The sequence below is a fragment of the Leptosomus discolor genome, chromosome 2 (assembly GCF_034619465.1).
Source record: "Leptosomus discolor isolate bLepDis1 chromosome 2, bLepDis1.hap2, whole genome shotgun sequence".
Classification (NCBI taxonomy): Eukaryota; Metazoa; Chordata; class Aves; order Leptosomiformes; family Leptosomidae; genus Leptosomus; species Leptosomus discolor.
In genome coordinates, this window is record NC_141392.1 from 78,525,531 (window position 1) to 78,669,709 (window position 144,179).

The following is a 144,179-nucleotide window of genomic DNA, read 5'->3' on the forward strand; positions in this document are numbered from 1 at the left end:
AATGTGTGGGTATAGTCACTTTCCATGATCTCATGACTTTATCACTGATTTTGTTAACTTCACCCTGTTAAGCTGAACAAAGATTCTCCTTCCATCTATTTTTCTGCTACATGGGAATTTTCATACTAAAAAGCTACTTCAATAATTCTCCTGCTACCTGCGGTTTTATTAAAGCATTTTTACCTAGATAGATCATTGAAACTATGTTATGTTTTCCTAAATGATATGATTCAAAACTGTAACGTAGAAATATATGAACATCTAGAAGATGTATGTTATTTAGCTTATTCAAGGATCCAATATACCATCTCATATAAGAGCCTTACCATTGTAACAAAATTGATCAAGCAACATGCCACTAACTTTAAAATCTGTGTTTGGAGTTTTTTTGGTTAATATATTTTTAAAAGATAAGTTGTATTACACCAGCCAAGCCTCTATGCCAAGCCTGACTTAAATGCTGAGATTTTTTTACTGCATTCTCTTCTCCTCACAAACCGTAGGATAGATACACATAGTGCAGAGTTATGCAGATACCTGTAAGTATTTTGTTTGCTGCTACTGCATGCTAGAATGAGAAGTCTCACAGAAATACTATTTATGGTAAGGAAGAATGGATTTGGCTGTGCTGTTTTCCTTTAGTATCATCCATACCCAGAGGAAACTGTTACTCAGAGATGAGACACATACTCCAAGCCTCAGGGCGACATTGTGTTCCTTAAAAACCCTAAATTAAGACCCTATTCCCTAAATAAAGACCCAACAAATCCTGCCTAAGAAACTAGGGAAGTGACTGAACTTTTATTGAACCTCAAAGTTTTGGCTTATCTCTTGGGCAATGGCTGGGCTGGTTCTTATTTATATCCCTATTTAGAACAAGCAGATTAATTCTTGGGTTTGCTTTCAAATTTAGTCACACATGGAATGTCTTAATTGTTTGTTAAAGGTACAGCAGGTTGTGGTCAGGGTCAAATGCCCTTGTGCTCAAGAGATTTTAACTTTGCATAGTACTAACTCTTGAGACTATGATAAGCAAGCAAAGCAAACCTAGAGGAAGATCTTCATGCTGTATGTGAAGGAAGTGCTGAGTGTGCAGGAATGCAAGGGCAGGGGAAAGGGAGGAGAGAACCTGAGTTCATGGGACTGGGTGTTTTTTACCATACTGGACAGTATAGTATGTACTGGTAAATAGGCTTTCAGTGCATGTATGTCAGGGAGTATGGGATTCTGCAAGATTGCTAGTAAAACAATGTGAGATGTCTCCACTGCAGAGTTAACTTGGATGTTGGCAGAATGGTCTAGATATATGGGCTGGAAACTTGGTTCTCTATTCCTTCCTGCAATTAACTCATCACCTGCTTTGTAGTTGCAGGCTGGTCCACAGACCTGCTGATGTTCCGCCAGTGGTCCCATACCGGAATTCCCTGTTTTCCTAGACCAGGTGGGGTCCTCCCTGCGTCGCTGGAGAAGGACCTTCAAGTAGTTCACTCTAACACAGCGTAATGTATCATGAGATTTCTGTTCATATGTGGTGAAGATGTCCTTCAGATATACATGAGGAAAGGCGAGGGCCTGATGGAGTGACAGAACCATGAGGTACCACAGGAAACTTGCCTGTAGGCATGAACACACCGGTTGGACTAGTGCAGTTATGACAGCCATGGGCTGGTTGGGTGGTTTCTAAGGCAGACTTCCAGCGAGCTGGGGGATGAAAGCTCTCCTCATGATTTCCTCACTGTCCTTCTAAACCTGATCTTGCGCATTCAGGGACAGATTATGAGGTGGATCAGAGTAGTTGGATGGCAGTGGGGAAGACATGGATAAATCTCTTTCTGTGCGACCTGTGAAGTGTCAGGCTCAGGTGTAGCAGTCCCTGTGATCACCGAGTGCCTCTCTCCACTGGTGAGCACATGCTCCTGAAAAGAAGGAGCTAGCAGGAATAAATAAGGGGGGCTCAACCTCCGCCGGCTGTGGTGAGCCAGAGGAAGTGGATGGCTCAGCAGGCAAACCGCCTGTTCCAACCCGGTGGTTGGCACAGCTTCTTTCTCCCTATCAGGCATCTTCCAGGAAAGAAAAAAGGATTATTTAAACTTAGTCAAACATGGTTTCAGCTCTGAGCTCTTCTGCAAAGAGAAAAGGGAGGGCTCTCCTGTGTTTGGGACCAAGGGACTAGTTCTGTTTGGTTTCCCTTGGAGAAGACCAATTGCCAACTTTTCCACTCACTGGAACGAGGGGGGCTGGCTTAATTTATTTTCAGCACCTTCCAGGAAATGAGGCTGTTAGGTTTATTATCCTGGAGGTAGAAGGCCAGTTCAGTTTCTTTAGTAGGTGTAGGGGCACAGTTACTAAATTTACTGTGCTTTTTCCAAAGGGTTGAGCCTTGGAGCAAGTCTGTTATTCTCACTAATTACCCAATGCACCGATGTGTCTTTGGCTGAAGCCTGCCAGTTCGAATCGTGACCTGCCAGCATGAGCAAAGACCTTATGTAGGCAGCAATCTACAGTTAGCTCTGCTGAAAGAGAAATCCTAAGAGCTGTGTACAAGTGTGTCTATTTCCATGTGCCTGTGGTTGCGCCTATATGATACCGAGCGCAGCAGTGGTGTCGGTTAAGGGTGGTTACAAGTGATTAAGAAGGCTGGTTTACAGCAACATGCCAGTCTCCTACAAGACAAAATGAAAATCCAAGTAGAATTACACAAGAGAAAGGTACATTTCTTTCTCTGATCTCTTTAGTGCTTACAAGATTTAGATAACATGCTTATCGTGAAGCAAATCAAGATATTTTGCAAGTTTTACTTGGTGTGGTAACAACTATTAGCCTTTATACCTTTGTAAATACCCTGAAGTTCGCAAGAGTAAGGGCATAAATAAAGTGAACGAACACAGCCTAACTCCAAATACCTCTTGGCTTTTCACATACATCTCTAATTAAATGATGAGGATGAAATTTTGTGAGGTTGTAATAAAATACAATTATTTAAATAAATACCTGAACAAAATAGTCATACGGCCAGAATAAATTACCATCGTATTTTTAATTACCGAAGTAAGTTTTGGTAGGAGGGAATGAATAATATTAAAAGATTTAATTAGTGAATTCAGAGAGGGGTTATTTACAGCACTAACATCAACAGCATAACATCTAACATAATTAGGGATCAAAAAAAGCCTACAACAACACTAACATCTAACATAATTAGAGATCAAATAAAGTCTACCAGGCAAGCAAGATCTTTCTTGTAGAAGAAGATGTGGTCTCCCAGTCTTTAATTCTTGCTTTTCTCTCCTTTAAGTTTCTTTCCCAAGTACTTTTATTTCCTCTAGAATGTCTAACCATAGATAATTAAATAATTTTTGGAAGGGATCAAATAACCTGCAGCAGTAGCCTGTTGGTTCTACAGAAGCTAGACTTCAGAAATGACTGCTGAATATTGACTTCACAATACCACTACATATGAGAGCAACAGGGCAATGGGAAGCAAGACACGTCACTGTGATGTAGCACAAATGCTGATTGAAATTTTTTTCCCCAAAATGCATAAAGGGTCCTTCTGACCTGGGTAATTTCAGCAGTGCTTTGGAATAGCAGGTCTATGAAGTTATAGGGCAGAGGCCTTGTTCCACCTTGTCCTTGTCCTGTGTCTTTTGGTGACTCTCAAGCATGTGCACGGTTTAGAATAGGACTCTCACCAAGAGGTAAAAATTAATTAGATTAATTAGATTCAATGAATTAGAGGAAAGTTTGTGAGGATTTTTTGGTGAAATTTTCTTCCACCCAAATGTGTTATACTTATTTCTGTGATTTCTCTGACTTCCTCCATGTTTCCTGGCCATGCTCAGGAACATGTTCCAGTCAGTGAAAAGGATGCCTCCTCCGCTTAGACTGAAGGCAAAGGGAGAATATCTAATAAAAATGTTCAGAAGAGGAATTTATTTTCATGAAATTTTTCTCAATTTCTCCTTCCCCTCATTTTCTGTCAGAATTTGAATCCCTATGGATAGAAATTATTTTTTTTAAAAAAAAGCAGCTTGCAAAAATTTAAAAAAAATTTCCAGGTGAAGAAAAATGTTATGTTTGTTCTAATAAGTATTGTATCTTTGAAATTTCTGTTCTTTTGAAATTCCTGCACACTCCTCCATGAGATGGAAATAACAGAATGCATAAAAGGCATTAATTTTCACTAATATTGTTGTGACTTGAGAAACTTAACATTCATCTCCAAAAGTGACTTTTTACTCAGTAAACCACATAGGGCTCTGTACCAGCTCCATGCGACATTAGAATCTGTGTCTTTAAAAGTTTTGGTAGTAGGATTTAAAATTAGTTATTAAAAGCTTTTATTATCAACAAATCACATGCTGGAACAGGAGAATAACATGTCCTCGTTTTTCTCCAGCTTTTTGTGGGCTCCAAAGGGATCTGCCCCTAGTCGCCTTCCCTCCTCCCTCTAGAGAGGGCACCTTCTCTCTAGGGAAGCTTGTCTGTAAACACAAGCCCAACTGCTTGCACTGATGACTCAAATCCACCCGTGTGCTCCCTTCTGTTCAAGCCCAGAGCTCAGCCTGCTTCTCTCTGAATGTCTCGCCATCGGCTCAAGCTCAGTATGGCTCACCAGAGCTCTTAATCTTCTAAGCTCTCTTTGCTGCTGCTTTTTCCAGTCACTGCGGCTAACATCACTGGCCCGTCTGCTGCTTGGGCCTTGAACTTGTCAGCACCTTCAGACTGGGGCTTTTTCTGCCTCAGTTTCTCATACCAAGGCTCTGTGTAAATCTTGATACATAAAACTTCAAAACTGCGACCTTCCTCATACTTCCATACAGCTAAAATTAACAGTCCGGCTTCCATTTGTTTGCCACAAGATGCTTCTCCCTGGTTTTGACAGAGCGCGTTTCCTGCTCTTTCCTCTGTGCCCACAGCTGTAAGCGGGTTTCCTCTCTCCTCCCATCTTCCCACCAGCTCCCCCATCATCAAACACAACATAATTCTCCTCCGTGCAGATTGCGGCCCCACTGCCATCTCTGACAACCCATGGCACCAGCTGTCATCGCACATTTGTAAACCTTTCACACCAGTAACGTCCTCTTCCTACATTGCCCTGCCAGCCTGGGAGGAGGTTTCTGTAAAAATATACAGCACTCTGACATTATGCACCTGCAAAATCTCCCTGGGAGCTTTCCTTTCTCACGCTGTCTGCAAAAAACGGGTTGCTGGCGTGCTTGCACGTGTTACATGCACAATGATCAGTAACTTATTATTTTCCTCCATGTCCCTGAATGTAGCTAGCTGTTTATTTTGATCCTAAACGTTAAATCATGGATGCATCAAGCACCTCTGCCACTCGGGCATGTGTGGAAAAGGGCACAGTGAAGCCCTGGTCAACATCTGAATTGCACAGCCACTGCAGTACCAGAAATACAGAGATTTCACATTCAGCTACTCAAATGTTGGGAACGCATTGTTCAGTCACAGGACTAGGTATAACTCATACTCCTTTAGAGGAGAGGCTAAAGTTATCCCTGAACGTTAAAAAAAAAATAAATTGGATTATTTACATATACTTAGTTAGTGCCTACCAAAATTCAGCACTTCTGGAATTTAAATTTTTTCTTTCCTCTTATTTTTGTCTCCATTGTGGAACTGTAGCAGCAATATTTTAAATTAATTATTATGCAGGGTGGCTAGAGTACTGCTGTGTGTGATAACCTTGCACATTGCCCAACGTAGTTTGAATTTCAGATTCGGTGGTCACTGAATTGCATACAGTTTTCTTTTTTATTTTTCTCACCTATCGAGAGCTCCATCTCAAAAGCATGTGTAAGTCTTGCTTTGAATCACATTTCTGGTGCTCGGACGCTTAAGTTTACTTTTTCTGCAGGGATCTACAGTTTCTATAGTGTTATAACTGAAACCAAGTGTTTTCTGCGGCACAATAGAAAGCTCTATTTCTAAGCCATCTGAACACATGTATCCAAAATATATTAAACATGGGTAATGATGACTGCAGAAGATATTTCTAGATGTGGAGTCTTTTAAAAGGAGCTAAAAGTGTTTCCCTTTCCAAGAAAAATATATCAGTTTCCCTACATTTAGTATATTTCAAATTCTGTCAACAAGTTATAAGCTGTTAACAGGAAGCTGCTTTCTGTTTTGCTTGCTGCCAAGATTAGGGGTGACATTCCTACCCTCTTGAAATCAGTGACAAAACCTCCTTTGACCTCAATAGGGAGAAGATTTCATCCAAAGCAAGAAAATTATTATCCTTACAGTTTCAGAACCAAAAAGAATAAAAAGCCTCCTTCCAATTCATACTTATCTCCATATTCAGATACTGCCATGTAAGAATTATTTATACTGTCATACAAAAACAACTGTTAGTTGGTTTTGATGCCTGAAGACAGGAATTAGCTTATAAAGTATTTTTGCAGCATACAACAAAAAAGAATATTTCAGAAAGGCAAAAGCAAACACATAAAAATAAGCACTTTTCTTTCCATTTTATTGGTATGGATTTGCTACCTTCCCACACAAAAGAACGAATATATTTTCATTAGACATAAAATTATGCTTATAGAGATAGTTCTTTTTGCAGCATGAATTTGGTGGGAGGAGACAGAAGAAGGGTTGATTCAAAGATCCGTGAAATAGGTGGGGAAAAAAGAAAATAGAAAAACTTCTATTGACTGTGTTGGGCTTTATGTCACACCCTTCTTCTCTGTTAAATACTGTGTAGCAAGGAAAGTTCAAACCCTTCCAGGTTTTCTGCAAGAGCCTTCTTAAGAAGAACAGCAAAATACATAAGCCATGGGGTCTCAGCTGAATTGCGTAAGATTAGCGTACATTTCTAGAAAAGCTGAAATAAGTATAACCTAGGTGTCAGGAATACACATCTGATGCATAAGTAGACAGAACCTAACCCTGAAAACACTGGAGGTCCCCCTGATAACTTATTAAAAGACCCAAACACACCAAATGCAGTGAAAGCTGAGTATCGACTATCTACCCAAGGACACAAGGGCCTGGATGTTCCTATGTGATCTCTGGTATTTGGCAATCCTTTTAACAGCTAGTTGTTATCAGTTAAAAATTGAATAATAAACACAAAGCATCAGTTAAAAAATTTTGGTCATCAGCCTCTTTAGGATTAGAATTTTGTTAATTCTTCACTTCACAAAGAAGGTCACTGCAGAAGGAAAAGGTGAGCCTAAAACACCTTAACTTTCATCTGTCTGAAAAAATTCCTTCAAAGAAAAGTTATTTTTATGTGGGTGTAGTTATACTACGATCTGCATGTTGATACTCATATGTCAGTTTAGATATGTTTATCATACCATAATCACGGTTTAGACTGCCTACCTGATGAAACACTTTGTAATTGCTATTCCATACTAATTCCCCATGTGGACATCCCTACATCGCTTAATTGACTTCACAGCAGCAGGAGTGTAAGCACACCAGTGCACAACCCCGGGGCAAGCTGGGGTATGATTCTGCAGCATGCCACTGACTTCAATGCACCCATCCTGTCCCATGGTGCACAGAGCAGTTCACCACAATGGAATATTGCTTTGCTTGATTGTACTTTCAAACATCGACCAGACCCACATCATGTAGAAGTTTCTGCAACTGAGATAATAAAACCATATTTTATTACGTAAGCTACTTCATAATTCAGCTCAAAAAACAAGGAACCCTTCAATTATCCATAAACAATACACAATTTTCATAATTAGTATGTAGAGTAGATGAACATAATTTAGGAATCAAAGATTCACTGAACACCAACAGGACTTAGGCTCTTGAGTCAGTGCTTTCATAATAGAAATCCAGCAGGGCAGACACTTTCAGAGCCACATTCCTCTGAAAGTCGAGTTATTTGTACACCTCAGCACGAGAGCAGAAGCCTGAGGTTCTGCTGACACCTGTTGATAGATATCTGAACTGCTGTCTTACGATTAGGTAAATTTTGTATATATATATATATACATATATATATATATATATATATAAAAGAAAACAAAAGTATATGTACAGACCTGCCTTCTTTCTACAGCAGAAAAGTTTCTGATCATTGCTAAGTCATCAGGGCGGAGTGAGGTTGGTGAAAGGACGAAAAGGAAAGGTAAAAACAATTTTGCTTCTAGATTTTTTTGTCAGATCTTCCCTGACAAGGATGATGAGGTCACTTCCTACTGAGTCAATACACTACTTGCAGTGAGTCATTGTGGAGATGCTGACTAAGCTGAAAGAGATTTGCTAATGATTGGATGATCAGCAGAAGTATAATTAATATCAGCAGACACCAGTATCTGATTTTGAAATGATCAGAATCATACTAACAAGGGAGTGTGATGACAAGGACGACCGAGAGATTTTCCACATTTTTTTTTTAAATAGAGGAAGAGAATTTTTTGCTTACTCAGCAAATATAATCTCTGAAATCTGGTGGGGTTGCTTAGGCCCAAGAAAAGGTAAAATTTTAGTAGAATTTCACTTGTTGCTACAATACTAATCAATTAAGATACTCTTCAAATTTTCATTTACCTTACAGTCCTAACACTAATCACTTTTAACTTTGTGTTAAGCAAACATTCTGAAAAAGGGAAAAGATTGCTGCCCCTTCTATAATAAGTAATTCTGTTAACAGACTGCACACTGCCCTTCCTTTCATTTGTACAGTGGACGTATGGTCCCTGGTAAGAAAAACACATCTGGGGCAGTGTTTTAGACCCTATGTAACCTGCATTAACTGCTTTTCAGAGAAGAAAAGATCAGTGTAGATTTGATCCTTTTGCTGTTGTTCACCTGTGATCCTTCCCTCCCCCCACAAAGAAACAAAGGAGAAATTTACAGTAAGGAGAAAACTCACTTTCTGTCCCCTATGCTCACCTTTGAAAGAAAATTACTGCTTGTAAAATACAGGCCCAAAGATCTTATCTGGGACAACCGTGTACTCGGGTTTCTTTGTCTATTCCCGCCTTCTCCGTATCCAGGATGAATTGGAAGGTATTGTAATAGATAATTACTGTGATTACTGGATGCTTGCCAGCCCATTCAGGAATTACCGTGCCCTGGATTCAAAGGGTTGCTGAAGCCTGAAAAAATCTGGGCGCTGCCCGGTGCCAGCTGCACAGTGGGGTGCTGTCAGGCTGCCCTCTCCCGGCAGATCCCATCTCTGCCTGTGCGTAAAGCACTTCTGTCCGAAACTTCCAGGTCACCTCAGGCTCGGCTGCTTTTACAGCGTGAAGCTGATCTATGGAGACTTTGTGGAAATGCCTAGGACATTTGGATGTACGGCTGCTCAGTCAGAGCTACTTGCAAGCCTGAGCGAGACCCTAAACATCCAGAAATTCTCTACAAATTTAAAATACATTCATCCTCACAACATCTTCAGGCTGAAAAAGATGCTTCCTTCAGGCGAACTGCAGCTCGGAATCATATGCAAGGTCTTTGCCGCGTATGAAGGGAATTTGCAGTCAAGACTGCTCGAAACTCTCAGACATACTGTGCACATACAGCTCAAAGGCAAGCCGAATGCTTTACAAAGGTATTGAGCTAATAATTCTCCCTATCATGCAAATTTGTGTGCACATATAATTCTGTCTGGGAAGCTCTACACAGAAAAGTGGCAAGCTTTGCCTGCTAGTATTTATCTGAGCAAGTTGCTTAGACAATTAACAGGCTTTTATCAGCATTGGGCATGTCAAGGCATTGCCATTAACCACCTTGCTGGCTGCATGTTCTTGAGTGCCAGAACCAAAGGTGTAGTCGGCAGCCGTGCTCCTGCCTTGCAAAGGGAGAAGGTAAACAAGGTAGGAAGGAAGAATGACCAAAAGAGAAGGGGCAAGAGACAACAAGCCTCATAGGTGTTGTTTAGGATGTAAATGAAGCTGATGTACACAGTTATGTCACTTAGTAACAGTGACCACTATGGGGCTGGCTTATTTCTTCACACGCACACAACCCTCAGCCTCCCCACAGGGTGCTCAGTTAGAGATGGTCACTCTTTTCATTGGGAGTAAGCAATCAAGGCGCAGTTCTGAGCTGGTAACTACGAACGTTTGATGCCATTTCTGAGACATTTTAGATCACTGTCAGTCCAGGCGGTCACTTTATTCGCAACTGTGAATGCTCTGTGGGCTGATAGAACCTTTAAAGGCCGCGGCTGCAAAGCTTGTCTCCAGCTGGTGCCACGCACCACGCGTACGCAGGAGTTCAGCCTGGATAAGCTGCGGTGAAGTCCTCCCCAGGCTCACAGGATGGCTTGGTGAGGGCTCCCTGCAGCAACTCTGACGCAAAAAACGTTTGTAAGACAAGTAGGTCAGACATGTTGCTAGCCCAACAGCCTGTCCTTTGCATGTTTCCAGCATATGGGGGGCACACTGGGTCACTGCCTGGAAGGAAAAATGTTTGCAAATATTCTGACACAGGAAACTCTATTATAAAATAAATGCCTGGCAGGTGAGCCTGAGGTCACCCACCTGAAACACCTTTAGTGTGTGCGCCTTCAATCCAGACAGGCTGCACAGGCCAGAGCCCGCGCTGGCACAGGACGGGAGCCCCTGACACCAGGGGTGAGCGGGGCAAGCACCAGCCACCTGGGCCGGTGCGCTGGAGCGGCCATGCTCGCTGGGACTCCGTGACCGACTTGGCCTTCGCTTTTAGGGTGGCAGCTCGCGGAGAGCAGCATTGGGTGGAACCGCATCACAGGCTTGGGTGAACCCAGCCTCGGGCTGCCCAAGCCCCCACCCCTGAAACAGTCACTGTTTGTCGGGCACCGCAGAGGGCAGCTCTCCGGGTGGGTGCCGAGCCTCTCCCCACACACCCCCTGTGTTGAGGCTGGGGAGCTGAAAGGGAAAAAAACCCCACAAAATAAAAAAATCACGATTTTTTTTTTTTTCCAAGTTTACTATAAGGAGGATGAGACCCGATGGCCGAGCGCGGAGGCGGAAATAACTTCTTTGCTGGCGCAGAGTGCGCCAGGGGCGGCGAGCAGGGCGTAGGGCGGCGCGGAGGCCGCGGCCTGCCCGCCTTACCCGCCCCGCCCCGGCGCGGCGCGGCCAGCCGGTGCCGGTGCGGCGGCTCCCTGCAGGGGACGCTGTGCGATCCGGCCCGCCGCTGTCGGGCCTCTCTTGGCTGGGGCGGGGGGCGGCTCGCCGGCGGGGGGCGGGCTGTATGGCGGCGCCGCTCCGCCTGGGACGCGCTGCACGCCTGCTGCTGGCCGCCGCTACGGCCCCGGCCCTAGTCCCAGTCCCGTGGCAACCTCTGCGCCTCGCTTCATCCTCCTTCTCCTCCTCTTCTTCTTCCCGCCTCTCTCCGCCGCCCGCCATGCAGGCCTTCCAGTACCCCGACGTGTACCGAGACGAGACCGCCGTGAGTACGGCGCTTGCCGGGGCGGCCGCCGGGCCCGGCAGCGGGGGCAGCCTCTCTCGCCAGTCCCCCTCGGTGCCGCGGTGGGGCCGCCTCGAGGCGGGTTGAGTGTTTTCTGGGCTTCCAGGGCTTTGTTCGGCTTCGGCCGGTAACAGTCCAGCGTGCTCCGTTTCAAGGGTCTCGGGTTTTTAATGCCGGTGGGCCGTGGCGGCTGCCGGGGGCTCGTTAGAAGCAGGATTTGCGGCCGTCGCGCCGGTGCCCGCGGGCACGTCCCGCGTGTGCGGGGCCAGCGCTGCCGCCGGGGGGGGCGGGCCGGGTTGCGGAGCCGGGAACCGGCCGGGGCCGCGGGGTGGGAGCGGGGCCCACGGCCGTGCCGAGTCGGGGCGCAGGTCCCGGAGCTTTAGCACCGCTGCGTGTTGCAGGGAGATCCAGGCCTCCGCCTGGGCTGGGGGAGCGTGCGGAGGAACAAGGGGTCTATTTTTATATGATGGCACATCTGTGAAATAACCCATCTCCTTGTGTTCCGGCCGTAACTTGATACGCAAGGATTATGGTCTAAGTTTGGCTAAAAGCTGTTCAGTTTTCTTCTTCTTCTGCAAAGGACTTGTGATTTAGGCGCCAGCCCAGGAATTATTTAAAGAACTAACATCACTTTTAAACCGTTTTTTTTTGCTGACGTGGGGCAACACTGGAAAATACGAAAGTATTTATTTTCATAGTTGAGTGAAAGACTGAACTATGCAACTTCTAACAGCAGGTATCTGGTCTTATTTTGTATACTGGAGGAAGGAAGTAAATAAATTCAACCAAGTCGGTTAGTCTTTTGTGGGTTTGGGGTTTCTTTTAATTTATGTATGTACTTTACTCAGGGGTTTGTGAGCAGCACTAGCAGGGAGGGCTAAAGCAGAGACAGTTTCGTAACCAGAAACTGTATTTTGGGTGGATCCAGCAATCAGGTTTTATGATTTGACATGAACACCTGGATTGGTTTTGGGTTGTTTGGTTTTTTTAGGGGTTTTGGTTTGTTGTTGTAGGGCTCTTTTTTTTAATTACTTTTCTAATCTATCTTGTGAAGGGAATTTTATGTTCTTGTTCTGCATTTCTCTGATGCTCTGTGTTTTTTTTTCTGATGACATCTCTGCTGCCTTGGTGCCATCACCAAAGAATGGTAATATTAGCAACTCAACTGGGAGCAAGGTGTTGCTTTTATCTTCCTTTGTTTTTTAGGACTCTGTGCTTTTGTGAAGTTCCAGATATCCTTCATCTTGTTGACTGTTAATTCCTTGATGAAGAGTTTGCTTGTGTGCATGTCTTTTTTTAAAGTATTGTCTTTTATAAATTCAGGTGTTGGATTACCATGGGTGTAAAATAAGCGACCCATACTGCTGGCTTGAAGATCCTGATAGTGAACAGACGAAGGTAACCTTTCTTTGTACAGGAATGGCTGATTTGACCTGGTTCTCTTTCCTTGACTAGGTTCATGGCTACTCTGATTTTGAAGGACTTGCAAATGCTTTTTGAAAATTACATAGTGAATGTGGGTGTACTTCATGTGCTATCTTATGGCACCAACAGCGATGCCATTTTTTGTACCTTTGTGTTAATGGGGCATGGCTGAAACACTTGGAGTAACCTAGATCACAGGATTTGGACAACTAAGGCCTTGTTTATCTTGCACCCATTTCTCTTAGACAATTGGAATGCTAAAGGCAGTGGTGTCACGCTGACAAGAAACACTCGGATTTTAGAGCACTTTATCGACTCTCTTAAGTACATCTAAAAGTGCCATAATAAAATAGGAAAGGGTAGAAAGAAAACTCCTTTGGCTTGCTTGCTTTCTACAGTGAAAAAGTGTTGAATACATCTCCTTTTTTGGGCCCCTTTAAAAAAAAAAAAAAGGCAAACCCATTTTCCTCCTGAAGTTCAGCTTTGTTAGTGGCTTTTATTACAGATTGCAGATGTTGCAGTGTTTTCAGTTTGCAATCTGATATAGCTAGACTGTGCCACTGGAACTGGTCTTTCGCTGAGTCCTGAAAAATAGCGAGTATGACTGTGAGCCAGTTCCTCTGATATTCATGGCACAGGGAGTTGCAGGAGTGATGGCCAGAAGGTGGTAGGTGGCAGTGTGGAGGGGGTTTTCTCTGTAATGGCTTATAACTTTGTAATAACTGTAGTTCCAGATGTAAAACACTGGCGTCTATCTAGCATGCCTAATTGTGTCAGAAAGATGATGAAGGCCAGGATCTCCATTTAAAAATATCCTGCTGGGTGGCTTTCCATTAGTGAGCTTCCTTCTAGGTTCTCTCATGTATGAGCTTACGTAATATATCTTGATGAGAATAATAAATCTTGTTGGTCGAATAGGACTTTCTGTAACTGTCAAGAGCAAGATAGAATGTGTACAATTAGGATCGCATTCCCTACTTACAAATCTATTGGCATATATAAAGACTATTAAAAAGGTTCATTTGGGATCAAGTTTTAGTGAAAAATTCTGCCATGAACATTAACAGTGGAAATTAGATATTTATAGATAAGTTGGGAATATTTTGATTTTTTGATTCTGGCATCCTTAAGAAATGATACACATAGGATGGTTTTGTGCTGCATTCAGAGGAATATATCTGTGGGGAGGTATGGTTGTGTCTTTTATAGATGCTTTACAAACGCCTATTAAAATGGTTTTCAGGATCCTATGGAAGAGTTGGGATTGAGAAAATGCCAAGACCTGACTTTTTGTGTCCCTGTATTCAATACTTTCACCACGTAGTTGGAACAGGTTGGGTGAGAACAGTTGGAGGAGGATGAATCTAATTTTCCAGAGGTTGTAGTTTATATAGGAGGTGAAATAAGGAATAGGGGATGATAGCATAAAAATGCAGCAGCCCAGACACAAGAGGTCATATTGGTGGAATGAAAATACTGTTAAATATTACTTACCTACACCCTAAAAAACACACGCCTTGGCAGAGTTTTGCAGCACAGTAGTAGCACGATGGAAGAGTAGGGAGAGTTCCTGTGTGTATATGCAGGTGAGTATGTCATCTTTTTCCAAAGTTCCAGGAGTTAGTGAACAAAGGGAATTAAAGTATTTTGCTGATCTACCTCTTTCATAGAAGAGGTCGGAAAAAAATGATCTTGAAGGGCTAAACTCCTTTCATCTGCTTTATCACTCACGTCTTTGTGCTCTGCAGCAGAGGTTGCTGACGGCTGCTCTTTCTTGCTAGCTTTTCTTCATAGTTTTATCTCCAAGTTCTCGAGATAGTTTGTAGGACTCCTGCAGAATAGCCATTCTGCACCTACCAGATCAAAGAATAACCAGACACTGGTATAGAGGCAGTTGAATGACTGTGCAGGCTTCAGAGAGAATTTGGACCATGCTTTGTAGACTTTTTAAGCCTTCAAGCCACAGACCTTGAGACCTACGTCCTTCCCATTCTTCCTTCAAGTTGCTTGCTGTCTTTATGCACTCCTTAATATCCCAAACCTCCATTTGTTTGGGGGAAAAGTAAAGATATCCTGTGTACACTTTCAACAATAGGCTTCCTTTAATCTTCTACATATTAAGTAAAGAACTAAAAGAAGACTTCATGGGCATCCATGCTCATCTGTAGTGAAAAAGCCACTACTCAGTTCCTGGTTACAACATGCTTGCTTGATTGGAGTATGTGTACCATGAAAATTCTGGTTTATGCCAAGAGTGAAGACTGAATGTCATTTATGTTAGGAATCTTATTTCACACACAAACAGTCAGAATTATTTATTGTGTACTGTCAAATAAGTACACAAGTATGTTGGAATTCTGCTTTTCTAGACCTAACAGAAATAGTCGTGTCAAGCGTGGTGTGGACACAGAAAATAGATGGGTAAGCCTTGCTTTGTTTCTGTGTTGATGTGAGTCAGTGAAACATCGAGTTTACTATTTCTCGAAGCACGGAGGAAGAAGCACAGGCAAGTGAGGTTGGTTTTAACTGCAGAATTCTCCTTGGTGGAACTCTTTTTCAAAAACCTGTAATTCCTGCCTCCTTTTTCAGATGACAGTGGCAGTCTGTTTTACAAATAGTCTTGGAATCTTTGGTGCATACTAAGTGGAAACAGAAAAAAATATGTTAAGTTCGTGTAAAAGCAAAATTACTAGTGATTCAGTTGAGTGCAATAGTTAGTACGTAAGCATGCTCTTGCACAACAAATGCTTGTAAAGAAAAGTTTGTGTCTCCTCTTTGAATACCAGTCACGAAAGCAGATGGACTAAGATGAGACTGTCCAGTTAAAAGTGAGTAACACACAGTTCCAGTACACCCTTGCAACAATGTTACAGTTTTGGTCATGTTATTGATAGATGAAACAAAGGTGTGTGCCAGTTCCTTTCAGCTAAATGCAACTGGGAAGTGCCTTTGCCTATCCAGTACAATGCATGGTTTTATACATGTTTTTGTAAGACATCTTTTCTCTGAAAATGTCACAGCACTTTGGGTAGTTAGTTTATTTGTGTAGCGTCGCTGTCTAGATTTTTGTGTACGTGGTCTGTGAAATTCGTGTGTTTCCATTTAGAGAAAACAAATTCAGATACACATAATTATTGGGTAGATTTGATTGAGGTCTTTAACCCTCTGATTGGGGGAGGGGGACGGACATGGTTATAGCAGTATGATGCGGAGGCTGCATGCCGTTTTGACTTACCACTGGGATGTGTTGTGCTGCTGTGCTGGGTGTTAAAGCTGTCTATGCCAGTATGATCCTCTAATGGAGAACAGAAGCAAAAATTGGCCTTCCCATGGCAATGCAGTCACCTCTTTCCTTTTTCTCAGGGGATCATTTCCTGACTTGATCCTTGCTGATACATAAAGTCTGGTTTTGAGTAAAGGTCTAGAAGTCATCATTGTTAGCCTTCTGTATCTATTCCTTTTCAACAGTGTAGTGCTTGCTTTCTTGTATCATCCTTGAGTGGTGACTTGAGTGTAACCAGCCCACATGTTCTTAAATTAATATGTTTCAGCACTTAGCCAAGTGCTCTTAGGGCGTTACTAATTCTGCACTCTCATGTTTCAAGCTTATCGGTTTCCATATGCTTTGTTAGGCATGAACAAATACCTCTCAAGTGGAGACTGACCATAATTAACGTGCTTTCTCCTTTACCTTTTGGCCTGACAAGTGTCTGAAAACACAGCTTGGCATGTCATACAGATCTTGGTTAGGCACTGCTGTGGCAGTGAAGCAAATGGGAGAGTAAGTGTCTCTCTACTTGCCCCATGCGCTCACTTCTCACCATGTGAAATGTCTGTAAAATGCTACTGAGAGTTTTATGTTCTATTCTTTCCTCTTTCTTTCCTCTTTTTCACCTGAAGAATTAATAAATGAGTAAACATTGATAGCAATTGGTAAATGTGTGCCAGGTACTCTGTACAGCAGATCGCTTTTCTGAAGAACTGCGAAACACAAGTTTGTTGAATATGGATTGCAGCCCCTCACGTTACCATGAGTTGATTTGCTTGCTGCGTGACAGATTCAGGACAGGTAGAAACAATAGCCTCTTTCAAAGCAAGTGGGAAAGAGACCTGTGTAAACAAGAGAGGAGTGGACGGTGTTTCAGGCTGGGGTCCAAGAGTGATGCTGCAGCCATCATTGCGATGTCTGGCTTTGAATTACAGCCACACACACCGCGTCCTGTCTTCCCACTTCATATTAGAGTCAGAAAAGCCTGCATGTCTGCTTTTAGCAGCTGTGGTTCACCTTAAGTTGCTTAGCTGTTAATTTTATGTTAATATACTGTGCTGCAATAGGGGTGGTGAAGCACCAATAGAGCACCACTTTTTCCATGCATGCTGTGGGAGTGGCAGCCTCTAACAAACAGCTGGAGTGGTAATGGTTTTGGCCACTGTCCTGAAGTGTTTGTGACTGGGAGGTGGAGTGTTCTAAAGAAACCAAAGTCCTCAAAGTTCTCTTCTTAGATACTGGGTATTATAACTAAGAGCTGATCTGTGGACAATACTTTGGCCTTTCCAAGAAATAGTGACTGGGACTAATCTTGCATGTTAATAGGATGAACACATGGTGCACGTGATGTTTGGTATCATCTTCCTGCATTTCACAGCTCCTGAAGTGACAGTACTCTCTGTGGGCAAAAAGGACACTGTTCTTTATCCATTTCCTAATTTATTTTATCATAGAGTACTGGAGTATAGTATATTTGTGGTGAAGCAAGAGAAGGTGGTATTTCCTAGGTATATACTGTAAGTTAGCTTTTCTAGGCTATCTAGGCAAATATAAAGAGGGTTTTAAAAAGCATGAAGTTTGGGGAATTTTTTTTCTTTAAAGGGGAATGGCAGGAATCTGGTTTGCCTTTGGCCGAACCACTGGTTACCCCAGTGTGTGCCTTGGAGCGACTTATGCAAGATAGATAGAAGATCCATCTTATTACAGTACTGTGGCGTAATGCAAATAAGTATGTAAGACTCTTCAGGTGTGACGCTACATAACTTGTATGGGGGAAGGATGTCTGTGATACATTGCTTCAGAAAATAGTGTTTCCTGTAGGAAAAACTGCTTGAGTTCATGTCTTTTTTTGGGGGGATTGTTTTCTTTCAGGCATTTGTGGAGGCTCAGAACAAGCTTACAGTACCCTTTCTCGAGCAGTGTCCTGTCAGAGGACTGTTCAAAGAACGAATGACTGAACTCTACGATTATCCTAAGTACAGTTGCCACTTCAAGAAAGGAAAAAGGTATGTGAAGAATGTCTTTGTAGGTGGTGATGAATGTGAAGCAAGTCAAAAGCAACTACTAGTTAGGAAAACAAATTGTAAATTCTATTTGCATTTATTCCTTTATAGTTGGGAAGTAGGAAAAGTAAGCCGGTGTTAATATATATGGTGGCGTGGTGCAGAGCACAAGATGCTTGGCTATCTCCAGTTCGCAGCTGTTATTAGCTTCCTGTCTTCTGTCGTTTTTTCTTTTTATAGGAAGAATTGTGAGTTTAACAAAACTCGGACAACTTTGTGGAATAACTGTTGTTAAATAAAACTTTGAGGATTTCCTTTAGGGTTGGTCACTGTCAGTAGTTAAAGGTACCTCGTCCTGAAAACAGCACAAGTCTGTCATGTGCATATTGTTCTAAATATTTACTAAACTGCTGGCCTTATGTTGGTCATACCGTGAGCAGCTGGTAGGATTTTTGTTTAGCCAGTGAAAAGCAGTGGAAATTCCCTTGTGAAAAGCGTCTCCTGTATCTGCAGGGGATAGGGGAAAAATCATTTGGAGGACTTAAGGCAAAAGAATCTGTCTTCTAAGGAAAAAAAGAAATGCTGCTATATTCCAATATCTAGCCTACTTGTACCCCTGTTTTAATTCTGTAGCTAGGTAAAAAGATCGTGCTTCTGTTGCTTACCCAAGGTCTGGAGGCTGCAGCTGCTACTGAATTTCATGTAACCTCTTTGAGAAACACTAGCAATCTCCTAGAGAACGGGAGTAAAGGGATAAAACTGCTGGTTAACTTAGTAACATCTAAAGATTGTTTCAGTGGTTGAAAAAGAGGTAGTGCAAACAACCAGCCATTCTTAGTCATGGAAAACACAAATAGTCTCTTTCAGTATTTTCAATTTGTTTGGTCCTTGTTGAGTGAGCACCCAGATGTGCCATCCACCGGAAAAAGCAGAAGATGTCTCATTGGCTTAAGATTTCTGCGCAGGTATTGAGAGAGATCTGCTACTCTTTACTTTTGTCCTATGCTGTGAGGAGGATGTGAATACTTGTTACTAAGGGAGGGGAAGTCTGTGTGTTTTTGTAAAAGTATATTGTGGGGAGTGAACCCAAGCTGATGTTGATTTAAGTTGTCACTGATGTAGCACAGCAGATCTATGTATAGAGGTGTGAGGTTTAAGCCCGGAAGCCGTGGAGCTGTTTAGGACAGTGCTACATCTGGGGAAATAATCCTTGTTGAATGAGTCAGGCAAAGCTTATTAGTTTGTACGTTGCTGTTCATGCAGATGTAGTGGCTGTGCTGAATCTGATTCTGGAGCAGGCCTGGTCAGTGTCTGCTCCTGATTCTCTGACCCATTCTCCCTGTGCAGTGCAAACGTGCCTGGGTGCGGTTATCTTCAATGCTGATAAGCTTTGGTGTTGCGGAAGTGCTCACGGCAGTGATGAGTATCATGTCCACTAGACGTAAAAAGTCTTAATTTGATGCATCTGACTGTCCTCCAGGAAGAACATTTATGCCAGGAGCTTAGCGTGCTTTAAGTTATGACACTTTACTTTGATTTTGATAGACGTCTTTTTAGTTTTTCTGAGTGTTACTCTGTTTCTTGGCACATGCTGAACTTAAATCACAGTGGTTTAGAACTCATACCAAAACCCCATATATTATGGTGTTTGAGGAGATCAAGAGGGGTCTGCCAAGTTAAGTAACACTTAGTAAGGGGCAAGGGGAGGAACTATTCAATTTGAAGATCTATCTAACTTCCCATGACACTTAGAAATTCTTAAATTTACTTACTCCAGTTTTCTGCCAAAGGGTAACTGCTAAAGGACAGTATCGGAAGAGCTGTTCCGTAGAATCTGCAGAAAGGAAGGGTGCCCAAGGAGGTGCTGTGTCTGTCACATTGTTTGACCTTTGCTTCCCAGCTTATTGCCCAGCGTTGCAGAGGTGAAATTGGCTAGAAAATGCATGGTCAAATGGAAAATTATATATATTTTTCTTCTATTCCTTTGAGTCTTTTGATTTTGTCACTTGCTGAACATTATTGTTAGTATTTGAACATATTACTAGTTAAGGTTGTTAGCCAGGCCTTTGTGAGTATAGTTTCCCACTCTGGGTTTACCAGGTTCCCATGCTTGTATGCAAGTACTGGACAGTCTTAGAGAATATGTTCAGGTTTGAAATTACCCCATAAAGTCCCCTGTTCCCCAGGTGAAGCTGCTGTTTGATTTGTGTTAAGTCACGGGTTTGTTTAGTAAAACTCAGAAGTCCTATGAGGGAAGAAAAGTGTAGTGCCTAAGAATTGCATAGAATACAGTTACTGATTTCTTTGAGCTCTGTAGTGTCTTACAATGTGAAGAGTATCCCTCAGTAAAGAGAATTCTGTAATTCTCTGTTCCTACAACTTTCTCAACACACACACGGTTTCAGGGACATTGGGAAATACAGATGAAACACGTTCAGTTCTGTCTGCCACTCGATACGGGTTGAAAGCAGCTGTATGAACGAGAAAGCTTAGAGCATAGGAGATGGGAACCTGTGCCAATACTTGTGACAGAAACGCTAAGGCTGCCAGAGCTGTTTGACAAAGGCAATTATGTAGAGTTTATAGTATACTTAGCTTTGTTTGAAATGCACTGTGGCAAATGCATCTTTTGTTTTTAAAAGGTGTTTTGGATGCATCCTACAGTCTCTTCTGTATATCACATTGCGATGAGATTCCTCTCATGTTTAGAGGCCTAGAAATGCATGTCTGATCTTCCTCTGTACTAAGGGGGAGAGAAAAGCACCTACAGAGGATGGTTAAATCCCTGATAGCCACAGAGGAAGCCATGATTCCTACTCTGCTGTGAAGCTTGTGATTCCCTTATGTATTTATCTGGTTTTTATTCACTTCATGACAATCTAGTGCAAGTTTTTCTTGCTTGCCTAACTGAAAGTCTGAGTTCTTCCTACTTATTTTTTCCTTTTGTATTCTTTTAGGTATTTTCACTTCTACAATACAGGACTGCAGAACCAGCGAGTTTTATATGTACAAGACTCCTTGGATGCCGATGCCAAAGTTTTTCTTGATCCAAATAAGCTTTCTGATGATGGCACTGTGGCTTTACGAGGTTAGTGAGGCAACAGGTCCTGCTGAGTAAGTGTGCCTCTTCAACAGAAGCTGGAAATGGTTTCCAGCTCTTCGCCTATAAAAGTATGGCTAGAGTGGCTTGTTTTAATCAAAGTAGTCACAATAGCCATGTGTGGATTTGTGTAGTGTTTCAGAAGAATAGCTCTAAATCTACATTGTATTCACAATTAGCTTGGTTCAGTTTCTTTTTTCACAACTGTAACAGGTTTCCACTGAAATATGAACAGATCTTGAGGCCATCCATAGCAAGGAAAAAAGTTTATGTATTTACATTGACTAATTCTCTTAAAATTATATTTTGCATCTTTAACACAAGCCAGCAAGAACTCCTTTAAGTCTATTCAAGACTAGTTAATAAAAACAGGGGACAGGTTTAGTGAACGCTTCTTTAAGCGTAGCCTAGTTGAAAACAGTCAATAAGGCTTTTTTTAGTGAGAAGTCATGTCTTCAACTGTGTATATAAGGAATTGAGTATATAAGGTATTGAGTTTCTGTATTTCTAAAAAGCTTATGATAACGTCTCTTTCCAAATGCACTTAGAGAAACAACAGCCGGGGAAACTCCTGGTGTTGATAAATAGTTGATTTAAAGGTAGGGACAGGAATAACTGATGGGCTGCAAAGTGGAAATCAGCAGTAGAGTTCTGGCAGGGACTATGCTAGGACTTTGCACTGTTCAGTATGTTCATATCTATATTAGAAAAAGGAATGAGCAGTGAGGTAGCAGAGTTTGGTGATGAAGCAAAGTTACTCCAGGTAAAGGCTGAAGAATGACTGAAGAGCTGCAGGACGACCTTAGCGATAGTGAGTGGGCAATGAATTAACAGGTAAAAGTCTCTGTGCAGGTAGGTTAAGTGATGCACAGGGGACAAAGAATACTAACCTCATTTGTAGAGGAATGGGTGGAATGGACTCTAAGCTGACCATGACCGCTTGGGAACAATTCTTAGACTGTAATAGATAGTTCCATGAAAATGTCAGCCAGCTTCTCAGTGGCAGCCAAACAAGCACATCAAATATCAGAAATGATTAAGAAGGGAGTAGAGAACAAAACGGGAAACACCATTACGTAAGCAACCCAGGGTTTATACAGTAGCACTGAATATTAAATATAGTTCCAGTCCCCTCAGCTCAAAAGTGGCTCTGAAATACAGTTCAGAGGAGGGCAGTAGGGAACAATCAAGGATATGGAGCAAAGGTCAGAAACAATTGAGTATGCTCGGATCAATCCACTTGGAAAAGGGACAATTTAGCAGGGATGTGATAGAGGTCTACGGAATCGTTTGTGGCATGCAGTAACATAGAGTGATTTATTTTTTTTTTTTTTTACAAGAATGAGGGGATATCAAATGAAGGCAGTGGGAGTAGAGTCCAAAGCAAACAAAAGAAGGTAATGGTTCATGCTGCAAGAAGTAGACTTATAGAACCCCTTATCAATGGATTTTGGTGGTGCAAAAAAACTTACTGTGAGTTTAAAGGCAAGCTGCACAAGGTCAAGGAGGAGGGAAGAATTGAGGATTATTAACAAACTACTTTATGGAAAAGAAGTTGCCTAAGATAAAAATGGTCAGAGGTTCTAAGAATATTTGAGTGAAATACTACATGTGCTTGCGTTGTTCTTACTCTTGTAGGCATCTCCTTGTGGTTACTCCTGAGGACAGCTAGGTGGAGTTGTCTTCTGAGTGAGAATGGCCACTCGTATGTTCTTATGAGGGAGAGTATGTTAGAGTGGCACAGTGGTGCCTCTCAAACCTACGATTTCTATGAAATGAAACTTTTTTGTGTGGGTTTTTTCAGTAATTACGTTCAGGTCTGTACAGGCCCATGATAGTTCAGTCTCTTCACTTGAGATGATTTGCAAAAAGTGAATTTGATCCTTATCAACTATGAGGGAAGCCCTTCTGAATTTTTTTTCAGAATTGTGTTTTCCTCACAGTTCGGATAGAGTGACATATATATCAGAGGTCTTAGCTGAGAATCCTGGTGATTAATCCATTTGCATGCTAGTGGCAAATTTTTCCAGTTACTTCAGTTTTCTTGGCTTTGCAGGGTCTAATTTTCAGTGACTCCAATATTGAAGTGGTATTTGCTTTATTTCAGGATGCATTGCTTGCATCTCAATTTCTGTTGACTTCTTTGGTACTGTTTCTCTCTTAAAAACTAACTTTAAGTTCTCTACCTGTGTGCATTTTCACTCTCCATCTCTTCCTGCCAGACTCAGGGAAGTAGAAGAATTATGACTCAAATCATAATACAGATGTTGGGCATAAGCGATGTCTCTGAACATACTTAATGAGTATGCATGCCGAAACTCAGATCTGTGAACTACTTAAGAAGTCCATGGAGACTGGAAAAGGCTGTGAATCCCAGATGATAGCAGATGTAGTTGCTTGCACTGTCTTTTAGAAAATAAATTCTCTTCTCTCAGTATTCAGTGAACACAGTTCTAACTACTTTCCCAATTTCACCTCTCTTTTCCTGGGATTTGGCTAGCGTGTAGTAAATAATAAAAAGCTGTGTGGCAAAATAACAAACACGTTTTGAAAATACTGATTCCTTGTGCTGGTTCTTCATCTTGTTTGGTTCCAATTTTCTAGGTTATGCGTTCAGTGAAGACGGTGAATACTTTGCCTATGGCCTGAGTTCTAGTGGCTCTGATTGGGTTACTATCAAGTTTATGAAAGTAGAAGGTCCTGAGGATCTTCCAGATACACTGGAGAGAGTTAAATTCAGTTGCATGGCATGGACACATGATGGAAAAGGCATGTTTTATAACTGCTATCCAAAACAAGATGGGAAAAGCGATGGTAAGTATGGCTGTACTAACTGCATGCTGTGTGGAAGCAAAATGACCTTTTCAGCAAATTGGTGCAACAAATAATTAGCTCAACTAGTTTATACTGAAATAACTAACTATAATATTTTATGGCATTAGATATCAGATTATGTTTTTTATGACCAGAGCCTGTACTCAGTGAGTATCTTCTTGTCTGCCTGCCCCTGTCTTTCTCTTAAAAGTTTTCTGCTCCTTTTCGTTTTCTGCTCCTTTTTGTTTTCTCAGCAATGATTTACTTATCTTTCATACAGGGTGTTACTGGCTGGAATTTGATGTCTGGTGGCAACTTACTTAATCTTTTCACTTTATGCATTTATGTGGGCATAGGTGAACTGGCTTGGGAGGTTGACCTGATGAATAGCAATCTGGGGCATAAGGTTTTTGTTATTCAACCAGATTAATTCATCTGTGGTTCACGGCACAGCAACACAAAATGTTTATGGTAGCAAAACTCAAGGAGCAGCACATAAAGTGGAGTAAATTGCTGAGGACCATCAGTAGGGAAGGCATTTAGCAGCTCTTATTATAAGGCAGTGCTGAAACTGTAAAGTTTCTTCTGGAGTTGTGCTCCTTGTTAAACCTTGAAGAGAGCCTGAATTTTGCCTCTGTGTTTGCTTTTGCAGCCTATCATTTTGCCAGACTTGCAAGTTAGGTACCCAGTTTGTGGTTTTTACTTTTAAACATGTTTGTAGTTCAGAAGCTGAATTGTTGGAAAACATTGCAAGAACGAATTACAAAAAATAAAAATCAAGTAGCACCTCATGCAGTGCTTGAAAATACTATTTTTTTTTTTTTTTTATTTTCAGCAAATGGAAGTATGAAGGTTTCTAGGAATGTTAATTACCAATAAATGTCCCCTTAGTTGCCCAGCATGAAATGGGAGCAGAGACATCATTAGAGGGTGGCAGGGATTGTTGTTTTTCTTTGCTTGATAAGTATTTCTAGAAACCAAAGCTTGAAATGATAAATGTTCACATTTAAAGACTGTATGATCAGCAATAAGGTAACTGAACAGGCTTGCAGTGTAGTTTGAAGTTTTATTTTGTTTTGGAGGGGGATGTTCACTTGGACAGGAATGGTAGACTCGCACCATTCCTAATTTTCTCTGCTGAATTACTCTCTTATATGCAAAGGGATACAGAAATTTCTAAGGGTTTTATTTGCTTGTTGTTTGATTTCTTTGAGAATGAATTGGTTTAAATATCTGCATTTCTCTAGGCACTGAGACCTCCACTAATCTGCACCAAAAGCTGCATTATCATGTATTAGGAACTAAGCAGTCAGAAGATATCCTATGTGCCGAATTTCCTGATGAACCAAAATGGATGGGTGGAGCTGAGGTATGGTAAACACCCTGAAGCTTGTCATCATTACTTTCAGTTTTTCAGATTCTAACAACTGGTAGTAGGTATTCAGTGGAAAACATTTTATTAAAAGAATGCTTTTTATTAGTGTTGCAGAATTGACCATTGAACTAAGAATCATTGATTCATTGCTGAAAATAAAACTGTCTAGTTTGCTTTAAACCAGTCCTCAACCCTGTAATGACAAAATCACATACCCTTTTTCTTCTTTGAGGGCGTTCTGCCTGATACATATTCCAGGGCAGATAAGAATCTTTTGATGGACAATGTGTCACTGTCCTTGTTCCTTCTTGGTCAGCGTTGAGCCTTAGCTTTCACTTACTGTGCAAAAAGCTTATTCCAATAATCAGCATGTCTGGATGTTTCCCGCTGTGTATTTATTTTGTTTATATTTATTTTCACGATGTCTTTGCTGGAAATGGCATAAGTCTATTCTACTCACTTGAAGAATGGAGACGTAGAGGTTAAAATCTGTTAATACTGTGTGCACAGGTGGAGACTTTTAAGTTTCCCTACAACAAGTTTTATCAGCACAATTACGAGGTGGACTGTGTTATTGGAGGTGGAACAAGTGACTGCTGGAATTGATTTCTTAAGCTTATTTTGTTGAACTGCTACTATATTGTGCAAAGTCCCAGGCAAACAAAATGATAGGTAACCATGCTCTGTTCTTCCTTACGTGAACGATTCAAAAGACCTTGAGTTTTGTGATTAATGTGTGTTTTATTCTTCATATTAGATTTAATAGTGCTTGATTGAGCGCACTAAGTGCTGTTGGAATGTAGTGGTGGTCATTCTGTTTATCAGGGAACTGACGTTTTGCAGTGGATAAAAACCTGTTGTAATTCTTTGTACTCTCCTAGCTACTATGTTTGATCAGTACATTTTGTTTCTATACAGGGTCTCTCTTGGTCCAACACTTTTGATAAATGTGAAATGTTTTTTACCTTGACTTGGGGTACTTAGTTCCTAGAACTACTTTTGCTTGAGAGTACCTCTTTTTAAAAATCTGATCATCAGTCTATGCCACTTTTCAACACATCAACCCATGAAAATGTTGGGGGGGTTCTTTTCTCTGGGCTGCCAGAAAAGAAAGGTTCTTTCCAAGAATTTGAACAATGGAATTAAAAATGAGACATGGAGTGAGAATGTGAAGGGCTCCCCAGCCAAGTGGCCACACTGAGCTTTCTCTGTACAAATCAGGCTTATCTTTAGGTTCTGTGAATAAACAGAGCCTTTTTTTACATAATCTCATCTATTGATGAAATGTGTGTGTAACAACTGACTTGAGTGTCAGTCTAAACTTGCAAATAGGATTTTGGAATCTTTTTTACTGTTCAAAAACTAGTCAGTTGTGTTGAGTTTAGCTGGCAATAAAATGGAATTTGGAAATCGTTATCCTTATTTTTCTCTAGTTCCGTAAATAAATGGACTATCTGTTGGTGACAGATGTCTTGTAGTGATGTACCCACTGATTCACAGGACTGATGCGTATTATTATTATTGCTTTGCAGTGTCATGAGCTAAACTACACATGTTGTTGTGAAGGCAAATTCGTTTTCCGTGGGGGAGAGCTGTTGCAGTCTGATTCATTAGACTATAGAGCTTTTTAGGGTAGTGAAAGTTTGCAGTCTCAGATGGTACTAAATCCCATGGAAATTATATCTTCTGTATTAGGTGTAGAGATACACTTGTCTTATAGGTAGCAAAACTTTTGAGATAATACCACACTAACAGAGCCTTTTCTTACCTAAGTAAGAAGTAGGGCTGGAGCATTTCAAGATCAGAAATAGAGAACCAAATATGGGGAGGGCTATGGAAGAGGATTCATAGTACAGCACTTGTAGTGAGTTGCGAAGAGTTTGCCTGGCCAGGGTGCAGCCATCCTGCATCTCCTGGCTCTTCTGTTGTGAAAGAAAAGCCTGAGGCAGCCTTAAATGTAAAAGTAGTATCTTTTTTTTTTTTTTTTTTTTCTCCTGATACCAAATGTCCTGGGTAATTTTTGTGATTGAGGATATGTGTTACTTACTAAATTATCAAAAGGTCTTTGTGGTGGGAAGAGGGGACTGCTAGTAGTAACTCTTGCTATAGAATAGGTAAATAATAGAATGTAGCGCAGCTACCAGTTCTAAAGCCACTGGAATGGAAACAGCCCCGTAAGTATTGGGAAAGTGGGGGGGGGGGGGGGGGGTGGTGAATAGAGAGACATATCACTGTTGTGGGTTCTAGTTTAATAAATTTATATGGCTGCTTATGACTCTTTTCTTGACCTCTAGGAGACATAAACTTACAGGGATGTTCATATTTAAGAAGAAATGCTATTTTAAGGAGGAGTGGTAAAGCAGAGATCCACCTTAGTAAATAATCATGAGCTTATCTAAGTGAAAGTGCTTTAAAACAGCTGATATTCTGGGGTTGTGCTGTGAGCTTCAGCTGTAAAATGTGTCTCCATCATCCTGATACTAATGAAAAATGTTTTTTAATGGTCAGGAAAAAACATATTCTGCAATTAAAAAAAAAAACCCCAAACTAAAACAATACAATTGCAAAATGTGGTTTCGTCCTTGTGCAGGAGGTCAAAAATCTTCTTTTCAGGCCATTCAAACAAGTTTTCTGGTCAATTGTTTTGAAGTATGTGTTTGAGAAAGTGGAAAACCACAAAGGAATGGAGGAAAAAATTAAAATATCTTTAGTAAAAAATCAAATTATATGGTTTATTGGCACTGTCCTGAATATTCTTACTTGGTTCTAATACGCTGCCACATATTTTAAAATACAGCTTTGCACAGCTCAACATTTCACGAAAGTCCGCTTTCATGCATTCCTGTCAGATTAATAAACAAATGTTTTTGGTTTATAGGGCCTTGCAGGGCCAAATAGGTAGAGCCATTTGGGTTCTTTTATGTTTTACACAAGCTGCAGGTCTCGCAACCGTTGAGTCGAGGGAAATACCTTGCTTGCAGGTCAAAAGCACCTGACAAGGAGATCCTTCAGAGACTGCAAAAGTAACGATGTTGCAATGATACTTCAAGAAAATAAGTGATCTCAGATGCACTGTACGGAGTCGGTGTGGTGTGTATTTTCAGTGGAGAGAAGAAACTAGGGTACCGATTAGGACAAAAGAGGGTTGTATAAAATTTTGTCAGCTTAGTACATTTACAAGACAACATGCAAGAAAATAGCTTCAGGGTTTTTTCCTCATTACACATTCAACACCAGCCCCAAGTATGCTTGATTTAAACAAAATCTGTGGTGCTGAAAATGGTGTTGGCATAGAAATATAGATGCATTTCCAGCTCCTCACTGGAATGGATTGCTTGTGAGGAAAAAAAAAAATTGTTTATTGTTAGTCAAATATATACGTTTTGAAAAAGAAGCTGTCAAATCTTTTCATGAGTCTAGAAAAAGCGTATGTTTTTCTTTCTGGTACAGATTCTAGGATGGTGAGGGAGTTGGGAAAAGGATGGTGTTTATTTGAATAACATCCCAGTAGAGGGCAGTCTGGTATGAAGATTTTTAAAACCTTCTCAATGTCACTGCTTTCGGAAAAGAGGAGCTTCCCATGCTTCTCAGTTTAAGTGGCATGTTCTTGCTTCCTCTCCAGACTCACAGAGCATGTCTGTCTTTCACAGCCAGACTGTTATTCTCAAAGTTAAACAATAAGTTATATAAGAGCGTTTCATAGTTGGTAGCGTTAAAAGTCCCGATGGTACTGCCAGGAAAGTAAACAGAAGAGAAAGCAGGGGATGAGGGGAGCCCTCCCATCCCAATTCTGCCAGCAGTAAAACAAGTACAATTTTTCATGTTGTTGTCTAACAAACACTATGCACAGTCCCTGAATTGACAATTTTTTTTTAAAATTTATTTTTATGTTTAGAGCTGTCAGTTAACGTTAGTGGTTCTCAACCCGGGAGGTGATCTTGCAAATGAAATTCAGAAAACAGAGGAATAGCCTGTGCCAGGTGTGTGCTGCCTGTGGTGTGTGTTCACTGCAGGAACGTGGAAGTGCAGCATCCACAGGGGAAGAGTGAGTAGCAGCGTGAAGGGGAAGAGCTCAAAACATTGTCAGTTTGCTCAAGTGAGACTCGCTGCTGGATAAAACAGGGCTGTGGGAATTTTTCTAAAGCCTTGCACTCTCTTTGTCAAGGCTGAATCTGGAATAGAAGCCTACTATGAATATCTTTCTTGCAGCCCTGGCAATAGGTCTGGGGGATTTTCCCATTAAGAAACAGGCAGGACATCTTTCTGGCACCACATGGGGCTACGGTAGATGGTAACCTCTTGCATAGCCAGATTCCTGATGCTTTAGTGCTTTCATTGCATTCAAAAACAAGCTGACAGCCACAGGAACAATAGCGTGTGATGTTTGTTACCTCAGAAGGCTACTGGTTTTACTCTGTGCTAGATTTAAGAAAGAACGCGTATAAATATGCATGTACACATTGCTCTGTTCCTCTTCTGAACAAGGCTGTCTGGTGTTCTGTTGTAACTGAAACGGTCATAAGCACAGTGATCCAGGGTCAAAATTCCAGTTCTCTGGCTTTGGTCGGTCTCCTTCAACCCCAAGCTTAGCAGAGGCTCAGAATGATATGGTCAGAATAGAAATGCTCTCTATACCAGCACATTTTATCTGAAATCCAAGAATGAAAACCTACCTGGAATAAGGAAATTGAATTAATGCCCAAAGCAGTTTTTCTAGCCTGGGGAATGGATGGATAGAACACATCAGCATGTTTACATGTAACCAGTCCATGCCCTGCATGGAGTATGTCATGCCTGCTCCTCAGAATGTAGTAAGTGGTTTCTGTTGGACCTAATCCTGAAATTATGCATTCCTGTGATCACCTGTCATTAGAGCTTCTGACATCTAGTTGATTAAACCAGTATGATGCAAATAGAAAACAAAACAAAGCATTTGCGGCTTTAGAGTACCAGCTTCAGGGGCCTTGGATTGTGCAGACAGTCCCAAGAAGTCTTAGTGAAAGGGAGTTCTTGCCCCAATCCTCATCTTCTTAAAAGACTGCTAGAACATAAAATGTGGTAGGAGCTCTCTGCAAGCTTCAGTGACTTTCCGGCACCACTGCAAAGATAGTGTCAGAACACAGCTTTATGTTCCTTTCATTACAAAAACAATTGCTTTTTCTAATAGTGAGTTAAAAGTGGAATTTGAAAGTCTGGGAGATTACAGTGCAGTGCTCTTGACTTTGTTGCCAAGCAAGCAGAACTTTGTGACACGGGAGCATGTGTACATCTATAATGTTAGAACACTTGAGGCTGTTCAGACAATGTAATTGCTCTCATCTTTTACTGACCAGATGTTTCGGCAAATTCTACAGGAATTTTTACTTTTTTCTCTGTAGAAGGCATATGCTTTGTGTTTTTTGTGTTCGGTATTCTACTTTACTTATCTGATAGGAAGGTCTAAAATATTGATAAATAATGCAAGGCAGGTAATTTCTGCCTCAATCTGAAACATCTCTTGCCTGTGGATTCTTCTTAGTTAACTCATATTCAGGTTCAGTGGCATTATGCAAAAATCTTCGTGCGGCATGCGCCTAAAGTTTAGGAAGTAACTGCTGTCATCAGTCTGTTTTATTGTGGTGACTGGGTACATTGCTAAATGAATATTTAAGAAAAACCACTAAGCAACCAAACAAAAAAATCTAGTCAGTCACTCTGGGTGGTTTTAAACTGTTACATATGTAGCATATAGTGAAAATTGTGGCAGCGTTAAAATGCAGCTTATTGATGCTATGAGTTTTTAATTCCTGGTTATTAATGCCATGCATTACATGGTTGCATCTTTATTGCCACCCATCTTGCCTTCTGTGCATGGTTTGATCTTCCCATGACTGGATACAGAGAGTCCAGTTACTCATTTGATCATTTGGTGCTGTTTGAAAGCTTTGATTCTGTCTGTGGTTGTTGTAAGCTTTGATTTCTTTATTATTTCTTTTGGGTATGTGATTAATTTGCTCTGTTTTGTTGGAAACGCATGAGATAGCTATGACAGTTGCCTTGTTCCATATGCAAAGGGCACTAGTGCCTGAAGAGCTGTACAGGTTGTAGATTGTAAGTGTTAATGTCTGCACTTAAAGGAGAAGTTGGTTTATCTTTTCCTCAACACAGGCTTATTTTCTAATAACTGAATTTTACTTATTTAATTTTTTAATATCTTGTTATGCAGAAACAAATTATACAGTGATTAGTTTCCACTTTGATAATAAAAAGGGCAAAGGTGGTAAAACTTTTAATTGGTTGGCTGAAAAAGGAATGATGTGTATATATAGTTGCCTTAATATAGCACTATGCACTCAAAGGGTCCCATTTGTGAGCTAAAAAGAGAGAGCTTTTCCTTATCCTGAATCTTGCAGTGGTGACTACCCAGGTCGTATTCAAAGAACTAGCATTAATATTCACTGGCATTGCTGTCATGCACTTTACTTGCAAGCAAAGCACTTTAATGTCCCTCCTATTGATGTTTTAGCTGAGGAGTAATACATAAAGCCAGGAAGTCTGAATACCCGACAGCCTTCTCCTGTTCATTCTTTTTCTTTTTTTAGTTTAATTATGCATGAATTTTTGGTCCGAAATGTTTAACTTCAGTTTTGCTGTGGATCCTCATAGATGATTACTGCTTTTGTGAGTACAGAACACATAACCCTTTGGGGTTCCTTGTATGGCTTGTATGATGAATTAACTATATTTTGTAATGAAAGAAAAAAATTGAAGTAGTTGAAAAACTCCTTTTACTAATCAGGCTTTAAATAATTTTTCTTCTTTTGATATCCATTGATTTATTGAAGTTACAGGTAAACCACTTCATCTCTAATGTTTTTCTAAGCAGTGGTTACTTTTCATCACAATGGAGAGAACAGCTAACATTGAAACAAAATTGTTAATAAAACTCAAAAAATACTCCACTATAAACCACAACTTCTCTATAAAGATTTTACTTTAAAGAGTTTGATCCTTGAAAGACTCAATAGAATAGTACTGGGGAGCACAGCTATTGTAATGATACTTCTGTATGTTTGTGTAGTGTAAAGATGGTCACAGCAAATATTTCAGAAATATAGATCTAATAAATTTAAAATTGCCAAGTGACTGAATGGCAGCAGTGAAGCTACAGACTATATACCAACATCAGCTCTTTGAAATAATTCTTCCTTTACTTGTGCTGAGTTAGCAAATTGCTGCTGTGTTATGCCAATAAAATCATTGTTATGCTGAAGGTTTTTAAAAGCTTCAGTTGAAAGGCTACAGGATTTCTTCTGTCCTATTTTGACAGGACCTAAATGTCATTTTACGATCTTAAATTGCTTTATAACCTCCTTACCTTTTACCAATGGGTGTTGTTTGAAACGATAGGAATTATTTTAATGAGAAATGTGCACTGACTAGCATTCCAGATCTCTCAGAAATTCTTGAGATGTGTTTCCTTCTCAGCTTCGATGTGGGAAACCAGGAGAATCCAAGCTGTCGGTTCTGACATAACGGCTATCTCCCTTATGCTGAGCCATGAATGCATTCTGAGTGAAATGCTGGTATGAAATTTCAGTTCATAAGTTTGTGGCTCAAGAGCAAGGATTGCAGTTCAGCTCATGAAGGTGATGTAGCAGCGTAAGAATAACCCAAATGATAGTTGGAGAGCCCTGTTTCCTTTCGCCATTCTGAAACCCAGACTCCTGTCTGTTTGCCGTGTAGAAGAGTCAGTGGCGTTCAGGCCGTGATTACGCATTTGTCAGTGCAGTCATCTGAGCCGCCTGAGGCAATCTGCCCCTATTCATGTTTTCAGCTGCTTGGTGCAGTGTGTTAACTCAGCCATTTGTGCAACTGCACGGTGAACTGACTGAGATACTAATCTGTCAGAGCGACTTTTTCTTTTACGCTCTTTCTTTTTTATTGTGGGGTTATTTTTTTTCTTTTTCTATTTTGTCCCCTCCTGGATTCTTCTTTGTTTTGTTTGTTTGTTTGTTTTCTGGATTCTTCTTCCTTTTCTTTTTTTTCCTTTTATTAATTTTTGTCTTGGTTTGGTTTTTTTTTTTTTTTTTGTTTAACATGTTATTCTTTCAGCTGGATCAGCTCCCCAGTCTGATTTATCATACAAATGGTAAATGCTTGTACTGACATGACTAGGGGAATGAACTTGCATGGATACAAGCAACCATAGCAGCGGGAAGAGCTAGAGGTGGAGACCACAGAAGCTGGTACTGCTGCCAGTACTTGCTTATCAAAATGTAACTTTGCAATGTGGATGTCTATATCTGCGGTATAATATTAAACACTTTTTAACATACTGCAGTCAGCAGTGTCTTGTCCTGTTTCTGTCAAACTCCTTTGGGTTATAGAACTCACTGATGTAAGAATAGCTTTAGTGACAGAGACAGACCTAATTGGCGTCCCACCAGCAATATGCTTTTGGTATTCCTACTTCAGATTAAACATAAACTGCTATCAGCTCTTCACTAGTCCAGCTGGGAATGTGGAAGGAAAAACTCATTAGATGCACTCAGATTTGCTGTCGTCAGAGGTTCTGAATTGCCCTTGCAACAACATCAGAAATTTGCAAATAAGTTTTCTTTCTTGGGTAAAGCGAGCAGTCTTAAGTTAACTCACAGCATCGAAGAACAATTTCATGTGGGTTCTGACTATGACTGAAAGAATTTTGTGTGTCATACTCTTAAGTTTAACTGAAATTTATATTTGTGTATACCACTTGCAGTTATTTAACATGTTTTATGAATTGGTGAGTAAGAGAAGGAAACTTGGTACATTTACAAGTATAAACAGTTGTTTAAGCAGCATATTGCAGTCACGAGTTTAATTAAAACTGACAACTGGCAGTTAATGTTTGTCTAAAAAATCTGAAGATGCTTCTTGCAAAAAAGATCACCTAATCTTAGTTTCCATTTTTGGGTATACTTCTATCTTGGAAAGAGGAGGCAAAATATCTCAATTTTGCAAGCTGCCCTGTTAAAGCTATCTTAGCTGTTTCATATAATGGGGTTTTTTGGTCCAGTAGGAATCTTAGGTGTTCTTTTCTATATGCCTTGTGAGCTTTCGGCTGTATGGGCTTTTTTAGAGGTATAATTGGTTGTTGACAAAACGCCTGTTAAAAAATACAACTTAGAAATGCTCATTTGGGTGTGTTTTTTGGGGTTTGAGGGGTCTTCCATTGTTGGGGTATTTTTTGTTAGCTTTCATATACTGAGATTTGGCTCTGTGTTACTACTAAGTTCCCTTCTTGTGTCTTCAGAACTGTGGATCTGTTTGAATAGCAGTGTAGTTAGGATCTAACTCTTCTAAAACTTATTTTGCATGACTGATTCTACAGATATTTTGCATATTAACCAAAGTGAATCTAAGAAGCAATTACAATATATGAATAAGAATTTTTTTGAAGATGTGTTTAGGACCAAATGGAAAGTTTCTAGAATTCAGATTCATATTTTGTGACTAGGGTTTAAATTTCCATTAGATATTGTCATACAAGAAGGTGGACAGGAAACAGCCTTCTGTATCAGCTGTTAATAAAATATCTAAATCTGGTAATTCTGAAATATGCTCAAAACAGCTCCGTCAGGAGAGGGAAACTTCCTAAGTTGATGACTTCCTGTTACTTCCTGCCTTTCCCTGATGGACTTGCACTTTCAAAAGCTTTGCCAGGAAACAGGGTATGTTTGCAAAGCCTGAGTAGAAAGAAGGATTCATTGATGACTTTGTGTACCAGCAGACACCATTTTGGAAATTTTATCGTGTGTGTACATGGATGTGCAAAAGCAAACAAAGAAGCTTCATCAGGAAATTTAGAATGTGGTTGTATCTTACAATTTTCATTTAATAGTAGCATTAGATGTTTGTGTGCATAAACCAAATGAAAATGGCAAAAATGAAAACTCCATAAACATCATTTAGTTTGTCACAGTAAGCAAAAGTACCCTTCAAATTGCCAGCTTGGGTAGTTTCTAAGAAATTTCATACTGTTTTGTGACAGAAAGCACACCTTATGAATTCCGTCACTTGAGAACTTAAGGGTAGATCTGCTGTGAATTAAGTGACTGTCATTCAGTCGGACTAAGCTGCCAGCCTTTTTCCACCTCTGAGACAGACTTCTGGCAGATACCTTAAGGCAGCCAGAAATCCAAAGCTAACCTTTGCCACTTGGGTATTTTTTTCTGTTGTGTTTCTGTTGTATTACTGTGAATAACAGTATTAAATAGGTGAGTATTCAGCTTTTGCTTTAAAAAATAGATTGACAGAGCAGCTATGCACAGCAAGCATGTTTGCCCTATGCCAAGTGCAGACCTGATGGCCATTATGAGCAACTAAATTTTGGTTTTCCCATTCAAACAACAGCTATTGTTCTGATAAAACTGCTCTGTACGCAGTACTGTGATGGCATGTATAGAGATGTGCGTGCGTCAGCAAACTGGTCTTACAGGGCTTAATTCACCAAGAGTGTGAATCTAGAGTCGTTTGATGAACCTCCGTTTTGGCATATCTAGGATATTCAGGGGCTCAAACACTGACCGTGTTGGAGTTGCTGAAGAGAGGAAGCATGGTGAGGAGATCTCATCATGTAGAAGAAGCAGCAGTCAGTTTATTTGGACCTGTAAGATGCACTGAGGGCCTGTTTTAAGAAGTTAATGATAGACTCTTTTCTATAGGTTCAGTTTAGCTGACCTGTTACACTGTAAAATAGGAATGCTTACACAGGGATCAAAATAAAGACTTGACTGAGATAAATGCCTCTTAAGTATTAGTGGTTTCAGCAGCACAGTTTTTCCTTTGATGGATGAGAAAGTGCAGTCCCGATACATCTCTGCATCTCTTAAAATACATGAATATGTATAGCCCAAATTCCTGGTTTTTCAATGAGGTTCATGTCGCTGCTGGGCTGCATTTACTTCCATAGGATTTGGGGGAGGGGAGGTAAATTTCCTTTCGCATGGAATTGATAACCTTTCTAAGTTCAGAAATTTTGACATCATCTTCATAAGAAACTTTTAAGGTTTTTTGGGAGGGGGTTTGTTTGTTTGGGGTTTTTTTTGGACAAAAGCCACTGTTTGCTCCGTTGTGTCTTTACAAAGATGGCTAAATTAGCAAATACTCTTGCACAATTTAACGTTGGATTTGAATGTTGACTTTATAATCAGTGACTAGAGAGAAACTGGACACCTACATCACCAGATGTGGCTGCCGTGTAGTTTTTTGAGACATTTCTATTGAGCTACATAAAGCCCTGTTTGAATTGATGTAGGAGGGTTCTTTTGAGTACTGTACTTAAGTAGGAGTCTGGCAATCCAGTTGATCACAGGACTAAACTGTGCTTTGTATTCAACATAGTGGATTCAATTAAACTCCTCCATGTTCAAGGCATTGACTGTGAGATATTTTTAGTGTGGCTTATGTTTTTGGTGGTGTGGGTTTTTTGGTTTGGTTTTTTTTCTTTGTTCTTGCCAGCAGGTTGTAGAATTAGACTGTTTATACAGAGTCCATTCTTAGTTACTGAAATGTCAGGTTAGTGCTGTACATTCGTTGTTGTATTGGGTTTATGTGACAAGCTTTTGGTATACTGGGGGGCTACAGGGGTGACTTCTGTGAGAAGAGGCTAGGGCTGCCCCCATGTTGGACAGAGCCAATGCCAACTGTCTCCAAGGTGGACCCACGGCTGCCCAAAGCTGAGCCCATCAGCAATGCTCGTAGCACCTCTGTGATAACATATTTGAGAAAGGGCAAAAAACGCAGCACAACAGCTGTGAGAGAGGAGTGAGAATATGTGAGAGATGCAACCCTGCAGCCACCAAGGTCAATGAAGGAGGGGGAGGAGGTGCTCCAGGAAGGGATAGAGCAGCGATTCCCCTGCAGCCTGTGGAGAAGACCATGGTGAAGCAGGTTGTCCTCCTGCAGCCCGTGGATGTCCACCGTGGAGCAGATACCCACCCTGACTCATTTAGACACCTTTTTAGCTGGAATACTTTTGACAAACATAAACTTTCTTTTTTTAATTCACAGTGGAAATAAACAGGTAATGCTCTTCAGTTTTGATCCTCTGAAATGTCAGCAGACTATACTTCCCTTATTTGTTGATGTAAGCGATGAGTGTGGGTTCTTTGTGAGTTCTCATATTCCATACGTGTCTGTTGATACAACTAACTGTAGCATCAGTTTATTTTTTGTTAGGAGTTTAGGGCCTAACTTTTCAAGTTGGATTTTTTTTTTTTCCAGAGGATGAATCTCATTTGATTTTTCTGTAACTTCTTACAGATATCGGACGATGGTCGATATGTCTTGCTGTCTATCCGAGAAGGGTGTGATCCAGTGAACAGACTGTGGTACTGTGATCTACAGACAGAGTCTCAGGGTATATCAGGTATGTGTTTCCTTGTTTTTAAGTTTTGTTTCATTTTAAGACAATGTAAGAGTTGAAATACTTTATTTATAAAAACATGTGTATTACTTAATGTCCTCTCTTTTTTCCTAGTGCAGAGATTGTGAGAAAATATGCACTGCTTCTGATAGCATTCCATTTGCTGTTATGATCAGTAGATGGAAAACTACATTTTTAGTTCTATAGTTTGTTTAAAAGGTCACAAGGAAAAATTGAGATAATATAGGCAGCCTTACCAGTATATGTTCCGTTTCTTTCTACACCACTAGTACTTTTCCATGTTCACTTTTTTTTACGTTTTAAAAATTCATGTGTCTCCCCTTCAAGCACTGATCTCCCTTTCTTTTAAAAAGGTACCTGGTTTATAAGTAACAATTTTTTTTTCTCCATATAGTACTTGGAAACAAACAAAAATCCTCTAATATTTTAGTAATATAAGTTTGCTTTCTAGCATCATTATTATTACAGTAGAAATATCTACTTACATTTCAAGGACACATGCATGAGATGCTCCTTCCTTGCCTTCTACTTGGATTAGCCTTTGGCTTTTGTGTATTTGGCTTTTTAGCTTCCATGCTCTGGGCTGAAATGACGATTCTTTGCTCTATATGGCTGTTGTTGATGCTTGACGTAATTGGTGGGTTTACTGATTGGTGGTTCTGTATTTCCAGAGTATTGGATTATAGAAATCTCTTCCTCAATATGGGCTTTGTCTAGAATACAGCTTAGCTTTTTTTGATTCTTTGTGGCTTCTGTCTTCAAAAACTTCAGAAACAGAATAAATACTGCAGTAGCTCCTTGTTAAGTATTGGATCTCAAGAAACTTGTTCTTTTGCCCATAAACAGAACATTCAAGGTTTATGAGTGTGGTTAGAACTGATAGTAGCTCTGCAATGAGGGGCGTATAGTTCTGTTTCATCCCTGCCTTTGTTACACTACGTGGTTGTGTGGTCTTCCCTTAGTTCATCACCAAGTCTTGGTACAACATTTTGAATTTTGGTAAGTTCAGTGTTAGTACTATGTCCAGTTTGGGGCCCCTCTCTGCAAGAAGGACATGGAGGTGCTGGAGAGGGTACAGAGGTGGGCTACCAAGCTAATAAAGGATTTGGAGCATGTCTCGTACGAGGAACGGCTGAGGGATCTGGAGCTGTTTAACCTGGAGAAGAGAAGGCTGAGGGGAGACCTTATCGCTCTCTACAACTACCTGAAAGGAAGTTGTAGCGAGGCGGGGATCGATCTGTTCTCCCTAGTAACAAGTGATAGAACAAGGGGAAATGGCCTTAAGCTGCACCAGGGGAGGTTCAGGCTGGATATTAGGAAGAATTTCTTTACTGAAAGAGTTGTCGGGCATTGGAACAGGCTGCCCAGGGAGGTGATGGAGTCACCATCCCTGGAGGTGTTTAAGAGACGGGTAGATGTTGTACTTAGGGACATGGTTTAGTGGTGTCGATAGAGCTAGGACAGAGGTTGGACTCCATGATCTTGAAGGTCTGTTTCAACTGAAACTGTTCTATGACTCTATGGTGATAATTTACAGTTTTACGCTCCTTTCTGGGGGATTATTATTTTTGGTTTGTGGGCATGTCACTCTCTCCTTTTATAAAGGTATTTCTTAATTACTTCTAAAATTATCTTGGACAACTGAGTAGTTGTTTAATATCCTCTTGAATGTAGAAAACGACAGGCCTAATATAAATCATTACAGATGCTTTCCATGCAACTTTATTACAAACATAAAACTGTGTAGCTAAAACTGTTTAGTACAGTGAAGCATTTTCATAAATGATAAATTGCATTGTCATTCAAGTTGACACTTTCTAGCTAGAGATAGAATACACAAAAAGCATAGCTTTCCTCCCATATTCACCCTCTCATTTATAGATACCCTGGACAACCTTGTAAAGAATACTAGCATCAAGGCTTGAAAGACCATGGATGAGATAATGAAGCTTCTATTTTGTGCTACTTGGTATAAAGTAAAACTACAGTTTAACCTTTTCCGGGCTTGGAAGTGCTTCTTTAAAAAGTTTTTTCTCTGAGCCAGTCTTTGACTTCCAGTTTGTTTGTTGTCAGGCAGGAGTTGATCCATCCCTCCAAATTCTCCCTTTTTGCCTACAAAAGGAAAGATCTAGCTGTAACCATTTGCTTGCACAAATTCTCTATTTTATAAACTTAGGAACTCTCCGTATCTGTCTCACTAAGTTACCAAATGCATTTTCAATATAAAGACTCTTATCTTTACCTGTGTCTTCCTACCTCCATGTTGGTAAGCAGAGACCAAACAGTAAACATCTGGGATGTTTCCTAGAGTTGATCTTACATGCAGATGTAAACACCCTGAACCACTGGTCCTTCAGCCTTTGGTGGCCAGAGGCACTAAGTTGAGCAAACAGTGATAGATGTAAGCTTAATTCTTGGCTCTCTCAATCTAGGCCACAAGAGGTGTAATTTCAGTTCAACGTGTAATTTTCCTGGGAGAGCAAGTGTAGAAGAGGTTGTTTGTGAAGTTAGGAGAAATGAATGCCAAATTTCATTATTTAAGCTGTTTTAGACAAGTAAATAAGCAGCTCTGTAATAACTGAGTTTAATGGCAAGTCTGTTTCTTAAGACTTACATTTAACTCTCAGTTTGTACAGAGAGCTCAGTAATATCTCAGGTTATGTTCAGGTGGTTTAAGATTAAGTGAAGCTTAGAGAACTATGTATAACAGAAGCACATTCTTAACAAAACCATGAGATACAAGAATACTGGCTCTTTTTATACTATTACAGAATGCAGTGTTCAGTACAAGGGTCTATCAATGTAAGTATCAAACCATTCAATTGTTATGAAGTGTTAAAAGAATCAAGTGTCTTGGAAAAGTATATGTACTTTTAAAATGTGTTACATTATTCTTCTGTCTTTTAGAACAGAGTTTATGCGTAGACCTCATACCTTTGGTGACATCTAAGATACTTCTTGCCGTTTTCCTCCTTCACAACTATTGAATGTTTAATCTGAGCCTTTTTACTTGACCTGTTTACAATGATGTGTTTGTTAAAAAGTACATTCTAGTGTTCAGAGTATCTCACCTTAGTTTTGAAAAAAATATAAAGCAAAGCCAAGTAGGATAGCTAGTGTTTTTCCAGTGTCCTACATGGTATTTGATATAGATAAATAGATTTTCAGGCCATTTTTTTTTTCTTTCCTACTTGCTCTTTTAATCCAGGTTGTCCATTAGAAAATTTTCTTTTTACGCTTTGGATCTTTCAAGTCTCGTCTCAAACTTCTTTAGACTTACTCAGAGGGCATCAAACACAAAAGGCAGTGAGGCCTTTTCCAAAGGTAACAGGCAGTAATATTTTACATGGCATCCATTACTTACAACATGTATTTCTCCGTGAGGAGGTAAAAGTAACTGCTAAGCAGAAGTTAACGGATGAGATTCTAATTCTTAGAAAGATTGTGACAAAACCCTTATTGTAGAATGACACGATTCAACAGATTGTTTTTAAAGCTCCTCTGTAGCATGTATTGTTCATAAAATAGTGTTTCAATCATGTAATCATGAACTTATCTTTTTTTTTTTTAAATGCTTTCTGTCCCGAGGTAAACGTACCACTACATAGTTTAAAATGCTACATGTAAAACCGTGAGTTAATTGCACAAAAATGCAAAGAACTGATTCTCATATGTGACTTACTACCTGAAAAACCTATTTCCAAGTGTCATGTTAACTAACTTAGAGGCACTTTTCTTGATTTTTGATTGCTAATAGTACATTGTTTTCCTTTGACAGGAGTCAAATATCTTAGTTGTTTAAACAATTTTCATTAAAAAGAACATGTTCTCATAGTCAACATAGATGACCACTGAAGAGTGAATTTCTTTTCCTTCTGATCTGCTGATGCCCTGTGGAGTTAACGGTAGTTCTGTTACTATTTCTTAGAGATGATGGTTGCAATTATAAAGGCTGCTTATTTGGCCCCCTTGCTAACAAATGGCTGTGAAGAAGTCATGAAGTGGCAGTCAGTGTTGCAACCTCAGTACTGACTGCCAAAATACCGGGTGGTTGTCTGTAGGAAAACTGCAGGGCTATCTGTGAAATGCAGTTCCTTATGGTTATAGATCAAGAGTTTATTCCCAAGATAGAGAAGCTTATCTTTTTACTGGGAGATAAATATCCATATTTCATGATTTAAGAAAAGTAACGTGGGATAATTTGATTTTTAAAAAATCAGTGCGGTTACTTTTTTACACCTGTGTATATTTTCATAGTTCAAAAGCAAAGAAAATGAGTTCTGAAAACTGAAAATAAATGTTGTTATTAACACTTTCTGCTTCTGAAAACATAGAAGGAATTTCTTGGAGGTGCAAAAGTGTGTCTCTCTCATGATAGGAGCTATAATAGCCAAAAGCTAGAGGAAGAGGAGAAGGTCTCCCCTACCTGTAGATGAGATGTAAATTTGTAGAGGAAGGGGTGAAAATAGCAGAATACATTGAAAGACTTGAGAGTGTACGTGTGTGTGTGTACGTGTGTGTACGTTCCCTAAACAACTTTCTTCTTTTACACCTGTGGCAAAGTTTGCATTAGAAAATTCTGCATAATGTCTCTCTCAGTGGGAAGAATGTAAGGACAAGATAACAAAATATAACCGAAAAGTTGCACAAGATCTAGGTCCGTGTGTGTCTTGATCTACTATATTGAAAAACTGGTGGTTTATTTCTTACCTAAGATGCATCGGATATTTTAATTATTGAATATTTTGCAGTGTTGGTAGTAACTTCTGTGTTAGTTTCCTTCAGACTAATATTATTGAAACCACAAGTTACTAACTTCTTGCCTTTTTATAATGGTGAGGTATGTTTCACAGCTTTAAAGTTGACTTGTTTAGTGTCACACTTCAGCATTTAACTGTTACTGTACTGATGATGATCTTAATTTCTGGACAGGAATGGTTGCTTGTTTAGCTTTGGTTATCTTAGGACTCAGTCCTCAGTATTAAAACTTGGTTTAGAGTTACTGAATAAATACTCCAGAGAGTTCACAATCCAGGGTCTGCTGAAGCCTTAAACGATTCAATAGCAATTTGACAAATTGAAAAATGTAGTTTCTTGAAAACAATCTAGCCTTACCCAAAAAGAAGCACTAAGGCTTTTCTATTCAGTGAAGTCTGTGCAAACAAATTTCTCTTAGCAATAACACGTTATCAACACCATTCCCTGAATGAAATGAGAAATTTTTTTTCTTCTTCTAAGCCTAAATTCTGTAAAACAAATGAGTATCTCAAATTGATTTTGTCCAGAGAGAGTTTGATTAGTTAAGAGATGTCTTCACTGCATAGTGTGTACAGTGGTAGAATTTATTAACATCTGTTTAAAGCTTTGCTTACTAGGTTGGTCAGCCTGCAAGGATTACAGTGGTAATATAGGATGAGATAACCTACAATAGCTGCTGAATCATTTGTTTCACTAATGGATGTGTATGGATGGATGTCTTCTGTTCCTTACTTGAAGCTTGTTTTCTATGGAAATAAGAGATGCTTAATCCCACTTTGTTTTCTGAACCATTGGTACCCAAATCCAATCAGTTGCGTTGGAAAGATATGAGTCCCAATGGTGCAGCCCTCTCAAGAATGCATGGGAGGTTGAGTGGCCAGGGAGGGGTGAGAACCGGGTAAGTAAAGGCTGTGGCATAAACTTGATCTTGTTATACCTTGAAGATTTACTCAGATGAGTAATGTTATGGATGCCTGAGCTGTGGACAAGGCTTTAGAAGAAATTTTGTCTTATTAGACACCAGACACTTTCAGTTAAGGTTCTTTCCCCAGTGGATTATGAGAGGCATGAAAGTCAATGGAAGTTTGTCCTTCAGCTGTGACATTTGTAACAGCTCTCTTCTGTGTGAATAAGATGACACTCTGCTTATGCTGAATCTTAATATAAATTGAGATAAAATGTCAGCCGACTGTATACAAATCTGTACACCAGGTTCCGTTAGTCCCAGTGTTCAGAGACTTAAGTGTCTCTTCATTGTATAAAAGATTCTGTTTATGCTTCATAAGCCTTTTAAGAAGACTTTTAAGAGGCACCCTTCCTGTGCATTTGTTTACTTGGATTGTTACAGTGTTCAGCAGGGCTTTGTCATCACAGGGGATTGTGGTGACCTGAGATGGCACAGTTTCAGAACCAATCCGTGGATTAGAAGGAACAGTAATAAGCACAGCTAGGTTTCTAGAGAGCTTCTTAAACAACCTGTTTTCTATTCTGACTTTTCCCAGAGGTGACAACTGTAAGTCATAGGTCTATTCATAGTGTGTTAGACAAATGTGTTCTCAGAGCTGAAGTAAAAGTCTAAACGCTGGAACTGGGAATATACACTGGACTATCATAGTAAAGGAGTATTAGCTGATGTGGTGGTGTATGATTCAAAGGACGTATAGGATGGACAAATAGGGTAATTCTGTTTGGGTTTAAATTTGTAGGCCCATTTTCTTGAATGGGCTATTAACTGACATGTAGGTTGGGTATGTAATAACAAGGCCAAGTTGCTCTGAGCCATTAAGCGCATCCGACAGCTAATTGCATCATTGACTGCTGTGACATCCAAAGTGTGGATGAAATGGTTAATAGATTTTCTTACATTATGCTGTACGGCAGGAATTTGGTCACTGCCGAATTCTATGTTGGAGGTAAAGTGAGAATCACTGCCAGACCCTAGATGCGTTAGAAAAGATGATGGACTGAATTTACCTGTTTAGACGATTAGCTAAGGCTCCTGCATTCCTGTGTGCCCCCTGTAGCTATTATGCAGAAAGAGTCTGTGTGAAATGAGAGTCCTCAGGATGATTCAGTCCACGTGGAATACAAGTAGCCCTCTGGGCTGGACCTCTGTGCTGATTGCAAAGGGTGCCCATGGCTGTTAGCTCACATGCTGCTGGAAATAAAGGGAGGAAAAGAAAAAGGAAAGGCCACAGAACTGAAAGCTACTTTCAAAAATTAATACAGAAACATCCCTCGCATGGCATTTGAAAAAAGGACAAAGCTGAGGTGGGAGAGAAAATGATCTGATTAAAACACAGGTGTTCATGAAAGATGATCTCAAAAAAGGGAACTAGTTGCAGGACTATTTAAGTGCATATTAGTTATTTCGGAAATTGTACTGGCTGGCAAAGAGGGAATGAGAGAAATTGCAAAATGAAGGAAAATGCTAGGATATTATAGGTGGCCTTGGATCTAGCAGATAACACATCTGATATAGATGCTTTTTGTATGTTTTAAGGACAGAGTGCTTTGACACTAAAACTCCAATTCAGTGACCTTAAAGAAGAGGTGAAATAACATTAGATTAGAAAGAGGAGAGGCTTTGATTGTATCAGTCAAAATGCCTTTACATCCTGGAGATGCTCGCTGAGGAAAGACACATACAAATAGTCTGAATTTGCAACTGAAAGCTGAGAAGATGACTGTTGTATTTTTATTAATTTTTTAACACCATGTTAAGGTGATATTGACTAAACTAGTTACTGGATTGTTGAAGTTGATTGACCAAAGAAAGCTGCTGTCAAATATGCCAGAGACAGGACTATGGCTTTGTAGTGAGGAGAGAAGAAATAACAGAGCTGGTAATTAAGGGAAAGGACCTAATATATGGAATGCACCTCAAAACTGAAGGGTCATGACTGGTTCTCTGGTATTATAAATGGTTTTGTAGTAATTCTGTACTTAGGCTGTCCTCCTGTTGTCCCCACCACCACTTTTTTTTCCTCCTTCCATAACAGGCCCCCGACACCCCTGTTCTGTGTTTGGACCTGTCCTTTAAAATCTAACAGATGCTGGTTATAGGACTGTTCTTTATCCTGTTAAATTTTAAGATACATCAAAATTTAAATACTGTTGGAGCAACAGGTAAAAATAAGTGCGTGTATGTATACTTAAGGACTAAAGCCGCACTACCACTGTAGAAGCTGAAATGCTCAGTGTACTGAGTTATGTTGTTCTACAGCAGTGTCGTGGCTGTAGCAGGAAGGCTGAAGGATAATCTTTGGGGGTTTGTTTTAGCTGAACTAGTCTAATTCAGCACATAGGTGGGCATACAGGAGGGGGTTGTACTCTTGTAGAATATTTCAAGTCTGGTATCAAATAATTTCCCATTGTTCTGAATTTATTTATATTTTAAAGTCATAGTTTAGAAAGTTACATTGCAGTTTCTCATTGCAGTAGAGTAAATATGCTGTACTTGGGGAGTGTTGTTAGAATTAAGGTTGACTAGCTCATTTGTGGGATTCGGTTTGAACTTAACATATATTAAAAAAGTACAATGTTTTTGAAAATTTTTTTACATATATGTTAAGAGACCTGCTTGATCAGAGTAAATTTTTGGTGGTGTGAAAGAAAAAAAAAAGTGTCATTTTCCCTTAAATAACACAGTATCTGGTTGAATTATTTTGCTTAAATGTGCAGGGTACAGTGGAGAAGCGGGTCGGGAGGGATCCATCTTGGGAAAAGAAAGAAAGAACAGGAATGCAAAATGAAACAGTACTCATGTGTGGAAATGAAAAACACTTATCACATATCTGCCTGACAGAACTCAGAAGATGACTGTGAATTCAGGGATGAGTCAGCTACTGTGGGAATTATTGAGCAACACAATATAGCCCATAACAGGCTTACAGGAGTTCAGATATGTCTTTCCCCAGCAGATGGAAGGAACATGTAGTCTTCCCTTTTTACTTTTATTTACATGTAGCACGTTTTTGTAGCAAGAAAAAGATATCCTTTTTTAATTTCAAATGAAATTAATTAGTTTCTGTAGAAGCTTTTTTGCCTCCTTAAGTTGTGATCTTTTTCCATATTTATGATCAATTACATGCCTATCCCGTTTTTATTGGTTATCTAGACAATACAAATAAATAAGTACATCTGCAGCTTTTCTATCTTAGAGGCTGAAAGGGAAGATCCAGATTGTCCCACAAGGATCAGCAAGAACTGGAGCAGAATGAAATAAGCAGTTCGCCCCTTTTTGCTAACAGTCTATAAATAAGAGGAACAATGCCTTGCTTTCCAAAGCAGCAGAATAATATTGTAGCTTTTCTTTACCCCACTGGTCTTGTTTTCTGACTAAGAGGTCTGGTAGGCAGTGATGCTAAATCAAAATGCCTTGTTTCGAGGTGCCTGACTTAGGTTTTAGCTCACTAACCTTGAGTTATCTTTATTTTAAATTATTTCCATTTTTTTCCACAGAATGTGATGCTTCCATTTGCAAGAATGGAAGTCTTGTTCAGTCATCGTGCTAGTGAAGAAGGATTACTGTACCAGGCCTTACAAATAAGGAACATAATATATATTTCCATGTTTGGATCTGTAACATGACCTGGACGTTACAACACTGAAATATTTCAATATTTATGTTTCGGTTTCTTTCCTACCCCATGGAACCTGCAGTCTTGAGCTACATTTAAATCCTATAAAATTCAAACAGACCGCAGAAAAGAATGCATGATAACCTGCCTACTGAGCTTCTGAAATTAGGAAATAGGCAGTGCTGAGGTTGAGAGGGACAAGGTTGAGACTACAGGGGATGTAGGCACTCCATGTTCAGTAGGTAGCTACATCTCTGAGGTATCACGAAATACGCAAGGAGGTGGTGTTTTTCCTGTAATGGCATAGCATGGAGAACACAGACTGTCTTTGCTTTGACTGTGGGTGTTGTCTCTTGAGATGAGACTGAATTCACTCCATACTTTACCTTCAGCTGAGCTTCTTAGCTTAGATATCATATATATATTTCAATCAGAATCTAAAAAGTTGGGGAAAACATGTTCGACGTGTCAACCGATCCAAAGTAAATTGCTTTGATGTAGAGGGAAACTCTGGCTTAACTTTCTCGCCAGTTACCTTTTTGTGAAATGTGGTTTGCCAAATACTTGCCACTTCATTATTGCTTTAGTAATCTTGAGTTAATGCGTTTCATTAACTTCCTGCACGGCATGAGTTGTGGCTTCTCTTTGCATGTACTCTCTTTAGATTATAAGAGAGGAGATAATTAAAGTCCGTGCAGTCAGGACTTTCTTTAGTTCCGCTGTACTGAGGGCAGTTGTGTCTTGTGCATTCATTGATTCTTGATATGTTTCAGTGGCTGTGGACCAGTGGAAGTTAACTTGCCCTGTATTGGGCAGGAAATGATCTTGACTCTGAGTAGAGATCATACCTAATAAATGGGAGTAGACTATTTCTAAATGTTTAAGAGATTTAAAGGATCCGACTTGCTTATTTCTGCACGTCAAACTTGAAGTGTGTCAGATAGCCCTTCCCCTTTTACTATGTGTGATTACTCATGATATTTTGTCAACAGCCAGAGGTTAATGGAATTACAGTGCAATCTTCTGTAATAATCCTTGTCAGTTTGTTTTCCCCAGAAGATAATCTACACAGCAGTGTTTCTGTTTCTTTCCGCAAACATTACAGGGAGCATCTAAAGATCTTTTCTGCTTCCCAAGTTAGCTAAAATGTTCTTCATGCTTCCCTTCCACCCTTCACAATCTTTATACTGTATACAGACAGAGTAATTTTCCTGTTCAAATATTCAGGTTGTTTGCTAGGTTTTTAAGTGGGCCATTGTGAGCTATTTGTGCCAAGAATGTTCATTTTTAGAATAGAAAATCGCTGTGATAAGTAACTTATGACAAATACATAGCTATTTTTTATTAGAATTTTAAATTAGTTTGAAAAGATAAGACGTTTGAGGGATATTGTTTCCTGTACTCCCCTACTACCACGTGCATCTTGTGAATCCCACCAGGTTAATACAGTTTGCGGATTAGTTTTTACTGCAAAACTCTTCATGTTAGAAATGACCAGGTTTACAAACTGGAACTTTATGTTTACAATTAACTTAACCAAATACACTTTTTAAAAAAGCTTTTATTATCTCATACCAAAGTGTTTTGCAAATACTCCATTCCTCAAGACTAGATACCTGTGGTCATAATTCACAATATTGTGTCAAGATAATGCTGGGAGAAGACACTGCTAGGAGAAGACAGCTGGACTGTTCTTTAAGCTTTTGGGGTAACTCCTGTGCTATACTCTGCTTCAAGTAGCTGTGACTACGGGGGCTTTTCCCTTAATGCTTGCCTCTTTGTTTGCTTATGGGGTGGGGTTTAGAAAGATTAGGGAAAACTAAAATGATGGAGTTCTTGTCAGGATTTCACCACTCTGTCAGCCACTGAACCAACTAATGCAGTTTAATTTTGCTGTATGAAATTTCAGTAGCAGAGGTATAACAGCTGTACATGGTGTCAGGAAGGACAGCACTGTGGGTTTGTGTCCAGAAGGTTATCCCTCAATCAAGACTCCAGATTTCCCTACTTATCTTGTCAAGCTGCAAGTAGGATTTGCAAGCCTTGACTCTTACAACAAACATTTTAAAGTGATCTAATGCTTTAAACACACCCATTCTCTCAGTAGTAAGCATTGTAAGGCATAATTTTTTAGTAGCTATTTTATTAAACTTGCCTTCCAGAATACGGACAGCACTCAAAAGTTTGCTTGTATGTTGAACCAGTCAAACAAGGAAACTTTCCTCATTAATCACTTTGCTTAACTGTTGTTCTTGGTAAACCTGAAAATGCCTCATATTAGCCAAACATCTGGATACAGAGTAAGCAAGCAGTTATATATTAGCAAACCTCATTGTACACCTTACAAAAAAACCCACAAAAATCCCAACACAAAAAACCCCCAAACCAAACGAAAAACAGAGACATGCTAAGAAAAAGCACTGCTTACTGTTTCCTGTGCCTCGTAATAATTTTGTTTTTCCCTTTTCTTGAGAAATGAAATTGTTTCTTTTCAATTACATTGTCAGCCTTGAGTATTTTTTCTTTTCTGTGTGTGGTTTGGTAGAGGGAAGATGGTATTTAGCACAAATCTGTGTTGTGCACCAAGAAATAATTGAAAGCTCTTTAATCAGCCTTGGCTGTGAGTTTAAACCAACATGACATGGCCAATTTGTCTTGTTGAAGTTGTTCTTAACATTGACCTTTTTCTTTATTTTGTATTATGGTAGCAGCTATGAAGCCTAATGAAAAATCAGGATCCTCATGTTGTGAGCACTGTAGAGCTGATTTATGAGTAACTGACTCAGAGCTCTGGACAGAGCCGTGCTTTCCTCTTCCCGGGGCAGCTGAAGCATGAGAACAGAGGGGAAAAAGGAAGGGATATAAGGCAGCATGGGGAGCAGAAAATGTCGCTCTCCTTATAACCTCTAGGCACATAGAAATGGTGAAAGGCTGCTGTGACTTCTGGAATGCAAGAAGTTGGGAGGGATGGTTAGTTGGAAAGCACAGTCCGGGTTGTTGGATTGGAAAGGATTGCACTGGCTAGAAGCTAAACACAGGCTTGTGTAAGTTGGTTGTGCAAGGAGTTTGGGGAGAGAGGGCAGTGGCTTTTACGATCTTATGGCTCTTATGCTTAGGACAGGGCTGCTTGGAGATTGGCAGTGTGTATCTGGTGGGAACAGTGGGAGGTGGTGGGAGGACACGTATATGGGTAGAGGATCTAGCGTAAAATATTTGTGAACCACTGGCTTGGAAAGATGCAATAAAAACTGAGCGAAAACTGAAGTTCACAGCTTGCTGGTTGCTTAGTCATTGTCAGCTGGCACTGCTTGGTTGTACTAGACTAGGCAGAGACAGGTTGCAAGAAGGAATTTAAGAGCAGGGTTGTCAGCCATAAGAATTTTTATTTTATTCCTTTGTTTAGAAGATCATTCTTCCCTGCCACCCAACACACACCCACCCACACCCCATACACACACTGAAAAAGCATGTATGTGGCTTGAGGGCAGGTGGAAAAACAAAGATGATGTTTGTCCATTTCCTGTTGAAAATAGAATTATCTGGTCTTTTGTATTTTAGTTTAGTCTTGCAATTTATAAGGCTTTCTTAAAAAAAAAAAAAAAGCAAGCAGTGAACAGTGCTATATACAGTAACATCAAAGGGATGAGTCAGTATGTGCTGAGTAGCCTGAAAAAGTGGTTCAAAACCTTTGTAATGAAAATGAACAAGAGAAAAAGGATAGTGAGGAGACAGTAGACATCAGCTAGGAAGTGGAATGTGGTGGGAAAGTACGCTTTTTTTGTTTTTAAACACTTTTCAGTGATTGAAGGTAATTTTAAAAACAAAAAAGCCCCACCTTTCAAATATCGATATTGAAACAAGGCCATTATATCCTAGTTCCCAAACAAATAGGGAGAAAAAAAATCAGTTGAGTCTTGGAAAATATGTGGAAGCCTCAATAACAGAGTGTTTACTTTCAGAAAATGGTTTCATAGCCCTTAAATGGCAATTCCATGCTTTCAATGTCTTTTTTTTTTTTTTTTTTTTTTAATTGGAGGCAAATCATTAGCAATAAAATTAAATAGCTTACTATTGATTTGAGCAAGGAGATCTTCATGCTGCTACTGTCTGACTGGATGTTACATTTATAAATAGTATTCACAATGAAGTTATTTTTTTAGATTATGTAGTTATGCTTTTCTTTGTGTATATTAGAGAAAGTGTGGTGTGAGGGAGAGGGAGATCACTTTTGGTTCTTGTTTTTTTGTTGCTGTGTTCTGCTGTATGAGGACATAAGCTATAACTCTCTCAAAATAAAGCATATATATTCTCTTTTGAGTGATCATCCAAATGGAAGTAAAATAGAAGCCTTGAAACTGATAGAGAAATCTCTGCCCATAAAAGTGCTGAATTTCTTTCTTCTCGGCTAATCTTTGATATATCTTGACATGTCTGAACTTTTTAACTCGAAGGAATAAATATTGCTTCCTTCCATGTATTTATTTTTTTAAATGGCAAATATATTAACTTTCCATAATCGTTGAGTAGCTGTCATCCATCATCTGCAGGATAAGTGGTACTGAGAGCCTTCTTGGTACAAACAGAACAAAGTTGCATTCCTTTCAGGGAGATCTTGCTATCTCCTCTCCGATATTCCCTCCCTCAGATATTCATAAGTGAAGTCAGGTCCCAAGAGGTTAAGAGATTTTTTTTTTTTTTTTGACAAAAAGAGTACAAATTGTTTGAAAATCTCTTTTGCCTTTGGAGACCAGAGTGAGACACTTAATTAAATATTTGTGGCTGTGAAGAAGAAAGAGGCAAAAAACCCCTGAGTTCTTTTGCGTAGCTGCCTGTGTCAGAGCGAGAGCTTGAGACCAAGCTGAGTATTGCATGATTCAAAGAGAAATTAGATACTGATGTGGAAGTAGATGTCTGAGTGAAGGGTTGTGCTCTGCCATTCATTTCCCAGGATAAGTTACGAACATACCACTGGGGCCCTGAAACAGTCTCTTCCAGTTTGAAGCACACTGTGTACCATATTATCTGTCTTCTGTTGAATGTAAAAACTGTTGTGGATTAGTACTGTGACAAACTCCAGGGTCAATGACCAGTTTTCAAAATCTCCTCTTGTAGAGAATACTTGAAATTTGGAAGCCTTTGAGTATATGGATTTTCAGGGTCTGAGGAGTCTCTTAGATAAACGCCTGATGGATTTTTAGTGAGCCAGTATTCAGCAATGAAAATGTGCTTCTGTGTGAAGACTTGGATACTTTTTTTTATATGGTGACTGCACCCCCAACCATGCATCCACGTGCAATTAAGCTGAGTAGCAATGTAAAAATTAAAATATTAACCTTCATCTGCCTATCAACATAGTTGTTACTTTTACAGATTATAAACTTCTGTCAGTCAGCATGTTCACCACTACCACCTTGCTTGGTTGGTTTTTGTTAGTATTCTGGGACACCAGAACAGGATGATGACTATATGAACTGTTGTCATCCTAAACATCTTGTCGCTCCTATCCTCATAGGTCTCTTCTCTGGTGACAAACAATGTGAAATTTTATAGCAGGGATAAAACTTTTAATATTATTTTTAAAAAGAAACTCAACTTGCTTTGGTATCCACAGTAACAAGTGCAGAAATTCCAAAGTAAAAGAAAAAAAGTTTTTGACGTTGGAAACATCAGAAACAGCACTGGTTTTCCTTAAAAATACTTTTTTTGTGTCTGACTGCGTGGTATGTTACTGAATTAGTTAATTGTTAGATCAAGTAATTCTTCACTAGATAACGTAGAGAATAGAACGTAGGGAGGACTAGCTAGCTATTTACACACAGGCATGATCTGTCAGCCTCTTATGTTTTGCAGTTGGGTTGGAGGGGGGTGTTTGTTTTGTTTGCTTCTTTTTTAAGAAAGCTGCTGATGGAGCAAAGTCAGAGGTCTCAGAAGGAGTAACATCTATAGAATAGGGTAGCTGACTCATAATTTCAGAATATTTCCGAAGAAAAGTCTTGAGCAGTTGGAAGGTGGAAATCAAGTGAAGCTGCACAGTTGATGCAGCTGCTGACAGGAAGCATGAGATTAACATCAGTGCAGTGGCTTGAGGTTTGCAGGTGAAAAAACTATTTACTCTAGCTGGTAAAAATCTCCTAAGCGCTGAGGTTCTTGGGTATGTTTGTGCTTTCAGGATAGAGCCACTGAGACAGACTGGAGGGATGGGCACAGTGCATCAATGTGTAGCGGTGATCTACTCTGCTGTGCTCTCATTTCATGTAGGAAGGTGCTGTACACCACTGTTTGAAAGCTGTGTACTGTAGCTGTCCTAAAGCAAACTCACAATTGTTCTAACATACTCTGAAAGATGACAGCAGCCTAATACTGGATTCTCTGTTATATCTAAATATCCAGCAGTCATCAGTGTGAGATACAGGATGCTCTCTAATACTATGAGAAGTATAGTAAGAATATGTTCAAGAAGTACTTGTAGTGAATTATGGTCATGTGATATGCAGTAGTTCAATGTTGCCTGTTACAGTGTATAGGGTAAATCCAAGAAAGGAAAGGAGAAAATATAAACGGGAGAATACTGAAAGGAGATGTGACTACTAGCCAAAATTTAAATTGCACCATGAGATTTGGGTTGAGTTTGGGTTTGGGTTTGGTTTTTTTTTCACCTGTGATGAAGGGCTTTATGTATCATGTGATTAAGGTTTGTGAAGATGGAGTAGAGGTTGCCAGGTACCCGTAACAAGTGAAACAGACTTTCATTTAGTGATTGACAGTCCAAGGGCAAAAGATGTTTCTCTGCCATACCAAAGGTGTTCAAAACTTAACGTGTGTGTGTGTGTGTATATATATATATATGAAAAAATAAATGTATGTACAGATATAGAGCTTTCTCTTCAGTGGGAAACATAAAAAGCAGAAACGATAAGGGAATCAGTGGTTTTAATCCATTTTTCCGAGACTAAGAAAAAATAATAATCCACTAACAGAGTCCTAAGTTGTAGAGTTTAGCTATTGATTGTGCTAGCGAAGTCCTTCAGCCTGGCATCTCAGTGGAGGTAGGGCATGGAGATCCACGCGGCAGCAAAGATGTGAGGGTTCTTGATGTGTTAGAAACCACAGAAGCGTGTGAGAATGGTTACATAGGAATTAGGGTTTCTCCCCTCAAAAAGGTGGTGGGATCGATGGCCCGACTGAAGTGCACACAGCATGAGCAACAAACAGGAGGAGCTGGAAGCCACTGTGCAGCAGGAAAACTATGACATAGTTGCCATCACGGAAACATGGTAGAATGACTCACACAACTGGAGTGCTGCAATGGATGGCTATAAACTCTTCAGGAAGGACTGGCAAGGAAGGGGAGGCAGTGGGGTAGCCCTGTGTGTACATTAGGGAGAGTTTTAATTGTCTGTAGTGCTGAAGTGCAAAGGGTCCAGGAAGGCTGGACATTCATCAAAAAGGAAATCTTAAAGGCATAGGAACAGGCTGTCCCCGTGTGCTTCAGCTGGAACTCAGGAAGAAAAAAAAAAAAGGGGGGGGGGGACGACACACACAGGACACGACACAACGCAACAAAAAAAAAAAAAAAAAAACACAACAAAAAACCCCACAAAACAAAAGACAAGAGTGTTTGACCTTTGGAAGAAGGGGCAGGCAACTCAGAAGGACTAAAAGGATGTCGTGAGGTTATGCAGGGAGAAAATTAGAAGGGTCAAAGCCCAGCTAGAACTTAATCTGGCTACAGCCACAAAAGACATTAAAAAATGTTTCTCTAAATACATTAGCAACAAAAGGGGGGCTAAGAGAATCTCCATCCCTTATTGGATGCAGGGGGGGGGAAACATAGTGAGAAAAGGATGAGGAAAAGGCTGAGGTACTTAATGCCTTCGTTGCTTCAGTCTTTAATAGTAAGACCAGTTGTTCTCAGGCTACCCAGCCCCCTGAGCTGGAAGACAGAGATGGCAAGCAGAATCCCCCATAATCCAAGAGGAAATGATTAGCGACCTGCAGCACCACTTAGATACACACAAGTCTTGGATCCACCCAAGGGTACTGAGGGAGCTGGCAGAAGTGCTCTCCAAGTCACTTTCCATCATTTACCAGCAGTCCTGGCTCACTGGGGAGGTCCCAGTTGACTGGAGGTTAGCAAATGTGACACGCATCTACAAGAAGGGCCATAAGGAGGATCAGGGAACTACAGGCCTGTCAGCCTGACCTCGATACTGGAGGAGGTTATGGATCAGATCATCTTAAGTGCCATCACACAGCACATACAGAACAACCAGGTGGTCAGGCCCAGTCAGCACAGGTTTGTGAAAGACAGGTCCTGCCTGACAGATCTGACAAGGTGACCTGCTTAGTGGATGAGGGAAAGGCTGTAGATGTTGTCTACATGGAATTCAGTAAACCTTTGACACTGTTTCCTACAGCATTCTCCTGGAGAAACTGGCTGTACATGGCTTGGATGAGTGTACTCTTCACTGAGTAAAACTGGCTGGATGGCCAGGCTGAAAGAGTTGTGGTGAATGGGGTTCGATCCAGTTGGCAGCCAGTCACAAGTGGTATTCCCTAGGACTCAATACTGAGGCCAGTTCTGTTTAGAATCTTTATCAATGGTCTGGCTGGATCGATGGGCTGAGGCCAGTTGTATAAAGTTCAATAAGGCCAAGTGTCAGGTTCTGCACTTGGGTCACCACAACCCCATGCAGCGCTACAGGCTTGGGGATGAGTGGCTGGAAAGCTGCCTGGCAGAAAAGGACCTGCGGGTGTTGGTCGACGGCCGGCTGAACATGAGCCAGCAGTGTGCCCAGGTGGCCAAGAAGGCCAACAGCATCCTGGCCTGTATCAGAAATAGTGTTGTCAGCAGGAGCAGGGAGGTGATCGTGCCCCTGTACTCAGCACTGGTGAGGCCACATCTCAAATACTGTGTGCAGTTTTGGGCCCCTCACTGCAGGAAGGACATTGAGGTGCTGGAGTGTGTCCAGAGAAGGGCAGTGAGGCTGGTGAAGGACCTGGAGAACAGGTCTTGTGAGGAGCAGCTGAGGGGACTGGGGTTGTTTAGTATGGAGAAGAGGAGGCTGAGAGGAGACCTTATCACTCTCTACAACTACCTGAAAGGAGGTGGTAGTGGGGTGGGGGTCAGTCTCTTCTGCTGAGTAAGAAGCGATGGGATGAGAGGAAATGGCCTCAAGTTGTGCCAGGGAAGGTTTAGATTAGATATTAGGAAAAATTTCTTCACCAAAAGGGTTGTCAAACATTGGACCAGGCTGCCCAGGGCAGTGGTTCAGTCACCATCCCAGGAGGTATATAAAAGATATGGGACATGGTTTAGTGCTGGACTTGGCAGTGTTAGGTTAATGGTTGGACTCATTGATCTCAGAGACCTTTTCCAACCTAAATGATTCTGTGATTCTGTGATTTTATTTCCTTCCAGAAATAAAGATGAAAAGAAATCCAGAGTTCAAAGAGTAGAATACAGAGACTTTGTAAAATTTACCTTAAATAAATACAGTGAGGTAAGAAGGAAATAGTATGACAATTTAATTAAAATTAAGATTTTAATCTTCACAGGGTTTAAGACCGAACATAGAGACACATTCATTTCCGTTTGTAAAAATTTCAATAAGATGTGTACTTCACTTAAAGGAATGGGGAAAACGTAGAAAATGAAAGTAAGTTGAATAATGCATGTAGCTGTGGGACTTAGGCTTTTATAAGGCTTTTTTGCAGTGTCCAGCTCTTGAAACTGAAGGTGTTAAGGCTGTGAAGTTACTATCCTCTTACATCCTACTAGGATATGTTATCGTATAAATGCATACGTTGATTAATCTGCGAGTAGCAAAGTATTGAACTAGAACAGACTGTTTCTCTGCTCCCGCAGCATTCTCACAGCTAAACTGAGGAAGAGTGGTCTAGATGATCAAGTAGTGAGATGGATTGTGAATTAGTTGAAGGAAAGAAGTGAGAGAGTTGTCATCAATGGGACAGAGTCTAGTTGGAGGCCTGTATCTAGTGGAGTCCCTCATGGGTCGGTACTAGGACCAGTACTATTCAATACATTCATCAATGACCTGGGGGTCCTGGTGGACAGCAGGATGACCATGAGCCAGCAATGTGCCCTTGTGGCCAAGGCGGCCAATGGCATCCTGGGGTGTATCAGAAGGGGTGTGGTCAGTAGGTCAAGAGAGGTTCTCCTCCCCCCTCTACTCTGCCCTGATGAGACCACATCTGGAATAGTGTGTCCAGTTCTGGGCCACTCAGTTCAAGAAGGGCAGGGAACTGCTTGAAAGAGTCCAGTGTAGAGCCACAAAGATGATTAAAGGGATGGAACATCTCCCTTGTGATGAAAGGCTGAGGGAGCTGGGTCTCTAACTTGGAGGAGACTGAGGGGTGACCTCATCAATGTTTATAAATACATCAAGGATGAGTGTCAGGAGGATGGAGCCGGGATCTTCTCGGTCATGGCCAATGACAGGACAAGGGGCAACAGGTGCAAGCTGGAGCACAGGAGGTTCCGCATTAACATAAGGAACAACTTTTTCACCATGAGGGTAACAGAGCACTGGAACAGGCTGCCCAGAGAGATTGTGGAGTCTCCTTCTCTGGAGAAATTCAGAATCTTCCTGGGCACATTCCTGTGTGATCTACTCTACGTGGTCCTGCTCTGGCAGGGAGGATTGGACTAGGTGGTCCCTTGAGGTCCCTTCCAGCCCCTAACATTCTGTGATTCTGTCTTCCGTGCTGGTAGTATTGAATGCATTGATCATTCAGGTTTAGGAGATGGCTGTGTTATAATTCTAGTGTAAAACGTACACAAAAACCATATACTCTAAAGTGACTAGTAAAGCTGATCAGTAGATACTCATAATGGATGTTACTCTCTCTCTCTCTCATCACAAAATGAAAATTGCAGTGGTTTTAAGGCTTTTCTGTAAGCAGATTAGATTTAAAGGTGTTTTTGTTTTGATTTGTATTTTCACTCTGTTTAAAAAAAAAAATCTTCCTTATTGAAATGATCGAGCAAATTATCTTTAAGGTGAAAGGCAAACTGAATTCCAAATAACTGAGGAACAGCTGTGAAAATTAATTCGATTTAGAAAGTCGTACCTGTAGCTAAGTTGGAGGCTCAGTTGTTAAGGCTGAAGATGACTGAGTTTGTTTTTTCAGATCTTGTTAACAATCCAATTATGATTCAGAGACAACACATTATATGCTTATCTTCCAGTACCTCCCTGAAAAATCAATTCAGAATAAATCTGAGTTGAAAAAGAGTTGAAAAAAACATAATCTTTCCTTGAGTAGAAGTTTACCTGCTTAGTGCATGTACTATAATGAGATTTCTTGTGGCTTTTTTGAGTAGAAAGCCTGTCTCATTGTTATGATCCAAACCTCTTGATTTACTTTCTGAGCATTCTCAGCACTGCCCCATTTCCAGAAAACCTGTCTTACAAAAAATATAACTGACAAGTTAAAATTTAGTATAAATTTATGGACATTAACATTTACATCTTCACCTGATAATTTTGACTGCTAGAGTACATGAAAAAAGCTGAATGAGAGTGTTTACTTTGTGAAAACTTTTTTCAGAACATCAGCTAAAAAACCAGTAGTTGATTACTATACCCTGTCTCTCCAGCTGGCACAGTCAAGAGGTTATTTGCCACAAATGGATTATTTAGCCTTTCCATGAAATATGGAAAGAAGCATTGAGAACATTTTGTGAACTGATGAACAGTGACCCTCAGCCACTCTATCCTTTCTGTCTGAAAGATGGTTGATAACAGGTTTTCTGTGACAGTTCTTGCTGTTAAAATCAATTTGTTCAAATTAGCTTTTCCTTGTCCTGTAGTTGTCACTGTTCAGCTGCAAACCTGCTTTATCACACAGAGAGCTCTCAGCAGACCAATGAATTTGCAATGTTCAGAGGCCAGTACAAGATTGAGGGCTTAATCTATGATGCTTACTGATATAATTTCCCTTCTGATCTACTGTGGATCCAAAACATTTGTTTAAAAATTCTGTCTATACACTTTATGTTTCTTTTGTCCTAAATATTGCAGAAGGGTCAAGACTGTAGGATTATGATTTTCTGTTGTGTGGCTTGGCTTTATTGTCCATCAAATAAAGGTTATAAATCCTCTACCTGCAGTTCCTATTGTAATGCAATTATTTGATGATGGATAACTGGCTGGTTTAAAGTATATAGGCAAAAGCATCTATAGCTCTTCAGCAATATGTTTCAGTGGAAGGACTGGCAGAGGAAAGGATCTGTCAAGATCTTTCACCTCATGCTTTTCCCATGTATAATAAATGTGTCTCATTGTATGCTTACATGAATTAAACTGAAGTTTTCAGTGGCTCTGATGTTAAGGATAAGGGAGCCTGGACTACAACTGCCACTTCTCAATGGCTCTCCTCAAAGACAGACATTCTCAGAGGGCTGCTGGTTAAACATACAAATCTCTATCAAGATCCAGTTCTTCACATCCCCCTTCCCTTCCTTTCTTTTAAAGAAGAATGAACTGAGTGCCCATACTTCATCTTGGTTTTGGAGGACTTTTTAAAGTCATAGCTTATACATGTGCTGTTCTTTTTGTTACTGAGAGGCTGTTTGTTTTGGGTTTGAGACTGAAGCAAGAATCCTTCACCTGCCTCTAGATCATAGTAACCAACCTCTCATTCATGGGCCTTGGTGCCCTTTTTGCTGGCATGCTTCAGAGGTGAGGAGGAACTGGTTTGCATGAACTGTTTGGGTGTCAGCAGACCATTCCTTGTTTCTGAGACTCTGTAGTCCCTCTCCTGTTCTGATAACTGGATAGATATATGCATGCCACACGACACCATGCACACATTCACTTTTGGTCATGTATGACACACCAGAAGGCTGTGCTGCCATTCAGCAACACCTGGACAGGCTGGAGAGTTGGGCAGAGAGGAACATAATGAGGTTCAGTAAAGGCAAGTGTAGGGTCCTACATCTGGGGAGGAATAACCTCATGCACTCTACAGGTTGGGGGTTGTCCTGCTGGAGAGCCACTCTGCAGAGAAGAACCTGGGAGTTCTGGTAGACAACAAGTTGACTATCAGTCAGCAATGTGCCCTTGTGGCCAAGAAGGCCCATGGTGTCCTGGGGTGCATTAAGAATAGCGTGGCCAGCAGGTCGAGGGAGGTGATCCTCCTCCTCTACTCTACCCTGGTGAGGCCACACCTGGAGTACTGTGTCCAGTTCTGGGCTCCCCAGTTCAAGAAAGACAAGGAACTACTGGAGAGAGTCCATCGGTGGGCTACAAAGATGATTAGAGGACTGGAGCATCTCTTCTACCTACAAGGAAAGGCTGAGAGATCTGGAGCTCTTTAGCCTGGAGAAGAGAAGACTGAGATGGGACCTTATCAACACTTACAAATATCTAAAGGGTGGGTGTCAAGAGGGATGGGGCCAGGCTCTTTTCAGTGTTTCCCAGTGACAGGACAAGGGGCAACAGGCACAAACTGGAGCACAGGAAGTTCCACCTGAACATGAGGAAAAACTTCGAGTATTGGAACAGGCTGCCCAGGGAGGTTGTGGAGTCTCCTTCTCTGCAGATATTCAAAACCTGCCTGGACATGGTCCTGGGCAGCTGGCTCTAGGCGAACCTAGAGCTTTGGCAGAGGGATTGGACTAATGATCTCCAGAGATCCCTTCCAGCCCCTGCCATTCTGTGATTCTGTAACCAGCAAGTGAGTATCCATCCAGTCATTAAGATGGGATCTGTGCATGTACCTCAGGCCTTTTGGTAAGAGTAGATGCACTGATCACATGAGTTTTCAGTCATGAGATGGGGAACTGCCTGTGGTCTGTGACCTGTCTAGGACCGGCATCCTTGCTTTGACAGAAGGTATGGGCATCACAGCTCCCAATCACTCACTGTTTTATATACTTTATCATGCTCTTGTGTATTCATCTTTTCTCTAAGGTAAGGCATAAGGTATTTTTATGATCATTTTATATGAAAACTATGGTTTAGGCCTTTTATCATTAATTCTGCTCTATTTTGAACCTGTTTCCTGCATATTTTCTAGCTCCTGGGAAGGCTATCAGTCTCCACCCCTCCAGAACCCTTTCCAGATGCCTCTTGTTTTATGAAACCACATAGTTCACCTCTGTATTTCCTTACTTAAGTAAGGCATCTGGTTTTTTGACTATGGCTGTGTATTTGCCAATAACCTTCATTGATTTTTTTTCTCAAGTCCCTTGGGAATTGGTGCATGTGACTCAGTGTTGAAACAAGCTACTTGGGAGGCTTTGTGTTGTCCCATCTGGATTGTGTGTAGATACCTTTATTGTTCTTCCAGAAGTTATAATGTGGGTCCTCCATGATCAAGCAAACTTTCCCATATCTGCACTGCATACTCAAGAGCTTTTTTGCTTATCCCTGGTCCCTGGAACATCCTCTTCTGATGCTTAGATGACAGCTCTCAGCCTGATTCATTCAGCTTCTGTAAGAGTGCGCTCTCTTACACATTTATAGAGAACGTGTAAGTGAGCGCTGCTTGAGGCTCCCAGTACATAGTTCGCCATGCTTTTGACTGTTTAACCAGTTACTGCAGAAACATCCATCCTGAATTCGGGTCAGGTGAGAGCTGCACACAGATAGCTTTTATAGTACTCAGCAGTCACACATGTAAACAAGACAGATACGAAGAAACAGAAGAGTTATGCTTAATCTACTTGCACAGAGTTTGAATTGGAAATGCATGTTTGTGTCTCTATCTAGACAGACTTGTAAATGTATTCCTGACACTTTGAGGAAGACAGAATATTTGATGAGGTGTGCTTTACACTTCAAATTGTGTTTGTTCAAGCGAACTCTCCTCCTGGTGTAATGTGCTGTCTTTAATAAAAATCTGCCTTGCCCATTCCCCTGGATGTTTTTGGTATTGGAGGGAGTAGTTTGATGAGATGGGTAGAGCCAGACTAGACAATTGCTGCCACCAAAAGGAGGGATGTCCCAGGTAGCTTCTCATGCCCCTGAATTACCTAACACCATCCCTTCCTCTTGAATCAATCAGCATCTTCACTTCTCTGGTTAGTGATTGTACTTGCTAATCTGTCATGGGAGAAAAGAACCTGTAAAAGAGAGACAGTCTAGTTTTCTTCTAAGTGAGCTAATTTGATCAGCTTTACTAGTCACTTGGGCAAATGCCAAACTAAGCATGAACGTAGAGACATGCTGATGGATGAGGGAAAAATGGGAGAGTGCAGTTTTGCTGCAGTCAAGCTTATGTTATGGCTTATTGCTAATGAAAAATGTTGTTGCTCCCCTTTAGCCTCTCTCTCTGCCACTGCCTTGCACGTACTGGCTGCCGTGTACATAGTGGCAGTCCTTTGCCCAAGCTGTGAGCTGGTTCAGGCAGCAAAAGAGAAAACTTCATTTTGCAGCAGAATTTTTTTTTTTCAATCATTTAACTTGTTGAACCAGCTCACTACTAGGGCAGATAAGCAAAACAGAAGCAGCAGGCTAGGAGTAACGTGAAGGACAAACTCCTCTTTGGCAATGATTAGGTGTTGGCTCAACTCAGCAGCAAGGCCAGAGTGCTGTAAGCTTCATGGGCCTGCTCCTCCCTTGTGCTGCCACTGGTGTGACCTGGGGATAAGTGGTTCTTCCCCCCTGCCCCCAATCTGTTTTCAGTCACATTAGTGCCTGGGGAACTGGCCATGTTGGTCACCAGGTTGTTATTCCTAACGCAAAGGAGAGAGCTAAACAGAGTGATCTAAGGCAACGCTAGAACATCCCTTTGAGTCACGGGGCACCACTGGATCAGCTGCTGCCAGCCATAAAGATGCAGCCTCCTGTGTCTGATACCTGTCTCATGGCAAAGGGTTTCTTCCTCTTACCGGGCACATACTCTGTACAGTAGCGAATGTACCTGAAGTAACTGTCTCTTTCAGCTGCCTGTAATTGCTTCGTTACTGCCTCTTAGACTAGATACTAGTGTATTTAACCACTTCAGTGAGACTATGGTTGAAGGGTAATTCATCTGCAATATTTGTCTTCTAAGAACTATATAACATCCACTTTAACAGGATGAATGCGCTTGATTTTGTAATAACAACTTAGTGCATCCCTGTAGAATAGCAACCCTCTCTCTTTTTTTACTAGCTGTTCATTTGGGAGTGGATGAATGAGTTGCAAAGCAGCAATGTCAGTCCCTAATGTCACATTATTGTCCTTTTTCTTCACAGAATCCAACTTCTGTTGCAATCATGGAGACTACAGTTATTGTGCACATTCACTGTTTTAAAACCTGAGTTTTTTTTCAACAGTCTGGGGATTCCTTGTTATGAAGTCTTGTTCTTCTTTAGTAGGATGGTTTCTTTCTGTCAGATACTAAAATACAAATTTTCCAATATTGTTATGGTGTTATACTGCAGTTAAGTTTTTATTTACTAGAACGCTCGTGCATGTGACTTGACACCTTAAAACGGTTTCAGTGGTGTATATCAGAGTTCACTGTAGGCTGCATTTTCTTTGTTTTGCTGGGCATCAAAGCAGATTTTCTCTACAGAACTTTGAGCAACTGGAGGGACTTAGGATTTTTCTTCAACATGAAATCTCTTGAGACGCACAAAACTTTGTATCTCAGCAAAAATCAAGGTTTAACGTGCAATTAGTTCACTCAGAGGCAGGATACTAAGTTGACTGGATTGCCTGGAAAGTTTGTGTTACAGCAGTATGAAAAGTGGAATTTAATTGGCTAATCTATCACTTTGCATGAAGAGACGAGGAAGTTTCCCTTAAACCAAAACGGCAATTAAGAGATGTGAGTTTTATGAATGTACTAGGCCTGGCTATGCTCTCTTATTACATTTAATGGGTTTAAAATGACCCTAGCCATCTCACTGCTTCCTCAATTAGTCTTTTCTTTTTTTAAACTTGCAGTAATTACAGCTCAGCTATGATCTACTTCCATTATTCTGCTTAGCTTTTAATATTGTAAAATAAGCTGATGTGCTCTTTTATTGACACAAACATTATATTATAGTTTCATGAATAGATTTATGCACAGTTTATTTGTTTATACTTAAAAGCAAAGATCCAACCTTTAGTTTTAGGAAAGAGGCAGAGAGTGTGCCAAATCTTATTTTAAGATATAAAAGTTTAATTTCACATATCAGTAAGGATTCTGATTTTTAAGCATAGCTATATATGATGCTTATAATAGTAAGTTTGGTTGATAGGTTGCGTTGTAGATTAACAAGCACATTTCTGATCTAGCCTAGCTGCTTTTTCTTTCTACTAACCCCTAAACCTATTGCAGAACAGTAAAAGGTGAATAAAAAGTAGTGGAGTCTTTCAGTCCCAACTGCAGGTTGAGTCAAGATTAAGGCTGTGGTATAGAGCAAATAAACTGAGGCAGTTCATGTTTGAGAGAAGCGCACCTCTATTGGTGAGTGTGGTATTCCTGAATTTTTATAGGGAAAATGCAATTTCATTCTTCACAAACCCACAAGTTAACATTTTAGCTAACTGTCTGTAGCTGTCCGTTGGTGGTGACAAGCTTCTGCAGAACAAGACTTCAGGAACGTTGTTTCTGAATTGACAGGGAAATTCCTGGTAGTGAAGTTTATTGTACTCATTCAAACAGCATCAGGTCTATTCTATAGGAAGTTCTGGGCTTTTAAGGAGGATGGAAAACTTTCCACTTTGAGGAAAAGTAACTTTTTTTGCAGAAAGGAAAAAAAAAAAAAGATAATATTTTATATTTAAATAGTAATTTTAAAAAGCTATTAAAAATAAAATTGAGCTTGAAAGCTTAGTGCAGGTGTTTCTGACTCAGGTGTGACTTCTCATTCCAAGAAGTATGTAGAAGTGGGGGCTTGTGAGCTCTGTTGGCAAGAACCTGATGTGCTCAGCAGTGTTGGTTCGATGGCAGTCAGTGTGGTAGAAGCACCTTTGTAGCAAACATCTGAGCTTTCCAGCAGCCCCTTAGGAAAGCCAGTGAAATGCTAGCCATAGTTGTGTCAGTATTCTGTGTATATTTTGCTAGAAATTCCTCAAAACCAGTATGTTAACATGTCTGTGTGTTTCCACAGCAGCCTATTCATCTGGAGAATTCTTTGTAAGTTCTTTGTACATATTCAGCCCTTTTGATAGCTGTACCTCTTCTGCTCACTGCCGTTGCTCAAGGAAGAGCCTACAGCAACTGTCAGAAAGACCTTGCCCTCAGATGTTAAAAGGTTTTGTTTCAGGAGGTGAAGAATTTAAATTATGTGTTTGATCTTGCAGGAATTCTTCAATGGGTGAAGCTGATAGATAACTTTGAGGCTGAGTATGAATATATCACCAATGAAGGGACAGTGTTCACTTTCAAGACAAACCGTCATTCTCCAAATTACCGGTTAATCAACATTGACTTCAGTGACCCAGAGGAATCCAAATGGAAAGTTCTCGTCCCTGAACATGAGAGAGATGTTCTAGGTAAGAGTTCATGTCAAGTAAAAGGTTTTCTATTCTGCTTTTTTCAAATTAATTCAATAATTGATCTATCTTGTACAGACTTTCTTGCTTTTATCCTGTGTTTAAACATTGTTTAGGATTTACGATTAAAAGACTTGCTGAGACTTGAGAGATCCAGGATTCACTCTCTCTCTCTCTCTCTCTCTGACGTCCTGGGTGGCCATAGTGAAGTTGCTTCATCTATCCTTGTTTTCGTTCTGTGTTTGTAGGAAATGAGGGGAAAGTATTTTCCTGCTTCATGTCAGTGTAGTAAACATTTACTAGACAGTTGGGGATTATAGCAAGAGGGACTTCATAAGCAGAAAGAAGGGAAGAGCGAACCTGGCAGTAGTGGAGCACACTGTGAACAGAGTTGGTCAGAGTTTGAGACAGGATTTTCTGTTGTTCCTGGGATAAGAGGAGTAGACAACACTTGAAAAAAAATCCTCAGGAAAGTTGAAGGGCATGGTATTCTCTAAGTATAAAAGCGGGTTCACAACATAAATCTTTGGTTTTGATGTAATTAAAATAAAGGTGAATTATTTTAATCCCATCATTTTGAGGAAAGTTCTATTAAAACTTAGAATTAATTTCAGATAATTCAGAAAAACCTCCTCTGAGATGTTTGACAGATGCTTTGTGTATATTTATGTGTTCTGTTCTCCATACAGTACAAGATACAGTTATGGTTTATCTGACTAGCATAATTATAGTTATTCAAAGACTTTTTTTAATTGCTAATCCATCTTTATACAAATGCATTCATGTTTGCTACTTTTCTGGTGAAGAGCTGCTTTGTAGAATGAGTAGAATTCTGTGCGTGTGACTTGATCTGTGTATTTACAGTAACTTCTGTCTATTTGATCACTATTTCAAATTCCTCTTAACATCTTGCTTTTTAAAGAAACCTAAAAAAAAGTAATTTCTGTCTGCATTTCACAATGTGTCCTGCATGATTTTTGCCACAGCATAGACAAGGTATGTCCCCGTACCTTGTGTGACGTAAATGGTGACTCTGAGCACACCCAGAATTGTAGCAATGTTGCAAATAACTGGGGTCTAGAGTATTGCAAGAATTTTGCTAAACACAAAATTAGCTCTTAGGACTTGGTGAGATACAAACCTTTTTAAGATTGTGAACTCTTTGAATCAGGAACCACATGCATCTTAAATGAAGTACCTTTCAAGTCCTAAGCATAGAATAAATAATAGGTGTAAGTGAAAAATTGCTTCCAAGTCTAATTTCTGATTGTGTGCAAATTTGCTGGCAATCTGTGAAGCCATGCTTACGTTATGAGAAACAGCAGTTTATAAAGTGGGATCAAGTTGAAGAATTGGCTAAGAGATTGTGAGTGTCCAAGTAGAATGGGACAGAAACGTGTGATCGACATGAAATGTGGTTACCATGTGTGGATTTACCTGGGATGTGGTCTAGGCAGCCAAAGGAGCTTTGACCAGTGGCTATATAGGTGCTGGCTATAAATTCCTTCCCAGTAAGATAAAGGCCAGATCTGTTCTTCACTACACTGCAGTATTTAGCTCAACTCCACTTCGGTTTCGTTGTAAGGGCAAAGTCGTACTGAGTTCACGTTTGTGCGTGTGCAAAAAAAAATTTAATGGCTTATACAGGGCAGCCTTGACTACACAAACATAACAAGAACTGCATTTAGAAAACTGAAAGTTCAGATAAATGGGTTTGCTGAAGGCACTGGCCTTCAAACTGTAAACACAACAGGCATTCAGCTCTTAAACACTTGAAGGCAAACACAATCTGTCATATAAAACCATCAGAGTGACTTTCAGGAGCCTGTTGTGTGTTATTAAGCTTTTACTGTATTTGAATGTGACGCCAGAGTAGGCAATCATCTGTCCACTTCTGTCTCTAGCTTCTTGGAGCGGTATGCAAAGGAATTGGATTGAATTAACAAATTAAAGTGTCCCCATAAGATGATGAGTTAGATCTATATAATTAAGTAAGTTTGAATTGTTCAGTTGCTTCTTTGTGGCAGATACTTGCAAATTAGTTTTACACCCTCAGCACCAAAATAAGGGAGTTTTATCATGTTCAGGAGGTTGTAGCCCCAAATAAATTAAAAAAAAACCCCATTCCTTCACTTGCACACTCACATCAGCAAGCAAGCCAGTCTGTTATGTCATGTTGTTTTTAATCATTCCAAGATTTGGTTTTGAAAGACATAATTATAGCAGAAGGCAGTTAATAATTCATTGTCTTGAAAACCTTGCAGTCAAGTGAATTTGATTTTGTGTGATCCAGAGATGACAATGTAATGAAACACCTTCTGCAAAAGCTAGGGCGGCAGTGATTCAAAAGGTAAATGAGTATTGCTGCTTGTCCAATTTCATGTATGTGTAGGAGTGACTCTTTACCGAGATGTAATTAGCCATATTAGAATTTCTTTATAAACGTTTTAGTTAGTGATGCTGTAGATCACAAATGTGTTTTACTGGGCTGTACAGATACTGGGCTCAAAAGTCTCCTACTCTGGTGTGAGCTGCCTGCTAGCCATAGCCTTCTTCATTTCTATGTGGTAACTTAGATTCAGTTTCATAAAGCTGCACTATGCATATATAGAAACAGATTTCTTTATGAATCATAAATTCAGAATTAAGAATTATGAAGCTCTGCCAGTGTCCGTCAATGGCAAAAAGAGAAATTCCACAAAGTGTTATGATGCATTCTTAGGGAAGATGCTTTATCTAATATAATCTAACCAAGAAATAAACACACATGCCTACAAGGTGATGTGAATGTCATTTGGTTTCTTCAATGTGTTCTTCAAGATAGACTTCTTTTATTGGCTTTGACCTTTTTGTTTTCAGAACTGTTTATAAATGAGCTAATTTGGGAAATACAGGGGAAAAAACAAACATATTCCTTCAATGAGGTCGTACACACACCTCATTTTACAACTCTCAGCAGGGATTTCACACAGAGTTGGGGTAAATTTAGATCTCTACTCTGTGAGCTGAGGGGAAGAAATAAATGACAGCTATTTTAAAATTAAATTTAAGGGGGGCCTCAGAACATGTTGGAGTGTGATGAGACTCATTTCCTCCCTGTTGGAGTTTGTTTATAAAGTGTTACTTTTCATTTTCGGGGAGTCTAAAATAGAACTATAGGAGAGATTCACATCTGACGTTGAACTGGTACTTTAAATGACCACATAGCTGCATGTAGGTGTGCTGAATTAGTTAAAAGGCAGCTATGAAACCATAAATGCATGCTGATCATTACAGACACTGTAGTCCTACTTCTAAGGCACAGGATAAACCTGCTGTCTTCAGTAGCCTTGGTTGCCGTCACTTTAGTTGAGATCAGCATAGATACCTGTTAATCTGCAGGGACAGTGAAATTTATGGTCACTGTTTGTGATGACCAAAGAAGCCAAAATGATGCTCCAGGTCTATTTTCCAGCTAAAGATTTGACAGTCTATTGAAATATATTAATTATTTGTTGAGTGGATGCACAAGCACATTGTACAGTAACTCACTCAGCAGTTTCTGCTGGAGACTTATGGCTGCCTACCTCTTCTAGTTGGCCTTGTTCTCCTCCATCGACATTTTGGCCTGCATCTGTCAAAGCACGTTTGTACAGTTGGACGCTTAACATGCTGTAGCTACTGCTGCAGAAATGAAAGATCAGAACTGTCATAAGTAATTAAGATTAGTGGAACAGATGTTTGGTGTGAGGATTCAACTTTTTTTTTCATGAGAATTTCAAGAGTTGGTCATAGCAACATTGCAGGTGCTGAGTTAGTGGCATGCCTTTGCTACTAATGAAAGCTGTCAAAATAAAAGTTTTTGGAAAGTGGCAGTCTATGAATTTCTAAAAGGTTGAACTAGAACTTCTAGAGATGGTTGCACTCAGTTTTGTAGGCCTTGCTAAGAAATATAATTCCTGTAGCCCAAATTTAGCTATTGATGAATTGTGTGTATTGTAGTCATCAAGATGGTCACTGTAATCTTCAGAGAGGAATGGGAAGTACCAAGGATAATTCTTTACACCTGCTTTTAGTACCTATGAGTGCCTCTGAGTATGTCCATCTCTCTCTGACACCTGAGCCAAGAGCTCAGGTTGGGAAAGGCAATCCCTGTGTGTTTACTGATTGGTAAAATAAATCCTTTGCCTGATGGGTATTGTAAGTAGGTGGTATGTAAGTATGCTGGAGAACAATTGATAAATCTAGGTGTAACTTTAAGAATAGCTGCTTTGTTCATTGGTATTAACTGAAAATAAAATGACCCTATACATTGGAGAGGTCTTGGATGGTTAGCTTTTATTAAAAAAACCCTTGTGTGAGTGAAACTGCTCAGCAAGCAATTCATGGTATCCCAGAACAGGGTATCCAAAATAATTGGGTGAACTGCATTCTAAAGGTGCTTATTTCTGCCCATAGTCTATAAAGGGAGCCTACAGCAAAGGTGTCAGGCTTAGCTTTTAGCTGTGTGAAGTTTGCAAGCACACAATCTCAAAAGTTTCTAGGAGGTACAGCGACATGCAGGATGAGGTCTGCAAAGCATGAGCAAAACCAAAGAGGCTGACCGCTAACGCAACAAACGCAACAGGATCGCCAGTTCTCCGTGCTGAGCATGGGACTAACAGAGACTCAGCTTGTAGCCTGCAGTCAAAAAATAGCTCTTGTTAGTAATTCAGCTTTGTTTTAGCTTGCTACATATGCAAGTGTTGGTTCTTAGTGCATTTTTTTTTTTTTCCTTCTGCCCTTTCAGGTCTGCTTCAATGTTTTGCTCTGTTTTGATTTTTGCATTTCTTTGTAGCTTCCATTACTGTAGGCTTTGGAGGCAGTTAGCAATGCACCAAACCCAGTATTAATACAGATATTATACACAGAAGCTGTGTTCCTAAATCTCATGGAATGCCTTAAAAAAACATTTTGCATTGTCTTCTCATTTGTTATCTTCACCTTACTGAGAGCATCTAATTTGTAAACCCAAGGCATGATGGAGAGTTAATATTGCTGCAAGTTCTTCAATAGCAGGAATCCCCACGTAAGCCAGCAGCCTTACCCTGGGGCAATTGAATCTTTTTAATAGAGGAGTAATATCTCTTCATAGTATGCAAGTCAAAGTAATAATGTATTTTGACTTTTAATGAAAATGTCCATTAAACTGCAATACTTCATCAAATGATTAGTGAGGAATTAAGAGTCATCACAATTTAATTTTAAAATAAAAATTGCTTAAGTAGTAATTTTGCTGAAGCAAAACTGGATATTGTATACATTTGAAGTTGAACTGAGAATGTCTGTAATCCATTTGGTGAAACTTTGTGTCAGGAAGTTTTGAGAGTAAAACTGGACATTTCGATTACAGATGTTGCTGAGAATACCGATGGAGTTCATAGGATCTCATACTTATTGCAGAACAGTTAATTCTGCAGGCAAAAATGTTGCATTACTGTAGGGATGCTTTTTTTTAATTCCTATTTTGTGTTAATAAAGCAGTTATATATGTGAACGTTGGCAGATCTGTGCAGTGACAGTGTAATAAATATTTTAAATTACTGCATATTTCCCTTGTTCATACAGCCAAGAATGACTCTATATTTCAAAATATGTGAATGGATATAACAATTAAACTTAATACAGTTTATTCTATTTTCCAGCTTCCCTTAAGAAATTTAAGATGCTCCAGAGCTAAAATTACACATCTATTACTGATTTATAAACAGTGTTATGTTGTGCTGTATCTTATTATTTCGGGTCATGACTTCATGGTTCAAATTTCAATTAGTGTTGTACTTTGGGGCTTTGGTTAGAAAATTCCCAGATTTGGGCTAGAAGCTTATAAGGGAGTTAGAAAGTCTGGGGGTAAGAAAATAGCAGTGGTGATCTTTGGAAAGAGGGGAGTAGTAAAGCTTTATTTGGTGTTTATGTAACATAAATTCATATGGCAAGAGGGTCAGACTAGTGTTAAATTTCACTGGTCCTTCAGGGACACTCTGAAAGGAAAGTAGACTCTATGGAGCTATTAGGATTTGAAGGTCTTCAAGCTCTAGGGGGTCATGACACACCTGAACTCTATATGAAAGCAGGGACTGTTAATTAATCTAATTGTTACAGAATAATGAGTTTTGACCTTTAATTCAGAAAGAACTTGTTACCCTTAATGGAAGGAGCACATGATAAAACTTTGAATTTTTGTTCCGGAACCTGAATGTACAAAGATTCATTTATAGGGCTGTCTTCAGTACGACTCTGTGAATTCAAATAGTTTGGTTTTATGGGACTTTGGGGAAACCGGAAAGAACAGTTATAATGTAAATAGCATAAAACAGTGTAAAACTGCAATTTTGCCTTGCTTCTGTTTTGTTTTCAATGTTTTTTCCTCCAATGTTGGTAGTTTAAACTCCCTATCTCACAGTGCTACTTTGATATTACAGCGTGCCCCGGTCAGTCTTACCTGATGTTTCTTGGTCATTTGGTTCCATCTTTTCATTTTTTGCTTTCAGCAGATAAGAGAAGGCATTTTCCAATGCTGGTACCTTGCCCATGATTTAGGTTTCCAGTCTGACTTGTCTGGGGAGAAGTTGCACATACATAGTTGGAAGAGGACAAGAATCACCACCTCATCTAGTCCTGCAAACAAAAAATGTCCCTCATTCCCTGCTTCCAGATATTTTTTTCTTGACTTTTAACCATATTTGTATTTTGTCCTGTTTGTATTTGATTTGGGAAATAATGAGAAGTTGAAATACTTTTGTTGCAAAGTAGGGTAACCTGTTTCTTAAATGACAGAAACACTGAGAGAGATGAAGTTTCAATCTTTTTCCTGTCTGCATGAGTAAATAAATAGATTTGTCACTAAAGATCTAAAGCCGATGGCACAGGAGACAGGACAGTATATGTTACATGATATATTCTGAGTGAACTGGAGCCCTGAAGAGTTTCTATGCTTCACTGGATATAAAGATGGGGATTGAAGTGAGATGGTCAGAACTGCAGGGATTTTTGTAGAGATTGCTAGCCCAGACCTTTTTTTTTTTTTTTTTTTAATCAGTTTGGATTTTCCAAAGTCCAATTAAAAAAAATTAACATTCCATGAAGAAGTTCACATATCCCTGGTAATTCTTCTGAGGGACAAACTCAGAATGTGAAAGGTTCTGTGAAGCAGAAGCTCTGGTTCCTGCACAGCTGCGCAGCTGAGGTGGGCAGCTCTGCAGGGACCCAGGACTGCCAGGAAAGGCATAAAGGAAATGAACCTCTGCAGAGCGCTTTGTTCCTGGGTCCTTTTGCCAGTTTGAGTTCACTGTGCCGTGTCCTGTTCCTACTACCTTACAGTCTCAAGAATGGTGTTTAACGACATTAGCTTCTTGAATAAACGTGGGGTTTTTTTAAAATGACGTGTTGAGGATATCGCCTCAGAATAGCCCTTTTACACCCAGTAGAGCTTGTTTATGACAATAGCCTCCTGAATACTTAGGCAGTAAAACCAAGATGAATAGTAACCTCTATGTTATATGCTTTAATGTGCGGTATAGGATCACATGTCTTTCTGTTCTTAATAATTTAGCTTGAGTCTAAATCATAATGATTGTTTTGATTTTCATGCATTTCCATAAGTATTGCTGGAAAAGATCAATGTTTTGCTTGGGTTTTGCATTGAAATATGTGATGTTTAAGAGCAGTATTGATCTATAAGCACCCCAAATGCATAAGCATCTTGGTTAAGCAATTCTTTATTCTTGTATTTGTATAAATTAGCTTTGAGCAGCATGGTTAGTGCATTTCCAAAGAATGTCAGCCTTTACTTTTGGGTTCACTTTTTTATTTCATAAGGCAGGTGACGTCTAAAGATTTAAGAGTTAAATTCAATGCATGTCAGAAATTTTGGTGCATGCATTTAGATATGCCAAGGAATTTTAGAATCAGATTCTGTCTGATTGTTTTCTTTCTTACAGTTTTTTTAACTGTGTTTTCTGCGGCTTTGTTTTTCTTATCCACACTCTGCAGAATGGGTTGCTTGTGTGAGGTCCAACTTTCTAGTTTTGTGCTATCTGCATGACGTGAAGAATATCCTGCAACTTCATGACCTAGCTACTGGTGCACATCTCAAGACTTTCCCCCTAGAGGTTGGCAGTATTGTGGGATATAGTGGCCAAAAGAAGGACACGGAAATATTCTACCAGTTTACTTCCTTTTTATCTCCAGGTAAGATTGGTTTTTTCCCTTAGTTATTGTTACTTTTCCTGGGAACAATATCTATCTTGTTTTCTGTTGTTTAGTAGTTACTAGGTATGTCTAAGCCCCAAATAAAACTGCTTCCCCCCGTGTAGTAAGCAGCAGTTGTGCACGTCAAAATGTACCAGTCCTTGATCTGTGAAACCTAAAAAATTTGCCTATTAATATTTGAGAGACCTGCATACAGAAATTACACAAGACCAGCTTGTACTGGAGATGAAATCGTAGCATTCTCACAGCTCTTGCTTCATACAGCAAGGTACAAGTTTACAAATTCTGTTGCAGACAATTGTAAATTTATTTAATGTGATTTTCATCACACTTTTGAAGAACATTAATAAAAGTCACCAAAACTTTTTCTGACAGCTTTTTGATTCATTTCTGCATAGCCTCATTACAGCATCCTTACTGTCTGTCCTTACAACACTTGGGGTTGTTGGATTGCTGTAGGACTCCTCTCTGTACAAGCCTGCAAAACCAGAGCTGTCCAAAGCGTTATGTAATACGTGTGTGGCACACCAATAAGTATTCCAGGATTTTGACTAGAAAGGGAGTTTCTATGCAATTGTCAAGCTAGTCTGTGACGAAACAATGTATTTGCCCTTCTCTCTTATTTTTTTCTTTTTTTTTTTTTTTTTCTTTTTATTTCTTTCTTTCTGGCCCAAACAATCAATAGCTGGTACAAGACAGGATTCAAATATGGAGCGGGGAGATAGGCTCCAGAATCTTTTATCTTCTTCCGGGGTTGTGAGTGATCATGAATCATAAGATGATCAAAAATGTTCTTACAGCACCTGACGTATATTTTTGCTCTGTTTCAGTTAGAGCACAGCCACATTACAAAATGCCTCTATAATAGTTTTGATGGGTTTGCTGGTTTTGCTAGAAAGGATTGTGTTAAATTATCAAAATTATGTTTCAAGCTTAGCTGATAAGTGTGATGAATTTCCTATTACGATCTTACTGTTTACATAACCAGAAATAAGATACATTATGTTTCCAGTTCCTCTCTTAAGCCAACTTTTAAACAACATTCAGATCATTGCAGTCATTGCAACTGGAGAGGAGCCTGAGGACACTCTTGCGTTTACCTCTAACTTCATCCCAACCTGATGCTTTGGATAGTTGACTTTCTCCCATCCCACCTCGTGGGCCAGAAGTTGCCAGTCTTACAAGCCTGCACTGTTCATCTCAGCTGGGCCAGTAGTCTCTGCAGCTGCTAAACATGTGGAGAAGAAGAGCCCAGAGATCTGTTTTAGCCTGTGCCTTGCCAGACAGTGAGCAATGGCTGGTCTCGCTGCCTGCTTTTGCTTAGGCAGATTTTTTTTTTCTCCTCTTCATCCATGTGCTTAGCATGTACAGACAGTTCGGCATGGCATAGCTCTGTTAACTGGGGCAGAGCAACCTGGAATGTAGAAGAAAGAGGAAGGGAAGAAAGAGAGGTAGACCATATGAGAATAAGGAAAGAGTGAGGAAAGCAGACCTGAGAGGTAATTTTTAGGTCGTGGTGTGGATATTTCTTAATTTGCATGCAACCTCCATTTGCCCCATAAGTGGAATAACCTGGCAAAAGGTATGGGGCTGGTCCTTGATTAATGTAGATCTTTCTGCTTTACTATTAGAAATTAATACAATTTGCGCTTGTATTAAGCGGCATTATTTTTTTTCTAATGAGAAACATAATAGCATACTGGTGTTTAATTCTTACAGCAAAAGTAATAGTAAACATCTATATGAAACAATGAGTAAAGTAGTTCTGAAACGATAGGTGCTGACACCGTAAAAATAATTTTTGCTATTCCCTGAAAAATATGGTTGTCCCTGCTGTTCACTCCAGTAAGACGCTTAGGTGAGCACTCTAGTGTTTTGCATTTGTTTAGCACCCAGCAAAAGAGTGCAGGCCCCAACGTTACTGTGGTTTTGGATATTAACTGCCATGCCACTAAAAATGTAACAGACTAAGAGATGCAGTACCAGGAGTTCAATTGCATGTTACTGTAATATTAGGTTGATCGATTTCTGAAATGCACTCTGTGACTGGGCTTATGCATCATCATGCGTTTCCCTAACATGCAGCTATTCTGCCTGCTCTGTGTGTCATGTTTACCAGTACATTATCCAACTTGGGCAGCTGTATATATGTCAAATGAGTGCTCTGCCTGTTACCACCCGGTGTCCTTTCCTTTGTGCTTTCGCATCATTTTCTGGACCCTAATCTTTAAGGGAAATGCTTAATGTAATTGTACATGTCACCCTGCATTAGGCTTGCTAGTCACTTTGTGACAAATGAAGAAAAAAAAATCCCAGCATGTTAGAGTAGCCCTACTTTTATTCCCCTATTAATTCACCATTACAGAAAGAGGATTTATCTTAGAAACGTTATTAGAAATGTTGGTTTTCATCGGTGTTCTTTTGCCAGTCTGTATCTTTCTGATTTTCCACGGTCTATAAAAGTGATTTAATGAGACAATTTCCTTGCATCAGATATGTTTCCTCATTATTTCATGTTTCAACATAATTTTTATAGCTGTTACCTCTGTAATAATTACTTCTGGTTTCCTGAAAGTATCTAAAATACACACAATACAGCAGTATTTCAGTCAAGTCCTGTCCACCTTGGTTAATTTTATTACATTGAGGATCCCTTTAGAGGGCTTGTTGCCTTAACTTTAGTGTTCTTTTCCCTAATATGAGTTTAAAATTTTACGGAGACCAGCTTGTTGTAAAGCAGAAAAACAAAGACTAGTTAACATTGAGGTTAGTTTTATGTATCATATATATCTGTAGTATATCCATGAATATTAGGATTTTGTAGTGTATTAACCAGCGTGCAAACACAACAATAGTCACACTATATGGCACATGCTCAAATATTAGGGTTAAACGACAGGAAATATGACTTACAGTCTAAATGCAAAATTCTTCTTGGCTAATTACACATCTGTGTAGCGTCTAAATTGTTACGGTCTCTGTGATTTTGTCTCTGCTGCAACCTAGAAGTTTCATACAGCTTATAGACATAAATTTTCTCATGTGCGCAATCCTTTGGAAATCATAGGTGCAACTCAAGCAAGTGAAGTTGCCTTCAAACCTGCAGGATCAGGATATAAAATAAATTACACGAGACCAAATTCTGTTCAGTTACTTAGGTAACCTGTGCTGCTCTGCCACAATTTCAAGTGAATGGTCAGCTCTTTCCGTTTTCTGGGGGTCTGTTTGAATTGTAATTTCAAAATATTTTATTGTAAAGAGAAAAATGTTGATCTGAGTTAAATTCTTGATATATTTATTCTCAGTCTGGTGGCTCTAGAGGAGATGTTTTAAAATTGACTTTATACTTCTTTCTTCCAACATGATCATTCTCGGTAAAGTGCTATGTAACTTTATGAAAACAAATCTTTTTTCCATTTTGCTTAACCCACTTTGGATACCTGGCTTTGTAGGGGCAGTGAGAATTTTTCTTTCTGTACAGAAAGCCTTTGCATTTTTCCTAGATGAAGTGCATATATGTATGAGTTAAATTATATATTAACTGAAAGAATGTGTCTAGAGCTCCTGTTTTTCACCCTGATGAGTTGCCTTTGCCATTCATTACTCCATCACAGTGCCTAAACCAGCATCCTTTTAATGATGGACGTACACTAAGCTGACAAATTTGCACTCTCTTTAGGTATTATATATCACTGTGATCTGACCAAAGAGGAACTGGAGCCAAGAATTTTCCGGGAGGTGACTGTGAAAGGATTTGATCCTTCGGTTTACCAGACAATTCAGGTAATGAACATAAATCCTGCTGTCTTGCTGTGATCACTTATGCAAGAGTTTTAAGAAAATTGCGCTTGGCTGAGGGTGAGAGTGCTTTGATTAGTTCCTGGGTTGCAGGTCTGTGTGTGCTCTGAAGGAATTCTGCCAAGTCTTGTTAGAGAGATTGGAAGATGCCACTGCAAAGCAACCAGGGCAGACTCAATCCTCAGTCATCTCACATTATTAGGCAATATGTTCTCTAATTTTGTCCCATGTTACGGTATTCTTTGATACTTGTTTTAACATCAAGCTGCTGCTTTTCCATGTTTATGTATTTCTTCTACCAGGGCAACTCAGCATGGCTCCCGTAGGCAAGTGTATGGTAGGGCAAAGCTTAAGAGGCAGTGGAGAACTATAGGAAACTTGGAATAGCCAGTCATCTTCCCAGCATTTCCACAATATTCTGGGGTCCACCATGGGAAGTGGCAACAATAGATAAAACAATTCGGTCCCCACCAGTCTTGTATATAAATAGTGATGATTTTTGCCCCAAGTTCCTACTGTGGATCTCTATTAAGACTTCAAAAAGAGATTGGGAGGAAAGAAGAAAGTGCACTGATTCATTTGTAGCTGGCATCAAATATGAAATCTGCCATAGAACTATGAAAGTCATAACTATGATTATTTGGAAGGAAAGCAGGAAAATATCTAGTGATGTGAACAGAAAAATCATGTTCATTCATGCTGTGTGTAAGAATTTCCCATTCTGTCCACCTTTCCAAGAAGTGCCATAGTGTGTTGCGTTCACTAATGCATCAGTGCAGTTACACTTGGGGCAACTCACTTTGATTTTCCTAAGCACAGGATTAGATCCTTTGCTTGCAGTGCTGGAACAACTAGGACAAGGAGCAAAAGATAAAAGCAATTTAGAATACGTACAATTACCATTTCTAATATAAAACTGCATGAAGCAATTATTGTGCAGGTCTAACAGCTTTTAGTATTAGATGTTTAAACAATTTGGGACAGGGTCCCTTCCGTTCTGTGTGTACACTGCCTAGTACCATAGGATTTGGGTCCATGGGATATTGTTTCAGTACTTAATAAACAGTAGGTTAGCACTTCGTTAGTACTCTGTTTCCCAAGGTTTTAATGTTTCATTGAGACTCCGTGAATAAAAAATTAAAAGACATGGTGTCATGAAAAACAGGTGTTGTCAAATATGCCTGCTGCCTCTTGGAAGGGCAAGATTGCATGGATGATTTATAAAGCCATCAAAGGCTCAAATTTCATAAGAAGCATTTTGCCTCGATAAAACAAAGGCCCCTGTATTTAAAAGTTTTCACGAGTGGAGTTAAAATTACAGGCATGGATAATCTACAAACAGGTTCTGTGAGACATGAACATGGAGGGAAATGAGTGAGGTCTTTCCTAGCAAGGTCTAATGCCATTCAGTAAATTCTTCAAGAGCCTAGAGAATAAAACCTTTGCTGATAAAATATTTGGTGTCGTCAAAGACTGGCAGATAACAAAGTGGGAAGGACAGCAGGTTACTGATTTATAACAACATGAACTGCTCGTTAAATGGTCCCGTTATGACAATCTGGATTTCAGTATAGCCAAATGTGGGTCAGACATCTGAGAACCAGGGAGGGGTTTATCCCACTTCAAAATGCGAAATCAGGTAAGTTGTGTCAGCTCTCCCAGAACTCGCTTTGCAATCCCTGGAAGGTCGTAAGCTGCATCTACAGTAACAAGCGTTGTGGCATTATAATCACAGGAGTGAAATGGCTTGTGCTGAGGATCCAGTGTGTGTTTTAAGAGTTTTACTTTGAACTAGCTGTAGTCCTGTCCTGTGAACTGAATTTCTGTTATCGGTTGAAGTACTTCTAGTGCACTCCTGGAGTGAATCTGCTACTTGAGTTTCATCCAGGAGGAGTCCAGTCCACTGAAACCTCTCTGCTGTGGGAAGTGAGAGTGGTGAGGAGACTTGCTTTGGAACCACGCTTTTGTTTTGAACTGCAATGCTATTGTAGGTGCACCAAAGGCTCAGACGGGCATCTCAGTTTAGTAGCATGGAGACTCCTTTGGGAGGTGCCTGTTCCTCACACCTAAGTGAAGCCATATAAGAATTAGCTAAGTTTAAGGCTTATAAAGCTAAAAGAAATTACTCCTGTGGAAAATAATGTAAGTTACAGATGACATGGAACAGGTTCAGGAAAGCACAGGGCTCTTCATAGACAACTGCTTTGACTTCATAACAAGTATTGTGACTAAAAAGATTATACAAAATACACATTTTAAGTAGCAAGTGTCTTTCCACTAAACATAGCTTTGGTAAGCCCCTGATGAAATCTTATGCCTTGGTCAGGACTGTAAGAAAGATACTGAACTTCTAGAGAGAGTTCATAGAAATTTGTTGAAATCATAGAATCATTTAGGTTGGAAAAGACCTTTAAGATCATAGAGTCCAACCACAAACCTAGCACTGCCAAGTCCACCACTAAACCATGTCCCTACGTGCCACATCTGTGCATCTTTTAAAATACCTACAGGGATGGTGACTCAACAAAAATAATTAGGGGTCTCGAGAAATGGTTATTATATTGTGGTGCTTAGCATATTTAATACCTGCAATTTATAGAAGAAATATTGGAGGGTGGATTAATTATTTTATATGTAGGATTTTCGATCTGTAGAGTAAGAGTGAAATAGAAGATTTTTCTTTCTGTAGACAATGGTATAACAAGATCCACTGCCTGAAGTGGAACTTAAATAAGCTTAGCCTGCAAAAGGGTGAAATGACCTAGGAGATAAAGTTAAGCAACAGTGTGACAGCATGGCTTGGAGTCTTTGAAAGATTAGATACTTTTTCTTAATCTTTTATTTTTCATTTTGCCTCTGGCACATACACAGGGCAGATTCTCTAAAAGCGTAAAGACAGGAGTGTATGTGCATGAGGTGGTTGTAAACAACCCCATCTGTTTGTCTCTGCATCTCCAAACAGAAATAAGAATGTTGTAGAGGACAGTTTGCTGGAAATTATCTCGCAGAGAATGTGTTTTTCCAGCTTCACTCAAATTCGTTAAGGGACTTCCGCAGGATAACTTCAGGGCATAGTGCACTGAAAAAGAGAAAGAAAACAGAATTCTCTTTAGGAAAAAACTTGGTACAATTATAATACTGCCGTCAAACTCAGAGATAATAATGGAACACATATATCCATGTAATTAAAAAGGGTTTAGAAGGGGTTGCCATAAATTAGAAATAATGTATTTTTCTAGTAAATCAAATTTTATGAAATAAATGTCTGGAAAAACAGAATCTCATTTTACATTTAAATCAATTACGTGCTAAATTGAGTTAAAATAGAACCGTAATACAAATAATTTCAAGGAGGAAGCATGCTGTTGCTATGCCCTTGGAAGCCTTCACTTTGTAAGTCACTGGCAGAGCTTCACCACTAGGCTGTAATGGGGTGGAAGTCAATACTGCTGTTTCTGTATTTCTCCTTACTCACTCCTGCTCAGTACCAGCTCTAGGGAGATGTGACCTGTGTAGTTACACTGGGATTAGTGCTTACAAAGAGCACTGTTGGCTCACTACTCATCCAGTTTTGCCTTTTATCAACAAATTATCTCAGTGTGGCAGTGCCTTGGAAATTAGTTTCCCATACAATTCAGATCCATGGAGAAATCTCAGCTGAGCTGAGAGAGAGGCTGTTTGTCACGGCCAGGGCTGGGACTGCCTGGTTACCTTTGTAGTAGCTCAGCCTGCCAGTGCTACACACCTCTGCCAGACTCTGGTCCTCATTTCCATTTGTGGGGTCCCACTTGGACCCTTGATGATGCTTCTGCTTGGAGGAGGGAAAAGGAGATGGCAGCTTATCAAAGCAGTTTATAAATGGCTGTCAACCTAGCTTTGTGTAGCCGTTCCAAAACTCAGGTAACATTGCAGGGAATTGTGAAAGGAACTCAAAATTAAGAATGCAAAAATTATACTGAGAATAGTAACAAAGATTGCTTATTACAGGAGAATCAACACTGCCGAATTTATTTCATAATTTTAATTTCTGTCAGAATTACTAAGTAGTAAAGAAAAATTTTTGTGGCTCTGTCCTGATCCATGTCCTTAATGAAAGGCAGATCTCCTGCCAAGGTTCTTTCTTTATTCTCCTGTACTTGAAGAGAAATACCTACTAAGACTAGCGATCTTCCTAGCTTTGTCTGTGTAGCCTATATGAAACTTTAATGAGTTGTTCCTTAGCAGTCTTTGAACATAACCGAGTTAAGGAGATTTGAGCTGAAGTGTAAGGTGTCATGTGTATATGAAACCTGAATTAATGGCGATTGGAAAATGCCACAGTGCCCGTTTCTTGCTCATTTGGATCCACTTTTACAGTATTTCATAGATGCTGTGCAGTGCAAGCATGGACCAGTGATAAAGTTTACTACACTATGTATATTTATGGTAGAGCAGCTGCTTTGTGGTACCTGAGGTTATGTTCTTACCCTCTGGCAGCTCAAAGAACAAATTAGCTAACTTACCGTGCACTGAAGGGGGAGCTGTTTCAATGCACCTGACATTTACACCAGGGTAGGAGCGTGCCTGTAGGTTGTTGGCTCTGTGTGACACCCTGCAAGTACATAGTCTTAACTTACTGTGCAGTCTCTAAAGTCTCTGTGACCTTCATGAAAAAGTCAGACTGTTTAAAATGCTTGCCATACATCAAAAATTTATCCCGGCTGATTTTGTTATTTTAAGTGGCATTAATAACTTTTCCTCTACTAAACGCTTCTTAAAATTTGTCTTTGCTTCCTGCACGCTTCCATCCATCACAATGGCAGGCTTTTTCAGGAAATAGCCTGGGGTGGGTTTTACAGGAGGAAAAAGCCACTTTCTCAGCGACTTAAAAATGACACTTGCCATAAGCTGTTTATTGCATAACTAACTCAACTGCTGCTTTAAATAAAAAGCCTTTGTTTTATCTTTACAAAGTTGCCAAATAAGTTCTTATATATGCCTCTCCATATTAACACCTCACAGTGACACTTAATCATGGATAAACCCTCTTCTGGCCTGGCTCACAACTCACCTACTTTTAGGCTGATAGGCAGGCTTATAAGTGTTGAAATTGCAACAATAAAATTGTTGTTTGGCTCCTTTTGCCATTCTTTGAATACCTTCCAGTACTGTCCTCAAATAGTTTGACGTGAACCAAAAATAGGTGTTGCTACTGACAGATGCACTTTGGATTAGCTCTTGCAGAAGAACGGTGAAATTCATAATGACACTTAGTTTTACAACTCAGTTTGATTTAAAAGCAGCTGCTGTTTAGATATTGTTGCAAAGATGAAAGAGGGGCAAGTCTTAAAAAGGATATTTCTTTTCTTGGGGCTGGGATGAATTTCCTCCTCTTTCTTTTGCAGAAATCGTTTTTATAGGTGAAGTAATTTTTGTGAGAAGTTTATTGTTTTATTGTTAAGTCTTTCACCCCCATCTTCAAGCCCTTACAGCACTGATTTCAAGTTATGAGTCATTGATAGGGAAAATTTGCCTACAGTCATTCTAATTCCTGGCGGAACTTTACACCGTACAGTTTGGCACAGCAGTTAATCTCTGTTTCAGGAAAATACAACGCTGAGAGAAGATGAGTCAGGCTTGAGGCTGATTGGCAGAGTTGCGGGAGAAACTTGTGCACAGCACCTGACCATGCTATTCTTGGATCTCACTGTTGCTGGTGGTGTCATTCCATGAGCATTAGATTGCCCTCATTAAAATGAAAAGTAGGAGAGGGCAACAGAGGAAAGCTGTGTCCTGTGAAAGCTGTAGTAAGCTCAACATGCTTAGCAATGCAAGAGCTTATATTATTGTTTTTTCAATGTGGTTATAGAGATGTTCTTGAGTTTGTTTCATTCGCTTATCTATGTATATATGAACAGCTCACTGGCGTTTGGAGAAAAGTCCAATAGCTTTCAGTCTCTCTGTTGAGAAAAAGCACTTTCATACCAGAGAAGAAAGGCATGTACTTTTTACGTTGATTTTGAGGAGAGACAAAGAATTCTCCTCGTTTCTTCAGGGGAGTAAGTTTGGCGTAACTTCTGCCTCCTGAGAATCCAGCACAGCCAAAAGGGGATTGATTTTTGAGGGGTTGAACTTTCTTCCTTATAACAGTATTTGGGGTTTGAATCCTGCCTTGGTCTCATGGGATGGGAGAGTAGAATTAATACTTGGGGAAGCAAGTTGCTTATTGTTGTTTATTTTACTTTATTCCTTTTATTTCCTTGTGGTTCCATATTGCGGTAAGGAAGAAAATAAAGAAATACTGGGGAAAGAAGGGATTGTGAACAAATGCACCAGTTTTAGTGCTTGCCACAGTGTGGCAGAGACCTGCCCTCTTGCAGGGGAAAATGAGCTTTGAGCTGCTTCCATCAGAGCTCCCAGGAAGAAGACTGAAGTCTTCAGCTCTCATCTCTGCCAGTGTTTTGGCAATGGCTGTAGTTCTGGCACCAAGACAACAGTGTCGCTCTGGAGGACATCAACAAAAATCAGTGACAACTGTGGCAGTATTGTCTGTTTGCCTATGTGAATTTAGCATCTTACACCCTTGGCATGTGGTTGTTACAAACACCACTTTAATCTCTTTAATTACCTGTTCTAATTGCAGGTCAGTGAAGAAACACTAACTGAAAATCCTCTAGTTTTAAGGCCCTGTGTTTCTTGAAAGCCAAGAGATCGTATATTAAATGTTACATATGTGCAGCTACAGTATGCTCCATTTTAAGGAGGGAAATTGTCAGTGTGAAGGACTTTATGTCTAGAAGAATATCAAGTGAAGGATTTCCTGTAACAGTCTTACATGCTCTGGAACTTTGAAGTCCTTATGCCTGAACAGAGGAGTAGCAGTTGGCTCTACACCCGTTAAATTTAAGCAGCCCCATCCAATGCACTTCAGATAATTCACAGCAGTAATTCTCACTGACCATGATATTCCTTAAGTGTCTTTCTCTTCCAAGTAAGAGGATGAAGTGATAGGACTTTGCATTGCTTTCTTCACCAATCCAGTTCAAATCCTGGTTTAAGGTCTAAATGTCTGGTGTTGCTTTATCCCGTTCTTACATACCATAGAGGATTGCTGCACCGTTTAGGATATTGGAAACTTTTGTTCAGCAGAATGCAGAACAATGGAAATGTGGTTTGGGATGGAGGATACAGAACTGCTCTTAGGAAGAATTAGCACAATACCAGACCACACAGTGTGGGGTATAATACTAAAATACCAGTCTCTGTGTTCATTTGTATCATCATACAGGCTTTGTGATTTGCTAGTTCCAAGCTTTTAATATTAGATTGTTTATTTTTTTGCCAAGTGTGCAGGGAATTGAAGAGCTTCATTATAAAAACATTTGTTTTAAGCCTACGAGAGAAGTGATTGTTTAGTAGTTTAAAACTCACTGTGAAATGTTCTTATGCCTTACTCCATACAACTTTTGTTTGAACTTGCAGTGGTTTGTTTCCCACTTTTCTAGTGTGTGGAGATGTTAGTTGACATACCTGATCCCAAGCTGCATTCCGTGCTGTTTCCTTCCCAGAATTCCTTAAAACACAAGGTGAGATGGATTAAAACAGAGTGTAACCATTGAACATAGTGTAGAGGATTCCATTTTACACACAGGAGTTTTAAACAAGAGCTTCAGCAATTGTAGTGGAGCTTAAAGGATTTTTTTTATGGCTTCCCATGTCTTAAATGATTGCATTGTTAATTGTGAATAAAAAATAATATTGATTTTTACAGTAAATGGCGCAACATATGTATTTAAGCCTTCAGGAATCTCGGTAGGTAGATTTTTTGCTGATATAGAAAGGTGAAAATGAGAATGTTGTGTAGTGAAAATGCTTGTTTCTTGTCTGCTTTCTAAACAAATTACTGAAAACTTCCCTTCTCTATTTTCTCCAGCTTTCATATTCACTCCTGTGATTGATCTCACCTCCAGTAATTAACCATGAACACATTACTATTTTAATTAACTCCCTTACTCACAAGATAAGTAAGAATTCTGTTTAACGATTCTCAGTGGGAATCTGCTTTCAACTTCTCTTCTCCCTTTTGTATAAGCATATCAGTGTTATTTCTCAAAGGTAGTGAGTATTATTAGCTTCATTCTACAGGAGCAGAAACATTCAGAATGAAATTTGTCCATGGTTGCACACTGATGAGGTGTTGCACTGGGGATATGTTTTGATGGTTTGCTGTTCTAATGGCAGTCGTTTGCTACTCCTTTTTTTGCTGATCCTCAGAGCTGAGTCTTCAGATGTGGTTTGAAAACTTAATCAAGCCAGTTATTAAAGTCTTACACAAGTAGCAGTTCATAGAACTTCAGCATCAATAAAAAGCCCCCGCTCTTGATATCTCTAATAGAGTTAAATGCTGACAAAACATTGTCTTTTGATCAGTATGGTGTTTGTGTGTCTTGTATAGTGCAGATTGAACGACCAGTTCCATCAGTGGTGGAGGATCAAATACACAGGATGCTTCCGCAAAAAACTGTTCCGAAGCTTCTTTGTGGCTGTTTAATTCTTGCTTAGACCAAGCAGTCATAAAAATGGAAAATTTCAGCACACTAAGGACTGCATGAATAGTCCTGTAATGAAAGAAGGAAGTAGTAGCTACCACTTTTCTTTTCTCTGTCCCTTTTTTGAGGCTAAATGTCAAACTTTAGCATACTAGCATTGTTCAGAATGAGAGAGCTCCTCTGCAAATGTGGGAATATTTCTGTCCATCTGCCCACCCATTACTTTGCCTCATGGAGCCTACCCGGGAGGTTGTTAAATTGTGAGGATAATGCTGCATTGGGGACAGATCGCTCTGGGACCACAATCACTGGTTTTATTCACACAGCTGGCAAAAATCATTGGATGACTGCGGTTGTCAGTCATCACTGGTGTGGGCCAGCATTCAAGCCATTGATCTAGCAGGGAAACACATTGAATTTTCCTTTACCAGGCCACCAAGACTTTTCTGGTTGTCTTTTTCAGTACTGTGCTAGCAGTGTCATGTAAGTATGTTGAATAGTCATTAGGCTTCCAAAGAAGGGGATTTACATTTAGTAAGAGTTATATACGCAGGTATATATCTGTGCCACAGGATGGTTTTTTAATTCAAGCAAATTTGCAGAACAATAGTAATTACAGTTGTTTACTTCTTAGTGCAGCCCAACCTACTTGAGAATAAAATATTGGACGCTCTGTTCATAGAATTTTACACATCTTTAATGTATATGGGCAAATTTTAAAAGATTTTTCTTTTTGGTTTTAATGTTAACATTTAAATTTTAATATTTAAACAATTTTGTGAAATTTAACTAATACAGATTCTCAATGCAAGTGGCGGATTTTTGAGTGTATCTGTTCTCAGCAGCTGTTCCTGTAGATTTTATTATGTATGTAAACTCCCTGGATGGCCATCACATCTCTCAAACAATCATGGCTTTGTGAAAGGTAAAAGGCAGTGAGAAAGGAGCCACTTGTTTTCTTTCCGAGTCTTTGTCTTCTCTGCTTCTGCTTTTGAAACGTCTCTTCTTGAAATCATAAAAAATATGGATAAAAACAATCTCAAAATCTCATCTCATCCTTTGCAGTCCGAGAGGTGGGATACTGGCTTTTCCTGCAAGAAGAGAGGAAGCGGCAGTTACTGGCCAGCAGCAGGTGGTTGCAGCTGTGAACAGAAAAAACTGTAGCAGAGCTGCTGTAATAACCAAGGGGCAGAAAAACTGGGAAAGGGAAGAAACTGCAGTGCCTGTATGTGGTTGGAGGTGGTGGCCACGTGGTCATGTACCCATGTCCGCAAGCTGGCCATCATGTCTACCAAGGCCAAAGCATGCTGTTCTGGCCTGGGCTTTGCAGCAGGTCACCTATGCCTGTACCATTCCTAACTGGCTTTTGTCTGCCTTGTGCTTAAAAGCCTTCGGTCTCCCTGGTCAATCTGTCCCGGTGTCCCACCGTATTTACTGTTAAAAAGCTTTTGCAGGGAGCAGGGTGCCTGCCACAAGGTCTCACCTAAATTCCCTTGCCAAGTTGAAATGCATTGCATTGTGTCCCCCACAGACAGTAGTTCTAGTTACAGCAAACTTCTGTATATTTAGACACCATGTGTCCCTGCAAATTTTTTTTTTTCCTTTAGACAAATAAACAAAACAAAACCTTCGCTCTGTTCAGTTTTTCTAGTGGATTGTATTTTCTGGTCCTCCTATCTATCACTCTTCTTTCTTTCCCTGGAATCTCTTTAGATGCTTAGCTTGTAGTTTAAACTGAACACAGTACCCTAACTGAGGCTTTGCAAACATTGAATACAGCAGAAAGGGTTACTTCATACATCTCATGGGTGAGGCTTTGGCTTATATGTCCCAGTATAGCGTTTGCCATTTCCCTAACAATTCGTTGTTTATTGAAGTTCAGTTTGGCATGTACTCCAAGATACTTTTCTGAATTATATTTTAGTCAATTGTTCCCTATCCTGTTTGTGATTGCACCTGTCAGAGTATAGTATGTTGCATTTCTGGCCTTATTGGATTGCATTTTACATTTTCAGGTAGTTTTACCTTCTGTTTGCCACTCCTTCCAAAAAGCACTCCCTTCTCCCCTCTTTTTTGCAGTGTCTCAGCATTTCCTGATAGCAATTAAGCTTTCCTGGAGCTCCATATTCCGTTTAAGTACTTTACAGTGGATGCATCTCTCATTCTGAATGGTGTCCCTGTAGGCTACCGGGTAACTGGGGTGTTTTCAGAGTGGAAACAGCTCTGGCAGAGCTGGAAGGTTTGTGTTTCAGAGCTGCAGGCCTCCAAGCACACACAAGTTGGTGACTAGTTTATGCAATCATTTATTAGGCTTGGCATACAACTGATGCGGTGAGGTTTAAGGTAGTACAGCAGCCTGCAGAGAGCGAAATAGAAGGTTGTTGCTCCTTTATTTACTTGTGTTATTGCAGCGCTTTGGAGTCTTAGGCATGGACCACATTCATCAGTGTGCTGGATAGCACAGAAATGCAGGCCATCGCAAGGCTCTTACCAACCACAGGTTGAAAGCACGACAAAGGAATAAATCATGTTTGGAAGATTAATAATGATAACTATACATTAACTACATACAGAAGACAAAACCAAATTAGAATTGGTGATATTTAAAACTAATTAAAAACACAGATAAATTTCTGATACATGTATATCACCGCAGCCCAATAAAATTACACTTGCTGTCTTCACCCAGGGCCAAAACTGCTTGGCGGATTAGGATTCTTTTTGTTGATGTTGTTAATTAACATTCATCACCATGGCAGAAAACAGATTAATAGAGTCGAGAGTGGAAACCAGCAATTTCAAATGTTGGTGAGATCTTACGTAGACTTGATTCAGATTTAGTGTACCTGAGTTGTTCATAACCCAGGAGCCTCTGCACAGTAAATGAGGCTGTGTGGGCACTCCTTGGAGGACACTCAACAATTTAAAGGAAAAAAGGCAAGCAAGTGATAGCATATCTTGTAAACTAAAGCTATGACTCTTGCTTTCACTGTGAACATGATTACCTTAGAAAAGGATGCATATCAACCAAGATGGTCATATGATAGTTATGAGCAGTTCTGTTGGTACTGAGAAAATTATTTTTACTAGATAAAAATGAGGAGGCTTTGGAGAACCTCTCTTATCCGTGTTCTATGGCACAGTCACATCTTTTAATAATATGTTGGTGTTGCTGGACACTTCCAATGGCATAGTCTTCATTTATACCAAACACAGAAAAAAATTGCACTACTAACAGGTAAGGCAGAGCTCAAAAAGCTTGTTAGTCAGTAGCTTTTTATCTAGACAGATTTGGTGGGTTGTTTTTTCTTACATTGTCATTCACTGGTGAAGAGACAAGTTAAACACAAAGTGCTTCAGTAAGTATCCAGAGATGCAGTTGTGAACTTGTGTAAGTAGAACGTATATGAGTGGGATCATTCAGGAGACTTCTCTCTTGTCCACCCTCAGTATAAGATCAGAAGTAGTAAAACTTTAAAAATTACAAAATCTTGAGGCATTCTGAAAGAATGTTTTTTCCAAGGAAAAGGAAGGAAGGTAGCAGTTTACTGTCTACCCAGAAACAGTTCAGTCACTAATTATGTGAGCTTTTTTCTGTGGCCTTTGTCTGCTTGTGATCCAGTACAAATTCATCAGTGCACAATTTTATTAAGGGTAATCTAGTTTGCATCTTCATTTAGCAGTTGATTTGATTTTATCAACACTGCCCAGAGGTACTGGTAGAATATCATCTTTCCTTAGGTTAATTATTTCTGCTCTGTCCTTGAGACATCTCCCAGGAAATTTATGGGACAAGGGAAGCCTCTTAGAAATATCATTATTATTCATAGTAACTAGTTTTTCAACTGTGTAGATGAATGATACAAAGAAATAGATTATTTCCTCAGTTCTGGCTTGCTTCCCACAGACAGGGAAAAATTGATACATAAATTCTTCTTGATAGCTCCCTGAACTGCTTGCTTTTCAGGCGATTTGTCAATTATTTTTGAAAGTAATAGTGAACAGTTATCACTGCTAACAGCTAAAAATAGACAAGATGCAGAAAAGCTTCAAGGCATAATGGTAAATGCCTAAAAACAGAGCATTTTTTACCGATAGGAATGAACATCCCTGACTTTTTACTCCTACTTACTGGTGTTTTTTGAACTGTTAGCACTCACTGAAGTTGACTTGACATCATTAGACACTTGATCTGTTGATTTAATAGTAGTTGATTATTAGTAGTTAAATTCCTTATGACTGATGTAAGTTTGTTGAATTTTGCTGTCTTGTTGACGTTTTGCCCAACAAATAAAAGATTTCTGCAATCTGTCCTTAGTCCTATGGCTTAAAAAAAAAAAAAAAAAAAAAGGTGTTGCTCTTTTGTTGTTCATTTTTCCTTTCCAACAGTGGCACAGGGATGCATCAGCACACTTCTTGGTGTTCCTGTAACAAAGCATCTTAAAAGGCTTGATGACGATGTCTGTCTGGAAAGTATGCTGTCAACTGAGATTTTTGCTGGGTGGCTTTATACTAGTTTTGATTTAATTTTTTTCCTAAGTATTGTTACAATGGTGTCATGAAAATTCATTCTTAGAATTCTCTTGTAATTCTTGCTACTTGCCGGGTGATTTTTCTTCATTGTACAATAAGTACTGCAAATCTAAAAACAGTAGATGAGCCTGAATACTGTCTCCACAGCAGGGAGGTGGTCACCAAGACACAAATGTTGAAATCTATAATAGCATCTGATCCTTAGAAGTATTTTCTTCTAAGCTAGCTCCCCAAATATTTTCTAGGACTATAGTTTATCTATGACCATTCTTGAGGGATTTTTTTTTTTTTTCTTCTGATGACATTTTGGGTTTTTTTGATCATGTAGGGACACAAATGGGTAGCTTTAAATGCAAGCTTAAATCTCAGAAATTCAATTATTTGTAGCTATAATTTGCATGAGAAACCACACATGGAAGTGCTGCACAATACTTTTGTGACCTGTTTATTTTGGTAACTTCTTCAGAACAAATATTCACAGGATAAGTTATCTGGGACTGATTTTGAAACATGCATTGTCCAGTGTAGATGATCTCTGTTTCTTTTCAAACCAAAAAGTAGGAATGAAGAGTATGAGCTGTTTTTTCAATATTGTACTAGCCACATGCAGAGTTCTTGTAGATGGTTAGTGATTTATAGCACCTCTGGTTTTGGGTAGCCAACTTGGCATCTATAAACATGGTATGATTCTCTAAGGAAGAGAGAGCAGAGTGCTCTGAGATTGTCCAGCTATTAAAAGTCATAAATAAGGCTTCTTGACAATGTAAGTGGAATATGTGGGTCCTCTTGGGGCTTTGACACAAGCTGGGCACTTGACATCAGCAGTGTTAAGATTGAATTTGTTCTGTGCAAGAATTTTTGGATGCAGGTTTACAGGTGAAATCTGAGCGCCCTGAACCACGTAGATGCCACTGCATTAGGGAGAAAAAACAACAGTGGTTGTGTCATCTTTTTGAAGCTTGTAAAAGCTCAACAGTGGGGCTGTGTTGAGATAACCAAGCAAGTTTTGAGCAAGGTGGAGCTAGAAACAGAAAATCTGAGCGAATATATCTCTTTCTCAGCATGTTGAATTAGATGCATGCACCTACCACAGCATAAAACCATAAATAAGAATAGTTATTGTGGAGTAGCTTGCATAAGGTAAGTTCTCCCCCTTGCTTACCACATGGTGAGTTACCTCTACATTTTTATTCTTACAGTGTTTCTTACTACAACTTGAGCTGATTTCCAGCGTGGTAAAGATGAGTAGTGTTTACTTTCTAATGCCTACACACTATTACAGTGAGTTGTCTCCTGTCAGAGCAGTTTTCCCAATGAAGTAAAGCTTGACTTAATGAAAGAAATTGCACTAGCCAGCAGCTGTTACTTACGTTTTTATTTATAACGATGTGCTACTTCCATTGGGGCAGCCCTTTGCTTATCTCATGCTATACTACTTCATAGTAATACATTTCTTGAATGTGTAAGCACAGAGGTAATTCAAGACAGAGACTGTAACTTACAAAGGCCCCTGGGACAGTTTTCTGTTTAACATTAATACAATGTATATTGTATTAAAGGTAAATGTTATCTATCTGGTATCTGTCTGTCTCTGCATATTAAGTTTTCTTTAAGGCAAATTGTTGAATGAAAATGTGTGGCGTCTGTGTGGCAGATGCTAATTATTCTGCTGCAGGAAGCTCTGAGATCGCACTGAAAGGGGCACAGCATAAACATTTAGAGGCAAGAAGTCTTTCAGGTTGCAAAAGTGGAGTAGAGGGTGAGTCGCATTGGATCCCATTTACCACTAAGGCTTTATGTAAAGGGAATGATGCCTTTTAACTAATCTAGAGAAGTGTGATTTAAAAGCAGTTTCTACCATGCTGGTCTTGCAGCATTTCTGAACTTGCAGCGGTATTTTTCTCTTGCCTTCCCCTCCCTCCTCCCATCACCCTGTGAAATACCTCCCTGCAGCTAGGCAGCTGAACTGAGTAAGGAGGCATTTCTTCTAAAAGACCATCTCCTGGCACTTTGCCTCTGTCAGCATGAGGCTGCTTTCTGTCCCGGTGGGTGGGTGGTGAAACAATTTCTTCTAAAAGGTTTCTTGATTATTGTCATAGTGCTTTTGCAAATGGCTGTAGTGGGTGGTGTTCTTTCTGGGTTTTACCTGCATGAATTTTTACTGTACTGAATTACTTTGGCCCCTGTCCAGTTCTGTATTAAGCAAGCTCTGCAACCCACGCAGAGTTGCTTTGAAGCTAATTTAAGAGGCTTAAAGAAGATTGATGAGGATTCCCCTCTGGAGAAAGGAAACCTCAGATCCCATGGATTTGCTGTGTAGTGGTAGTAGTTCTGTATTACTTCTCCTGACTTCTAGTTCATCCTGTATACGGGAATACAAAAACTGGTGGTTGGTAAGAGCTGCTCTTGCAGGTGGCCATTGGCTCGCTGCCGGAGCTGTCCATGGGGCCACTGGTGATCTTATACTTGGGTCCATGCCACTGCTGCAATAAACAAGGCGTTTTGTTTGTGATGTGCTATATAGACTTTAGCCCCAGACTAGTATCAGGGTTTTTTTGTAAGATCAGAGGTGATGAGGGATTGAATGGGCTGCGGGGAGGTGGTGTGGAAGGCAGCACATGATTCTGCTGGAATCTGTGAGGTTTCTGCGCTGGCATCTCAAGGAGAGAATTTCTCCCTGCCTGCCAGTGCTGAAGTGTTCAAGCTTGCTGGTGTGAAGGCAGGGTCTTTGTGACTTGCCTTTCTGAAGCACTGAGTAGCAGCTATTAGGACTTGTCAGTGGGAGGTGTTGCTGTGTAGCATTGTTCAGCCTCAGGCACCATTATCTCTGCACCTAAATACAGGTTTGAACGCCCTGATGCCAGTGTCTGTGTAAGAAAACTTTCTCCAGGGACTGCTCGCTTAAGTTTACTCTTCCAGTCATCTTTCAAAGGTGGTTGTGTGGGGGTTTTTTAAATGGCGAGCCTTTAACAAAGCATTTGTGACATTTGGGAAATTGTGAGCAGAGTTACATTATTTATTATGAATTCCTTATACCTTTCTCCCCTAAATTTCAAAACACAAACGTTGGTGTGAGGGTGATGAGAAATCTTCATCTCACACTTGATGAAGGAAATACTCTATGTGAAACTGGATGTTTGAAATGCAGTTCCAGGAAATAAAGGGTGAAGTAGTCATTCCCTTTGATCTGCTGCTCAACACAGCCGTGCCTGCTTCTCTGGTGCCTGTGGGTGCTGGGACTGAGCCGGGCGTTGTGGTTCTCTAGCACTGCCTGTAAATTTGTGGTGGCCACTAGCGGAATCACAGCAGCCGTGGGTGAGGGCAGCTGCTCGTACCTAGAAGCGGAAAACAATTGCTAAATTTCAAAAGACTGCCGCATCCTGTGTTTGTTTCAAATGGAAAGGAGTTATCTCAGTAAAACTATGTAGAAGGCATTGGAACAAACTAATTTTAAAGGCTTTGTCACAGTGTTATTAAACCTGAATTATTGAACACGCATTTTTAATCAGGAGTATTCCAGCGTCATTTATATGCCTTTTTAGTTTGCTCTTTGTAAAAATTTTTGGCATTTCGCACGATGGATGTCAATCTAATGACAAGTGTAACCGTTACCTGGTTTTGATCAAGCACACAAAGACATGGAAAGAACTGGTATCGCTGGTATGTAGTACCTAATCTTGAAAGAGAGGTTGAGAGAGACATTTTTAGAATCACTAGTGGCTTTCTAAGAATAATTAGCCTGCTGTGGCTTAGGGAATGTTTTCAAGTCCCAGAAGTCAAAGTTTCTTTTCATATGTAAAATTCATGTATTATCTGCAGGAAATAATTCTTTCTGAAAAGCCAAACTAATCCCTTGGATTTTAATTTTATTTGCCATTAATGAGCAAGTCAGAAAAATTATTAAAGGTTTTTAGACATTCAGATATTGTTTACAGCTTAAAAATATATGCGTTAGACCTGTTTGGATAAGATTTGAGTGTGTGTGTTTTACAGCAGTATTTCAAAACCTGTGTTGAATCTTACCTTTATAAGATTAATTTTAGATCTGTACAAATTTGGGGTTGGTTTTTGCTTAGAAGGATTTTTGATTTTGTAAAAGTAAGATGATTTCAGGTATACATCCATTTTTTTCCCCGAACAATTGTAGTTACATACATCTTTTAATCACTCCATTATGTAACAGGGAAAACATTTCTGAAAGGGAGTAAAAGTGAAACTGAATACTGACAAATTGCTGAGTTTTAAATTTTTTTTTAAATGGACATTTCTATTCCATTTCAGTAGTTTAGGTATTTGTAATTATGTGGCACAATGTGTGAGTATTCAGGCAGATTAGTTTTATCTCTTCATTTGTTGCGATGATTGTATCACTTCCTTTAATATTCAGAGATACTGATTTCATAATTACTCACGAGAGTAGTGCGTAGTGGGAGATTGCTAAAATTATTTTTAGTTCTGTGTGTCTCAATGTCCGGTTATAGACAAATGAGAGAAAAACTTTGTCTTCAACCTCTATTTTTCAAATCATCTTAGCTTCTGAAAAGCTAGAATGCTTGGTTTTGCCTCCTAGTGACTTGAATTGGAGAGGATGCTTCTTGCCACTACAGAGGCAGAAGTGAATAAACTTAGAGTCTTTCTAAATTTAGGTCTGTGTCTACAATGCTGGCTGATTGTTCCCTTCTTCCCTAAGTGATGAGTCACCTGACATCAATACTGCACATTTAAAGCAAATAATAATTAGGAGGACAAAGTCCTTCCCAGGAGTGAATGTAGAGAATGTTTTTATCCTACTTAACTCCTAAGTAAATTTACAAATCCTATCATACAGACATTATCTGTATTTACTTGTAAAACTTACTCTGTAAACTGTCTTGGAAGTAAACTTCCATTGTGTTTTTTACATGAAAATCACGTGTAAATTGCTTTCAAATGCTAAATTTAAAAACCAACCAAACAAAAACAAACAAACAAAAACAAAAAAAACCCACCAACCCACCACTCTATAAATATATATGTATGCACTAAAGAAGAATGCCTAAGTGTTGTTTGTGCAGCTTATATAGCTTAATCTTTACGTTGTTTGTAGGAATGAGTAATTGCAAGAACAGTGTTGCTTTTTCCCTGGGTCATAATAAGAAGAATAGGGGCTATAAATTTATGCCTTAGGTTCCAGCACCTGAATTGAAAGTAATTCTTTCTGGCACTGAGACCCCTCTGCCATGTGACAGATAGGGACATTAGTGTGAGACAAAGTGAGCTACAACTATTTCAGGGCTGTGTGCTGCTCCACCGGTATGCTCCTAGAATAGCACAAAGGGTTGCATGCAGCAGGAGTGTCCTGTCAACCACACAGCATTGCCAGTGCATTCCAAGAGGCTGAAAATACTTGGGTTTAGCATGTCCCTCCTTGAATGGTGAGTTTCAGCATTGATAATAATATGTCTGAAGCATTGTTCTCCATCCTTTTCCCTCCAAAATCACTTTGCTAATTTGTCCTCCTCTTCTATGTGCTAGTGGCTGTAGTGACATGAGTCTTTATTTGAAAATATATGAGCAATGAGTAACATAACATGACCGGTACAAGTGGATCACTCCTATGTGCGATAAAGCAGAAAACGGTAGTACCCTTTTATGAACATTTACTGCTGTAAAAGCTGGCAGCTTCTAAAATTAGGCATGAAATACCATCCTGGGAAATTCTTCTTTTTAGGGCTTGCCCTTTCCAGTTTACCTTAATCTTTGAGATAGAAGCACATCCCTTTATTGGTAACATTGGACTTGCTTCAGAGATAACACCTAATTTAAAGGCGAGATTGAATCAGTTGTTGAAAATAGTCTGGTTGGAGATGCTTAAATAGCTTCACGTATCTCAGTGTGTCACTGAATTGATTTCCACCCCCTTCTCCTTTGTTCATCTTGGAGGGAGACCTAATCATTATTTTAGCAAAGATAGAAGTGAAAATGCTTAAATTGCAAATGTCACCTTGACGTGCATTTTTTTTTGTTGAGTTTTCATTTAATGCTATGTTATTTAATCTTAACTGATGATGATAAAAGCCCTACTGAAGTCAGTTTTCAGAATTGTTTTAAAAAAAAAAAATCCCTTGTTCAGAAAGATTCAGTGAAATTAGTGGCATCCTTTCATTATCAGGAAAGGACTGGCCAACAGCAATAAGTTGCTGGAAACATAGGAGGGCCAGGTGCTCACTTTGTGTGAATTGCCAGCAACAACTGGAGTTGATGGATGGCATCTTAGAGAGGCGTCTCTGGCACTCCTCATCACCAACCTCAGCAGTTCTCCTGTCCAGATATTATATTTGTTTATAGTGTTTGGCTAAATACTTAACATGAAAATCCTTTGTATTCTACTGCAGTGAATTCTGATGAGCAGTTTGTCAGTAAAGCTATGGTTGTGGCAGTAGTTGGAAACAGTGATTTCATCTGTGTAAAACTGCATTCAAGCTTTTGTTCTGAATTTTTCTATCTGCTGGGAACTGTGAAATAATGAATTTTACCTGGAATATGTCTACAGATTTTGGTGAAGCCTTCGGAGGTAGTTGTGGTTTCATTTGAAATTTCTCACATTTCCTTAGCAATGATTAAACTAAAATTAAATGTGATTATTTTGTTTTCAACCTGCTGTGTGGATGTACATGTTTCACATTACAGGCAACGCTCAGAATAAATGTGTTGCCCAGATTCATATTACTGTTGAGGTTCATGTGTTATAAAAATAGATCCTGTTGACTGTGTGCTTTATAAAGCGTGGTAGTTCTATTTCTTTTAAAAGCACAGCGGTTGTAAACATGCAACAAAACGATAAGAATGTCATTCTTCGTTTGCTTCTTCTTTGTTCTAATTAGACTAGAAGCTGCAAATAATGATGCTAAAACCAAAGCAATGAAAAGTAGTCAACCAGAACTTTATGGCAAGCAGTAAAGTGCATTCACGCCCACGTCTTTTGCTTGACTGGCAAAATAAGACACGCTGGATCCTAAGTTAGAACATGCAGGCAGACACATGCATCAAACAAACAAGATATGGCACCTGTGTTAAGCAATTGCAGTCTATGTTTGTGTATATGGAATTTAGCTTTTAAGTGCACACAGAGCTGTGGCAGCAATAGAAAGACATACGAAAGCATGTGCTGCATGGATACTTGGTGTTTTGGGAGCTGATTTTCTGAAAGACAGCGTGTGGTTCAGTTGCCCTGCAGGATGGGGTTGGGGGTTCTGCAGCATTCGGGCTCCTGGTTCTAGCTGCTAGGTAATGCCTGAAAATGTACCGAGTGCTATGAAGGTTTCTGTCATGGCTTATGTTACCACCCTGATGAGGTGAAGTGGTCATTGAGACAACCAGGAGAGGCTGGCCAGTGCTTAGTCCACTTCTGCTGGATACAGACTTGTTTCAGTGAATTCATGCTGTATGTACAAGTGTTGAGTAGTCAGCTTTTTGCTGTTTTCACAAGGCTTAGTATGGAAGTGTCTTCAGCTATTCAAAGTTTACTCTCTTGATTTGAATCTGGTGTGTGGAGTGATTCCATTGAGAAATGTTAATGCCAATGTATTAATACTAAACCAAAATACTGTGACTTTTTAAGTATCTTTGGCATTCTGCTTGTGATTAAGTTTATGGTTTTAGAAGCAAAGACTGCTGCATCAACTGATATAAAGGAATTCTCTGTGATTTAAGTGGTACAAGACCAGATCTGCAGAGAGTTTAACATATTTATTTGGTAGTAACATAGCTCTCTGTTATCCAAAACAGTGTAATGTTTAGTGAAGTCTCGCTGAGTCACCACAGTACCATGAGTTTGTTTCTTCTCTGTCCACCATTATTTAATGTCTGAAATTTTTGATTTTTAAAAAAGATAAATTTTTAGAAAATATAATTTTAGATTGGAAAACTGGTTTTAGTTCTGGTCATTCTCTTTGCCAGCTTAGTCTTTGCTGCTTTCCTGTGTGATGGACCATGTAGTTCTTGCATTTTCATACCACCAGTCTTCCCTTGTAGAAAATCGTATTGGTTTTGTAACATTTTCTTAAACTCCCTTGTATGTAGAATTGATGGATAAGGTAGATAAAGATGATACTGTTATACCCTTTGTATTGTCTAATTTTGATACATTTTCCAGAGCTATTAAGCAACCAAGCAGTTGATGGCCATTACTGAACCTGACGTGGGCAGTTGGTGCAGGCTGCTCAGAATGTTTTACCCCCTGGACACCATGGAAGTGATTGCCTCTGATTCTTGTTAACAGCAGTTGTGGAGAGTTATGACAATAACAGCATTTCAGATTTCTTTTTCTCTTGTCTTAGGTTTTCTACCCTAGCAAAGATGGTACTAAGATCCCAATGTTCATTATTCACAAGAAAGGAATTAAATTGGATGGTTCTCATCCTGCCTTCTTGTATGGATATGGAGGATTCAACATTTCTATTACACCAAGCTACAGGTAAGCAGGGTAATTTATACCTTAATCTGAAGTATCTGGTATTAACATCTGTCACAGACTGAGGGCAGGGCAGACAATGGATCTGACGGAGCAATGCATTTCAGGTCCCTGAGAAGCGAGATGGGGCCATAGGGACCGCACACCAGTGGCCAGGCGTTATTTGTCTGCCTTGTTAGTTCTGAATTCCCGAGTTTTGCCCAGGGTCACAGAAGAAATCTGTGTCAGAGCAGAGAAGTGCTGTGCTCTTCTGAGGTTTATAGCAAGCACCCTGCCCTTTGGATTACACCTTAACCTCTTCCTGCTCAGTCACTGAGCTCAACGGAAAAGCATGTGGACATACATTAAGCAAGTATTTGAGCCCTTTGCTGAACTAGTAACATAGGAAGTTTTCTTTTTTCAAAGTTATGCAGTTACCTATGTCTAAATGTTATAGGAAATCCAGTATTTGTTTAAATGAATGTAAATAATAAAAATTTGGCTGTATTTTCATGTTATACTTCTGAGGAGATTACATCAGAAGTAAAATCCTGCTGTGTTGCTGTATGATCAGGAAAGAGGAAAGATGATTCTGTCTTGAGATGTGTGTTATATGGACTCTGCATATGCAAAGCAATGCATTGTAAACCACAAAAGCTGTGTGCAAAACAGGATTTGTAGCCCTCAAAAGCCATAAGCTTTATTGAATAGATGATCTCTTTAAAGAAAAGGCTTATTTCTTCAGCAAGGGAATTTGAATAGACTTACCAAGAGGCAGTGATTGTCTGTAATACGTAAGAAATGCTCCTAGGCGAGGCAGGGGAAAACAGAAGCGCAAAGGACTGAATGGAGAGCATTTTTTCAGACAGGAAAAGAGCAGCTCACCAACACAAAAATAATCTATTATGAAACAATCCTATTAAGTTTAGGTGCTACCAGTCTTGCTGTAGAGTCAGCACATTTCAAGAAATCCTTTGTAGTGCTTGCTTTTTCAGGTCACTGTGATTGTATTTCGAAATAGCATTTACAGTTTCTCGTCCTTTCTAGCAAATACCTTGTCCAACAATGGACCTCCCATCTCGTGTTCTGTGATTATTCGAAAACTTTTTATCTGCCTTGTAAAGCTACATTTTTAATTTCCTGTGGGTTTTGAGAGACACCATTATATAACTAGAATAGTTTTTAAGTTCCTTTTTAGATTAGGCTCAAGCACTGATTTATTACAGTTTATTGTAGATGCTGAAAACTGTGATAAAACTTACCATGTTTTCTTTTTTAAAGTAAATATTATGTATCTATTGATTTAAGGTAAAATTTCAGATACTGCAGAGCTGGCACAAGTTGGTTGCGGGCAAAAGTAGAAGGTATCTCACAGTGCCTCTTTCCACCTCCCATCCATTGGCCCTGGTGCTTGCTGGAACCTTTGCTAAGCAGATTTACCTCACAAGAATGGCAGAAAACTATCCCAACAAAATAGATTGGGTAGTTTTCTGCCATTTGCACAAGTTAAAAATTGACTCTTGTAAGAGTCCACCAAACAGCAAGAGGGTGCAGCTGACAGTCAGAAGAGGAAGATGGGAGGTGGGAGCAGTGACCTATGTCTTCCTGAACCATATGAAACCTTTATCATACAGTTCATAAAATAAGAATATGAATCTGTAACAGTCCCTTAAAAGTAAATGCACAGAGAACTATTAGTCACCTTCAGATCAAAAAACATTATCCCACTGACAACGTAAATAAAATGTGATTGTCCGCACCTCCCTCCTCATTCTTTCCCTGTTATATCAACATACCCCTTCTCAGCCTTTCTAAAAGAAAAATAAGCCAAAGCCTTCAAATGCATCTTTATGGTTAATAACCTGAGAACTGAGTACTTGGTGAGGAAGTGTGTTCCAAAACTAGGCAGACAAGATCAGGGAAAGGACAGTGTAATAGAGAATTTATGCCAGAAAGGCAGGATATCCAGTTCCTCCTTTACCTGGTAAATTCAAGTAATATTTGACTAGATCACCATTACTATACACTGCAATATTTGACAAGGAGTTCCCAGGTCCAAGTGCTGCTCCAGCCACAGCCCAACACCACAATTCGGTCTTTTTTTTTTGTAGATGACCACAGGCATGAGTGCTAGAAAGCAGCCACAGGATAGTCAAGGTTGAGGCTTGCCACATCATCCACCTGATCCTGAGCTGAGATGTTGCAATGGAAGTCCAACCAAGTAGTAGCCTGCTTACCTTTAAAAAAAAAACAAATAAAAAAACAACCAAACAAAAAACTTCCTATGTAAATATTCCTGATTTGTTATTTGAACTTAAGGGTCTTACAACTTTTCGTGAAGCACTCTATCTTCTCCTTTCCAGTGATTCGTTTCTGTCCTGTATTTCTTCAAGCCAGTACAATGTTTTCTCAGTGGTATTTTGCACCCATTAATGTGAGCCAGCTCTCTGGCTTCGGAAGCTTATTTTTGCTTTATTCAGAAAGTGATGTTGCTTTTCATTTTTTCTCCAACAAAAAAATTATAATAAAATCTTTTTCACTGAAAGCAGTAGAAACAAAGCAACAGGTTAGAGAATCCAGAAATAACTGGGAGAACAATAGGCCAAAGTCATTAAGTCAGTTACAGCGGTGGTTTATTTTTGAATGCAAGCATGCATCTTTTATATGCTCCTCTGGACCAAGGACTGCATTTAGTAGTATTTCGAGCATGGTCCCTGCTAGAGCGCTGTCATTAATTATACAGCCTGCATAGCGAGTGCAAGTGAAAGCTGATGGGACTGACACCAGTGGCTTGGCAGAGCTGCTGGGGAAATGCCATCGCAAACCCAGCACTAATGCCTCAGGTTCGACTAATTACCCTGAAGGAACCAACGTGTTTCTGTATGTGCCTGTGTGGGTACAGGAGAAGCAATTTCTAATGCATCCTGGAATACAGCTGATTGTGAAGCAGACTGTGAAATTGCATTTGACTGCTACAGAGCTAGTTTTTACCAAGCCTTTGAGCAAAGAGGTGGTGCAGGGAGAGACTGTAAACCCAGAGAACAGTCAGGCAACGTAGCAGCCGTGGGTGCAGAGCTTTTTTATCACCCCCTCCTGTTCCACCAAAGCTAAGAAAGCAACCACCTCCAGTGACTCAGGATTTTTTTCCCCCTCGCCAGTGCTCTAGCCTGCGTTTCTCTGTCAGCTGTAATACCTGACAGCAGCTCAGTAATTCCAGGAAAGCATTCTTGCTCTTTGAAGCACAGCTCCTCAAGTTGTTCTATACTGTAAAAAACAATACGTGTTTTCTTATTTTTTGTGTTATGCTCCTTAAGACTGATAAGCTCTAGAAGGAGCTCTCCAGGGAAGGAACTATCTTCTGCTTCCTCCGCTGGGTCCTTCCTGACCCTGTTGCCCTTTCCTTTACTCTTTTTCTTTACCCTGCTGCCAGGAGAGAAGGGAAAACAGGGATAATGAGCAAAAGGCTGTAGAGGCTGTTGGGAAGAGCAGAGAGCCAGACTTTCCTCTGCAGAGCAAGACATTTTGTAGGCATCCAGGGCGACTGGACAGTTTGCTGTGACTCAGACATCAAGTTGACTTGAAATCAAATCTGGAAGCAAGAGCCCACCTGGGAGAACACAGGAGGCAGTAGCAGGGTTGTGTATGAAACTTGAATTTTGTACTATCTGATCACTTGGAATTTTCACTTTTTAAAAATAGTTAATGAGTCCTGATTATATACTTCCAAAACCTGGTTCCTTGAACTTAGAAGTCACTTAGAGGAAGCTTGTTATAAGCTCTAGGCACAACTGCCTCAAAATATTAGTCAAGTTTACTGACTCACTTTACTACTCACTATACCAGAGTGGGTATTAATTAATAGTAATTCACAGTAACATCACTAGATGTATATTTTGGGGTGTACGGGGTAATGTTTTCTGAAGTGCCTAAATCCCACTAGTATTGCTGAGAGTGAACACAGATATACTGAACCTTACTTATAATTTGGGCAATATAGTGATTGTTACCAAACTCTGGACTTTATCCCACTGAGGGTCTATGCAACAGAAAAATTGTTTGCTTGTGGAAATGGAGGGTCCATAGACGGGAGAGGATGCACTCAATACTTTGCTTTTGCATTGCTCACAGATTCTTTGCTGGTTAAATACGCTGATCCCTCAGACGGGCACAGTTTCTTTCAGCAGATGGAAGAGGATGGACTCTGTTCTGGAATTGATTTTTTTTTTTTTTTTTTTTAATATTCTCAGGCAATATATTTGGGTAGCAAGCTCTTACTTTACCTGCAATTCCTATACTTGCTACCTTGGATTACTACCAGTTCATGTAAGTTTGGACCAAAAAGTTTCTATTGATTTTGTTTGGGACAGAGACAGGGAAAATAAGTGCAGGATATTGTTAGAGCCACAAAACCTCCCACATGCTAAAAATTAAGAAGCCACAATGTCATGAGGCAACCTACTGTCAGGCTACTCCACATTAGCAATCTTGCATGTGTTCAGCATGTCACAGCAATCTAAGGAAAACACAGTTCACAGTGATGGACTTGATTTTACAGAAGCAGAGATAATTCATGGCTCCTGAGCCATCTGATGGCCACAGATAACCAGCTTAAGTGGAAGGTTTTTTCTTTGATGGATTATGAAAATACAGAAATCTCTTACCAGTTATCCTGCTTTTCTTTTTGTTTCCTTAGTCCTTGGTGTATACTCTCAAGAACGAGTGCCAGTATGTAAATAAGTGCTTTGAGAGCATTTCATAGCATTTTGCTATGAAAAATTTGCCTGTTTTGATAGTACATCCACATGAGACACACTGTAGAACATCTTTCAAGAAATTTCTGATAAGCAGTAGGGGGTCTTAAAGGTAAAAAGGCCAAATCCTTGCTCTTGTGGTTGAACAGCATTAATTTCTGCAGGCAGTGGTTTCTTGCATGAGCAAGGATTTCAAGTAAATAAGAAATTTAAACTTACTAGAGGAAAAAAAAAAGACTTGTTGGGATTAAATTTTAATATTTTACTGGTCTCCTTGACATATGTGTAGTTTGCCATCTGCAGTTTCTGCTGTGTTAAGCTACTGCCTCAACAGATCAGAGATCTATTTCTCTTCTTAATTGTTAAATGTAATTTAAATTACTTCGGTCCACTTCTAAAAGATAGCAATAGCTTTGATACTTTTGCAATTTGGCATTTAAAAAAAAATTATGCTACTTTATCTTTCAGCCAGATACTAGAGATACTAGGGAAGGCAGAACTTGTAATCTTATTTTTTACTATTTGTTTTGTATTTAGCAATGCAAGTGGAAAATAAATAAGGGGATTGTCCAGAACTTGACTGCAGACCCTGCCACAAAACAATGGTGGAAGCAGACTTCTTCATTGCAAACACAGTTTTATAAAGGTCCAAAAAAAAGAAGAAAGTACATTAAGCAGAAGTTGAAAATACAAGTGCTGATTCTTGCTGCTTAATTCTTTGCTTTCTTCATTTGGGCTAAGCCTTCCTTTCCTCTCTGAAAAAGCTGAGGACCCACGGAAGGAGAACGGTTCAGAAAGCTATGGGGGTTCAGTGGTACTGCATAGGTCTGGTCCCCACACTGAAGGCTTTGAAGATAATGAAAAAAAGTGACATGTCCTCAGGAGTCTTCTGTTAGGCAGAACCCCTGGCCACTGTCCTCCAAAGTGCAGGACTAAAGGAGGAAGAATGGTCCAGCACTGGTTCCTTCCTCTCCCAAGGCTGCAGAGGGTTTCATTTCCATGGATAACCATTGAAAAAAGCCTAGCTACTCAGCTTTGCCATCAAGGGGGACTTCATTCACGATTTCATCATTGATTCTAGGAGATCTCTTTCCCTCAAAAGTACTTTTGTAAAGGTGGTAGGGATATAAAAATTGGAAATTAAAAATAATCCTTTACCTGTTGCTTTTTCAGTGTGTCAAGACTTATTTTTGTGCATCACCTGGGGGGTGTTCTAGCGGTGGCAAACATCAGGGGCGGTGGTGAATATGGAGAGACCTGGCACAAAGGTAAATCAGTCCAAGTAGAGGAACAAAACTGCAGGCTTAGCAACGAAAATTACGATTTCTCTTGACTCCTTCTTCCATACTCACATCTCTTGCCTTTTACTTGTTCTTTAGAAAAATAGGGTTTTTTCCTTACTCATCTGTTAAATCTGTACGTTGTCCACTGTTACCTGTTGGTTAGATTGTTTTAATTTTTGCAACCTACTTAAAAATAGTTTTGCACAAACACAGTATTTTCCAAGAAAATTACTGTGTTTTTTTTTAAGCAAGGTCAAGTTCCCTAGACTTAAGGATTTGAAAATGCAGCTATTTATCTTGAACTGATTTTCCAAAAGGTATCTGTCTATATTGCAGGAGACCTGGCTTGCTTTCATGTACCTCTTTCATTATATGCAGGTGCACATGGTCCCACAATTATAGATCCCCAAGACAACAGCACTTACTATTTAGACTTTCTTGGTATCACACAAAAAAACCCAACCGTTTGCAGAACCTTACAGAAGGTGTGAACTTTTGAGTTCAGGATACAACTCATTCACATTGGTTTTGCACAATTTATTAATAGACCCTTTTTTATATTTGGTCAATGTGATTGAAGTTCATATGAAAACAGTCAACTCCACAAGTACAGTGACATGTCATCCCCTCTACACTCTCTTAGGGGGTCCAACTTCTTATAGGCAGGCATTTGACCTTTTTAGGGTTTTTTTAAGCTGACTTTTATGCTGCAGGGAAAACAAGTCACTCACTACAAAACCCTGTCAATCTCTTTTCCCCTTTTCTTAATACCTTTGGTGTATTTCTCTCCATGTTTTTCCCATCCAATCCTTGTCTTAATCCTTTGATTGTACTTGTCCACTTGCCTAATTGTTGACAATTTTCTGCATCCCTTCACCAGAGGAAAAAGCTGGAAAAATCCTACTGTAAGATACCCATCGTTATTTAATGGTGACACCGTATTCATATCCCAAGAATCTGGTGGATGAGTTGCTGGAAATGTTGCCAGCAAGGCAAATGCACCAAAACAGTGGTGTTTACAATGCAGCAATTTGCCATGGGATCCATAATCCATAATAACTTTTTATCAAACAAAACGGTATTCCCAGCTCATTACATCTTGGTTTTACTATTTTATCTGCGGTAACTTTTTGTCTGGGTCATTTCCTCTCAATTGAGTTAAATATGTAATAGTTCCGTAAATAGAAGCTATATATGCTTGCAGATACAGGATATTAGTGCTAAAGATGAAGTATCCTTCATTAATTTTAATTTGCCGACTGGTTTGTAGTAGGTTTTAATAATATTTATCTTAACAGGATAATGCTTTTTTGGTCCATCTATTTCCTGCTTAATTTTGACACAAGTCTTTTATTGCAGTTGCATAATAAGATATATATCTATCTTTTGTTAATTCCAGAAGCAATTACAGAAGTCTGTTTACTTAGGTTTAATTGTGTAGAAAGGGTTCTGAGCTTACACCAGACCAGAACTTTGAGCAGAGGCAGATTTTTTTTTTTCTCCTTTATTGCCACACCTTTGAGGACTCTTTTGTTGTCCCAGTATTACTTTCTTCAATGGTCTTCTTAATGTGAGAATGATGTGTATCTGCTAAAAAACTAGATGTGCACTAGTCCCAGTTCCATAAGGTCTGTATGACTAATTTTTGCAACATAGAAATGAAGCATCGAGTGTAAACTGGACGTCTAGGATCACTGGGTGAACAATGGAGATAGAGACACCTCCAGATTATAGCTCATCTCATTTATTTTAGGATACAATTAATTGTCCTGGAGGCTCCTGGACCATAGTGGGAACCTTAGGCAATGAACATCCAGCTTTTAAACAAAGCAGAAGGAACTGAAGTTCCACTGCTGCATCCACTGAGCCCCTCTTACCTGGCTGGACCACAGCCTTTGCCACGGGAATATGAGGATTTTCTTTCTAGTTCCCATTTCTTACTAGCATTTCATTGCCTGAGAAAGAGCATAAAAGGTCTGAAGGTAGGATAACCTTCAAGAAGCCGGTTTTACTCTCTTGCCAAACAAACACTTGAAGTGGGAAGATTATGAGCTTTGGTCAGCTATGAGTTCTCTAGGTTGATACTTTTCTGCTCAAATAGTTGAAAGATTGTAGGGCAAAACCATCCTTTTCCTTCCTTATCCCACCCTGCAAAATTTTTTGTTTTGGGAACTGGAAGTCTTACCAATGATGTCATCTGGACCTACATTTTCGGTCATGGTTTATTCCTCATCTATCTGGTCACATTTAAAATTTTGTTCAACAGGGTAGCAGCATCTTAAGCTATTTATTTATTTAATGAATGACATTAATAAAATTTCAAACCAAGATGCAACTCTGTAGTCCCTTTTTGACCATAGCTATATATCATCTGATTTGAAAACAACTAATAGGAAAAAAAAAAAAAAGTAAATTACCAGCCATACCAGCCACTCTATGTCCAGGAAATTAGAAGAGCTTATTTTATAAGTTGAAGTTTTATTGCCTTAAGAAACTGCCACTGAGTTTAATGTTAGAGTCCTATTAGATCAAATCTCAAGTGGATTATATGTGGTCATTTTGTATATATTTTGTAATGCAAAGCTTTTAGCTTTAATTTTACTGGTTAGGGATATTACCTGGCACTCACTTCACAGTGTAGGTATGTATTATTCAGAGTTTCTGAAAGCATTAGAGTTATCGACAGAGTCATCTTATACCCTGTCTGTGTTGCAAGAATCTTTCATTTTTGCTGTCTTTCTGAGCTACATCAATTATTAAAATGTTCATGAAACTGGAATTGTTCCCAGGTATTTTTGCACACATGTTTTTCTGAAGAGATGGTATCAAATGGATTTTATGGCATCAACTGATTTATTTTGTTTGTGTGCTAGGTGGTATCTTGGCCAACAAACAAAATTGCTTTGATGACTTTCAGTGTGCTGCTGAATACCTCATCAAGGAAGGCTACACATCCCCAAAGAAGTTGACTATTAATGGGGGCTCAAATGGAGGCCTGTTAGTTGGTAAGAACTGCTCATATATTTCCTGCGTTTGGTGCTGGGTTTATCAAAGTAACCAGACAAAAATTTATGAGATCCTCTTTTCAAAAGTTGCCAGAATGACAATACATTAATATATACGAGGTGTTAAATAAATACAGTTGTACTTCGCTTGCTCTTTGTGTAGGACATTGGGATTCTGCAGTCTCTAGCAAACGCTGACTGTTAAAAGCCATACTTGTAATTACTGTCTCATGTGCTAGAGCTAACCCTGTGGTAGAATCACACAGTAAGTAAGAATGCTTTAAAAAACATTTTGATTTTTCTTTCTTAAAGCTAACCATTGCAAAATAATTACTGAATAACCAGAAATCTGTTAGGTATAGCATCAGGAAACTTTGTGTGGTCTGTAGCATAAGCCAGAATCTTGTGTCCTGCAATCCTTAATCAGATTTTCTTGTTCACTCTTTCATAATCATAGAATCATTACGTTGGAATAGACCTCTGAGATCAAGTCCAACCGTTGACCTAATACCACCATGCCCATGCATTCTTGTTCTTAGAGGGCAAATGAAAACGTGACAGTTCTGCATTTAAAGCCTTTGTACAGGGACACATAACAATTTGACTCTACTTCCATTGCGTAGTTAAAACATGACCACAAATAAAATCATGAAGTGTCTCTGGTGAGAAACATAAAATACAAGTACAGCTTTTTCATCATGAGCTTTTGAGGGACTGTGTAAATGTAGCACTTTGTTCCAAGTGCATCCTGTTCACATGTAAGTTACTGCTGTGTTATTAAATTCAAGGAAATTAATAGTCTCCTCTTAAACAGAAAAGCTTGTCACAAAAACATCTCATAGTCTAAGCAGTATTTAAAGAGCTACAAAAATGATATCTGATTAAATCCCTGTATCTGAAAGTAATAGAGAAAAAAAGGGAATTGATTTTGTTCTTTTTGAAAGGAGAAGGAAAACAAATGAATAATATTGGGGGGGGGGGTTCTTTCTTTTTTTTTTTTAACAGCGTGAAAGGCATATGATAGTGTGACAGAGTTGAGCTGCTCATGTGAGAAGAAAAAAAACACATTTCAAGTTCATAAACCACTGATTTATAGAAAATGAGCAAATTTACTAGACCCGATCTTTGCTCGCTCTTCTTTTTATACTGCTCACTATTTATCTGCTGCTGAATACTGGATGTATTGATTTTATTTTTCAGTGAGCTAGCATCCAGCATAAGAAACGGGATTTGGAGTTGTACAGATCTTTGGTCTAAGTCATCTTGACTATTTCTGCACTCTTATTTTTAAAAGGCAGTTATTTTAAAGCTAAATAACAAGTACATGTAAAGTTGTGGTTTTGCTTTCTGCTTATATGCTTCTCAGTTACAGGTGGCAGGACGCATTTGTGCGTTGTAAGTAAGAGCACCAGTAGAAATGGATGAATATGGTAAAGGGTTAAAGGGTTTGTACACCCTTGGGAGTGCAAGCATAGTGCAAGTCAACTTTATATAAGCATAAATATCTATTTAGAAATACAGTTAAGCTTTCAACACGTTACATAGCTTCTGAAAATACTGTTTTATGGTTACCTGGACTTCAGTTTCGGTTAGGATGAGATGCATCCTACCCAGCTTTAGCCATCAAAAAGCCTGTGTTTCTGGCTGAACAAGTCAACTGGGCTCCTTTTTTAGGTAAGGGGAAGTGAGTGGCATCTGCAGAGTATGTGTCATTCCAGTAGGAGACAGGTGTTGGGAATCTAGACCTCCCTGCTCTGAAAAATCTGTTATTAGAAACCTTCCCTTGCGCTTCCAGATGGGTTACAATCCAGCTGGATTTCTGTGCTCTTGATGAGCCAGATAGGGACTTTTCTTCAACTGGGTAGCATTAGGTGAATTTAGGAAATTCGTTTAAGTGCTTTTTCGTCAAAGCAGTAGTTGTTCATGCAACGCTAGAGAGAATAACTCATACTTTAGGCGCAAGGACGCACTGCCAGATTTTCCCAGTTCTCCTTTATTGAAGAAAAAACTGACAAGGAAGAGTATTGTCACTCTTACAAAATACTGTTTCCTTTTAGTCAGACTAACAGGAGGCATCTCTGAGGAGTGCAGAGCCCCTAAGCTCTTGCCTCATTCAACTGCAAAACAAGACTTCCTTGTCCTGCAGTGTGGTCCCCAAGCTGAGCAGAGCAGCACAGCTGTGAGCTGAAAACCTCCTTCAAGCAAACGCAGTGTTTGACCTCTCGTGCTTGCTTAGACAAACAGTTCTGAGGTTTTGAAATCTTACTTTTGCACTGAATATTAAAGCTCAAAGTATGTGTAGAGGAGTAAAATTCACAAATAAACTGTTGTTCCAGGTTACAGTTTATTAATGTGTATAATTAAGTGCCATCGCTAATTGCAGGGGTGCAGTGGGAATGGATGAGTGTCTAATAAGTGATTTCTTGCTGGAGTAACTATTTTGGGAATTAGGAGCAGCAGTTTTTTATAAAATCCTGAGCAACACACAGTGCTTCAAGAGACACTCTGCAATAAAGAGTACTAAAATTAAATGTCATGATAGCTGTTTTGGCTTTTTTTCCCACCCGAATATAATTTATTTTCATAAAAGGAAATAACATGAAGGGGAGGGATCTGATCAGAAGCTTCAGTTAAAAAGATAGAGCTTTAATTTGGCAGCTATTTAAGGCACTATATATACCTTATGAAAATGGCTCAGAAAGGACCCAGGAAGAGTTAGCATAGTTATGTATCAGAGATGACCAGAAGTAAAATCACATCCTTCAGAAAAAAGAGGAATCACATTCAAGTGAAGAAAACAGAGTAGAGCATAAACTCTGACAGGAGACTGATGAGTAAATTGCTTCCAAGATAAAGATTAGCAACGAAAGCTTTCTATGCACATCAGAAGCAGGAAGCTGGCCAGAGGATTTGTGGGACTTACAGGTTAGTGAGGTGTAAAAGCAGCACTAAAGAAAGGTAATGGCAGAGCAGAACAACTAAATGGTCCATTTGTATTGACGTTCCCTCCTGAGGAGCGTGGGGAGTTCCCTGCACCAGAATCTGTCTTCATGGGGCATACTCTGAGGAGCTGATTCAAGCTGAAGCATCAGCAGAAGAGGTTTTGGAATAAATCAATCAAATGAATGTTGCCAGGACCAGATGGTGCACACGCAAGATCCTAAGTGAACTCTGATATGAAATCGCAGGCTACTAAGCCTGAATATCTGAGGAACAGAAGGGGGCAAGCGTAATGCCAATTTTTAAATGGTTCATGGTGATCCACAAGCTGCAGATGAGTAAATCTGACTTCTCTAATGGGCAAACCAGTTGAAACCAATAAATAATAGCTGACATATACGGAAGAATTTTGCAGGCTAAAGTTACATCTTGCAAATCTATTAGAGCTATTTGAAGGAGTCAGGCAGTATATGATGCTAACAGTGGTCTAGGTGAGGAGTAATTCTTGGATTTTCAAAAGCTTTTGACAAGGTCCCTTGTGTAATGCTATGCAAAAAAGTTCTTGCTGAGATGGAAGCAAGGTCGTTCTATAGCAATATCCTGGTTAGCAGGAGGCAAAGAACGGGAATAAAAATCCATTTTCATAATGGACAAAAATGAGGAGATAGAAGAATTTGTGAAAGAGTACACCTACCGTGTGGATGCACAGTGATTAGCTCTGAATTGAAAAAGGGATTTTGTGATCTATTGTAGGAGTTACGTGAAGATCTCCGTGCTCTTATTTCTTAAAATTCAAAAAAGCAGGGGAATTTGTAAAATCACCAGGCGTCAGGTTTAAATCAAGCCACAGAAACTGAAATTGAGGGACTTACTGCTACAGGATATGATGAGCACTAGATGAATAAAAAAGGAAATAGATGTATTTATGGAGGATATGTGTTTTGATGGCTGTTTAACAAGATGGCTGGAGATAACTCCAACTGAGGGAAAACCTAAACAACTAGTTCAAGAGCTGATAATGTACAGGAAATATTTCCTGGTATTTGCTTAACGCCTTTTCCCAGAGCGTCTGCCAGTTACCACTCGTAAATTGAACACTGAGCTAGATGGGCCTACTGTGGTTATTTTTAAAATATACAAGACAAGCATTATTCTTAAAGAAATTGTCCCTTCCAGTAGTAGGAAGATGGAAATAATAAAAAAAGAAAATACGACACTAATTTGCTTTATTAAGACGAAGTTATTCCTCTGATTTTGTAGTAGTCTGCTTTTATCAAAGCTCTTTTCATATGGGTTTACACAGTAATTATGGAAGAAAACTTTCATCAATAAATGGACGGCTTTTGCTCTTTAATGTCCTTTTCTTTGTCAATACTAATATTAAAATTTTAGACAGTGAATGGTTTAGAGAAATTCATACAGTAGTCCGAAAGCTCACATTTTAAAAGCACATTTCTGCTTTAAACCCAGTTTGCTCATTTGGAAGGCAGTTTTCAAAGAACGGCATGTTTGGTGCCTGAAGAACAGGGAAATAGCTCTTAAGCTCTTTTGAACATGCCACCTTTGGGACTTACAATTTTTATCCATTTGTGTATTTGCTTTCAGGTTTGCTTAAAAGTCTATTTGACTTCGTATTCACTGGCAGTCTTCTCCCAGTGCAATTTGGTTTATATTAGATATTTTATACTGAAGTTTTTTGGCTCCAGGTATTACATGGTAATCTATATTTCTTCTCACGTTGTTTTATTTTAACAGGTTTACACTTTTTTTTTTTTTAATTAAAGAAACTACAAGTTTATAAAAGGCAGCTGTTTGGAAGCTGGTCTTTTATGAACTTTGCAGTGGACCTTTCACTGGTGAGCTTAATTCTTTAAGATATGAATACTAATAGAGTTGTTTTCCTGTTGAAGCTGCCTGTGCTAATCAGCGCCCTGACCTGTTTGGTTGTGTTATTGCCCAAGTGGGAGTGATGGACATGCTCAAGTTCCACAAGTACACTATTGGCCATGCTTGGACCACTGACTACGGTTGCTCAGACTGTAAAGAGCAGTTTGAATGGCTCTGCAAGTAAGTGCCTTTAAATACTTCTGTGGTTGTTAAAAAGCAGAGTCTGCTCAGCAGTTTCAGGTTGTCATGATCCATACCTATTCTTAGAATTATTTCATCTTTTCCCACACTGGATTTGGGAAGTTCAGCGTTTCCTTAGTCAGTCTTCTTCAAAGCCCTGTTGAGTCAATTGGTCACATTTTCAAAGACCTTGTTCTACTAGCAGCTTTAACAAGTCATAAGGTTTTTTTCTGCATAATGACTCTTTTAGGCTGTCACAACAGAATTTTCTCAAGTGAACCACTACATAAATTGTACTTTTTATGATGGAGGAGAGACAATCATCATTGTCAATTATATTATACAATGTGGATGGGATTTTTTTTAGGAATTGAATGGCAGTAGACCATAACAGGATATTAACTCATTTCTTAACTTCTTGCTGAGAGGTCGGGAAAGATTATTTAAAAAAAAAAAAAAAAAGGGAGAGAGAGAGATGAGAGAGACAGCTGTGTGAGAACAGAAATGAGCTGCACATTGGATATGGCTAATAATGAGTGTGTTAGAATAAGTGCCATCATTTAAAAAATATTTTTCTGGAACCTCATCTTCTGTATTGCATTTGTATTCCTTTAATAATGAAGATTCACATTTCGGGAGAATGCTTCAGACACGCTAAACAATATGGCTGGTCTGAAATTTAGTACAAGTGTTTAGATATTAAAAAGTATGTGTGCTTACAAGTACACTGAGATCTAACTTGATGTAAAGCATTTATTTTTAAAAAAAAAAAAAATCAGTGTCAAGTCCAAATACTAGATGATCGATTGGCCCATTGTCTAATTTAAGCTTTCAGTGACAAACACATTTTTGTAAATACAGTGCACAAAACAAATAACAAATTTCTTAATTCATCTTTTATCAAGAGATAACGTATCTTTGATAATAGATAAAAGATTAACTGTTATAAAAACGATCCAAATAATCTTGATGATTTTGGACACTGAAACTTGCCTGCACATCTGTGAACTCAGATATTCTGAAGAGGTAAAGTGGAAGTAAAGTTTTAAATTAATTCTGTGATTAGGAGAAATGCATCTGTAGGAAGGAGTCACTCCATGCCTACTTACACACATGCTTACTCACAAAATCTCAATGCATAATTTTAGAAACATCTTATATGGCCTTACCTGAAATACTTCTTTTTCTCCTTTTCATCAACTGGTAATTGCTTATCAAATGTAAGAAGGTATATATGTAATGTTGCCCTTACAGATACCCAAAAATAAATACAACAAATGGAGTGGCATGTAGTAACTATCATTTAACTTCTTTTCAAAACAAATCATAGTCTGCAAATTCACTTACCTTGTTCCTTAGCTGAAAATGAGGAAACCAAGGATCTGTTAGGTTAGACATTCAAATATTGTCGCGTGTTCTTAAAAATAATTTGAACTTACTTAATGGGTACTCCTCCAAGTGGGAAATTCATTCAAAAATAAAGCAAAATTTCCTTCTGTGTTTCCTGTCATGAACTAGGGGGGAAAAATAGTATCCTACGCTTGATTTAAGGAATGTAGCATTCTTCCAAGGTGTAGCTTTGTCTAAATGAAATGGTTAGATGGAATTCTTTGTGGCTTACAATTATGTTTAATTTCTGATGCTAGAGAGTACTTTGTGTTAAAATATGTAGATACACCTTTTATGTTATGTTACAGTAGCTAAAAGATGTAATTTCTCCTGCAAAGAAAGAAAATTTTGGAAGTTAAATTATTCATTGCTCAAAAAATAGGAATTAAGGTCAACTGTCAAAACCAGGAAAACTTACAGTTCTTTCAGTTTTCTGCATGGTGTTCCCTCAGAGTACATGCATATTCAAAGGTGGCCTAAATATGGGAGGCAGTAAATTTAATAACTGTAGAGCACTTGTGGCTTACCATCAGAGACTGTTCACAAATGTGCATGAGAAGAAGTGATCCACGTGCAGACCTGGACTGCATACATGAGATGGGAAAAAGTCTTGATTTCCCTGTTTTCCCAGCAGGATGGATCCTGCTATGGACTTGGCAGCTTTTGCTGCAGTTTCCAGGTTGCCTCTTCCTGATATTTTTGGCATTTCTGTGAGTGTATGCATATGCCTCTCTGAAATTAAAGAAATGTACTTCACATTTGAGAGCCAGAGTTGTGTGGCCTCTACAACATATCAGTTGCCAGTAGTGCAATTCTGATTTGTGCAGCTGAGAACTGCAGTATTCTGAGTGCTATCGAATGCAACTGTGACAATTTCAGTATGAGAGGACCTTCTTCTTGGGTCTTGAGGAAAAAATACATAAACATTTGTGTGCTCTTCTCAGGTACTCTCCGCTTCACAATATCAAACTACCAGAAGAAGATGGCATCCAGTATCCCTCTACGCTGCTTCTCACAGCAGACCACGATGATCGTGTGGTCCCTCTACATTCACTGAAGTTTATCGCTACTCTCCAATATGTTGTGGGCAGAAGCCGTAAACAAACCAATCCACTTCTCATCCATGTTGACACCAAGGCTGGGCACGGAGCAGGAAAGCCAACTGCTAAAGTTATAGAAGAAGTGTCAGATATGTTTGCTTTTATAGCACGATGCCTAAATCTTGATTGGATTGAATAGGCAAAACGCTTATTACTGTCTCCTTTAGAAAACAAGGGCTTTAACACCATTTAAGACCAACCAGACTACTACTTGATGTGGTACTTACATTTAAGAACTGCAGTTTAATATTTTATTGATCCAACCTGCTATGGAGTTTTGATCCTCTGTGCTTCCCTCTTTTTGGCATTTCTTTGAATTTCTTTTCTACTGCGTTCCAAACGACATTTTGAAAAGCATGTTCAAATGAATAGCTGAGCTACTGTTGGTGCTGTTGTGAACTTTTAGATTCCAAAGTTAGTGCTAGTGGAGCTTATTTCCTGTAAACAATTTTAATGTATTTTGCACCTATAAACATATCCAGAGAATCTGTAATTAAATGTAAGTACTGTCCACATACAAGAACTCTGAGCATACTTTATTTACACAGTAACTTATTTAAGAATGTAAATTGAAGGTGTTCAGTGATAACCATGAAATACCGAAGAGACAGTAATCTGGTACTTAAGTCAAATATTATTAAAAAGCTTATATTACATGCTGTTCATAGGTGTGTTACAGTCTATAATAATGATGCTAAATTGTTCTTTCTTTCCAAAGAGACTTCAAAATGTCACCAGTTTTCTCTTCTGTCATTTGTTTCCACACAGAAGACAAAATTGGAGGCTGGAAAACTTGAAGAATCCTTAGATTCTCACTGTCATCTCAGTCAAGCTATACAGGTGTTCTTCAACAACCTGTCTGCTGTTAGCTATGTAACTATTTCTGAAGAGTAGACCAGACACTGGTTTAAAAAAAAACGCATCCCAAAACCACAGCTTTGTCCAGATTGTTCAAGTTCAGTTTTTCCTGATGCCTTTGACAGAATGTTCTCTAACAACCCAAAATCTGAACAGACATATATGACCGAGTTCTGGCTGCAGAACGACGAGAGCTCGTAGTTGGACTCCCTAATGATTTGTCACAGGCACAGTATTTGAACTGCTGTTTCATACCTTTCCCATCTAGGCTGTAGAGCTGTAAAGTAGACGTGAGTATTTGCCTACTAGCTGGCTAAACTCTGATGCACTGCAGCAATCGGGGCTTGATTTTGCAGAGCAAAAAAGTATTCCACCAATTATCATTAGTGTTGTTGCCCCTCCAGAAAACACTGCTGCTTCTCAGTTTTGGATAAACTGATATATTCTTCCAGAATCATGCTCATAATTGTATTCATACTTAGACCCTAAGGCCTGTATTTTAACTCTGGGCTCAGGAGTTTCACCTCTAAGCAAACAGTGTCTCAGCCCAGGAAGAGGAAGGAATGGTGTATAAAAGAAGAGTAGGCTGCTGTAAACAGCAGCAAAATTAAAAATGAATTTGCACCAGATTCACTCTGTGTTTCTCTCATGTTCTGGGCCTTCTGCTGATTCTATCTGCAATCCGGGAAGGATCATCCCTCCCAGGCCCTTATTATGCATAATTTGATTTTAGGAGGAAAAAAAATAATATTTCTGCTTTCCTACGAAATAGCACACCTAAAACCTGTAGTGTGATCTGGGGTTTATTTGTGATCCACGGACATTATAATTTTTACCAGATGCTTTATGGACTGATGCATTCTGATCACAGCATTGAATTAAACAATCAGAATAGGGAGTTGAGGGAGGGTTGATTTCCCCCCCACACCCTCCAGGCTGTGAAAACAGGGTTCAGGTTCAGCACCCCCCTTTTCCCAGAGGTATGTGAACTGCTTTCTGTGATCATCTGGGAATTTTCAACAGCTTCCCTGCATGACAGAAACAAAGGACACAGAGCACTGCCCTCTCCACTTGTAACACCTTGCAGTTGGGGCATCTGGCCTTTTATTGAATGCTACAGTATCATCAAGAGGGCAGAGCTTCATGTGTGAGACGAGAGGTTTGCAGGATAGGGAGTGTGGAAAACATGGTCCTCAAGCATTTGTGAAACAGAGCTGAACTGTGTCGGTGCATTGAATTGCAAAGGCTTGGGCACAGCCACCTCAATCATCTCTTCAGGTCTAAAAATGCTTTTCTTTGTTCTTGAGCTGGTCAAACACAAAACTTCTGGAACAGGATAAAAATCATTAATTTTCCTCCTGAAGCTTTCTGCTGAAGCTGAGTTCCCCAAGTGGCTCAGTACCCGTGCTGTGGGGAGTTTGGAAACAAACTTTTCTCTTTGAGGGGCAGTCGATAGTATTGAAGGTGGAGCTGGCTTGCTGGAGACGCCACTCACAAAGTAAGTGTTTAAGAGTATCCCGTATAGAATGCTGGTGTCTCTATTGGGAAGGCATCGTGTTTCTGTAGTATGGTCTTTTTGTCGACGTTTTAATTGATCCTAATCAGGTATGCCAAGTCCAGGATTCAGGTGCCAAAAATGTGATGTTGCAGAGCTGTCCTGAGTTGCTCCTTTTGGTGCAGAAAGGGCCCTGCTCTAACTGGACTCTGTAATTAACTCTGAGAGTGTAATGCTCTTGTAACATAGTGGGATTTTAACCCTCAGGGTTTGGATTAAATAGACCTGGAGCCAAACCACTCCTGCCGTATAAAACCTAATGAAATCTCTCTTAGTCTGGTTTCAAGGTTAACTTCTTTTCTCTACAGTGGAAATGCTATTTTATGAAGAGGCTCTGTATTTTGTGCCTTTTATTTCCAGTACATGAGGCAAAATTCACTATCTGGGCAAGGTAACCTCCTCACAACTATCTGCTTTTTCAAAAACATGTTTCTTAGAAAAATAGATACCAGTGTTTTGTGCCAAGATCAAAACCAGAAAAATCTTTGAAGTCTGTAAGAGGCTTACGCTACATGAACCAAAATCTGTCTTTAAGTGGAAATAAATGAACTTTTGACATATTGCTCCGTCTGATACTCTTCACAACTAATGTAAAGATACCTTAGTAGTCTTTGCTCCCATGAGAATACATTTGCATCAGAGTTGATTTATGTGAAAAAGGTCAGAAGTATTTTTAAAAGCTGAGAGTCTTCATATTCTTCACAGAAAGATATTTTAATTCCTTTGCATCGGAGTTAATTTACATTTTGATAGCTGCCAAAAAAAAAAAAGATACTGACTTTAGATAGGTGCTGCACCCTCCCCAGCAATATAACCACCAAGATCTAAGGGTGGAAGAAGGACAGCTGGCCTGTGATATGTAAGAATAAAGGACGCTCAAAACAGAGTTTGGAGACACCTGTTTGTGGCACTTAGGACTTCTCCTGTTTCACCAGAATTTTCTTGACTTGACTCTACTTTGCCATCTGTCTGCAGGAAGGCAGAAACATGAGCAGCAATACTTTTGGATTCACTATGGCAAGCAACAGCTTTCAAACATCTATGGTGTCAGGTCATTTGTTTATTTTTAGCCTGAGGTAGCCCCTCGGGATTGCCGAAGTATCTGCTTATAGACTCTTCTTGACAGCCTCTCCTGTGAAAGGGGTTTTCCAAGCCGAGTAGGATTTAGGGAGGAGGGCTGAGGGAGGGACTTGGAAGCCAAGCTAATAAACAACCACCCAATTTTCTGCCAAGCTCTTCCACTTTGAAAATCTTTAGTAGACAGCTTTTGTGCAGACCTCTCAGGATTTGGATAGTCCGTGCTGTTTGAACAGCCAGGTTTGGCAACTTCGTTCATTTCTCCATATGCTCTTTTAATTACTTCTGTCTTACTATACTGCATGCCAGGAAAAGAAAAAGCATTCCTCTGGCTTTTTTTTCCTTGCCCTTGCAGGAGGGGGAGGTGGGGTAGCCTTCCAGTTCTCGCGTCTCTGAAAATAACCAAGGTGTGTCCTCAAGATAACATTATTCCTGAATAGCCATTTCTGAATAAGCTCATGTCTTCAGTTTATTGACGGCAGACAAATCCCAGTGATGGTGTCTGTTAGTGGAAGCTGGACTAGCTGTGGCATCTGCAGAAACGAACTGAAGTTCTGGACTACGAGGACTGTGATTTGGCCATTTCTCACAATTTTCCATAAGAAGATTAACTGAAAATTCAACATCTAAAACCAAAGCTGAGCAATAACATGTCAGTGAGAATCTCTGTTCTGTAGATGTCCCTCTGCCTTGCTAGCAGGAGTAACAGAGACAAGGAACAAACTTGGTGCCCATGCCCTTACCCATAGCAGGGTGAGTTTAATGCCAAAAGTCTGAATGGCAAGAGCCAGATCATGGTGATTTTCACTAAACGTTTCTACCTTCCGCAGCAGATGCAGGACGAGAGCTGGAGTCAACGGATGGGTGATGTCTCTCCAAATGTGACGTTTCTAGCCTGCTGCGTGCTGCTCGCAAGACTACAGTTTGTGCACGTGCACTACTTTCAATGCCTGTCAGGCCTTCTGTGTGCAAAAAGGAAGGAGAGGTTATTCTTGAACCCCTTAAAGGGGGGGGGCACATGCTATTTAAACTAACATGTGTGTTAGGTAGGTATCCAATAGTGCTAACTGAAGCATTAAATTAGCTATTTGTCTATAGCCTAAACAGGGCAGTATTAGGCCCAAAATATTATCTACAATTTTCATCTTAGCATCACTGTCAGATACTGGGGAAGAAAAAGAAGAAATCAGAAGAAAAGCAATAGAAAGGGCTTGATTTTGTAGTATTCATATTGATTTGACCCTTTCAGTATTTCAGGAAACCGGATGGACATTGACTGTGTGGGTTCCAAAATAAGCATTCCCCAGGACATGGAGGCAGGTGGAATTTTGTGGTTTTAGGAAAGAAGGTTATATTACAAAGGTAAGACATCACACAGTGAAGCTACAGACCAGCTGTAGATTGAGCTGCATGAAACACCTTAATTCAGTAGGGGCACCTGGACTCATGAGTGGCAATTCCATTTCATTCTTAGCACCATCGTTTTCATGCTGCTTTTCTTTCCCTGCGAAGAGCTGTACTTAACCTCTGACATCTCCTCCATAGAAGAACAGATGAACATTAAGGTACATTGTATTTCAGTGATGCCATCAAATATTTTCTCTTCCCTGTGGGACTTTGAAAGTGTCAGAAGACAAGAGCAACAGCGAAAAAATGGTTTGCCTTGCCACTTAGCAGTCATTGAACAACCGTGAGCATACTAACAAATAGTGGAATTTATTCATTAGTTGTACACCAGTTAATGCAATTTTTTAGACGTTTGGATGAGAACACTTAGCTGGTGAAAAACTGCTTTCTATGCTGCTTTATGCTTTTAGGCCATTTCCAGGTGTGCAACAGCAGCATGTCATTTTGACAGCAAATGACAAAGTGCTGTACTGTGGACTGTTGTTTCCTTCCTGGGGAAAATTAATAAAAGATTGGGATATTTCAGTATTCAGAATCCTTTCAGCTGTTAAGAGGAGCAAATAAACAGTACTTAGTGATTGTTTCAAATGAAACAGTGTAATTTCTCAACAGAATATGATGTTTTCTGATAATGTTATATTGCAGAGGAAACTCTGCTGTAGTGGAATATTTAGTGTTAATAATTAACGTTCTGCTGCTGAAATTGCTTTTCAGTTTAGTTTGAAGCTTTTCAGTATGAAAAATGTGTTTTCATCATGAATGGTATAAAACTGTAGACCTAAGACTATTTGTAGGGACCCAGGCTTCAGCTCTTGTATGGTTTACCTTTCATCTTGCGTTTCACTAGGTAGGCACCAGTATTAGGAAAACTGCATTGCTGTAAAAAAGTTAAATAAACATTCATGATCGCTGCCCATAAATTGCAGAGCTTGGGAAACCTCTATTGTTGACTGTACATAAACAAACCTCCAGCTGTATTTTGATATTAAAGGGACTACTTTTCCTGATTAGAGATTCTCAGACTCCCTTGAGCTTCTGAAGTGCAGATCCAAATCTGATCTTTGCAAGAGCACCCATCAATCAAAATGCCTAAAAGCCAAAGTTCTTGAAATTCCCCATATTTGCAATGTGGTTATCCTCCAGCAAAGCTTCAGCTGCCAAGGACAAACTGGAAAACATCCTCCTCTCCCAGATGACGGTCACTCGCACAACAACCCAGTCATTCAACAGTTTGCTGCCGTGGGCCTGCTGCCCATTCTTCCTGCTCAGTGGAGCCTTCCAGGGCCTTTGCGTTTGCCAGAGGAAGTTCATTGAGGGGGAGGGATATCAAAGTTACAAAATTGCTTCCAGCTAATGAATTGGAAAGCTTATTGAGACCATTCCATTAGAGGCTTTGGACAGCTTTCGTTATTTTTCATGCTTGTTCCCTTTGGTGGGAATCAGGCAGCCTGTTCTGCCAACAAGGGACAGCAACCCTAGGTCAGAGGAAGAATCACCCTGACAGTGGCCATCCCCTGGAGAGGCACTCTGGAAAACATGCTTTCTGTTCATGGGCGTTTAACACCAGCACGCACTGATTTCTGCTTTCCTGATCTAATTAGGTGCGAGGGAATATCCTTCAGAGCATTAACTGCAGAGGGGTGTTGTGGCCTCTTCAGTCCCTCAGAGTGGCTGTGGGGGGCAAAACACCCATTGCAGCAGGACCTGTCAGAAACACAGGGAGCAATCACAAGCCAAATACAGATGTGACATGTTTCTCAGTGGATGACAGGACAAGAACTGCGTATCTTTGGGTTTGGATGCGCAGGCCAATGGAGCTTCTGCTTGTGGTGCTGAAGGAAGAGCTGTTCCCCACAGCTGTCAGAAGCTGGTTTTGAGATGTGTTGGCTGTAGCTCATCCCAAGGTCCTACACGTGCCATCAGGCTGGTGCTTATCTGTAGTCACTGAACCATGAAAGTTCTCTATTTGACTGTTACCTTGGGAGCTGAGGATGACAGACCAGTGACTTGAGGAAGGATGTGATAGATTGAATCCTTTAACCACTCAGCCACTTCACCCTGCTCTGCAGGCCTTGGTGCAGATAGGCCTTATGTTGTTGCGTACGGACCAGAGTGCCACAGGGTGGCCCCTGCTGGTGGCTGAAGGCAGCAGAGTTGAAATGGAGGGTAGATGTTGGTCAGGAGAGCTGGCCCTCTTTAGTCAGCTGGAAAGGCATGGCAGCCTCTAGCTGAGCCTCCCTTTTGGCCACCACCAAATGGATGATAGGGTTCTAAATGCCTGCAATGGGGGAATCCTCCAAAACTGGGACAGTGCCCAGGTGTTACCCCATCTCAGGCTCCTCTGCTGGTTGTAGGTCCTTTGTTAAGCATCTTCCTTGTCCTACCTGTCAGCTGCAGCCTGTGCCAGGTGATGTGGTCACCAAAGCTGAGTCCCTCTGGACAGCCCAGTTTCCCTGTGTGGCAGCCAGCAGTGAACTCAGCGGTTAGCTGAGGGAGCTGGGAGCAAGGAGGGCACCAGCACAGACCATGCCCCCACCAACAGCTGGGCAGAGAGGAACCTAATGAGGTTCAATAAGGGCAAGTGTGGGGTCCTGCACCTGGGGAGGAATAACCCCATGCACCAGTACAGGTTGGGGATCAACCTGCTGGAGAGCAGCTCTACGGAGAACGACCTGAGAGTCCTGATAGACAACAAGTTGACCATGAGCCAGCCATATGTCCGTGTGGCCAAGAAAGCCAACAGTATCCTGGGGTGCATTAAGAAGAGTGTGGCCAGCAGGTCAAAGGAAGTTATTCTCCTGCTCTGCTCTGCCCTGGTGAGGCCACATCTGGAGTACTGTGTCCAGTTCTGAGCCCTCCAGTTCAAGAGGGACAGGGAGCTGCTGGAGAGAGTCCAGCAGAGGGCTACGAAGATGATGAGGGTGTTGGAGCATCTCTTCTATGAGGAAAGGCTTAGAGACCTGGGGCTCTTTAGCCTAGAGAAGACTGAGAAGGGACCTTATAAACACTTATAAATAAGGGTGGGTTTCAGGAGGATGGGGCCAGGCTCTTCTCAGTGGTGCCCAGTGACAGGACAAGGGGCAATGGGCACAAACTGCAGCACAGGAAGTTCCACCTGAACATGAGAAAAAGCTTCTTTACATGGAGGGTGACAGAGCGCTGGAACAGGCTGCCCAGGGAGGTTCTGGAGTCTGCTTCTCTGGAGATATTCAAAACCCACCTGGATGTACCCCTGTGCAACCTGATCTAGATGATGCCTTAGCAGGAGCGTTGGACTAAATGATCTCTAGAGGTCCCTTCCAACTCCTACCATTCTCTGATTCAGTGATTCTGTCACAGCTGCAGTCCCACAGGGTTGGACCACAGTAGGCAGACCTGGGGACTGGTAATGGGGCCCATAAACAGCCCCTGACATGGCAAGCAATGTACCAGGTCGAGGGACCAGCCATGGGCTCCAGACAGAAGCAAAAGGATACGGGGCCAGAGACAGGGCTGGAGAGAACCTACAGTGCCCATCCAAGGGGTCCATGCAGGAGACAGGCTACCCACAGCGCAGGTACAGTAACAGGGGCTACCCAGCACTTGAGGCAAACACTTGCAGGATTAGTTTTGGAAATAAAACTGACATTTATTTCCCAGTCACTGAATAAATAGAGGCCCCTCCTTTCCAGGAGCAGTCATCGGACCCTCTCCCAAGGAGAGAACAGGGTAGTCAGACATCCCTGTAGATGGTGGTGTTCGTGCCTGGAGTGCTGCAGGACTTCAGACCCCCAGGTGCCTCGCACGCCAGGTTCATACCTCCTTGTGACTTAATACTTAACCTGACAGCTACTCTGAATCCCATTTTGAGATGTAGGTTTACTTTCCCCCTGCTCTTGTAGAGGTCTGGCAGACACTTTGCTGAATTTTGACATCTCTTTCGGAAAGCCTAGCTCCTAAAATTAGGTATTGATACACCCAACTTAACTGGTATTTAATTCCCATACCAGAGTTAGCCTGAGACATCTCTACTTGACTATATAATCCTCTGGGGGCTTTTAGTAAAGCCTCTCTCTGGGCTCAGTTTACTCAATTCAGATAACTCGGTACCTCCCTTGGGGCTAGGTACTAGCTGTTTGCTCTGGTTTAGTATTTCGGGGGATGTGATTCAACAGGCATTTTCAAAGCATGCTTAAGAAACAGCTTGCCAGGACAGAGCTCCCTCTGAATCACAGCTTTCCCCTCTTTCCCTTTTCAAACATAGCAGCAGCCTCATGGCTGGGACCCTCCCCAGGGAAAGGAGTTTGGGACTGTGACCCTGTAGCCCTCCCTGGCTGGGCAACACCAAGCTGCAACGATAAATGCAGGAGTCACACCCCAGGCAGTGCAAAACAGCAGCTGACCCTCCGTAGGGATGTCCTGGGCATTGGCACCAGCATCCAAAACTGTTTCACTGTTTTTTCTCGTGATGTAAATATAAAACACCAATACGGGATAAGACAAGCTCCAGGGATCTCCCATTTCCTGGTAAATACTAACTTACAGAGTTGGGGTCACTCTTTTTTTTTTTTTTTTTCTTTTTTAATCCTTTTGTGTCCTGAAATCCTTCATTTGTCTCAAAGCAGAGGCAACAGCTTCTTTGAGTAATGGGGAAGAAGGGGGGATCTGCACAGGCACACACACACGTAGGTGAGTGCTCAGCCAGGCAGCTTAAGGTTGTGTTTTGCAGCTCAGGACTTGGGCCTGTCTTTAGCAAATGTGGCCCACCATGAAAAGTTTTGTACCTCTTTAAATAAACAAATCCCTCTTGCTCAAGACAGTTTCCAGCGTTGCAGACATCTGGTCAGACTCAAACAGCTGGTGATAAATCATTCTGGGGAAAAAAAAAAAAAAAATTATATTCTTCTTCTCCTTTGTCCCCACATGTGATACTCTTCCAGCTGACAGCAGCCCCAAGGCAGAAGTCTGGTGTTAATAATTTTTGCCCAGCTGCGGTGGTAGAATTCAGAGGGTCTTGCAGGGCCGGTGGCACCCAGCCCCACACGAGCACGATGCATGCCCCCCTGGCAGCAGGCAAGGCTGGTGACACCACGCCGGCAAACCTCTGAGCGGGTGAAAACACCACGCGAGGTGAAAGTGCTGGGAGGCTTGTGCCTGCCTCCACATCACAAAGCCTGAGGAGGACTCGGAAAAGGGCTGCCGTCACCACGGCCCCGTCTGCCAAGGCTGGAAGGACAGCCACTGCTGCCAGTGTATTTAATACCTCTGTCGTCATCCAGACTGGTGCACCGGCTCGCAGAAAGGCTGTGCTGTCTGTACGTGTGCCAGAGCGATACTGATGCTTGAGGTGGGTCTTGGCTGTGGAGGAAAACGCACTTATGTGGGAGCTCGGGAAATATATTTGGAGCATGAGGTCTCTCGGACCACCTGCCCTGCCTCAGCAGAGGGCCTGAGTGCTGTCAAATTACAGGGGCAATTTTTTCTTCCTTGAAATATAAACATCTCCTGCACTCAAAGCTATATTTTTTTTCAAGTTTATTAGCATACTCATCTCATTTGTGGGTTTTCACTATTCAGGTTGACAACGGATGTCTAGGGAAGCTAATAGCTTTTATGTTCATACCCTAGAAGGCTGTGCAAGCCTTTTGGGAGAGCATGTCATCCTTCTCTCCAGAACAAATTTTGTTGAAAATGCCAGTTTAGCCTAGAAGCCAGCTTCCCAGGAGTCTTCCTCTTTTACAAGCACAGCATGGAGCTGATCTCCTTGGCTTGCCAACCCAAGACCCGCACAGACGTATAGATAACTGAAGGGAGATGCAGTGAGCAAGGAGACCCCTCAAACCACCAAAGCAGCCAAGGCAAGGGAGCTGGGGAGCCCCAACCTCTCCAGGACTTACCAAAATTCTACCACCAGCTCGTTTGTTTGAGCTGTTCTGCTGTGCTATAAAGCATGAGGCTGGCAGGAGAAAACACAAGCAGAAGCCTAACCCCGCCATTGAATAACCAAGGCCTGTCATTCAGTGCCAAGCAGAAGTCCAGCTCAGGTCAGGGCTTGGGCACAACGGAGACCTCTAGCTACCAAGGGAGCTTTCTGGCCTGCATGACAGACGTTTCTGGAGGGAAGCAATGAATTGACAGGGTTTTCTGAATTGCCATTTCAAACTTAAAACACCTAGAGCCTGTCTGACATAGATCCTCCTATTGACTCTGAGCCCATATCTTAAAGCAGCAGCTTCATCCTTCTCATTCTCCCATCCCATACTTTCTGTACTGTATTACAAGGAATATCTTATTTTCTTTATCTGCTTTAAGCTCCACAAGGTGCTCTCATCTTTTATAATCACATTATGCCTGCTTATTTTTCATTCTTTGACCTTCTTGCTGTTTTAACCTTGTCTACTCCTTGAATTACCTAGAGCTTCAGCATGCAGGAATCACTAAAAGCTTGTGGCAAAAACAAACAAACTGCTTACACACACACATGCAGAGGGAGATCTTTCCTTGGGGTTTTGCATAATTTTCTCTCTGCTTTGCTCCAGATCAGTTATCAGAAATTCAGAAATCCCTCAAGCCAGTTCCCAAAGACTAGCTGTTCTCCTTGGGTGACATATGGTTCCCACATACATGGCCCTCCAAAGGACTATGCTTCACTTAAATCTTACTTCTGGGATGCAACGGAGACTTGAGACAGCATGCTTATTTTCCATGGACAACTGAATCTCACCCATTGGGAATATTTGGTACCAGTGTTCCAATTCCCATTCCGCCCTCTGGTTTTAATCCCTACTTTGCTGTGCTTTCACCATCTGCTGCTAACTCCAGCTGTCAGCTTTTAAAGGAACACTTTTTGAACCTTCGTTGTGGCTCTGACAAACCTTATCTCCAGGTGCTTCTGTGAGAATTGGATGTCCCTGGTTAACAAACAGTCAGTGCTACCCGATGCCTGAGACATACTGCAGCTCTGAACTTCCCCCTGGTTTGTTTAATTAGCTCCTCTAGCTGGAACTAGCTGTGGTTTAGCTTCTGTTGTTTCTTCCTTTCCTTCATTATTTCACCAGGGCAAGCTGTCCCTACAGGCTGCTGCCACCTCTTGTGCATCTCCTTCATCTTGTTCTTTGAAGCTGCCAACAGAAGCACTTCATAGAAGTTTTGCTTTCCATGCTGTAAGGCGGGCAACTCACAGAGCTTTCAGCCCTGATGGTGGTTTTGCCCCTATGGCAGCCACTTGTCCCAGTAATTTTCTCAGAGGCACAGCCCCCCACAAGACGACATGGTCTTCTCCTGCTGCGAACTCCACATTGTTTTCATTACTGCATCTTTTGTGCAGACACAAATAATATGTCTGGCACTACATTTCCCTATTCTCATTTCTGGGAAACACAGTCAGCAAGGTCTAAATCGAACAAAATCCAACAAAATGGAGGGATCCTTCAACGCGAACCACCGTCCCCCCACCTCAAGGTTTTCAGTACTGGCCACAGAAGGCAGTCCTCATCCAAAACACAACCATTGGTGTGAATCTTACCATTTTGGCAATGAACTTTCAGATCAGACCCAAAAATAGCAGGGGAATTTTCATACTAATGTAATTTTGAAGTTGCAGCATAGATGGTGCAAAAAGACCCTCAAATACAGTTTGAGATATTTCAGTATAACTTACTAGGGCAGTTCTGCCACTGCTAATTTTGTGCCTATATTTAACCAAGTCCTTGAACAATCCTGGGAACTGCAGGTCATTGATTATCACGGCCAACCTCAGTGACGAAGCACGTGAGAGCACATGTTAGGGGATGGCTGGAGGAAAGTCTGTGCTGTGGGGAGGAGGCCAGGGAGCTGTGACCTGTCCCCAGGATGCTCCCTGGCTGGTCCCATGCCAGCACCTCACCCTGGGGAGTCCTGCAGGCTTTCCTAAAACAGTGGCTCCCTCTCAGCCCTGCCCTTGGAGGAGGCTCAGCATCAGAGAAGTGGCAGCCTGACACCCTGCTGCGCCTCCTCACTTCAAGCCCTGGGAAGTCCTCACCTAACCTATGCGCTATCCAGTAAAAACATATCAGCAAATACATTTAGAATTAAACAAACAAACAAAAAAAACAACCCCCAAACCCCAGCACTGATAAGGAAGAGGAGACACACTGAAGATACTAAAGCCTTCTCTGAAATTTGGCATTGAACTGCGATGGTTCTACATTGAAAAGATGGAGCAAAAGCAGGAACGTGCATATGAAAACCACTCACTCAGACGCCTGTTAGGAGATACTGAAAAATCAGGAATTTTTCATTCAGAGAAGAGTGAAACGGGAGGGCATGAAAGATATATTGACAACAAACACTGTAGGGATGGTAAATTGGATACTGAAATCTGCACTTTCTCTAGACACAAAAAGTCATTAAAAGAAAATAAAGAGACACAGATTTTACAAACAGTGAAGGGGAACACTTTCACACACTGCATGATTAAACTGCAGCACTGCCCACCGCAAGATGTTATTGGGGTTGAGTGCTTAGCAGATTTTGAAAAAAAAAAAAAGTATATTACATGCTAATAAAAATATGCAATCATCTGTGATAGCTGAAACTTAGGGGAAAAAAATTGCAGAATTTGTAGAAGAAAACACAGAAGGTAGATGACAATGCTTGGGTCCGTGAAGGCAACTTTTACCACAAAAGTGTGGACAAGCACCTCTGAACTGGAGCCAATCAGTTTTACGAACAATTTACTATTGAAATAAAAAAAAACAACAACAAAACAACATGAGCATTCTCAACTCTCCATGATGCATCCTGAGGATTATTCAGGATAGAGAGATGGTGGGAGAGAAGTGAGGAAGAGGTTGTAAAAAGGAAACACTTTGTTTTATTCTTAAAACCCTTTTCAACCCTTGCAATCTCTGCTGGATAAAAGACCCATAGCAGAAAATGACTGAAGCCACTTAACATTTAAAAAGATTATAAGGAGTAAGCTAAAGTTTTCTTTGAATGTGATACTCCACCATTGATGAGATTTTTTCAACTAAAGGAATGCACTTCTATGCTCAGTTCTTGTGTTTTTCTTCATCCCCTGTGATGATCTGAAGTAGCTTTGCTGATCTGTGGGAAGGTTAAGCAGCAGAGTGTTTTGAAGGAGAGAAACAGGTAAAATGCTCAGAGAGGGTTTTGTGCAAAGGGCTATGTATATACCTATGCATTAATGCTATCTTGCCACTTGGATTCATGCAAGGGTCTATCAAGGACTTTCCTGAGCTCTTTGCTTTCTGAACAAGAGAGAACTAAGCTTTTGATGCCAACTCTTATTACTAGAAATGCCTTTAAACACCTACACATCTTTTGCTCTACTCACACTTAATTATAAGCTCATTTGACAACTGACACTTAATTAATGTGATTTCCTTTCATTCTTTTTTCTTCTCTCTTCTAACTTAACTGACTGCACTACAAATGCTAACATTGATGTCAGTGCCGTCTTGGTCTCTGCCTTTTCACTTCCATTTTCTATCCCTGCTACTTGTGCAAATCATGGGTTTCAGTTTTCTGGCCAAACTCAGAAATAATGGGTTCAATGTCTTTTTTTTCTTTTTCCCCCTCACTGAAATGCATGTCCTGAGATTCATTTTTAGTTGAATAAAATGTGTCATTTGTCCAGGAAAAAGAAATTAAGCACATCTATCCCAAAACAGAAGCAATTTGAAAATTAAATGACTTGACCTTGCCAACATTTTGTGAGACTCTCTTCCAACAAGTCACTGAATTTGTCATGAACACATCACTGTGTGGTCCTAAAATATGGGGCCCTGTTTGCTCATATTGTTGCCCTTCACAGTCCTTCAGCACTAAGCAATCCTGCGTTACCGTAAGACTCCCAAAGACTTTCTAAGGCCTTTGTAAGCTTGTGGGAGATTTTTGGTATGATTCCATCTTTACTTTTATAAAGCTTCCTGAAAGAACAGGTCTGCTTCTGATCCTCTGTTTTTTCCTACCAGATTGCTGCTAAAAACATATAAGCTCTTAACAGGAGCTAGTGCACAATATCATTAATCAGTGCCACACGACAAATTCTTGCCAGTATTTCAGAGTAGCACTTGGGGGAATATTTCTCAGCTGCCATTCACAATCAGTGACCTCTTGGTTATTATTTTTACTGCAGTGATAGTTTTGCTGGATCAAGGGACTTCCCCATGCGTCCTCTGTTGAATTTGCAGCAGTTACATTTTTGTCTTCCTAAAATTCGTATTTAGCTCCAAGTTTCTTTCCTGTTGTAAGCCTCCTCTTCAAATGTTTCTGCCCAGTGGATGAAAACTGGCTTTGACCCCTCTCCACCTACTTTGTGCAATGGGTCTCCATCACAGGAGCAGCACGCTTTCTTCTTCTCCCACTTCAGCATGCTTTGGTTTCCCTTTCCCTTACAGTCTCAGATAGAGGTAGCAGGTGAAATTCTGATCTTCAAGCAGGAGTCCAAAATGGTAGTGAGAAATTATGGGTTTCAGCCTCCTTCGTTCTTTCCATTTTTCAGAAAACAAAACCTGACTCACAGCTGTGCAGCGGCAGTAGCACAGGAGCCACCAGCCTCCCAGGGCTCCCCCGTCCCACCATAGTGGCCAAGTCCTGCCGTGCTTAGGCATCATGTCCAGGGCTTGGGTAGGTCACCTCCCAGCGGTGCCACCTTCCACCAATGACCACCCGACCTCATCAAGGAAGGGCCACTTTTCCTATCAGAAAGCGAGGTGATGCTGCGGGTGCTATGGACATGCGGGAAAAGACAGAAATAATTCCATCAGTAAAACAGGCAATGGGATGCTGTTACCACCACGCTGCATTTCCCAGTGATGTTACTGGAAGCCATATGTGCACCGAGCTCAGTTTAAAGAGGCTCAGGACAAAGTTACGAGGAGCCTACTGGAAGATTTCTCTTAAGCCTTTCAGACAATTCAGGTTATACCATCCCATTTTTAGTTCACTTGCCCACTTACCATAGTGCCACAATGAATCTCACAGACACATCTTCAGAGGGAAATGGAAAATATCTTTTAGTTTGCCAGCAGCAAAAAAAAAAAAAAGTTAAGATTAACTGCTGTTGTCAGCTCTGTTAACAATGTCTTTTGCAGATTTGTCCAATCTTAGTTAGTGTTATTTTCTCGCATAGTGAAGTATTAGCTATTGTTTCTGTCATAAGCAAAAAATTCCATTTCTTTAGCAATGTGCTAAAACCTGAAAAAGAAAAATTGCCCTTCATAATTCCTGACAAGATTCCATTATACTGAAAGGGAAAAGTGATCTTGTATTTTATGTACCCGAAAAATGATGTCTTAAAGGTGGTGATGCCTCTGTTACACCAAGAATATTTTTCCACATCAGTGCAGTTACTCTTAGACAACACATCCATTACTCCCTTCCAAATCTTTATGTCATATAATACAGGAGTGTGTTCTGTGGAAGACACACAACGGCTTTCATGTCACATCAGAATTAAGCAAAATATCACAAAGAAATACAATTTATTCTGAAAATCTTTAAACCTAATAAATTCTCAACAGAAATCTGTGGTTTATAATAAACAGATAATTCTTAACCATCTGAATAAACTACACAATACTGTTTCAGCATATAGTTTTGCACCTCTGGGGTATTACAGCAAAGAGAGCTGGAGGAATCCATGACAGCTGAAGATGAAAACACAAAATCCTTCCCTAATACAAATTCTCCTAACTCCATCAAACTCAAGCAAGCTACAATGATTTACACTTCTCCAGAGTGTTTTCATCAGAGTTTATTTCATAAATAGATGGGTGAAAGTGGGAATAAGTAAAGGTAGAATTATGGATAAATAAAATAGAGAATGGAGACTGCATGAAGTCTGCTAGGGACCCCTGTTCAAATGTGTTTCAGCTAGAAAGTGTGTGTGCTTTATAGCTCTGTGTTGTACAGAAAAAATAAAGACACATTTTAAAAAATCCTTTAGAAAAGTAGCCTATCATGTCCCGCACAGCCCCTTATGTGTCAGATAAGCTCATCTGTGATTGCTGAGAAATACCACTTCAATGGTGTGCCATTAGGGGAGCAGTTCAATTGCCCGCACATGAATGTCTAGTGACATCTGAGATGCTCTTGGACATCCCCTCAGCCTCCAGATGCTTTCCCAAAGGGTGCAGGTTTCCCAGGTCTTGGGTGGTATTTGCTAGCCCTGCACAGGCATCACAGACACCCTCGGGCATCTCAAACTGAACAACCTTCTTACATCTGGGCACCTGAAACCTGCCCCCGGCGGGAAGCCAGCTCTAGGTTAAGACATCTAAATTTAGATCCCTACCTGTAAGCCACCTGAGATGCCCGGGGGTGTCTGAGGGTCCACACAGGGCTGGTGGATATGACCCAGGCTCTGCAGGAGACCCATAGCCCACTGGAGAATCAGCTGGATCTGGCTAGGATACTCCTGGCCACCTCAGATGGCCATAGGTGCCCATGTTTGTGCACTTGGATACAGCCCTAGGTCTCCACTGGCCATAATGGGAGCCTGACCTCAGCTCACATAAGTGCACTACATGCACACCCACAGCACAGACTGTAAGACTGAAACACTTCTGCAAGGAAAGCCTTGAGTCACCCGAGTATTAGCCGCCTCCCCCCAAAAAACTTAAGTTATTTTTATCTCCCTGAAAGCGAATGCCCAGTCACACCTCTGCCACCCAATATCCCTGTTCCGAGGAGATTACTCATAACTTTACAATCCAAGTGTTTAAGTATGTTTTAATACTACCCTCCTGCCACCAAGACAGAACTTATACTGTACTCACTCCTTTGGCTTCAAAAATATAAACTGTCGAGCAACTACAAATATAAATACAGTCTTTATCACATGGCATTTTGTTATTTTCAAATGTTTTTTTTTTTTTTCCTGAGATGACAATGAATTAAACTTGGATAACAAGTCATCTCTTTTCAAGTGTGAGTTTTCAGCAGCTGAAGCTCTGTAGTGCAAAGCTTTCTGGTTACTGATGTGAGTATGGACTTCAAGGTGGTTTTGGAGTTACTTCAAAGTTTGGCAGCTTGGTTCATCCATTCAGATGCTGACTCTTTGCTGTTGGAATTTATTTCATATGCCCATTTTTTCAGTACAAACCATTTATGAATGCTCTGAAGGCCTGAAAAGTGAAGTGGTTGTATGTTGGCTTCCAAGTGATACCAGCTTAGTTTCTGAACTCACGTTTTCTGCGTTCATCTGTTCAATAAAGAAAATATTTTCCATTGGTTCAGAAGAATTGAAGATCTCATCCTACGCCTTGTTAAAAGTACCCTGCACTCACCCCACACCTGCTCTGATGTGCCCCAAACAGAGAGCTGCAAAAAGGATTTGGGTACCAAGCTATCACTGCCTTGTCTCTGCAGACCCCTGAGTCCAATGCTTAGACACAGACTCTGGAAATTTTTACTTGGATAATTTCCAATTCTATCATACAGGCATTTAGACTTCAATGCCTAAATTCCTTAAATGTCACCTTTTGGACATGCAAACACATGTTCTGACTGAGTTTAGCAACAAGGTATCCAGCCCATACTTAAACTTTGTCGGGTCTTACAAGGCAGCCACTCAATACCTTGCATGTAAAACCCATCTGGGACATGCTGCCAGAGCACACATACACCCCGTCCCAGGTGTCACGTGAGTGAAAGGTGTCCCTGCCCTGCTGACTGATACCAGAGTAAGGAACAGACTAAAAAGCCATGGTCGCTCACTCACCACTTCAATAAGTAAGTCTTGTCTTCCGCTGGAAAAAGGGTGGGCCACACTTCTTCCTCCTACAGGCTACCCCAAATTCTGTGAGCAGAGGAAGGATTGAATTCGTGTCCAGCCGTATCTCACAAGGGCAGGCGAACAAGGGCCAGTGGATAAGAGGAGGACCAGTGCCACCTCCTCACTTGGCCATAAGGCAAATGCCCCTGTTATGAGAAGAGGCAAGCTCTGGTGCTTATCGCAGCCTCATGGCAAGGTAACCCAACCACAATCAGTTGCCTTTTTGGAGCCCTAAATCCACCTAGGTCCCAGAGAAGAACGTGGTATTTATGTTAGTGTTCCTCAAACAGCTCAGGAAGCTTCCCAGGCAGCTGAGCTTCACCGGTGGCTTTTCCTGGTGTCTGTACAGGCAGCGCAGACCCACCGAGCCAATTCCAGTTCCAGGAAGTGCTGAAAAGTCACGAGGCTCACTGGTTTGTTATTTGGGATTGCTGTCCTATATAGTTATTCTTCTGCTGTTATATGTGACAGTGATCTAAAAGAGGCTTTTTGTCTATCTTCTAAGAGATTATTTCATAGAGGAATGATTGGCCTATTTAACAAACAGTGCAAAGAGCATCTGGTCTATACAGAAAAAAACAACAAGCTAATTATAAGCAATTCTGTCTATACCTCCTCTTCCATATTTTTTTAATTCCTTCTCTGATTTAATTTCATTTTAGTATTGTTTCAGGGAAACAAGATCTTTTGCTTTAAGACTTCATCTGTTCTTGCTTGTCATAATTTAGAAGCTAATAATCCTCCTCATGACATCACACACATTCACTGAAACCCATTATGCCAAGGACAAAGTATGACAGTCTCGGGCGTGGGGAATAAGAACAGATGAGAGGCAGCAACAGACACAAATTAACTGCTAAAGACAAAGAATTATATCGTACCCTTCCACAAGAAAACTCCGGGAGGAAGGCAAACAGCCCAGCAGTGCTGTCTGTACCCTGGGGATGCTTTCTAAAATCCCTCACCCATCATTAGCAGCAACAGAATTGATCAGGCCAAAGCTTCTCTTCTTCGCAAAGGAAATGTAGCGGGCTAACAAATGGCAGCTAAAACCCAATGTTAAACACAGCCTAGCACTTAGTGTAACCAACTCATGGTTAGCCTTAGGTTGCTTTTAGTACTAAGTAAAAGCATGGCTTTACTCCAAAACAGTGTTATCTGTTTTCCCATGCAGCTTGAAATTATGTTCAGTATTTTTTAAACAATTGTATTTTCTTTTATCATTTCTAAAAGATAGATAGTGCAGTGAGCTGAGCTGAGTAGGAGCGATAAAAACGATTGGGACATTCTTATAGCACCCAAGCCTCTTCAGTCTCACGTTTAATGTGGTTTTGGGCAAAGGAGTCCCATGTTTACTGAAAAACCTGATGCTGTTAATAGCACTGAATTGTACTACAGTCAAGTGGTTGAAACATGTTCAGAGACCATGGTGGTTGCAAACATGGCTTTTACTCAGACAAATGTTCCCCAAGAGTTCTTTCAGCTGGGAGAGACAAAGGAGGAAGGTGGGTTGGAAGGAACAACACCAAGCTCAAATGTCAAGGGTCAAATAGCATGTCCGTGTTTTCACTGCAGGTTTCTGTTTCCAGAACAGGAGCCACTTATCCTTGGCCAAAAAGAGTTCTGCTTTTTTTCTTTTTTCCCTTTTTTTTTTCTTTTTTTTCTTTTTAAGTTTAAAACTGCTTTTCAAAACGTAAGAGCAGAAAGTTTCTTTAAGGTGGTGCCTTGTCTCCAGCAGTCACTGCAACCGGCTGTACTCCAGGGGGGGAGCACAAGAGCATGCCAAACATGCATGGTCCTGCTAGGAAGTCCATTCACAGTGTCCTGTAGTCCTCAGCAAAGTTATTTTCCACGAGCTTGTCCTGTGCGCCTTGAGTCCACACAAACTTTGAGCATCCATGATGTCTGTGAGCAGGAGTTCACAGCCCAAGGACACCCTGAGGGTGGAACAACCTCCTGTGCTGTCAGCTGAATCTGCTACCTACTACTTTCATCTGCCAGTGCCCCATTCCTCTATCAGAAGGAGTGTGCGGTTGACGCCATCTTTCAATGGCTTTCATGATTTCCTAAACTTCTGTGAAGCCCCATCCTCCCCCCATTTACTTGTCTCTTTTTCAGACTGTTCCGTTCCCTCTCTCGTTGTTCCTCATACAGAAGAAGTTTCATACTTTTGATCATCCTTGTTGCACTTTTCTGAAACTTCTTCAGCCTTTCTACACCTTTTTCAGAAAGAAAGACCGGAACCGCACACAGAATTGAAGGGATGAGCAAATCACGTACTTATATAGAGGTATGATGATGATGTGCAGTTTTCTCTCTCTTTTCTGGCAATTGTTAATACTTGCATTGCCTCAGACTGCACATTGATAGCAAGCATGAATAGTTTTCACGGAGCTAAGTATCACAACCCAGAGCTTTTGATCCCGAGGGAAGCAATCAGCCCAGCTCTTTATATACAAAATTAGGATTGTTTTCCCCCCACCTTCATATTTGTCTGCATCAAATTTCATCTGTCATTTTATTGCCCACTCAATCTAGCAAGCTCCTTCTGCAACCCTGCACAATCATCTTTGCTATCCTGAATAAATTATTAACTTTGTATCATCAGCAAACCTTACTCCTCACCCCCCCTTCCATATATATATGGCGGTGTTGAACAGCACAAGCCCAGCACAGATTTTCTTGCAGGATCGCCATTACAATCTCACTTCACCGTGAAGAATGACCATTTGCTCCCACCTTCTGGTTCCTTTCTTTTAATAAATTATTTATCAACACACAAGCCTTCCCTCTTGCCACACGGCCGCTTTCCTTCTTTAAAAGCTTTTGGTGAAGGACCTTGCTGAAAGCCTTCTGGAAAATCAAGTAGACAGCATAGCCAGCTTTTTCTTATTCAACTGCTGTTGACGTTTTCAAAGAACTGGAAGTCTGAGGTGATGTTCATCTACAAAATCTGTAACGATTATTACCTAGCAAAAGGGATTGCTGTTACTCCAGCCAGGAAAATTTCCTTGGTGAAATGACAATGAAGGGAATCCAGTACTGATAAAATGGGTAATTTTCCATATGACATGATATCCAGCACTCATTTCCAGACGAAATCACCCAGGTCAAGAAGTCAGAAGGATTCACAAGAAGGTTGGGGAACTACAACTGGAGTTCTCCCGGATTATTTTCCACTAGCGTAGAAAGGGATATTGAAACTCATGAATCGGGGCTTAAATGATTGTCTCAATATAAAAGATCAGGCCAAAATATAATGAAGCTTAGTAGATGATCCCCTTACTTTCTGAATACTCCTTCATTTGAACCTGATCTGACAAAAACAGGCATAAGACTTAAAGGGTACGTTAACAGGAGAAGCATCAGTTGCAGAGCTGCAGGCTATGGAGCCTGCTATCACCAGGCTGAGGCACCACTTGCTTGGGCCACGCATGAGGATAAAGACTAAGACTAAATTATCTGCAAAGCTTTTCAACAACTTACTGACCTTCATTTGAATGCTGACACTTGCATTATAATATAAGCTATCCAAGATCTCAATATATTCGTTTAAATGACAAAACATCCCATTTATAATCCTCACAAAATAAGTAGCACTCTAAACCCAGTCTGTTTGCCTTGCCCTTCCCTTCCCTTCCCTTCCCTTCCCTTCCCTTCCCTTCCCTTCCCTTCCCTTCCCTTCCCTTCCCTTCCCTTCCCTTCCCTTCCCTTCCCTTCCCTTCCCTTCCCTTCCCTTCCCTTCCCTTCCCTTCCCTTCCCTTCCCTTCCCTTCCCTTCCCTTCCCTTCCCTTCCCTTCCCTTCCCTTCCCTTCCCTTCCCTTCCCTTCCCTTCCCTTCCCTTCCCTTCCCTTCCCTTCCCTTCCCTTCCCTTCCCTTCCCTTCCCTTCCCTTCCCTTCCCTTCCCTTCCCTTCCCTTCCCTTCCCTTCCCTTCCCTTCCCTTCCCTTCCCTTCCCTTCCCTTCCCTTCCCTTCCCTTCCCTTCCCTTCCCTTCCCTTCCCTTCCCTTCCCTTCCCTTCCCTTCCCTTCCCTTCCCTTCCCTTCCCTTCCCTTCCCTTCCCTTCCCTTCCCTTCCCTTCCCTTCCCTTCCCTTCCCTTCCCTTCCCTTCCCTTCCCTTCCCTTCCCTTCCCTTCCCTTCCCTTCCCTTCCCTTCCCTTCCCTTCCCTGCAATTTGCAGCAAGATGAGATTCTCACACTGTTCAAGCTGGATCTTGTGACATTCGGTGTATTACAGACAGTACTACAGCATTTCTTAATGATAAACATAAGAGCGGATCAGTGCATTGGGAAATATTTTGGAGCTCTGCAGACATAACACTCTCTTGGGTCTTTTTCTTTGTTGTTCCTTTACTCCACAGACCATATGGTAAAAGGTAGTGTGGTAAATGATGTTTCCACCTTTTTTTCTGTGTAAAACTTTATAATAACCAAAACAAAAATATTAACCTCCTAGGTTCCACCTTGCTTCTCAAAATCTTCTGGTCATGATTTCTAGTGCATCGACGCGCCTCCAGCACTGACAGCTCTGAGTTAGCTTCTCAGTAACTAGGTATGTCCACTTTACAGCTGTTGCATAGAAATATCCCAGGACAGTAAATTAGAGTGCTCAGAGGGATGTGATTCAAAAATTAGCTTGGATAGCTCTCTGGCGTGTATGTGTTCACACATATTTACTTCAGAAAGGTATCTACTCCTTAGCACAGAAGCAAGGAAAAAAAATTAGCACAAGGTATTTTTTATTTACTTCCCTTTGATTTCCACATGCAGCCAATCACTGTAGTATCTGAGCATGTCATCCATGTTCAGATACTCTATAGACATAATTTTCTGTGCATGTAATAAATGCAAAAGCAGTGCAATTTTTAGTAGCATTTATTCATTATTTGTGTACAGTGATACACAGTCTACTGGCATTATGGCAAGCAATCTACATTAATAAGCAGAATGATCTTTGCAATTTTCCAGTCTTCAAGAACACAATTCAATTATCATTTTCATAAAAAATTCTGAACATCTTCATTTTTGAGAGCAATCCCGTTGACACTACATTTTAGCCTATGTGTCTCCAATTAGACCTGTCTGTGTTAATCTTTTTGGCTGAATGTGTTCAGCTGAAACATCCACTGCAAATTGTAAAGATAATCCCAGAAAAAACGTAAAGAAAAAAAATATTCTCAGTTGCTATAAATAAGCGCAGGCAAACACGGCTGACAACAGATTATGAAAAGAATAATTGAGATACTCTTTTAAAATAATTAAGCAACTAGCCGAGTTAACTCAATTGAAAGACAATATCCTTATTAAGGCAGAACAAGATAAAGAAATATGTTGAAGTGGATGACACTTTCCAGAAAGAATAATCTACTTCTGAAGTCCCTAAATTGAATTTCAATTGTTATCTATTTTCTTACCTAAGCTTGTGTATGTGTGCCCTCTATGAGCACATGCATTCTGAACCCCATCCTCCCTTAATGTATAGATTTTCCCTCCCACTGGGCTGTCTCAGTAATATATTTGCACTACTAATATATAGCAAAGGTGCCTCACGTACATGCTGTTCAGTGACAACAGCTTCATGTTCCTGTTTGGCGAAAAGAAGTCCCCCAGCCCCAATGTGCCAATACTCGCTGATCTTTCGTATTCTGTTGCACTTGCACCCTCATGCTGATTTCCATGGCATAGAAATATGCTTTTGTAGTCACAACAGAGCTCATTAACCCAGTAATTGTTTCTTTGCTGGCTGTTTCCCTTGGTCAGTCTGGTCCTGTGTATGGGCAGATTCTGGGCGAGCATCTGCAGGTAAGGAGGAGAGAGCAACCTGCAGGGATGGTTCAGAAGCCAAATGCTCTCTGGGGCCACAGAAGCCCCCAGTGAGAACTTTGGAGGAAAAGGCAGCTGTCCTGGTGCCACACCACACAGCAATGCACTAGCTCTCCATTGCTTAAATCTTTTTTCATCTGTACCTCAACGAATGAGGAAGGCCCAAGTGAATTCATGGGTCAGGAAGCTGGTCACTGCTGCTGCTTCAGGCTAATGAGCCTGACTAGCCTGAGGCTTCTTGGCAGTAACAGGGAAAAATGGATTTTGCCAAAAGTGGTCAAGTAGCTCTCACAAGGACTGCTCTACCCAAGCAGACCAGGGAGCTGGTGCCAAGTCAGGGTCTGGCTCCGGGAGGAGATGGCCTCCTGCCTGCAGCCAGCACCTCTGCCCTCCCTCTCATGGGCTCCAGGAGAGCAGCTGTGCCCAGCTGTGCCCAGACCACCAGACTTGGGTAGCTTACGAGGAGACAGAGAAGGAGGTCACAGTCTCCCCAGGAGCCTTTACCTGGGTTTTCCCTCTCTCCCTGCCGCACAGCCCCCGGGAGCTCCTCGCCCTTCATGCTGCAGGACTTGGAGGCACTCATGGTCCTGGCCTGCACCCACCTGCCACCCATGGCAAGTGCCTGCCTCGTCCCAGCCAACCAGGCTATGGGACCTCCCGGCTGAATGTGGCAAAGTCAGTCCAACAGCCGGGATGTGGGTTTTGCCCCATGTGAGGATCTTCAACAGTAGGACCTACCCCAAATCTTTCCTCATCCAGAGCTACACCTAAACTCCCCCAAACTCAAGAAGAATCTCCTTTTCCATAATGGATTTGGAGAGGGCTCACCCAGAGTCCAACTGACTAAATTCAGTGAGCTACATGTGCAAAAACAAGTGCAGGTTTGGACCAAGGAAAAGGCATGAGTGAAGGAAATTGTGTTCTCTTTGTGGTTTGGTTGTTTGGTTGTTTTTTTTTTTTAATGTCATTTTTCCCACAAATAAATGTCGCACTTTGAAGAAAAAGAGCACTATCAAATGCAGCCAGCTGTGGTTCGGGCGCTCTGCCTTTTCTTTGTCATCCAAGACATTTACAAAATAGTCACATTATAAAAACCTTTATTTTCCCCTGCAGTAAGTTACTGATTTTGTTTTGCCACAGCCTACCTACAAGATAACTCTGAGTATTTCTTTTTACTAAACTTTCAGTCAAATCAAATATTTTTAATACAGGGAGTACATAATTAACGGATCCTTTATGTCTGGATGTTCTTCATAATGGATTAATTGTATTTTGGTCTTTCCTTAACTTTCATCGGTTTTAGCTAAACTGCACACCCTGAGGCATTGCATCCAACAGCCAGGTGTTGTACATTCCTACTTCTACCCTTCCTGATTTCCCATCACTGTAAATTGGTCACTTCACCTTACACAAGATAAACCATACTAAACTCATTCTCCGGTGTTTATTTCTTTCCATGTAAATGCACACGTTGACTTACTAGACTAAAGTAATCTGCTTACTGGCACCTAAGTAGTTGGGTATATGAACCAACATAATTTATTATCTTCACTGACATGAAACCCACTGTTGCCAAGGACAGTTGGCAGTCAAGGTGTTCTGTGCCTCTTGTGCTAAGAAGCCAAAAAGGAAGACCTAAGCTCAGGATTTACTTATTTAAATTCAGTGCAAAAGCATTTTTCTCTGACTGTGACCACTTTCATTAAATCAATCCTAATCTTTCAACAATGACGAGAATGCCATTATGCAAATAAGCGACTGCTTTTCAGATTTACAGAAATGATGACACCTATACAAAGATTTCTGAGGCTCTTTAATAGTGGCAGTCGCTGAAATTCATAAATACCGATTTGTAACTATTGCACTCAGTGATAATGATTTTTTCTATGAGGCTGGCCACTTTTAAATCCATATCTCGAAGCCGAGAACTAATGAAATGTTTAATATTCTGGAATAATTCACCTCCATGCATCAGAATGTTGTAAAAAGGCTCCCATCTGATGACGCCTGTAGCTGGCACAGTACACTCTGCATTTATCACAGTGCTCCAGATAATATTAGTATTTAATGACTGTGCACTGATAAGCCGAAACTGGATGAATAGACTGTCTTCCATCTCATTCTGCTTAAGGTGACATGAACTTTCATTTATGTCATAGCCACTTGCAGCTGTTCAGATACACTCTAAAAACACTGAAAGGAATACTCTATCAATCCACAACTGAATGAATGACCGTAAGAATGAGTCTGTTGTCTTACTGTCTTTGGATTGCTTTAATAAAAGCATTTGTATTCCAGGAAGGAGGCAAGAATATAATTAATCATTGACACAACTGAATAGGCACATTGTCTAAGTGATTCATTAGGAAACAATTTCCAGAATATTTATTTTGATGATATACATTTTATAATTCATTAGCAACATAATAAAGTGAACACTCAAAAGAATCCATTTCCTATTTTTATAACTTTGAATAAAATATAACTGTATCCTTGCTATCTGCGGCTCTCTGCAAAGCTTTGTGTCTGAAGCAAAATGCAAGAACAGTGATCATGATGGATATAGTTAGTAATATCAGGAACCTGTGTTTACAGGGATGAAGTCCTTTTTATATTGATGACCACAATTCAGACCAGAAATAGGACATGCATGGTGAAATTCAGCCCCACATGCAGTATTGCTGATAACAACCTTGGCAGATAAGTCTAGAAACAAACGAGTGCGACCACGTGCAAGAACAGATATTTGCAGTGATTTTTTTCCACACTCCAGCTGCACTTCAATGTGTGCAGAATATGTGCAGAAAGCGGGAAACAGCAACGGCACTCTCCTGTACCTACGTGGAGCTAGGGCTACACTACAGCAGCTTGGTACGGTATGTGTTTTTTCTCTCTTTGCACACTTCAAGGGGAAAAGTTTGGTTTCAAGAGGAGGCTTTTTTGACAAATATTTGAGTAGTATTTCTTAAAGTTCATAAGCTTTCACGGCCCACTAGGTCTTACCTTAGTTCTCTTCACTGCTAGGGCTCGATGAATAGACTGTCTTCCATCTCATTCTGCTTAAGGTGACATGAACTTTCATTTATGTCATAGCCACTTGCAGCTGTTCAGATACACTCTAAAAACACTGAAAGGAATACTCTATCAATCCACAACTGAATGAATGACCGTAAGAATGAGTCTGTTTCCTTACCTTACCCATAGTTTCCACTTGCAATTAATCTCATAATTTTTTTTAGATGCACCTTCCTAACATGAGAATGAGAGCTAGAGTGGGTGAAACAAGAGCTAAATAACATTGTATGTGTGTCAACTGAAATTGGTGCAAATCTGAGCTAGTCCAAACTTGTTTTTAACAAGAAGATGGGCTCCCCCAACCAAACAGACCTCTTGCACTGGCCGGCACATCTGGTCATCTAGATCTTTCCAAGCAAAGATAATAATTTATTTAAAAGAACTTTATCTATTCTTAATGACAATGCTTGTGAAAACAGCTTGATTGGTAAGGACCGAGACAGAAGGCTTCTGCGAATAGATGAAGGGTGAGCTGGAAGAACGTGAAAAAGCAAAATGAGCAGTGAGAGTATAGAGTTAAAAATAAGAAGTGTAAATCTAAAAGCTATTGAAAACATTATATAACTACTAAGATACTTGACATGAAAGCTTAGGCTGGGAATTACAGGTTTCCTTCCTTTTTTCTAACAACATCTAGTGGGAGGTTGATGACAACTCAGAACTTCAGCGAGAGAGAGTATCAGATATTGCCTGAAGAGTCCTTAAACATTTGTGATGGAAAGCATCTGCTTTATTCACCTGACTATAACAGAACTTTTTCATTTTCACAGTTGATATCTTCCATAGTTACATAATACTTTGAAGAGGTTTTAGATTTACGCTCTGTATTTTTAACTTTATACTCTCACTCCTGAGCAATACCTTACTTGAGGGATGGTCCGAACTACAGCTCTGCAGTGATGCAAACGCCAGCCCAGTGAAGCACCTCACCTCACAGAGATACGTTTCAACCGCACCCCTCCCCTGTGCAAGCAGCCGCCCACCTTTTACCTAA

The 144,179-nt window shown here is 40.3% G+C and overlaps 1 protein-coding gene across 1 annotated transcript; it reads left to right on the plus strand.

The window, feature by feature from the left end:
* Window positions 1-11,175: 11,175 nt before the first annotated feature.
* On the plus strand, window positions 11,176-115,968 carry PREP (prolyl endopeptidase). Its single transcript, XM_086461335.1, has 15 exons — window positions 11,176-11,373; window positions 12,715-12,789; window positions 17,957-18,090; window positions 21,045-21,175; window positions 23,792-24,001; window positions 25,249-25,370; window positions 37,665-37,770; window positions 65,384-65,575; window positions 73,586-73,783; window positions 77,484-77,587; window positions 98,982-99,118; window positions 105,019-105,113; window positions 108,002-108,133; window positions 112,984-113,140; window positions 115,474-115,968. The coding sequence occupies exons 1-15, from the start codon at window positions 11,176-11,178 to the stop codon at window positions 115,766-115,768; spliced, it is 2,286 nt and encodes a 761-aa protein (XP_086317461.1). The 3' UTR covers window positions 115,769-115,968.
* Window positions 115,969-144,179: the final 28,211 nt, after the last annotated feature.

What these genes read in the sequence shown, in the direction of transcription:
- PREP (XM_086461335.1), top strand. Translation starts at nt 11,176, where the DNA reads ATGGCGGCGCCGCTCCGCCTGGGACGCGCTGCACGCCTGCTGCTGGCC. An exon ending in TGTACCGAGACGAGACCGCC is followed by an intron (nt 11,374 to 12,714) that starts GTGAGTACGGCG and finishes TTATAAATTCAG; the next exon opens with GTGTTGGATTACCATGGGTG. An exon ending in ACAAGATGGGAAAAGCGATG is followed by an intron (nt 24,002 to 25,248) that starts GTAAGTATGGCT and finishes GCATTTCTCTAG; the next exon opens with GCACTGAGACCTCCACTAAT.